Below are 123,058 nucleotides of genomic sequence, written 5' to 3' on the forward strand. Positions count from 1 at the left end.
CAGGGTCTGTATGTCTGGGCTCCAGATAACCTTCTCCCACACTGGCACCATGGCCAACATCTTGGAAAGGGTCCGAGGTGGGGAACAAACCCCTGTGAAGAGCGGTGAAAGGCAGCTTGCCACATGAGTGCAAACTCAAGGGGCTGAGGTGCTGCAAGTTGACCCAACACCATAACGCCTCAGGCACAGGCTGTCTGTGCCCCCCCCCCCCCCCCCCCCACATCTTCACCTTCCCTCTACCTTCAAGACCTAATTCAAGAGCCAGCACGCTGTACCACCCCCACAACCACTTCCCTCTTCTCTCTTCCCTCAGCCTGAGGAAAAATTTCCCCATTCTGCACTCCCAAGTGCCTAGCTTGTGGTCAGTTTATGGCTCTGCAGATGGGTATTTAATTATTTTGCAAAGCAGACATGGTATGTGTCTAGAAGACTGTAAGTTGCTGGCTCTGGGGAGGATACCTTATTCATGTTTGTTCCCCCCAATCCCATAACCCAGCCCAGGGCCTGAATATATATTTATATTGTATATTTATTGACCTAATCAATTACTTAGTGCTTGACTGACACCTTTCTGTACAAAGACCTTCCTCACAAGATGGCTCAAATTATCAAAAAGTACATGTATACCTCCAAAACTGCTTTCCCCATAGCTCCTGACCATCAGTCATTGCTTCCTCCGTTGTGACTCTTAGAATATTCTTCTCCATTTTCTACATGATAACCAACATATATTTGACGTCAGCATTCATCTCTTGCCCACCCCTACCAACACTCTTCTTTTTCTTCTTAAACATACTCATAATTGGAAAGGGGCTATAACGTAACTAGACACTAGAGAGAGAACAGGAAAAACTAAGTTCAAAGACAGAGAGTGACTTGTTTTGGTTTGAGGTTTGGATAAGATCCAGCTTCCCAGCTCCATGATTCATTCTCAGGGAAGAAAGACACATGTCCCTGGAATGCTCAGGGAAAGCAGTGGAATTTTGTCACTGCCTCAAAGGGCACTCAGGGAAAGACAGGTTGTAACTGGACACAGTAGTCAGCTGATGCCTTCAGCCTCCCAGCACCTGACTGTAGTTTTTCTGCAGACCAATAGTACCTTCAGGGAGCCATGGAGACCTAATAGAAGCATATGTTTTACTCAAGAGACTAAGAGAACAAAAATCATCAAAGCCATCTCTTTCTTTTTTCTTAATAGTCTATTGCCAAGTTAGCTTCCAAATAACACCCAGTGCTCTTCCCCACAAGTGCCCTCCTCCATCACCCCCTTCCCCTTTCCCTTCCCTCTTCAGTCCCTTCCCCCTCAGTTTGTTTTCAGTATTCAAGAGTCTCTCATGCTTTGCCTCACTCCCTCTTCCTCTTTTCGCCCCCTTTCCCCTTCCCATGGTTCCCTGTTAGGTTTCTTCTGTTAGACCTATGAGTGAAAACATATGGTATCTGTCTTTCTCTGCCTGACTTATTTCGCTTAGCATGACTCCATCAAGGTCCATCCATTTGGCTACGAATGGCCAGATTTCATTCTTTCTCATTGCCATGTAGTACTCCATTGTGTGTGTATATATATATATATATACCACACCTTTTTGATCCATTCATCAGGTGATGGACATTTAAGCTCTTTACATGATTTGGTTATTGCTGAAAGTGCTGCCATGAACATTGGGGTACATGTGCTCCTATGCATCAGCACTTCTGTATCCCTTGGGTAGATCCCCAGCAGTGCTATTGCTGGGTCATAAGGGAGTTCATCCATCTCTTTCTATTTGCAGACAAGAAAACTGAGGTCCAAAGAGAGGATATGAATTAAACAATTACCTAAATGTATCTTCTCAGAGCTAGGTTTCCAATGTCATAGACCGGGCTCACTTCCATCCTCTGCAGTTAACAATTTTAGGTTAAAATCGAATGTCTCCCTCTTCACCTGTTCCCTGATACTTCACATCCTCACCAAAGTACAGATGCTCAAAATTAGAATTAACAAATGTTTTAAGCAAGGTCTTCAACTCCAGGATGTCATGTGGAGCCTATACATGATGCAAATTGTCATTATGTTCAAAGCGTCAGGTTGACATGAGGTTTCATGAATGTGGATAATGTTAATTTATAACATATTAAAATACATATCCGGGTGTCTGGGTGGCTCATCGGTTAAGTGTCCAACTCTTGATTTCAGTTCAGGTCATGATCTCGTGGTTCATGAGTTCAAGCCTCTCATCGGTCTCTGTGCTGATGGTACGAACCTGCTTGGGATTCTCTCTCCCTCTCTTTCTCTGTGTCCCTCCCCTTCTTGCTCTCTATCTCTCTCTCTCAAAATGAATAAAATTTTTAAAAATAAAAATAAGGAACTACCTATCACGTATGATATTTCTAAAAGATTGTAAAGGAAACAACCAACATGTGAGTGACTTCCACCTACATTCTTTCCTTCAAGCAAAGAGGAAAGAGACAGACAGAATGAAAGCACCCTGAGTAATCTTACAAGGTTGGGTCTTGAGAAGGCTGCTCAAACATTGTTTTCTATTGCCTCACAATGTGAGCAACAGACATTCTGGAGCCCCGCTCGGGATAGCTTTTACATATGCTATTTAGTATAATGTTTTTATGCCTGACAGGTAAATGATGTGTTTTTTTTTAAATTTATTATTGAGAGAGAGAGAGAGAAACAGAGCATGAAGGGGGTAGGGGCAGAGAGAGGATACACAGAATCCAAAGCAGGCTCCAGGTTCTGAGCTGTGAGCACAGAGCCCGATGAGGGGCCTGAACTCGCAAACTGCGAGATCATGACCTGAGCCAAAGTCAGTTGCTCAACCGACTGAGCCACCCAGGCGCCCCAATGATGTGTTTTTAAACTACATCCAAATACAATGCATCCATCACAGAGATCAGAGCAAACAGTATTCTCATGGGTCAGCAATGAACCAAGAGTAGTTTCTCCTGGCTTCTTTCACCCATGCAGCATCCCATCGCTGGGGTGGGTGAGCATGATGGGAGAAATTTAAGAAAAGAACAAATGGAGGAAAGCAGGGCAGGAAGAAAGAAGGCTGGAGAAAGGAACTCCACCAGGAAGAAAACCAAAGGAAACACATGAAAAGTACTTAAAATGAACACACTGGAGATATTATGTCCAACATATGATATTAGAAAATGAATAAAAGAATAAATTTTTAAAATAAAAAGTTACATTAGGCATTAAAAGCAAATTGCAGAAAGATATGTAGAGTATATTATTTCACTAAAGTTTAGAAGAATGCAAAACAAGGTGTTTGGGATGGATTCAAACATAATAGTGAAGGTGTAAAAAAAACTACACAGGAGTGTGATCACCCAATCAAGCTGGTGGTTACTTCTGGGCAGCAGAAAAGAAGAGAAAGACAGAAAAGGAGACTAGAAAAGAGTATGAGGGTAGCTTCCGTTGACTCTACCTGTTTCTGCTTCTTTTTTTTAAGTTCATTTATTTATTTTGAGAAAGAGAGAGCATGAGCTGGTGAGGAGCAGAGAGAGGATCCCAAGAAGACTCTGAGCTATCAGGTTGGAGCCCAAACCCATGTAAATGGTTCTGCTTCTTAAGCTACCTAGTGAATTTACATGCATTTTCTATATTATCATTTTTTTTTTAATTTTGTAGGCCTAAAGTATTTTACAACCAAAAGAACTAAGTCAAAGTTACCCCCAAAAGAATTGGATTACCTCTCCCACCGCCTCTTTCTTTCCTCTCCATCTCTCCTCTCTCTATCTATTTAATACATAGCTTACATACATATATAATAGAGAGAGAGTAAGTAGGTAGATAAGATAGGTGATAGATGATAGACAGTTAAATAGACAAATGATAGATCAATAGATAGATATGGATGGATAAGCTCATTATTTTATGCCAAGTGCTCTTCATGAACTATATCTTATTTAATCCTTACAATGACCCATCTCACAGATGAGATAACTGAGGCACTGAGAACATATGCTCACAAACAATCAGGCAATAGACCCCAAAATCAAGCTCACAGGAGGGGGGTCCCAGCACCTGCTGAGTACCTGCACCATGATGCACTTGACCTAACAGAGTTGGGGCTATTCAAAGGTTCCAGTCCTTCCCCTAGAACTCTGGAGAGAGAAGAGCTTGAGAAATCAAACAACAACAAGTAAATAAAAATCAATAGTAATAAAATTAAAAAGTAAATAGTAATGGGACAAACCAAGCTCTCTTCTTAGAGCAGACAGGGAGGCCTTCCCCCAGGACCCATCCTCTGTCCTCCTGATTTCTGGCCTCAGCTGGGAATGAGGTCCAGCCTTTTCCTTCATTATCTCAAGGAAGAGACATGCTAAGGAAGAGACCATGTCTGTCCGGACACACAAATAACTGCAGAAGCATCTCATTTGTCAACAAAGACTTGCGCTACCAATCTTCTCTCCTGGTTAACTCAGTTAGTTTACACTTTGGCACCAAAATAGCAATGCTTTTCTTCATTTGCAAACCCAGAGACTTGTGAACAGTGATGAAGCAAGCTGGAGAGGTCTTCTTTGGGGACAAGCTGCTTTTTTGGCGCCAGAATGAATAATTAACTGCATTGGCCCAAAGGCTCCAGATCAAACCCCATCACGGGCAGCGGTTCAGTAAGAAAACCTCACCATCCTGGTACCTTTGCAACTATTTGTCTTTTTAAAAACCAACAGTGACATAATAGGAAATAAAATACATGCTTGAGAAAAACTTGATCTGAAACTGTCATTCAAATAATACAGTAAAACCTTGGTTTGTGAGCATAATTCGTTCCAGAAACATGCTTGTCATCCAAAGCATTTGTATACCAAAGTGAATTTCCCTGTAAGAAATAATGGACACTCAGATGATTCGTTCTGCAATACAAACACATTCATGTAAAAAATGATTACAATACCGTCATGTAACACAAAATAATGAAAATACAAAAATATAAAGAAAAAGAAACAAATTAATGTGCACTTACCATTGAAAACCTTCATGGCTGGTGTGAGGGAGACAAGAGAAGAGGGTTATTGTGTAGGACAATGTTCACTATCACAAACGGAATCACTACTATCTATTGACTCTGTGGAATCTTTTTCTGCATGAGGAGCATTGTCTACACTCGCACAGACATTGACTACAGTACAGTATTAATAAACTCATCATATACTATATTGAATGTAACTGGCAATAAGGAGCAGAGGAAAGGGCCTCTATCAGCAGGCAGCCTGACCTAGAATGAAGGAAAGCATTCCTCAGCTTACTCTTGGCTGGAAAAGCAAAGGACTGTCCACAGGTGCCTTGAAGTAACAAAAAGTACACTGGTACCTTCCAACACTCTGAAGAATCACTGATTTCTGCCAAACACTGTGGTCTGAGACCGAGCATCCAAGCATGGGAGACAATGACCCACAATCCCGCAGAGAGAGAGAGAAGAACCATGATCGATTGGCTCAGCTGTGATGATATGACATTCGGCATCACGTCCTACTCATATTGCAAGACATTGCTCGTTTATCAAGTTAAGATTTATTAGAAATGTTTGCTTATCTTGTGGAACACTCACAGAACTAGTTACTCTCAACGCAAGGTTTACTGTACTTCTTAAAATTCATATTTGTGGAGACTTAACAGGCTTATTCTTCTTTGAAAACAGCATGTGTAGGTTGTTTGGGATTAATACTTCAAAATACATGCCACTTAACCATCTGCTTTGTGTTTGCTTTTAGCTTTGAAATTGTGGTTAAGTGATACATATTTAACATTTAAATATTTGGAAACATGGCCAAGATTCATTAAGAAAAGCAAACATTTAGCTCCCCATTTCCTCTGACTAATTTTTAGAACAACTTTTGTCTACACCTTCCCCGGAGAACAACCCTGCATCACACCAAAGACAGACGTGTTCATTTCAATGATTTCAATAACATAAGAGATGAAACTCAAAGTGCCAGAATATAGGTGTTACAGATCTCTCTGGGGCATGGAGAAAGGAAGTCATTCCCTGGCCGTCCATGGAAAGAGCTGAGATTGCTTGTGCACATTTTTTATTCCCCTGCAGGACTATCAGAACCAGTTTTGCCCGTAATGCCAGGTTGGATGGATGGGACATTTCTACAAGTATCAACATGTGTCATCTCTTGGACATTTTTCTCCTCTTGCTTTGACTAAAGTCAAAAATGGCATCAACTTGACTATTTGGGATTTAAGTAGTCTAATATGCGTGCTCAGTTGATGATTACCCAACAAGTAAAAGTTTGTTGTGGCAAAGATAACTAGTTGTCCAGCCAAGATGTGTCTTTTCCTTGCATTATACAAAGATTCTGTAGGAGAAATGACTATCCACCCATAATGACGTTCCCAGTCCCTTCAGACTTGATGGGGTCAGTTCTCATCAATGGAGCATGAGCAAATGGATGAGTATAGATCTCCGGATGAGTATAGATCTCCAATAACAATGGGTAAGAAGCTGGTGTGTCATCCATAAGGTGGAAAGGAGCTGGATTTCTGAATCACTGCATGGAAGGCAGAGTGCCTAAAGCCACTTTGGACTTTATATGAGTGGGCAGTGACTTTTTTCGTGTTAAGCCACAGAAGTTTGGGAGTTTAGCTTTAAAACAACGCATTTTATCAGAGGGGTGCCTGGGCAGTTCCATCAGCTGGGCATCTGACTTCAGTTCAGGCCATGATCTGGTAGATCGTGAGTTTGAGCCCTGTGTCCAGCTCTGTGCTAACAGCTTGGAGCCTGGAGCCTGCTTCACATTCTGCATCTCTCTGCCTCTCCCTCTCTCATCCTCTCTCTCTTAAAAATGGATGAACATTAAAAAAAACTTTTCTTAAATGACTCATATTACCACTAACACATGGATCAAGCGAGAAGCATCTCAAAACGTAAAAATATATGCTCAAGCCAATATATTTCCCAGACACCCAGTCTACTTGCTCTGCTTGTTAATTAAATGACAAGATGACAGATCCCAAGGCTGTGATGTCAGTACCCCCTTGTCTGAGAAATAGTAACGACCCAGCTCAGGTCAGCCCCAGGAGAACCCCACAATAGCCACTTTTCTGAGTGGCTTTTCTGAGTCGCCCAAGATCAAGCACCCAGAGAGTGTCAGAAGAACAGCCCCAAAATGATTTCTTCCTTTTCTTAAGTAGAATGAAGACTACAAAGAATATTAAGATACACGGATCATTCTGTTTTAAATTTCCAGAAGTCCCTTAAGCACTCTGTTTCACAGAGGCTTAAGTAATGAAAGGCTTAGATAAAAATGCCCTTTACGCAAAGGTTCCCCAGCTTTTTTACGTCTGGGCTTTTCAATCTGTTCCATCAACTTAGTCAAACAGGTCACAATTAAGATCAGAAGGAAAAAAGTCAAAAAGCCATTGAATTCATTTGGCACATAACCCACTGAGGAAATGGCTACGTAAATACAGCCCTAGCTTAAAGCCTTCTGTTTGCTCAGCTGTGTTTATTTAAATTAAATATTAGCCCTAACCAGGTCCAATATTTACCATGTAACCTCCATTCTGCTCACCTGAATTTGAGGTTCTTGGTTACAGGGAAGTGGGACCAAGAAATGAAATACTTATGATGTGCCTATTTCCATCTGAATTTGGGTAAATTGCCAAACATTGATGCCAGGGGTCCCAGAGACACTAGCCTTGGTGACTTGAAGCCTCAGCTTGCCTTGAAGCAAAGCCTAGTGTTTTTCAAACATTTTTTTGTTAGTTCTGGAGCCCATATTTCTCAAGAGAGCTTACACAGAACCCAAATAAACCAAGTAGGCAAATTATGAGCGGCTGTAATTAAGGGCCCTCCACTCACATTCCCCCTTTCTCTCTGACAGCCGTGGAGCTCCTCTGCCAAACCCTTGGGTTCCGAAAGTCCAATTCAATCCCTTCCTGTAACCAAGAAAGAAACTAAGGCACCATGACATAGCCATGTCCACTTGGCAAGTAAGTGGCTGGATGAGGACTGGAAATCATCTTGACTCTCATCCCAGTGCTCTTTCCAGATCATGAACAGCTGGTAACAGTGCTTCTTCTCTATGTTCACACAATCTCTGTGTCTATGAGTCTCCTGCCTAAACTGGGAACATTTCCACAGATTTTCATCTTCTGGTTCTGAGGTCAAGTCATGAGGCCGCGTCTGCCATAACCACCAGAAGTCATTGACGGGGGCATCCATCAGGCCCCTGGGGGGGCAGCTCTCCACGTGAGGTGACCCCAGTCTGAACACTCTGCAGGCCACTCCTCCCTTACCAGATTCCTTTGACAGAGGCCTCACCACCCCGCCCTTGTCCTGCTGCCCCTTCCCTGCTGTCCATTCCCCCTTGCCCCTCCCTAACCGCTGAGATCATCCAGGTCAAAACAAGTTTATTCCTGTTGAGATAATTTAGGTAGTATGAACATAGGACCCAAGTGAATCAGCCGTTTTCATTTATATGTAATTATTTTTTTTATTTTAATTTAATTTATTTAAACTGATTATCAAAATATTATCATCTTAACATGTAATCAATATACAAATTATTGAGGTATTTTACACACTAAAAGGTTTGAATTCCTGTGTGTATTTTACACTTAAAACACATTCTCAATTTGGACAACCCACATTTCCAGGGTCAATAGCCACTGTGGCATTGAACCAATATACTGAACAACATATGCCTAAAAAAAGAGTGGGTGGGGAAAAAAAGATATGCACACACACATACACACACACACACACACACACAAATGATAGAAAACATACCTACACAGACACATTAAATATTGAGGTAAATGAACATGATTCGTAAAGAAACAAATGTAGGTATTAAATGGTCTCAAGCATTGGCTCAAGCATAGCCTAGTCCTTCCATTTAAATAATGCTCTTCCTCAAAATATTACCTTTAAGCACTTAAAAATATACACTGTTATCTCTCGTACTAAATTATTATCTGGAAGCTATATCTAAATCTCCTCTTTTGTAGAGATTTTTTTTAATTTTATTTAAATCCAAATTAGTTAACATACAGTGTAATGTTGGTTTCAGGAGTAGATCTAGTGATTCATCACTTACATATAACACCCAGTGCTCATCCCAGCAAGGTCCTCCTTAATGCCCATCACCCATTTAACCCACCGCCCACCTCTCTTCCAGCTACCCTCAGTTTGTCTCTGTATTTAAGAGTCTCTTATGGTTTGCCTCTCTCTCTCTGTTTTTATCTTATTTTTCTTTCCCTTCCCCTATGGTCATCTGTTGTTTCTTAAATTCCATATATGAGTGAAATCATATGATATCTGTCTTCCCCTGACTGACTTAATATTTTTTTCATTTTTTAATGTTTATCAATTTTTAAGAGAGAGAGAGAGAGAATGAGCGGGGGCAGAGCAGAAAGAGAGGGAGACAGAATCCAAATCAGGCTCCAGGCTCTGAGCTGTCAGCACAGAGCCGGACTCTGGGGTCAAACCTACTAACTGTGAGCTCATGATCAGAGCTGAAGTTGGACACTTAACCGACTGAGCCACCCAGGAGCCCCTCTCTGACTGACTTATTTAACTTAGCACAGCACACTCTAGTTCCATCCACATTGTTGTCAATGGCAAGATTTCATTCTTTTTTATGGCTGAGTAATTATTAACAACATAATCTTTCATTGTCCAAAGTGTCCCTGTTTGTTTTTTTTATTTGAGAGAGAGAGAGAGAGCATACCAGCAAGGGAGAGGGGCAGAGATGGGGGAAAGGAAGACAGAGAGAGAGAGAGAAAGAGAAAGAGAGAGAGACAGACAGAGAGAGAGAGAGAGAGAGAGAGAGAGAGAATCTTAGGCAAGCTCCATGCTCAGCACAGAGCCCAACATGGGGCTTGATCCCACAACCTTGGAATCATGACCTGAGCTCAAATCAAGAGTTGGACCCTCAACTGACTAAGCCACCCAGGCATCCCCAAAGTGTCCTACTGTAAACATTACGTTCCCTGGTCACCCAAAGCTTCAGGGTCTGCTTAGAATTCTCCCCATTCTCCCTCAGTGGGAAAAATTAACCTGTTTCTGATCCTTAATAATTCCTTTCAAGAAATTTAACAACTTCTTTGGACAGGGCTCACAAACTGGGTATCCACAGGACAGACACTGCTCAGAACGTATTTGGGGAACATGACACTTTTTAAAAATGTTCTTAAATGGTTATTTGGCATTTTCAATTTGAGAAATTTCACCTAAAAGCCTGGATTGGCAGGCGTCCCTTGAAGAATTCTGCGTCACAGACGCTATGTTTTCCCTGACAGTGATTGGCTGGCCCAGGCCTTTGGGTGTAACACAGCCCTGCCATGTAAGCTTTTGAGTCTGCAGTCTCCACATTTATGTAAATTTATGTATATGTACTATGGGTTGAATTGTGTCCCCCCAAATTTCATGTTTTGAAGACCTGACCCCAGTACCTTAGAATATAAGCTTATTTGGAAATAGGACCATTATGAATACGATTAGTTAAGATATGGTCATTAGGGTGGGCCCCTCATCCACCAAGACTGGTATCCTCATATAAAGGGGAATTTGCGGGACACCTGGATGACTCAGTCTGTGAAGCGTCGACTTCGGCTCAGGTCATGATCTCACAGTTCATGGGTTCAAGCCCTGCATCAGGCTCTGTGCTGAGAGCTTGGAGCCTGGAGCCTGCTTCGGATTCAGTGTCTCCCTCTCTCTCTGCCCCTCACCCCCGCTCATGCTCTGTCTCTATCTCTCAAAAATGAATAAATGTTAAAAAATTTTAATATTATTTTTTAATGTTTGTTTATTTTTGAGACAGAGAGAGACAGAGCTTGAGGCAGAGAGGGGCAGAGAAATGGGGAAACAGGGAATCCGAAGACAGGCTCCAGGCTCCAAACTGTTACCATAGAGCCCGATGTGGGGCTCGAACCCACAAACCATGAGATCATGACCTGAGCCGAAGTCAGACTCCTAAACAACTGAGCCACCCAGGAACCCCCTTAATATTAAAAAGATAGAGTGGAAATTTAGATAAAAATTTGGACACAGAGCCACACATAGGCGAGCGCCATGTGGCTAGGACGGCAGAGACTGGGTGACGTGTCCACAGCCCCAGGCACCCCAGGAGTCCCAGCACAGCACCAGAAGCTGGGAAGAAACATGGAACAGCTTGTCCCTCAGGCCCTCCGAAGGAACAAGCCCCACCGACACCTGGCTCTGGCCTCCAGGGCAGGGAGACAACAAAGGACCTGTCGTGTCACTCAGTGTGTGGTACTCAGTTTGGTGGCCTTTGTAAAATAATATATTCATGTAAATGTGTATAATCTATGATTCTCAGTTGGGGACAATTTTGCCCCTGAAAGGGGACACATTTTGGGGTGTCACAACCTGGGGGCAGACACCCTACCCTCATCTAGTGGGAAGAGTCCAGGGTGCAGCTAAACATCCAACAGTGGGCAGGATTGCCCCCCATGACAGAATCATCCAGGCCCAAACGTCAGCAGAGCCCAGACTGAGGGAAAAACCCTGACCATTAAATACCGTCCAGGCGTCACGCCCTCAGACTTTGCCTCCACTCACTTCATCCTCCCTACATCCTGCAGGTCATGACGCCATGACCCCCCACTTCGCAGATGAGGAAACTGAGGCTGGCGTACAGATTCATGAACTTGCCTTCATGTGGACCCTAGACTTTTGGCTCTGAGCCCTCGTTTTCACCCTGACATGCGGGTCAGCGGGCTGAAGCCCAGAACGAACGTTCCCGCTTTCCATCTCGTCATTTTGTCCCAGGAAGTCTCTCTGAAAGCACCCTCTTCAGTCTAGACACCCTGAAAATGCTCATTATAACCCGCTGAGCCCAGTGTGTTCTGTCTGGAAAAAAGGGCCTGGGACTAAATGCAATCAAGATGCCCTCCTCCTGTGAAATCACCAGGCTATTCATGCAGCTCCTCGTGACGCTGGAAACAGCAGAAACGATTCCCAGGCTTTCAGCGTGATGCATCCCTTCTTTATTCAAATTCGTGCTCTAAATATTTGAGAAATGGCACCGGCAGCTGTCAGTGAACGTGGCCTTCAGCCCCCGGCTTCCCTCAGTAACCTAGGGCATCATGTCCTGGGTCACAGTGATACATAAATAACAGCTGCGAACAGGGTTCCCAAGGGCAGTCAGCAGAGACAACCTCTCAGAATGAGGAGGGGATCCCTTATTCCACCACCAGACCCTCAAATCAGGGCTCTCCCACACTTCCCTCTGTGCTGGCAACCCCCGCTCCGTCAGACAGGAAATAATAACGCGAACGCAAGTAAACTGTTTGCAGCTGTGCCTGGCACATCATAAGTGTTCAGAGTGACCTTGATCAGTTTTCTGATCTGTAAAATGGGAATGATATGTAATACCCGCTCTTCCACCATCAACACATTTTTGTGAGGCTGAGGGGGAAACATGTATTCAAAATGGCTGTGTAGCGACACCTGGGTGACTCCATTGGTTGAGCGTCCAACTTTAGCCCAGGTCATGATCTCATGGTTTGTGAGATCGAGCCCTGCATCAGGCTCCATGCTGATAGTGTGGAGCCTACTTGGGATTTTCTCTCAACAAACAAACAAATATTTTTTAAGGTTTATATGTAAAATAGAGTTAGATTCTAGGCTCTGTTTATTAAGAATAAGTTTTACACCTGCATGGATGTCCCATTGGGCATTCGGCAATTGCAAAGGCTGAGAGACAGTTCATTTGTGCAGGACTCAGGTTTTGACACAGTCAGGTGCCACCAGCTCCCCTCCACTAAATGCCAGTAACACTGCTTCGTTGATTGCGATGCTCAGAATGTCCCCAGATGCCAGAACTGGTTCCATAGAGGATGTTTGATTTAAAGGAATCCATGGATAAATCATAGTCTTAATATTTCTCTTGTCAGTGAAAAATACCACCCCCACTTTTATTTGCTTAGCAAGTTTTGTTACTAGCATTTCTATTGGGGACAAACTATTATGGTGTTGGATACTTGAGCCTGACCGCAGGGCTATCTGGCATGACCCAGTGGAAATGACCCAAGTCAAAGGAAATCCCAAACAGAGGTTGTTTTGGTTTTAGGCTATTCCACACCAGCCACAGCAATGATGCCATCAGTTGGTCTAATAAACAGTCCCAAGTTGATAGCATGGAATAACGAAGTAGGAGTTTTTTCCCCTTGTTACATTCTTGGCAAAAAAAACAAAAAACAAACCTAATTTTGCCATTGATCAAATTTTCTAAAAATGTTTCAAGGTTTGAATGTTTACTTTGAATTTGAGGTGGTATGTGTACACACCATTGAAAAAGAATAAAGGACGATATAAAGAAAAGGCATCATTGTTTAACAAGTAGGGAGAGTGTGCCCAGAATCCCAGAATCAGCAGGTGGTGAAGCCAGAGATCCAGCCCAGGTCTGTCTGACGCCAGAGCCCGGGTCTCCATCACCACTCAGTACGACTCGGATGGCATGTTTGGGAGAAGGCCAAACACAGCCGTGGAATGAGCAGCATTTCTCCAACAAAGCAAGAGACTTTTGCTGACAGGTGGAACAGTTGGGATGTTCCCTTAAAGCCCTTCATGATCCACCACGTTTAGATTTTTATTTATCTTTGGGCAAGATCCAAATGTCACACAGACATTCAATGTCTAAGTTGAGGGTAAAAAAGACTTTCTAAAAAAATTTTTTTAATGCTTTATTTATTTTAGAGACAGAGAGAGACAGAGCATGAGAGGGGGAGGGGCAGAGAGAGAAGGAGACACAGAACCGGAAGCAGGTTCCAGGCTCTGAGCTGTCAGCACGGAGCCTGACGCGGGGCTCAAACCCACGAATGTGAGATCTGAGCCGAAGTCGGAGGCTTAACCGACTAAGCCACCCAGGCACCCCTAAAAAAGACTTTCTAAAACATACATGCTTCAAGTAATTGGACTGAACCTGAATTTTAGAAATCGTCGTAATGTTGAAATACATTATTGCTTTAATGGGTAGATTTTCAATGACCTGAAAAATTGACACTGTTATTCCACATGTGGCTGTCTCCTTCTCCAGCACATGTAAGTGTCTCTCTGTTAGGTCCTTTGAAGGTCATTCTACTTTTGCACAGCTGGAGACAAGACATGAGTGGGTACTGTCCACGGAGACCCAGCATGTTCCTGTTATCAGCATTCAGGAGCCTCTTCCACAGCGAGCAGAGAGAAGGGAGCCAAAGTCTTAATATTGTTGTCTCTTTTTAATGGACTTTGCTTTGATTACAGACACTGATTCTTTTATAGCACAAGAGAAACTGTTTGTGGTCATGTCTATAGGTTGAAAAATAACAGACACCTTCTAAAATATGGTCTAGAATAGTTTTAGTAGTTTCCATGGCCAAAGTGAATCACAGTGCACGTGATGACAATAATCATTCGATACATATTTTTTAAATTAATGGATGGGTGGTATGATGGATTAAAGTGTGGAAAAACACTGAAAAAGTCAAAATGACCTGGAAGGGTGAATATGGTAACAGACATGACAAGAGTCGTATTGGAATGTCCTCTCCTGGGGGAAAGAAACAGGAGTTTACTTTACTGAGAAAGCATTTAAAACCATGTGTTTTGGATAATCTTCTTAGACACAATGATTATTTGTATGTTAAGTCCTTGAGTGATTCTCAAAGACTTCATTCTGGCAAGAAGAGACATTGTTTATAATACATTAGATGCATGTCACAGTATTTTGTATTCTGTAATTTTGCCCTGAAATCCCAAGAATCTCCACCACAGACCCTTTCCCTGTAGTCTTGAGAAGGTTTTAACCCTGTAGGATTAAAGGACATATTCTCCCAATGGTGTGTAACTGCTCCTATCAGAGATCCCACAGGTTTTCCTGTAACTTATACCCATAGGATTACTGCATACACATGTTACTCCGTGTGGGTGATAAATCCATAGTTCAGAAAAGATGGTTATCAAATAGCATTGGATTTAAGTAAGCCCTGATTTCTTCCATTTTCATCTCCTCTGAACACATTCAGGGATGCCTTCCATGACTGATGAGATCACGAGTGCAAGGCTGATTCATCTAGGTCAACTACATAAGAAAAATACCCAAAAGGTTCACAATTACAATGTAATCATCGTAGTCATAACGTATTCAAACAATTATGTTAATTTTACAACAGCTAAATGGAATTTGAACAGTGCAACTAATCTTCCTTTCAGGTCATTCCTATTATGTACCACCCCACTGACCATCTGGCAATTGATTTCAGGGAATTATTAAACATTATTTTATAGCCTGCGCTGAGACCAGCATGAGAATTTGACAAAAATGGAAATATAATGATTCATTTGTGGACCTAACATCCATAGACTTCTAAGACTTTTTTTTTTTTTGAGAGAGAGACAGAGCACAAGCAAGGAAGCAGGGCAGAGGGAGGGAAAGAGAGAGAGAGAGAGTCGTAAGCATGAGAGCCTTAAGCAGTCCATGCTGAGAATGGAGCCTGACATCAGGCTCAATCCCATGACCCTGGGATCATGACCTGAGCTGAAATCAAGAATCAGACACTCAACTGACTTAGCCACCAGGTGCCCCAGATTTCTAAGATTTTTAAAAATTATTCTTCCACTCAGCACGCATTTTTCAGCTGCTATATTCCCTGTGCGGAACAATAAATCAGACATCAAAAGATGAATCAGGCATACCCCTCAAGAAACACATCACTGAACCAAAGGAGAAACAGTGTACAATGACCTGTAACATAATGCTGACTATTCATAATGATCCCAAGCAAACATCACAAGAGCACTTACAACGTACTTAGTCTAAACTGAGGTGTGTTACAAGACACCAGATTTCAAAGAACTTGATATATCTCCCTTATAAGTTTTGTACTGTTACGTTAAGATGATATTTTTTAGATAGGTTAAAGAAAATGTGTCATTAAATTAACGCCACATTTTTTCCACCTTCTTTTAATATGGCTACTGGGAAACTTTAATTATATATCTAGCTAGGTTACATTTCCATTGAACTTCACGGATATAATGTATGTGATAAAGGTGTGGGATGTATTGAAAGACAATTGTGCACAGAGGAAAAGGCAATAGATTCTGCTGGGAAGAGATTTTGGAATTTAATGTTGGTTTTTAAAGGATTACTTTAAAAGTAAAATGGTTTGGTTTGAAGAGAAAACCAAAATGGAAGGAGTTTGGGCAAAGTCACAGAGAGGCCTTAATGTACTTGGTGAGTCTATGGAACAGCAAGCAGACCCGTGTGGGAGAGGTAGGGAAGCTGGTAACCAAAGACAAGGCTGGGAAGCATATGGAGACCCACCTAGGTAGGGCCTTGCTTGTCGTAACACAGAGTTCAGCTTGATCCATTGAACTAAGGAGCATTGACAATGGTCTGTAGCAGGTGGTGGACATAAAGAGGTCTTGCTTATTCTAGAAACAGAGAGAAGAAAATAGGGGAGGAACCAGGAGAAGAGAGACCATAAGAAAATCATACCAGGAATGATGAACCTTGAGTAAGAGCAATAATGGTAAGAGCAGACATGAATGAGACATGGTAGATAATTCTCAAAGCACCAAAAGATACAGGCACTTACCCTGAAGTCAGAAGGACAGATCTTACCCTCCGAGCTTCCGTTTATTTTCTATCTGCTAAATGTACTTATTCTCACTGTCAACCAATGAGAGAGGATAAAATTTGTTGAGAATCATAATGCTTTTCAGACAGATTCTCTTGAATTTGTACCATCTCTAGGTTCTTTAGGGCTCTCTTCTCATTCATCCTGAGTCCACGGAGGACTGTAACAGCAACTTCCTGTTCAGCCATTCCACATGGGGCATTTACTTCCTCTTGAGACAGGCCCTCCTTTTTTCTCATGCCGTGCTATTGTTGTAAAAGATGAGTCTGCGTGGCCAGCCCGGGACTTGAATTGCTCTCCTTCTGCTTTCCTTTTGCACAAAGGACACTCAAATCTGTTCTTTCATTCCTCTCTTGTTTACATAACAGCCACTTCAGTCTTCTGTCATGTTTCCATTTTCCCTTGGGGAGAAAAATGCGACTCTCCCCAGGACTCATGAGAAAAAATGAGGAGTATAGTTCAATTAGCACTCATCAGAAGCAAACATTGGAGTGTTCCAAGAGTAGCAAGAGATGAAGCCAGCAGGAAAGTAAGTAGAGGCTGAGAAAGGAAGATGAAGGGCAATCGCACAGCCATAGTTTAGCCTAGTAAGAGAGCTAGAAAGAGAAAGTGAAATATTGGGAAAGAAATGTCATTAAAACACACATACCTGTGCACACACCCACACCCACATGACAGTCCCCGGATATAGTCGTAAAAATAAGAATCTTCATTTTTTTAATCAATATATGTCTTTGTTCTCAAGAGTGAGGAATGATTGGTATTATTTTCAAATCTTCACAGCAGCTTTCTGAAAGGAACCCCTTAGAGAGTCACGTGTAACAAAACGCAAAACTGACTCATTAAGTGAAACATCAGATTTCCAGACATCCCAGTCTATGACTCAAGTAGCAAGACCACATGATCCACTCTAAGAAAGTGTAGGGGATTCCATTCTCTAAAGTAAACACTCAAAAGTATTCTGTACTCAGCCACTGACCAGCCAGGATATACTAAAATACTGGTGGGGGCTGGCAAGACGGAAACTGTCTAGATCAGAGTTCATTGGTTGCAAGCAACAGAAACTAACTCCGGCTATATTAAGCAAAAAAAGAAAAATGTTGAAAGTCTACTAAATAACTCACAGAAATGAAGGAAAAGCAGGGAGATCTAGTTTCAGAAAAGCCAGGAATCGGGAAGCTCCGGAGAACTAGGCAACGGGAATCAAGGGACCTTCTGTTCAGGGTGCTAACATCAGGATTCACCAGCTCAACCCATAATGCTCTGCATTACTGTATGTGATATCCACATTCTAGGGAAAGAGCTTTGTATCAGTAGTAAGAGTTCATCTGCATCGATTTCTTGTCACAAACAAGGGAATGTTTGTAAAGCATTTTTTTTACTGTGCCTATCAAATAGTAGGTACTCGGAAAATGGTAGTGTAATCATCATTCTCTTTGCCCAATCTAGAGAGCTACATCACTCCACCCAAGATGCTGTTATGCCAAAAATATCAAAATGTATTCAAATACTCCTGACTATATGCATCCTTCTAGCCTTCTTCTCAAATTCCTCCCCCAAACGCTAACTGGCAGAACATGGAATAAGGTTGATACACTTTGTCTTCACTGTACACACCTTGCCCGAGAATGTGTTGCAAAGAAATTTACTCCAATACCAACCATTTGGCTCCTTTCCCTTTTTCCAACCCCAAGATCATATTTTCTAATGTTTCCCAAAAGTGAATTTGTTTTATAAAAGTACTTTGGAATGTATATAAATCTCACACCGACTCTACCTCCTTTTATACTTACATCAACCTTATTATAACAGTTTTCAATACGAAGTTAGAAAATGAGCAATTGCTGATATAATCTGACCCAAGCCACACAGAGAGAGCAAGGGGTAGTGCCAGGATTCTAAATACAAGCTTTCTGACTCTGAACCTAACATTCATTAGCTTCTGGCCTAGAGGTAAATTTCTGGAAATTTCTATAGTAGGAGACTAATTACCTTTCTGAGTGATTTTTGGTCTGAGTATGATGCGGCTCAGTGCCTGATTTGTCTGACCCCCAGGTCTAAGCTCCAGGGAAAACAAACCGTACTTGATAAGCACAGGTTTAGGCTTCAAGATTTTAATTAGCCACTGGCCTAGTATGAATTTCCTGGAGTAACAGCTCAGCTGAAAAAAGTCCGTTTGCCAGGAAACAAACATCACTGGAGAAACTCCCACCTTATAGAGGTGGTTGAAATAGCCCGTCGCATTAGTAGAGAAAAATAAAAGTCCTAGATGTCACAGACCCAGGGTGGACCAGCTCAGATGACCTGACCATCTGCTGGGCTCTGCTTCCTTTGCTTTTTTCTGCATCAAATTATATTTGGCTTTAATGTGGTGATGTCATTTTCTTTTTTTTTATCTTTTGTTAATTATTCCTTGGGTCAAAAAGTATAAAAGCATGTTTTACATATATACATATTCAGGTGTAATGGTAAGAGTTCTTTTTACTTTGGGGCACATGGGTGGCTCAGTCAGTGAGGCGTCTGACACTTGGGCTCAGATCATGATCTCACGGTTCATGGGTTCGAGCCCCACATCAAGCTCTGAGCTGTCAGCCGAGAGCCTGAGCCTGCTTCGGATTCCGTGTCTCTGTCTCTCTGCCACTCCCCTGCTCAACTCTGTTTGTGTGTGTGTGTGTGTGTGTGTGTGTGTGTGTGTGTGTGTGTGTGTGTGTGTGAAAAATAAATAAACATTTAAAAATGTTTAAAGAGGTCTTTTTACCTTAATAAAGATACTAAATTCTTAAGTAAGGAAATAAATGTGAAACCTAGCATTCTTCAAGGCACATATGGCCACTCAATAAATGCCTAACTAGCCTGAAATCTGCTGAAATTTCTTTCCAAGTGCCTTTTTAGGGTCTCACAACACGGCGCCATGTCTCCTGACCCAACCACAATACTAAATATACCCACAATGCAGAGCTCTTCCGAAGCCCTAGACCCTTGCCTGTGGATTTCCGACACATCAAAATACCATTAAGTGGAGTTTCAAAGTCAAAACAATCAGACTAGTTTTTACCACAAACCCTGGAGAAACAAAACTGCAAACAACTCATTAGGAAGGTTGAGAAAAAGCCATCTTGTGGGCTGTCCAAAATACTGTATCACTAACCTTTTCTCTAGGATGCTTTCTCTCTAAATAATGCAAGAAAAAAATTGGTGGTCCTAAGCATGGTTATGTGTAAGGCCATAGACTCAAATTTCACCCACGGAAGCACCCACAAGGTCCCTCTCGGAAAAGAAGGTGGATCAGACTGAGGCCTCCTCATTTGCATTTTCCCTCCCTGAGCTGCCTGAGCAAATGCCATCATTTTCAAACGAAGTCTGTTTTCTCCCCCATATCGGAAGTGTCTTTATTTGCACCCCGGAAAGGCTGACGTCAATTGCCTTACAAATCCAGGGGGAAAGAATGCCAGTTAATTGAAGTTGACAAGACGGTAGCACCTCTAATAATGGTCGGCACAGAGCTTGTCGGCAGGGTGTCCGTTGCCATAGTTACGCATAAGGTAAGGCAACAACTGGAGCTCCAGAAATTAAAGTGTCACAAAACGAGAGTGACTGCATATCACTTAGCTAAATGATCCCACATCGCGCCTTAGCTGATTATGGGAGAGGGATCTATATGCCTTCAGGTGAAGCTAACGATCGAGTGAAATGGCCTCTGTGAGACTGAGTTTCCTCAGGGCTTTTTCTTCTAGATCCCAACAGACCAGTAAAATGATCCGCTAATAATTCTTAGGAGCAAGTTTTTGCTTTTTGCTTTTCGAACAGTTTAGAGAAGGGATGTCATGATAATTGACCACGTGAACCACTTCCTGTGTGATGCCAGCTGTGGACACAGCCAGAGAGGGAAGAGCAGAGTTAATATGCGACTCGAGTGATCTGCATGATGGCAGCCACCACATTCATCTTCTCCCTTCAATGGTTGAATTCCAAAACGATGTGGAGGGAATCAAAGTGTATGTTTCCTTACCTAAGTATATATTTTACCAACTTAAATCAAATTGATGAATTTGTTTAAACCATTTCTACATGTAACTCTGTCCACAATTTAAAGATTCTCGTAGTGTTTACGGAGCCCCAATGCTGCCTTCCATCGAAGGAGAAAATGGAGTCACAAATAATCTGCGGAAGGTTGGTCCAGCTTGTTTGAGATGCTCACAGAGCCATTCTCTGCTCCCTGAGGGCTTTTGTAAGGTAAATAGGCACATGAATCAAATCTCTTTAGAGAAATAATGTGAATTATTATATAGCCAGGAGAGAAAGAGTGAAAGTCTTTTTAAACAAAAGATTTATTTATGGAGTGCCTGAGTGGCTCAGTCTTTTAAGCATCCAACTCTTGGTTTGGGCTCAGGTCATGATCTCGAAGTTTGTGAGTTCAAGTCCCACATCAGGCTCTGTGCCCACTGTGTGGAACCCGCTTGGGATTCTCTCTCTGCCCCTCCCATGCTCTCTCTCTCAAAATAAAAAAAAAAATAAACGGAAAAAATAAAACTAAAAAATAAAAAGATGTATTTATTTAAGTAATTTCCATACCCAGCATGGGGCTCAAACTCACACCCCAAGATCAAGAATCGTATGCTCTTCCAACTGAGCCAGCCAGACACCCCAAAGTGATAGAAATAATGCTCTCCCTGTATAAAACTAGACTGTGTTGTTAAAAGGAAACTCACACACTTTCTGTGGTAGAATATTCTAGAAGGCAATGAAACATTCTAGAAAGTTGCTCCAACCAACATGTACAGTGCTACCCCAATCCACTACAATGTCCAAGAGAAAGGGTTCCTACAAAAATTGGAATTTAGGAATATAAAAAAGATGTAAGGCCCACATTCCCCACAAAACCTTGCCCCAAAAATGTTTGGCAGAAAAACTTTTTTTGGCCAAGAACTGTGCTTTTCCTTTTTATCCAAACAAAAATAAAAACCAAAACAAAGATAATGCAAAGGGAGTATTATTCTTTCCTATCTGATACCACCTTTTGGGGAGAAAATTCCACATTCACAAGCACACACACACACTGACATATGCATGATCTATTCAGAAGCATCCATATACCACTGTGATTCGGGTCCCAGGATTTAGTGAGTCTAATATTTTTGTTTCCATGAATATTTCTCAGCTGCCTAGGATAACTTGAAAGTTCCTAGCCTCCTTTCCCCAGTGGTTCGGTGTCAGAGAAAATAACGGAAAAGGAAATCAAAAGCCCTAATTGCATCAGCTGACACTGGAGGGGACAGCAGAGGATCACAGGCTAAGGCTGGCAGCCGGCCCCTTGTCTCGCAGAGGAAAATTACCAGAGCTTTCTGCAGAGGACTAGGAGCAGCCAGGGTCCCGCCTGGCGTTCCCTCTACCTGAGACCGAGCTGATGGCACTTTATAAACAAGACAGCAGAGAGAAGCCAGGATTCCACCCAGAGGCCAAGCATAACACCTCCGACCAGGTGGTCTCCTGGGGACATTGGAGAGACGGCATGAAATACTACTGGGCAATGGCCCCACAGATGCATCCTAGAACAGTGTCACACTGGAAGTCAACAGAAAGGCCCTGGTGGCGTGGGTGGGCATTGACTTGCTCATAACAGAGTTGTAGAAATGGACATCCCCAGGAAGCCTGGTGGCTTAGCCAGCTGCCAGGAAGACACGAGACAATGTTGAGGTGTTGTAATCCCTGACCCATCTGCTCTAGAATCACAGAGCTGCTGAGTCCCACAGGTCTCCCATGACCGAGAATAGAGGACAAATAAAAGTCAACTGAAACAGTGTACTCCAGGGATGCCTGGGTGGCTCGGTTGGTTGAGTGTGTCTGACTTTGGCTCAGGTCATGATCTCACAGCTTGTGAGTTTGAGTCCCATGGCCGGTTCCGTGTTGACAGTGCAGAGTCTGGAGCCTGCTTTGGAATCTGTCTCCCTCTCTCTCTGCCCCTCCTCCCCACGCTCATTCTTTCTCTTTCTCTCTCTCTCAAAAATAAATAAACTTAAAAAAAGAAATAGTGTACTCCAGAGCTCATAGAGATTTTAATTTATGTCTGATATTACAGTAGTTATTAGCCTTATGCTGGTAAGGACCCTTGGACTTATCCCTTACTATATTCTAGCTCTGAGTAGAGAAACGGGCTCATAAGTATGCTCAAGACATATTATTGAGTAAATGAATGAATGAATGAGACATTGTGCTACGTTTCCACCATAATGAAATGAACCCTAATCATAAAAAAACTGAATGTGTATGTGTGTGTGTGTGTGTGTGTGTGTGTGTGCGTGTGTGTGTGTGTGTGTGTTAAGGCCTGGAGGAAAAAATATGATCTTTGTCTATATGTCACTAGTTAGACCATGAACTTAGAATACGATCTGATGAAAATGTTCTAAGTGGAAATTTTTGAGTCTATCAACTCCATGAATAGGTCATACTTTTGAATATTTTACTATTTAATTCTTACCTTCCCTTTGTGGGTAGGACCCTGAGTCACCACTAGGAAAGGGCAAATATGACAAATGGCACCAAGATCCACACTCTGAGGGAATGAAATCTTAAGGCACAGTGGAACGAGAGAAGCAGGCAATGATCAGCTACTAGTTGAAATAGAACCTGTTTTTGTCCATATTGTAATTGCAGGAATTTCAAGCACTTTGGGTCCATGGCCCTCAAAGGAGGGCAATTAGCGTTGTTATTCCAGAACAGAGAAGAGGAACCACTGTCCGTCTTTAGCCCCTTCCCGATCAGAATCTACTGGCAGTGAGGTACTTTCTACTCTCAGAGCTAAACCTAGCGGACAGCTCCGTGGAAAGACCTTTGTCAATCCATGGGCAGCCCGGCACTCTTGCCTCCACTGTGACCTTCTTTCTTTACGACAATGTCCCAAGAATACCTTGTCCAGACTGTATTCACACATAAAAGGCAAAGAGACACAGAGCGAAAGATTCGCCACCTAAACCTGCTTCCCCAGTTGAGGCAGATGGGCCCTGCTGGTCCCCTTTCACCCACATGGATGGCCACCCAGTCCTCCCACTAGAAAAACCAGCACATTTCCATATGGCTCCTGAGCTCAGCCAAGGCATAGGACACTTAGTTCTCAGGCCAAATGAGTCGTCAGTGGAAGACAATTAAATCCTAGCTCTTGGATTGGGAGGACTGGAAGGCTGAACAGGCCCCAAAGGCCCTTTGCGTTGCTAAGGTTATGTTTTCCAGCAATCTTCCTCGGAACAGGCTGAAAGGGAAGGTTCCTAAGTGCGGGGAGGGAGTATGAAAAGGAAAATAAACAGAATGGAGAGGCAGCTGGCGTGTGGATGCCGGAGCCCCTTCTGAACTTTGTACAGAGAGACCTCACATGTTCCTCTCTTCCCTTGGAAGCGGGGACAGACGGACATTGCCCTTCCACACAGCCAGACTGGGACTCCAGCTCGCTTCTGGGAAATCCATGGAGATTTTTCTCTCTGGTCCTGAACTTGATACACTATTAAGGAGGGACAGCCTTGTTTTCCCTTCCCTTCTGTCTCAATGATCACTCTCTACACTTGAATTTCGTCTAATTCTCTCCCTCCCTCTGTTTTTCATAGCTCTGCTTAGCCCTCCATCCCATTAGCACCAAAGATGGGAAAAAATTTCAGGAGGGAAAAAAGTATAACTTTCTCATCACAAAAATAAACTTTTGGTGTTTGTCCTTAGGTCTTATCTTAAATAACATACGTGTTTTTACTCTCAACAACTCTTAAATACCAACTTCGTACCAGCCCTGGGTGGTAGATAGCAAGGTGGACAGAGCACAGATGCTCCTGTCTTTGAAATCCCCGCGTCATCATAATTTGTTTACATGCCTACACATTTTCATACAGACAGGAGCAAGGCATTGTGGGATTAAGTGGGATAAACTCCTAACGGTCCCTAGAATATCGAGGAAACTTTCCTCGAAGGATGACATTTGCACTGGCTCTTTAGGGATGAATAGTAATTCTCTATGAAGTCACAGAAAGAAAGAGCTTATGAGGTTAAATTAAAATCATCTTAAAACAAAAGAAGATGAAAACTAATTTGTGTATTCCAGAGACTGCTTTCAATGGTCGTATTCAGAGGTTTGGACATTGTCTCACGGAAATTAGGGAAATTTGTTTTTTGGTTACAAAGCAGCTTAATCAAATTTGCATTTTAAAAGGATCCCTCTTGGAGACTCAGTTAAGCATCTGACTTCAGCTCAGGTCCTGATCTAGAGGGCTCCTGAGTTCGAGCCCCACATCAGGCTCTCTGCTGTCAGCTAGCAGTTGGCTTCAGATTCTCTGTTCCCATCTTTCTCTGCCCCTCCCCGCTCTCAAAAATAAATAAACCTTAAAAAAAATTTTTTAAAGACGATCCCTCTCTTGGGGCGCCTGGGTGGCTCAGTCGGTTAAGCATCCAACTTCATCTCAGGTCATGATCTCACAGTTCGTGAGTTCAAGGCCCATGTGGGGCTCTGGGCCGACAGTTCAGAGCCTGGAGCCTGCTTCGGATTCTGTATCTCCCTCACTCTCTCTGCTCTTCCCTACTCTCTCTCTCTCAAAAATAAACATTAAAAAATTTTTTAAGCACTTTGCTGAGAGAGAGAAAATCAAAACTCCTGAAATGAGGTGCTCAGAGCTATAGGAAATCCCAAAAGAGCCATGACTGAGATGAGTATTTCTCCGCCTCTGTTCTCTTCCCTGAAAACAACGTGGGGCAAGGTCAAGTTATTAAGGGAGCAGGTAAAGAGAGAAGCAAGCGGTGGGGACAAAGACTAGCAAGAAAGCAGTATAAAAGGTCAGCGGAGAAGACTGTAAGGAGCAGGAGACAGGGGGCAGGCATCTAGAGGAAGTGGTTTTGTGAAGGCTCACTAAGAGCAACAAAAAGTTCTGGGAAAACTGAGGACCCGTGGGAAGGTGAGTGACCCAGAACTCATAATATGTGCTTCTTGAGATCGGACGATGTCTACTGACTCTAACAGTTTTTAAATTGGAGCCCTCATAGATAAACAAGGCTACAAAATCTTAAACTCTTCACTTTAGTCAAAATATAGCCTGATTCTTTCGAGGGCCACCTAGTCATGGCTTCAAGTCTCCTCCGCTCTCCAGGACTTCAAAGCTCGGACTTCAGGTCTCCCAACAGGCCAGTCTACTTTCGAAGATCAGAAGAAAAAGCAAGAGCAGGCAGAGATGGGAAACACGGGTGGTGTGCTGCAGTGGGAGGTGCTTGTGGAGGACACGGGGTTGTGCTCAGTCCTCCTGGTTCAGGTGTGAAAGTCAAAACGATCACACCCAGGGCAAGAGGCTGCCATGCCCTCCACTGGCCAAACAGGTGGCCTCTAGAATCCCCCGTGCCCTTGGAACAGGACTTGAAAAGAGTTTTCTGAAGTTGCTCCATCTCAGACCCTGGGGTCGATGTCATAGCCAATGGGAGAAAACGAGTTGGGAATGTCGCTTTCTTTCATCTGCGTTTTTTAATTTAATTTTATTTTATTTTATATGGGAAATTGCTCTTTAATCTTACAACAAAGAGATTTCTTTTTAATCTTCTGAAAATCCCTTAAATTAATATTTGAGCCAAAGGGCCCGAAATAGAAATGTGCTACGTTCGAGAAATGATTGTGGATTTGTCTTGTCTTGTCTTGTTTTCTTTTGTTGGTTTGGTTTTGTGTTCCCCTCCCCGCTTCAGAATCTCTTTTCAGGCGACTTTGATTTGCAGTCTGTTTAGTAATACATGAAAGCAGTCCACTTCTATACGGATGAAGCGGAGAGACTCTTTTCCTCCAGAAAGAATGTGTCGTCGCTCTGCGAATACAGGCTTAGCAGACCCAAATATCAAAGGGAAGGGGTAATTGATGTAATTTACACCTTTCCATATTGTCTATCTATGAAGCAATTTTGAAATTAGAGATATTCTTAATTCATTGTCTTTTAACCTTTACACTAAAATCAACACATGACCATTACGCTAGTACGATATTCTCCATCTGACTTTATATTTCCTTTATAAAGTGGGTTCGACACTTCTGTACACTATGTCCAAGCTCATCAAATTGCACACACTGAATCTGTGTAATTTTTTGTTTATCAAGAAAGCTATTAGAAAATAATAGTTACTGTGGAAAAGAAAAGAGTGGGGCGGGGTCTCAGGCCACCTGACCACACCCTTCCACCCAAGCAGGAAGAGGACAGAGAGGTCTTAGCCCAGGAGGGAGAGTGGGCACCCTCACTGCTCCAGGTGAGGCCCAGCATGTTCTGCAGGGTCAGTGAGGCAGGGTTGCGCTACCTGCACACAAATAAACCTCCAAATGTCTCAGATCAAACCACCAAAAGGCAATCACACCATTCTATTGAAAACACAGCATTCACTCCTAAATTCTAACGTCTGTGCTAAGACAAAATGGTGTCATCTTGTTTTCAATGTATTAATAGTTTTTAACGTTTATTCATTCTTGAGAGACAGAGTATGAGTTGAGGAGGGACAGAGAGAGAGAGGGAGACACAGAATCAGAAGCAGGCTCCAGGCTCTGAGCTGTCAGCACAGAGCCCCACACGGGGCTCGAACCATGACCCATGAGATCATGACCTGAGCAGAAGTCGGGCACTTAACCTACTGAGCCAACCCAGGTGCCCCTTTTAGATTAATCTTTTTTAATCTTGTTTTCAACTAAAGCCTACAATCTTCAGCGGCTTATTGGAGACTCTGGCATCCAAGGGAGAAAGCCTAGTGACAAACACCCAGACATATAACGGGGTAGAGGTTCTTCCCCAGGGACCACTCCCCATGCAGAACCTTCGGGGTAACATCCAGAGCTTCTCGGGAGTCCTGAGACCTGGCATCTCGGGCAGTCCTTCCACCAGCTGCAACCCAACTTTAGTCCAGTCACTGCCTGTCCTGGGAGCACCACCTCCTATCTGTCCAACATCCAAAGGCACGTCTGGAGCCTTCACCACGTTCCAGCTGAGATGGCCTCCAACCTTTTCAGGTGTAAAAGATCGTATCTTAACACCAGAACATGTTCAAGATGGGTCCACATGAATGTCATTGTACATTTCCTATTGTTTCACTTTTTAAACTAAATGGTAGAAAGCAATGGGCTCAAAGGTACACTTCAGAGGTATATTTACTGGAGCGTCTGGGTGCTTCAGTCAGTTAAGCGTCTGACTTTGGCTCAGGTCATGATCTCGCAGTTTACCAGTCTGAGCCCCATGTCGGGCTCTGTGCTGACAGCTCAGAGCCTGGAGCTGCTTCTGATTCTGTGTCTCCCTCTCTTTCTCTGGTCATCCCCCACTCATTCTCTCTCTCTCTAAATAAATAAATAGAAACATTTTTTTCAAAAGATGCATATTTACTAACTAGAAGGCCATCTACATAGATCAGGAAAGTAAACACGTCTGCAAGAAGCAGTATTCGTGAGTCCGGTGCCTGGTACACAGATTGATCTACTGTTTCCTCACTGGGATTTGAAGTTCCCGGGGCCCTAAGGTCCAGTCTCTGCTCAAAACATGCAATGCTGGTCTGGACATCCAGCTCAATCACATTACACTGAAACTTTGGGGAGCCTGACACTATGATGGGGACATTGTGTCTCCCCCAGGAAACACTCGCCCCCAATTTCAAAACACCACTGGACTCAAAGGGCCATCTGGCTGGAAACAGTCCCGGGCTCTATTTTAACCCCCAAAGGCTCATCGCTACCTGAGATAGTCTTAAAAATCTTTAAAACATCTTGGAATTCCCAAGCCATAACAGTCAGCAAACTTGGTGTTATTTGTATTTCTATCAGAGTGCAAGTGGCCATTCTCTGATTTCCCTCTTCCCCTCTGGCTCAACCCTTGCACCCAGGAGACACTGCCGTTCGTGGGTGGTATTGCAGTGGCTTCTGCGATTTTCTATCTATCCATGACATCCCCCCCCACTTCTCTCTCTCTTTCACTTCTCCCTGAAAACGTCTCTCCTTTCCACCTGCCCTCTAAGTCTCTCCAACCACAGTGCCTTCTCCATATTCTCACTTCCCCCACTTTGCTGTTCTTCTAGGTCCCGGACTTGCTGAGAGTACCCTAACCATGGCGCCCAGGAGCTCACCGTCAGGATCAAAGCCTTCTGACCCATACATAATTCTAGAGATTTTCCTCCCTGTGTTGTTTCCAGCAACAGTGCCAGCTTCTTGGTAATAGAGATAAATAACCCAAACTGTAGAACCAGACAGAGCTGAGCTCAATATATTGTTTTGTCCGTGTTATCACGCTGGCTTGTTTTCAAACGTATTTGTGGAGCAATTTCTACACATTGCGCCTTGTTTTAAGCAGTGAGGGCACAACAGGGGGCAACACAGATTCACTCGGAACCCTCTGGAAGGTTCTGGCAGATTTGAGGAGGCAGATCTACCAAAGACTCTTACAAATAATTATTGAAACTTGCAATAAATAGTGCCTCAGGTCATGATCTCATGGTTAGTGGGTTCAAGCTCCACATCAGGCTTTGTGCTGACAGCTCATAGCTTGAAGCCGGCTTCAGATTCTGTGTCTCCCTCTCTCTCTGCCCCTCCCCCACTTGCACTCTGCCTCTATCTCAAAAATAAATAAATGCTAAAACAAATTTTTTAAAAAGCTACTCATGTCCAAAATCCATACTAAAAAATACAACTCAAAAAGAAAATAAGAGGCAACTGGAATTCTCTTATGTTCCGGGTGGGTGTGTAAATTTGCACAATCACTTTGGAAAAACTTGTGGCAATCCTTCCAAAGCTAAATGGCGCATACCCTGGGACCTACTGTTGAGCACAGCCAAGGACGCTGGCCTCTGGCAAACGAATGTTCGAGGCAGTTCCGGGCGGAATGGGCCCAAACAGAGAACCACCTAAGTATCCATCCACCCTAGACGAGATAAATAAATTCTGAAATACTGTCAGAATAGAACACTGCGCCTTAATTAAAAGAATAAGCTGATGATTCACACAACGTGGTTAAATCTCACAGACCTACCGTTGAGTCAAATAAATTAAACGAAAAAGAGAATACGCTGTGTGATCTCATCCACATGAAGTTCAAAAACAAGCAAAGCTAATGGGTGGTGATAGAGGTCAGCGCAGAGGCCCCAGGGCGAGGCTGGGACGAAGGGGCTCCTGCCGGAGGTTTGCTGGGGCCAGAAGTGCAGGCACCCAGGAGCAAGCACTGGTCGCACGCACGGCAAAGGGGTGTGCAATTCCACGCAAGTCAAGTGCCCCTCAGTCCTTCCTAATGAGAATGGATCCGGCGGCCGAAAGGGACAGGTGGGTTCACAGACAGAAGAAGCAGGGAGTCTAGGACCAGAGCACTTAGGGCTGCGGGTGGGGAGCAGATGAGGTGGCCCAGGCAGGAGCGTGAGTGTGAAACACAACAGGGGGGAGCAAGCAATATTGGGGGGGAGGTGGAGACCGGTTGAAGGTAGTTCCTAACAACTTTCGCTAAAGAGGGATGACCACAGAACGAGAGGGGAGAGCCCTTCAGCCCCCCAAGTGGATGTAACCTTCACAGCAAAGTTAGGTCTCCTGGGGGTAGAGGTTACACGGGAGATGGAACACTGGCTAGAGAAGCACCTAGTCTCCACAGAGCGCTCTCAGTAGCCAGGGTGAGCGGGGGGCCTCCTTCCAGGCCCTTCGGAAATAGCCCAGTTTCCCCCTGGCGGGGCTGCGCCCCTGGCCCACACAAGGGGGGGCCGATCCTTAGGGGCACCAGGGCAAACACAGACAAGAAAGTTGCTGAGAGGAGGGAAAGGAATACTGAAAATGCCTGCGGTTCAGTGAAATGACAGTTTTCAACGTACCATCCCTCATGGCAAAGAATTCCAGAGGCGCCTGGGTGGCTCAGTCGGGTAAGTGTCTGACTTTGGCTCAGGTCATGATCTCACACTTCCTGGGTTCAAGCCCCATGTCTGGCTCTGTGCTGACAGCTCAGAGCCTGGAGCCTGCTTCAGATTCTGTGTCTCCGTCTCTCTCTGACCCTCCACTGCTCACATCTTCTCTCTCTCTCTCTCAAAATTAAATATTAAAAAAAAAAAAAGAATTGCAGGTAGGTTTTCATGGACCAATGGCTGGGGTCCGGGGGATGGCTCCTGGGGGGCTCAGTTGGCTTAGCTCAGGTCATGATCTCCCTGTTCGTGGTTCGAGCCACACCTCCTGCTCTGTGCTGACAGCTCAGAGCCTGGAGCATGCTTCGGATTCTGTGTCTCCCTCTCTCTCTCCCTCTCTGTCCTCCCCCACTCTGGCTCTGTCTCTCAAAAACGAATAAATGTTTAAATTTTTTTTAATAAAAAATCTATTTATATATTTTCCAACCATTCTGCCTCGTTTGGTGTTTATTGGCACTTTCTTCTCCCTCCATGTTGCATTGTAAGCTCCCTGAGGACAGAAACCAGGCCGGTTCGACTTGTCTGTGCTCTCCAACCCCCAACCCCCGCCATGGGGCCCGGGGGGACATCGCCAGCACAGAGAGAGCAGGCCCCCAGCGGCGTCTCTGTGGCAGGACGCCCCCTGGCAGGGAGACCGCCTTGCAGACATCCAGTTACACCATCCGGAGCCTGAGGCGTGGCTCAGAGAAGTGAAAATAAAGCATTTAAAATTCAAGGAGACATCTAGACAAAGCAGAGATTGGGTGAAGACAGTGATATATATTGCAGACAGCGAAGGACGGAGTCGGAGCGCTGCAGGAAGGAAGGCAAGGTCGCCTTGCCCTTGGGTCTCATTAGTGGAAATAAAACTTACAGGAAAGTACCATCTTTTAAAGACGTTTGGAAGCTTCCTGGGTGATCATGAAAGGGCTGATGGCAAAGTGAGGTTTTCAATATACACAGAGCCCTCCCACCGAGCAACTGGAATGCAGTTAGGACCGGTGTGGGGTCGTGACGCTTTCTTCCCTTCTTAGCTGCTAATTAAGAAATCTGCTACATGTCAGGGGCATGATGTTGCCTAAGGGGCAAAAGCTATTGATGGTGATGACTAATAACACTGGTGTATGCTCTGGGCTTAATTTTTAATTGGGTTTCCCGAGGTGATTAAACTAGACGTGAGCAGAGAGAATGGTCATGTTATTCATGACAGTCTTTGGGTGGGTACACTGAAGACATCGTTAGAGCTCCCACTCCACCCCCACCTAACAGTCACCATTTGAGGTCATCAGTCTTAACATACAGACGGGTATTCTTGGTAAGTCGTGCGAGGATCACAGAGCCGGGCTGCCTGTGGACCCACCGCCTTTACTGTCGCCATCAAGTCAAAAGTTCATAAAGTGCAGTGTAGCCAAGATGTTTTGAGAATACAAATTTAGAGTCCAGCCGTTCCGCTTTGCCCCTTACCTCAGTAAACCCTCTAAACCTGGTCCGAGCCTCAGTGTTACTCATCTGTAAAATGGCAATAACGATGGTACCTATCTTGTCATTGTTTGGAGAATTAAGAGATAAGGCACGGGAAAGGCTTCGTGTGGTGTCTAGTTCCTGATAAGTGCAAGCGGAAATAATATGCCTTTTATTATTCTCTGGAAATGCCCTAGAATTTCACCCCCTTTCTTCACAGAGTATAAACCTCTTTGCAATCATTACAGCGTCCGCGAAGGAAAAAAAGGGATCTCTGCTTATGGAGGAAACCACAAATGAGACGGTCATATGTTCAGACTTCAACCTTCAATCTTAGAAGACAGCTCTTTGATGGAGGTTCGTTAAGATTTCCCAGGGACCCTTTCAGGCCCTACACAAAACACACTCTAAATTTTGCACACCATCGTATGCTGACAGTTCCAAAGTAAACCAAATCTTCCATCAGTCTTGTTCTTTCTCCTGCTAATGGAGAAGAATCCCTCAGATTGGTGCAGCGTTTCCCCTAAATATAGACACAGCAGACGCAGGGCCATCAAGGAACGTCCTCCAAGCTGAGTGGCACTTTCAAAGCTCACAAGATCATTAGTGAAAATGGGTTGGAGCTGCGGTGACCACTCATGGGGAAACTCTTGTCTCTCCCCATCCCTCATGAATGGAGCCATCCACCTGCTTACCAGGGACACTCTGTAGTGTGCGACACGAGACATGGACATTTCTCTGAGGCAGATAGGCCTCAAAGGGGAGAAGGCATGAAGTCACATCACTTCAGGTGAATGACAGATGCACAACATACATAAACACTTCAGTAAGCAGAGTCCCAGTGACCGGTTCTGGCCCAGGCACCTGCGTCATTGGACAGAGAATCATGGACCAAAGCACAAATACTGCTGGATGCCTGGTGTTCATGGCCAAGTGGAAGAATGAAAAAGAGGAAGGTGAAAGTGTGCCACATGTTCAACAGAAGTCACCTTAAAACAAAAAGCCCAGGGGCGCCTGGGTGGCTCGGTCGGTTGAACATCCAACTTTGGCTCAGTCATGATCTCACGGTTCATGAGTTCAAGTCTTGCATCAGGATCTGTGCTGATAGCTCAGAGCCTAGAGCCTGTTTCAGATTCTGTGTCTCCCTCTCTCTCTGCCCTTCCCCTGCTCACACTCTGTCTCTGTCTGTCTCTCTCCCCTCTCAAAACTAAACATTTTTTAAAAATTAAAAACAAAAAGCTCAAAAGTCATTTTTCTCCACTATATATCTGTTCTCATGTTATCGTCTTCATTTAGAAACTAATTTGTTGATTAAAAGAGAGAAAGAGAGAGAGAGAGAGAAAGAGAGAGAGAGAGAGGTCCTGATCACCAAGTTATATAACCTCTTCTTTGTCTGAGACCTAGGACTCCTTCATTTCTATTAATATTGGACAAATAATTCTCAGAGGCCAATGTGGAATCCAGGGCTGGTCAGAGTCACCTGAGGAACATTTACAAATTACAGATGCTATGAGATTACCCCATATGGACTGATCTAGAAGTCTAGGGGTGGGCCCACTGATTTAAGCATCCATGGTGACTGTGCTGGGTGACCAACTTTGTGAAGCCCTGGGATAGGCCATTTCTGTGCCCAGCTTTACAGAGTCTGCATCTGAACACCATCTCCTTGTGAATGACCCTCCTCATTATCCACCATGTTGGGAAGCTCTCCCGGCAGGCTCCGACAAGAAATGGAACATGGATAGCTAGTCGCTTCTACTCACCCCGGAGGTTTCCTGCCTCTTTGCTGCGAAAAGTGCCTTCTAACAATCAACAAAACTAAAAGGCAACCGACAGAATGGGAAAAGCTATCTCCAAATGACATATCCGATAGTTAGTATCCAAAATATATAAACAACCTAAAAACTCGATACCCGGAAACAAATAATCTGACTAAAAATAGGAAGAAGGCACGAATCAACATTTTTCCAAAGAAAACCTCCAGATGGCCAACCGACACATGAAAAGACACTGAACATCACGCATCACCAGAGAAATACGAATCAGACCTACAGTGAGAGAACAACTCACACCTGTCAGAATGGCTAAAACCGGCAACACAAGAAACAACAGGTGTTGGCCAGGATGTGGAGATCAAGGAAGCCTCTGGCACTGCAGGTGGGGATGCAAACTGGTCACTCTGGGAAAAAGTGTGGAAGTTCCTCCAAAAGTTAAAAATAGAACCATCTTACCACCAGCAATTGCAGTACTAGGCATTACCCAAAAAATACAAAATACTAATTTAAAGGGACACATGCACCCTGATGTTTATAGCAGCATTACCTACAACAGGTAAAGTGTGGAAACAGTCCAAGCATCCATGAATGGATAGGACGATGTCACACACACACACACACACACACACACACACACACTGGAATATTACTGAACCATAAAAAAGAATGAAATCTTGCCACTTGCAGTAATGTGGATAGAACTAACAGTATTATGCTATGTGAAATAAGTCAGTCAAAGACAAATACCAAATGATTTCACTCATATGTGGAATTTAAGAAACGAGCAAAGAGACAAAAAAAGAGAGAGAAGCCAAGAAATAGACTCTTAAGTATAGAGAACAAGGTGATGGTCCCCAGAAGGGAGGCGGAGGGCTGGGATGGGCTTAAGTAGGGGGTGGGACCAGGCACCCGGGTGGCTCAGTCAGTTAAGCAACTGACTCTTCACTTCAACTCAGGTAATAATCACACGGTTCATGAGATCAAGCCCCATGTTAGGTCTGGGCTCATAGCTAAGAGCCTGCTTGGGATTCTCTCTCTTCCTCTCTCTCTGCCCCTCCCTGCCTTTCTCTCATAGTAAATAAACATTTTAAAAAATAAATAAATAGGCGATGGAGATTAAGGAGGGCACTTATTGTGATGAGCACAGGCTAATGTGCGGAAGCATTGAATCACTATATTGTACACATGAAACTAATATTACCCTGTATGTTAGTTAACTAGAATCTAAATAAAAACTTTTTTTAAAAGTCCTTTCCAAAGTCCTAACACCTGCCACTTAAACTGTCTTTTACCTTGAGCTGTATCTGGACCTCCTCCCTCTCAAAGTGGAATCCAATTATCCTTTCTCACGCTGAACGTTTTTCCTGTTGAGAGTCCTGTAAGTGCAAGATGATTTGTCCTCTGAACATAGTGGCTAAATGTCCAGAAAAAGAATCACTCCCATAGGTGTTCAGTAAAATTCCTAATGAGCCCGTGATGTGCTGCTTTAAAAGAAAAAAACAAAAAACAAAAACAGAGAGTGCTATATTTCAGCTTCCTGTGTGTGTGTGTGTGTGTGTGTGTGTGTGTGTGTGTATGTGTGTTGTAAGGGAGGAGAGATTTTTGAGTCCGATTTAAGCAAAGCAATAAATTAATCTTTTATTCCAACAGGGGAGAATAATCTGACTTTGTATCTGGAAGCTGGGGGGAAAGACCAGCTTCTCTTTTATCATTTTGGAAAGACGCCAGGGGTGGGGAGAGGGGAGGCAGGAGAGGTGAGGAGGGCAGACGGGCAGTTTTTCTTTTTTAATCACAGGTTTTTAAAGGGTCTACCGTGCATTCTCATGCCTAAGCCTCCAGAAATCATCCTTCAGGGGGGAAAAAAATCCTGTACACTCCAGTCTTCCTCTGTGGGGAAGAAAGATGTCACGGAAACTGGGACCATGTGCCTAAAACAAGACATGGTGAAAATGATAGATGATTGTTTCCATGACTCCAAAAGGAGAAGTTAGTCTCCACCCAGAGGCGTTTTATCAGACATTGGGAACTTTCTCCTGGCAGACATGCCCTTGCCCATTCTGCCCCAGTCACCCTTGTGCTCCCCGAGCCTTAAAGTCAGACTCTCCAGAAGCTGTTTCTCCCCGCTGTTAGCAGCCAGCGCTCTCCTGAATGTTAGCTCTTCAGACCTGGAGCCTTGGCTCTCGGCAGAGCAGGGAGACTGTCTAGAAGCACTTTTGCCACAAGTGAGAGGGCGGAACTTCTAGCATCTGGCAGATAGAGGGCAGGGGTGCTTGCAGCGCACAGGGTGACCCCCCCCAATGGGATTAGCCAACCACACACACCTGCAGCCCTGAGGTTGAGAAACCACGTTCGGCAGTGATTTGCGTGCTGGCCCAGCGGTCGACACAGTTGATGTCCCTCCTCCTTGCCTTCCAGGACTGGAACGAGACTCCCAAGTCTCCTCCAACCTCAGGTCTGTCCTCTTGTGACCGCTCATGTCCCCAACTCCTAAAGGGTAGTGTGTGCCCGGGCTTGGTCCTTGGACTCCATTCTCCCTCCAGTCCCTGCCCTTATATCTGTAGATCCACAGGTCCCATCCTCTGAACTTCCATCTCTGCCCGGACCCCTTCCCTGAATGTCACTTGGACACCTCCGCTTGGACTTCACCAGTGCACCCCAAACAGCAAATCCAGAACTGAGTTCCTCATCTTTCCCCCAAAACACCTGCTGCCCCAGCTCATCTCCGTTAATGCCCAGTTGCTCATGGATGTAACCTTGTAGTCATCCTTGACACCTCTCCCCACCCCCCCAAACACTCATCCAATCAACCATCAACTCCTGTTGACTCAAAATACATCTGCGCGTGACCCCTCTCTCCACTTCCACGGCTGTCACCCCTGACGGCCCAAGCGCCCATCCTCTCTCGCCGGAAACCCTACTCCAGCCTTGTCACCGGTCTCCCTGCTTCTGCCTCTAGTCCCTCCTCCATACAAGAACCAGCGTGATCCTTTTCAAAATGTAAGTCAGATCCTGTAACCTCTTCACTTGGAATTCCCCTAACGGCTCCTACCCATCCCACGGTGAAAGCCAAGTTCTTACAATATCTTACAAGGTTTTATAAATCCATCTGCCTCCAAACCTACCCTCATCTACCCCAACATGGCTGCGGTTGGTATCCTACCGCTCTCCCCCTTCGCTCTGCATCCACACTGGCTTCTTGCTCTGCCTTAAGTCTGCCAGACACATTCCCCCCTCCGGACCTTCCCCTTTGCTGGGCCCTCTGCCTAAAATGATCTCCCCCCCAAGATCCCCATAACTTGCCCCATCAACCATTCAGGTCTTACTGAAATGTCACCTTCTCCGAGAAGCCTTTCATGCCCACACAACGTAACATCGCAGACCACCCCCTCCTCCCGCATCTCCGTGTAATGGTTTTAATATCTGTTTCCACAGTGTGCAGTGTGTATCACCGTCTGGCAGGCGATTTCTTTTTCTGAGCTAGTTTGTTCTCGGATCCTCCCAATGGGATGCATGCTGGCTGGCTAAGGGCTGGGATTTTGTCATTGCCATCTCCACAGTGCAGCTAAGTAAATGCCCAAAGGCATGAACAAGCGAATCCCTGGCTCAGTAAAGAGAGTGTCTAGCAATGGGGGTGCTTTGCACCCTCCACATCCTCACTCCCCCCCCACCCCGGCACAGTGTCAGGCTCACGCCTCCTGTTTCTCCCCTCACCTGACACCCTTGCTCAGGCCAGGCACTGGAAGAGGAGCTTTTGTACAAATTAAATGCAATCGCTCATTTCATTCAATTTATTAGGAACTCAAGCTATTTTCAATCCGATTTTCAGTCTGAATGCTAAGAATGTCAAAAGGCATCTTCGCCGTTGTGAAGGCTCCCTCGCCTTCCTAAGCGGTTTACCAATCCACCCGGAGTCTGGCCGAGGCTACAACTGGCAGGGGACGGACTGCCGGCAGGCTTTCTGCACCATCTTGTGGACAGTCTGGGAACTGCACCTACTGAAAGCGCCCAGAGTCCCCGCCTCTCCCAGCCCCAAAGCGACACCATCTCTCCATTCCTCCCCAGTCCTGGACTTGCCAAAATTCTCTTTGGCTGAGAGTGCCTTAGGTTGGTGATTCTCGTTCTTTTTCACAAAAAAAAATTAATTTCTTTGTGGCCCAAAAAAGAGAAAACTGAAGGCTGCTTGGGGTTTTGACGCCTCTCAAATTGTTTCTTAATCAGCAGCTTCGTCCGAATCAAGTCCCTCTGTCCGGGACCACTGTGGGTGACATCAGTCTTTACTATCCACAGTGACTGTCCTCTCAGGCAGGATCTCAGTGGCATTATGGGAGCCTGTCATAGCTTTGGCTCCCAAAATTCAACTGTTGGGAGTTCTAACATGTGCTTTTTATTCAGGTTTTAGATATAAACAGCCCTGGGAGAGGTAACAGCTTGATTTCTAATCGTACCAACCGAAATTAATGGTAGCCAACCTACAGACAGGTGTTGAAAGAGAAAGGCTTTCTGACCCCCAGAAGTCAGGTCTAAAGATGGACAGCAAAGAGCAAGGTCTGTGACAAAGAAAGCCAACATGGCCTCTAAATGCAACCTCACACGCTTTCCATTTCCTCCCGTTCAGCCTGCCCGCGCACACCATGATCTCACTACGTCCGTTCTGTGTATTTGGGATTAGTGAGGGGAAGGGGAGCAGACCAAACGTCACTGGTGAAAATTCTACATTAAAATAATCGATGAAGCCATTCAATTCCTCTCAAGAACCCCAAACAGTATTTTTTACTTATTTATTTTGAGAGAGAGAGAGAGAGAGAGAGAGAGTATGAGAGTGTGAGCAGGGGAGGGACAAAGAGTCTCAAGCAGGCTCCACACTGTCAGTGCAGAGCGTGATGTGAGACTCGATCTCACAAGCCATGAGATCATGACCTGACTGAAGGTAGGATGCTTGACCGACTGAGCCACCCAGGTGCCCCAGAACCCTAACCGATATAGACAACAGCCATCAGAGTCTGCTGGGAAGCTGGTAGACAGAGAACAATGGTTTGAATGAAATCAGCACATGACTTGTTTGAAATGAGTTTGCACTTCTGAGGTCCAAAAAGGTTCTTGAATCACTTCACCCAAGATTCGGGGGATTGTTTGTTTTTCTGATATCAATAAAGAAATGAAAGAAAGAGTGTGGGATTTTAAGTACATTTGGACTACAGGCCAGTACCTGAATACCTGAATTACCATCAGAAGGAGAAAGGAAGAGAGTAAACATTATTAAGAGCCTATTTATGGAAAGCACTATCCAGGCACCCTGCAGACACATTCATCTAAATGAATAACCGTCCCCGTCCGCCAGCTCTGTGACCGTAGGCTGGTCATTTAACCTCTCCGAGCCTAAGTCCTCTCATCTGTAAAATGATGCTGATGCTGTGAAAAAGTTTGATGGTTCCTCAAAAAGGTAAATATAAAACTATCGTAGGAACCAGCAATTCCAGCTCTGGGGACGCATGCAGTGAGCGCAGGAACTCGAACATGTATGTGAACACCAATGTGCAACGGGCATTATTCACCATAACAAACGCGGAGAAACAACCCCAATACACATCAAGAGACGACTGAATAAACAAAACGTGGTATAAACATACAATGGATTATTCACTCAGCCTTTAAAGGGAATGGAATTCTGATACAAGCTACAACACGGTGAACCTTGAAAGCCTGATGCTAAGTGAAAGAAGGCAGGTGCAGAAGGGCAAATCTATGTGATCCCATGTAAATGGGGACTTAGAGCAGGCAAATTCGACGCATTGAGACAAAACAGCGATGAGACGGTGCTAGGAGCTGGGGGAGGGAAATGGGAGTTAGTGTTCAACAGGGACGAAGTTTAGTTTTCGAAGATGCAGGACTTCTGGAAACGGGGGGCGGTGCTGGTGGCTCATTGTGAGCGCGCCTAGTGCCGTCAGCTGCACCCTTAATGGTTAACGTGGTAAGTTTGAGGTTATGTGTATTTTACCACAATTACAGACAGACAGAAAAGGTGCTGAGCTACTATTCAAAGCCGAGACGTTCTTAGTCCCCAAATCGTCTTTTCTACTGTGCTGTCCCATTCCAAATACGTTGAATGGTGGTTACGTTTTGCTCTATGCGAAAGGTGGGAACAGATGTTGTAAATTAATTGGGTCGTTTTATCGGTCAGTGAAGCACAAAGAGGAAACATATTGTGATGACTTTTCCCAAGTATGAAACATGACTTCCACCTTGGCTCCCGAGCGGATTCCGTGCTGGGCCAGCTGTCTCCCCCTGCGGGCGGGGCAGGCGATTTCTCTTCCTCTATAGTTTTGATGAGAAAAAGTCTCCATGATGTACTTTAAAACTATTTACGATGGAGGAGAATGACTTTTTTCCTCCAGTATTAATTAAGAATGGAACATTCCAAGACCGAGAAAATGTCATGCCTCAGATGATGAGTAAGCTGGACACCATGGGAATGACAGTGGCAGGACGCAGCTCTTTGCCAAAAACATGACCTATGGGATTTAAGGACCGTGTCACGCTGCTCCGCTTGGCGGTCTTTATTTGGATGAGATTAAACCACCAATTTAGTTTCTTTTGAGCGGAAAAATGTCCCGAGTAAACCAGGGTATGTAGAGGGGCCACACTCGCTCACAGCCATGTGGAAGGAGGAAAAGGTGCCCCCTGGCTCGGGAAGCTCTGGAACTCATGGAGGAAATAACCTACTCTCCCAAGTGAACAAAAACAAGAGCAAGAGATAAAGGGATAATTTAGATGCTTTTTACCTGGAAGGAAAGTAGCTAAGAGGGCTATGACTTCGAAGACACCTTACAGAATATGACTCTCTTGGGGCACCCGGTGGCTCAGTCAGCTGAGCATCTGACTTCACCTCAGGTCATGATCTCATAGTTCGTGGGTTTGAGCCCCGCGTCAGGCTCCGTGCTGACAGCTCAGAGCCCAGAGCCTGCTTCCGATTCTGTGTCTCCCTCTCTCTCTGCCCCTCCCCTGCTTACACCCTCTCTCTCTAAAATAAACAGTAATAATTTTTTTTGAAATATTAGTCTCTCCACGTAGGACACTGACTATATTTTATTATCACTTTCAGATCCTGCGAGAGAGCAGAGTCGTGACTAAAAATATAAAAGGCCATAAAAGTGGGATCCCAATGGCTTCCCCAGATTTGGGAGTCCATTCTATGAGAAATTACACTAGTAAGGACAGATAAAAATGTGAAACAAGAAGAAACATGGTGGACTTCCATGTTAATGTGACTTGACTGATACACATATATTGAGCACACACCATGTACAAGATACTGGGCTTGCAGGAAATAAAGAATCAGACATGGTCTCTCCCCTCCTTCTATCTTTTTTTAAGTTTATTTATTTATTTTGAGAGAGGGAGAGAGAGGGAGACAGAGAGAGAGAGAGGCAAAGAGTGGGGGAGAGAGAGACATGTCCAAGCAGGCTGCACACTGTCAGCACAGACCCCCACGCATGTTTGACCTCATGAACCGTGAGCTTACCCGACTGAGCCACCCAGGCGCCCCTCCCCATTCTAGATTACAATCCAGTTTTACATTTTTAGAAATTTAGTCTCATAAATCGAAAACTATCCTGACTTGAATAGTTAATTAAATAATGAGTAAAGAAAGTAGGAATTCCCATCTTGCTGGAGGATTGAATATGTGTGTTGAAGCCTCCCTTTCCTGAGTTCTTATTAAAATAGTAGCAAGAGAATTTTAGGGGCACCTGGGTGCTGAGCGTCCAGCCTTGGCTCAGGTCATGATCTCACCGTTCCTGAGTTGGAGCCCCGCATCCGGCTCTGTGCTGACAGCTGGCTCAGAGCCTGGAGCCTGCTTTCGGTTCTGTGTCTCCTTCTCTCTCTGCCCCTCCCCCTCTCATGCTCTGTCTCTCTCTGTATCAAAAATAAATAAAACATTTTAAAAATTAAAAAAAACAAAAATAGGATGCTATGTAAAGAAAAAAGGTAATCATAGACCAAAATAAGAGCCTTTGAAACCTTGGAAATTCTTACAAACAGAAAATTCATGACAAGGGTTTGGAAAATAAAATCCATATGACATTCAAAAAATCAGACCCAAACGTAAGAGATGAAAAAAAAAAGATAAGAGAGCTAGAAGACAAATCCATGGATCCAGTATAGCTAATAGGACATTCAGGAGAAGAGAAATGGGAAGAGAAGAAATTGTCAAAGAAGGAAGACAAGCCACTGAGAAGTCAGAGGTGGGAGAGAAGGTTCAGGTAGTGAGGAGAAACGTCACAGTGGAGGAGAGTTTTCAAGTCAGCCTTGGAAGATGTGTAGGATTCTGAGCAATGGGGAGAAGCAACTCTCAGTGCAGAGTCCAAACCAGAAGAGGGCCATGGAAACTGCGTAGATTCAGGTCCAGCTACCATTTCTGTAGCATGGACATCTTCCAGACACGGATCAAAGTCCCTCCAGGTGGAGCCTGATGGAGTCCCCTCAAGTCGCACTCCACTCTTACGTATGTCCAGAAAACTAAGCCTGGGAGAGAGAAGCCATGTATCACACCGCTGATGGTGCCGGGGCAGAATTCAAAGTGTCCTTGGTCCCCAAACCCATCACTCATTCATCCCACTGGGGCTGAAGGTCCTCACAAAGAGAGGGAGGAGCCTGGGAAGCCGCTACTAGACCGTCCTCTGAGATGGGGTGCCCTGACACCTCACCAGCACCCCACTCAATAGCAGATGTGGCAAACCGCTGCAGTGCCAGTGAAACCTGAGAAAGGACAATTCTCTTGAGTCAGGAGAAGCCAGGAAGCCATCCCACTCCCCATCGTTGCCCCCAAGGAGACATGGGCAGGGTGGGGAGGTCTGGGCTAATCATGGGTCCAGGGAAGGCTGCCAGGAGTAGCTCAGGGCATGCCAGCTCTCCTTTCCTCCCCCAGAATCTCCCCATCAAGGTGGAAAGGCCTCATAGGAGAGGCCAGGGAGAGGGGGCGGTAATCCCACTGGGGCTATGGCTGAGGTCCGTGTTCCCATAGGAGCCCCGATATGGGAGGCTGTGGACAAAGCTGTCAGGGGAGTGGCTGCAGGTGTCTGAGGGTCCCCTGGAGGAGCCAACATGAGAAGCCACCTGCTTACGAGAACCAACATCCAAGCCCTGAACACACATGTCAGACACCCTGGCTGGAGCTAGCAGAGGAAGAAGGCCGAGGGTGTCCACAGTGCAAAGTCTCCTCTCTCCCTGGGAAACCATTTAAAAGTCCAGAACAGAGGGTAGGAGGGGGCAAGAGAAGCCCCCAGGGTGATTTTAAATGGACACGAGGCACCTTTGGGGGGATAAAGGAAATGTTCTAGAACTGGAGAGTGGCAATGGTTGTCCAACTCTATGAATTTACTGAAAATCATTGAACTACACCCTTAACATAAGTGAATTTCCTGGTATATAAATGACACCTCGATAAAGATGTTTTTAGAAAAGGAAGCATTGGATGGAAAATGTGGTCGTAATCTTCCCATGCAAAGGGAAATAGAAACGAGTGGAATGACCTTCGTGTTGGGAACAGGATGACTAGGGTGCGAACTGTAAGCCAAAGTTAACAAAACTCCGGTCGAGGAATATCGCAATTTTCCGTTTACGCATGCCCAGTGTGCTCATCTCCGCCTGGTCATGTATAAAGTGCCTGGTACAGAGCCAGGCACACAGGAGCCACCAGTTGAGTGGTCATCACCTCATTGATTGTCCAGAGCAGAGGGTCAGTGTCATGCTTGGAGTCCTGGGCAGACGCAGAGAGGCAAGGCTGGAAGACCAAGGGAGTGTCAGGGGCAGTAAGGCGCTGCGGCAGGGACAGAGGTTGGGTGGTTACAGCTAGTCAACAAGTCAGGACCCGCAGGACAGCTCAGCGAGCCCCTGCAGCCACAAACCAAGGGAGCCTGGAGTCTAGGATTCCGATCAGAATCCACAAACCGATTTGCACTGTGCCTCAGACCGCCGGGGTCCCAATGCAGTCTGTCACTCACTTAACCGGTGTAAGTCCTGGCGGCCTCATCTGTGAGCAGGGTGACTAAGGACACCCGATTTTGTGGCACTGTCAGGGGATTAACGGAGGTAACATGCTCACCACACTCGGCAAATTCTCCAAGTTAACTATATCGTAAGTCTTTTTCCAGAACTCACAAGCATGACAATCGTTACTGTCTCACAGAACATGGATTCTCAAGAGGATTTTCTAATAAAACTTATGTCATGTTTCTGTATCTTTAAAGCAAAGGAAATAAAGAGGAAAGACCTGGGGGGTAAGAGGAGACCCATCAAAAAATTCAAACAAGTAGTCTGGGCCACCTGGGTGGTTCAGTCAGTTGGGTGTTCGACTCGCTCGGGTCATGACCTTGCAGTCTGTAGGTTCAAGCCACACGTCGGGCTCTCTGCTGACAGCTTGGAGCCTGGAGCCTGCTTTGGATTCTGTGTCTCCCTCTCTCTCTCTTCTCTTCCCCTGCTCATGCTCTTTCTTTCTCTCCTTCAAAACTAGGTAAACACAATGGGGCGCCTGGGTAACTCAGTTGGTTGAGCACCGGCTTCAGCTCAGGTCATGATCTCGTGGTTCGTGGGTTCAAGCCCCGCGTCGGACTCTGTGCTGACAGCTAGCTCAGAGCTTGGAGCCTGCTTCAGATCCTGTGTCTCCCTCTCTCTCTGACCCTCCCCTGCTCATGCTGTCTCTCTCTCTCTCTCTCATTCTCTCTCAAAAATAAATAAAACATTAGAAAAAAATTTTTTTAATCTAAGATTTAGAAAAAAATAAACACTTAAAAAAAGCAATTCCTGTTCCCAGTATTGCAATCCAAAAACGATCTTTTTCTTCCCATAGCCATAGTCAACGTTGACATCAAGGGTGCATTAGTGACCAGTGATGGTGGGTATCTTGCTGCTGTGAGTCTGGGTCCATCACCTCCTTCCTCTACCTGTGAAAATAGCGTGTCCTGATTCACCGGATTCCCAGGGTTCTTTAGGAGAAAGGCTCTGTTTCAGTGCCACGTTGGGAAGACAGGAAGCCGCGGAGCTGGGGACGTCAGCATTCGCGGTGGATGGCATCACAGGGCTGGTGATTCACAGGGGGGATGGGCGGCAGCCCGTTGTCACAGACCCAGCATCTCTTGTCCCTGCACAGCCCCTGCCACTTCCTGTAAACGCTGCGGGAGCGGGGAGGTAAGATCACAAAGGCAAGGGGGCACTTAGGCTCCTCCCCAGAAGGCTGCCTAGCTGTTTGATTAATAGAACTGTGTTCATTTTCACTCATTATCAATGTATCCCTGGGGGAAGGATGGAGCAAAATAATTTCACAAGTGACCCCAGAGGCATATGAAATTATTACTTATAAACAGGGAGAAGAGGGAAGGATAGAGGGAGAGAATGTGTGACCAAAAACCCAACAGGTCCTCTTGCACACCGTCTTTCTCCCTGTTCCCCGCGTCTAACCTGATTAAAGGCTAATTAATGAAAATGATACTAGGGCAAGCCCTTACTCAGAATCTCCTGGAAGAAAGGATATTATGCTAGACTTGTGGAAGATAAGATTTGCTACAGCCCCCTGTGTCTGGGAATTTAAATTTACCCCAGGAGTCCAGAGAGACACATTCAAAACAAAAGAACAAATAATCTGCAAAACTCCTTTTTAAAATATAGATCTTCTAAATTTTTTTAACATTTATTTATTTTTGAAAGACAGAGAGAGATAGATCATGAGCAGGGGAGGGGCAGAGAGAGAGGGACGCACAGAATTCGAAGCAGGCTCCAGGCTCTGAGCTGTCAGCACAGAGCCCCATACGGGGCTTGAACCCACGAACCTTGAGATCATGACCTGAGCCAAAGTTGGACCCTCAATCGACTGAGCCACCCAGGTGCCCACAAGACTTCTGAGGTTTGCTTTAGTGGATCCACTATTCCAGAGCAATCCTCTACATGAGTTTTCACTTATGCCCAACATTGTTACTAAGGGCTCTTTGCAGTCACCCCGATTCTAGTGGTAAACATTGGAGTAAACTAGATGCCCAGTAATGAAAGAATGATTAAGTACTATGATTAATACAACCATGCTGTGGAAAACTATGTAGTGATTAAAAAGATCAATTTATTAGTTAGATCAATTTCTGCATACTAACTTAGGAAGATACCCAATATGTGTCCTCAATGAAAAAAGGCGAGTTACAGAATAGATATCATGGTCCAATTCGGTTGTGTATTGGTTTGCTAAGGCTGTTATAACACATATCACACACTGGGAAGCTCACTCAATAAAAGTCAGTTTTGTCCCGATTCTGAAGGCTGGAAGGCTGAGATTAATGCATCAGCGGCGGCGTGTTCTCCTTCTGCTAGTCTTGTCACAGTCTTCCTTGTGTGTCTCTGTCCCCATCCCCTTCTTACAAGGCGACTAATCCATATTGGGTTAGTGCCCACTCTAAGGACCTTGCTTTCCTTCAGTGACATCTTTAAAAGCCCTGTCTCCAAATACCAGTCTCTAAGGTTCTGAGGACAGTTCAGGGCATCTGCGCATGAATTGTGGCAGGTGTAACTCAGCCCATACCGAGCTGTCAAAAAACTCTAAGAAGGATTTTCATTTTTAGTATATATTTCTGAATTCCTAGAAATTTTATAACAAGTATCCATTCACTAATTATGTTAACTAAGCAATTCTTTAAAACCTATGATATCAGGGGCACCTGGGTGGTTCAGTCGGTTAAGCGTCCAACTTTCAGGTCAGGTCATGATCACATGGTCTGTGGGTTCGAGCCCCGTGTCGGGCTCTGTGCTGACAGCTCAGAGCCTGGAGCCTGCTTCGGACTTTGTGTCTCCCTCTCTCTCTGCCCCTCCCCCACCTCAGGCTCTGTCTCTTTCTGTCTCTGAAATATGAATAAACCTTAAACGCTGATATCAATCTTTATAAGTGAAATTACTTCCAAGTACAACCTTTGTTTTTGTTTTTAAAGCGTCTCTCAATAGGGATGGAGCCAGAGGCCATGTCTTTAAAGGACATTGGGGCAATCCTCCCATAGGGGCTGGCCACTGGCCTTGAAGCAGAGCAGAGGGATGGCAGGCACAACACCCAGGGGCAAGAACCAGAAAATCATCCAAAAACAAAACAAAAAGGCAAAGATACACTGAGCAACTTTCAGGAAAAAGATCAGAGGAAAGGGAGCACCTGGGTGGCCCATTGGGTCATGATCTCATGGTTTATGAGTTCAAGCCCCACGTAAGGCTCTGTGCTGACGGTGTGGTGGTTGCTTCAGATTCTCTCTCCTTTCTCACAGCCTTTCCCCTGCTTGCTCTCTCAAATTAAATAAAAATAACTTAAAACAAAGATCAGAGGAAAGCATGTCTTCTGATTTTCCATTTCTCAAGAAAGCTGTTTTAAAAGATTAGTTCAGGGGCGCCTGGGTGGCTCAGTCAGTTGAGGGTCCAGCTTCAGCTCAGGTCATGATCTCACGGTTCGTGGGTTCAAGCCCCACGTCAGGCTCTGTGCTGACAGTTAGCTCAGAGCCTGGAGCCTGCTTCGGATTTTGTGTTTCCCTCTCTCTCTGTGCCCCTCCCCTGCTCCAACTGTCTCTCTCTGTCTCTCAAAAATAAATAAAAGAACATTTAAAAAAAATAAAAAATAAAAATAAAAGATTAGTTCAGGGCACCTGGGTGGCACAGTCTGTTAAGCGGCCGACTTTGGCTCAGGTCATGTTCTCATGGTTTCCAGGTTTGAGCCCCGAGTCGGGCTCTGTGCTGACAGCTCAGAGCCTGGAGCCTGCTTCGAATTCTATGTCTCCCTCTCTCTCTGCCCCTCCCCTGCTCACGCTGTCTCTCAAAAATAAAGAAACATTAAAAAAAATAAAAACAAAAGATTAGTTCAATTTATCTACTTTTTTGTAAATGAGTGGTCTGAAAAAATATATACTAACTGACCAGAGACACTGAGAAACTTCTACATTAAAAAGAAGAAACATCTATTAAATATACATAAAAATGTTTGAAAAGAGCTCTATGGAGACAGAAGTTCCACATAAAAAGGAAAATTCAAATTGAGGAGTGAGGCAGTCAAGAGGATTGATAATGTGGAAATAAAGATATACAAATCAGGGAGGGAAACACTTTTAATGCAAGAAGACAGGGAGGTACTCAAATACCGCATTATAAACAGAACAAAATTGATAGAGTATAATTTGAAGCATGCTTTCCAAAAAATTGGTTATGAGATGAACTGGGTGCCCCCTCAACCCCTCGAGAAAAAAAAAAAAACATATTTTGAAGCCCTAACTCCTTGTACCTCAGAATGGGACCTTATTTGAAGGGAGGGTGTTTGCAGAGATCAGGTTAAAATACGGTCACGAGGGTGGACCTGAATCTGACCGTGTCCTTATGTATGGGGGACGTTTGGACACACAGATGCACACAGAAGGAGGATGGTAGGAAGACACAGGGAAAATGGCTTGTGCAGGATTGGAGAGATGAATCTATACACCAAGGAAGGCCAAACATGACAAGCCCCCAGTGGCTGGAGAGAGGCAAGAAAGAATTCTCTGACAGGTTTCAGAATGAACATGGCCAAGCCAACACACCTTGGCTTCAGACCTCTGGCCTGGAGAACTGGGAGGGAACAGATTTCTCTTGTAAGTCACCCACTTTGTGGCATTCTGTGACAGCGGCCCTAGGAAACTAATACACTGATATAAGTACAGGGAGTTCACAAAATAAAACATTTTCTGGCTTTTGCCAAAACATGAGATAATTTCAAGACTTTTTTTCTTAAAAGTTATTAATTTGGGGGGCTCCTAGGTGGCTCAGTTGGTTGAGTGTCCAACTCTTTGATTTTGGCTCAGGTCATGTGATCCCAGGGTCATGGGATGGAGCCCCGAATCGGGCTCCCGTGCTGAGTGTGGAGCCTGCTTGGGATCTCTCTTTCCCTCCACCCCTCTCCCCAACTCTCTCTCTCATTAAAATACATATGGGTGGCTCAGTGGTTAAGCATCTGACTCTGGATTTCACCTCAGGTCATGATCTCACAATCTTGGGATCGAGCCCCACGTCAGGCTCAGTGCTGACAGTGCAGAGCCTGCTGGGGATTTTCTCTCTCAAAATAAACTTAAAAATAGTTGTGATAAAAAGCTTTAAAAAGTATCGATTTTGCTGGGATAAGAAAAATAAAGGTTTAAGCTATTGTCACAAATTTGGATTTTTATGGTGGTAGTAGTTTTATGATGCCATTGCAAACAAAATAGTAAAGAAAAGCATAAGGAGAAAAATAAGTTAGCTGCAATTTCACCACCACCACCATGTTGGCACATTTCTTTCTAGGCTTTTCTTTATGCAATATACATAACACACACACATGATATAAGAAGTTGCTCATATGATTAAATGGGTGTTCTATGATATTTAGAGCTATTTAGACATTAGGGCATTTAGGCTGTTTCCAGTTGATGGTCTTTAAAGAACTCCACAGTGGAGGTGTTTGTCCAGCCCCATCTGGGCATCCCTCCCCAGACCTGTTAAAGCCATCTGCTGATCTCGGAGCTTCGGTCTTCATTTCAGACCCGGAGTCCTTCTGAGGGCTGACGACACCCAGAATGTGGCCATGAGAGTAAACCAAGGGTAAGGGCACTGGAACTGCATGTTTATAAATGATATTTGGAAGCTGGTGCATCACATAATTTGGGCCACACGGTGGTCGGGTTTTCACCCGTGTGGATGTCTATGCAGCTTGGCAGTATCACAGAGCAGGTATTTCACAGCGGCGGTCTGACAGCTACGGTGCTTCTTCCCCAGTGGGACGCTGGGGTCTGGGATCGGAGAAGGTACATACCCCTCCCTATGAACCCTACTCCTGCCTCACACTTAAAAATTCTTAACAAGACTACGGTCGCTCAGGAAAACTGAAACGAGTGATTTTAAAACTCATGCTTCATAGTGAAGCACGAACATTTTTGAAAGAAAAAGTCTGATTTTTAAAATACCGAGATGTAAGCCACCTAAGTTAAAGTTTTCTAAGGTCCTCGATAATTTAGTCAGTAATTTCTTTCAGATCGAAAGAGGTCCTGAAAACGAACTGCTGGCTTAACACGTGGAAGTACAGGTAGGATGGCTGTAAAATACAGACAATCCTCAGGGACACCCCCCCACACTCAGCATGTGAGTATTCATACAAGTTTAAAAAATGTGAAGAAGTGGGAAAATCTTTAGCTATAATGTGTCTTTTAGTCAATATCAAAGCATTTATACTGGGGGAACTCCACAAATGTAGGAAATCGTAGGAAAATCTTCACTTGTGGCTTGCCTTTGATTAAACTGTAAAGCTCACGCTGGGATTTCTATGAAGAAACCCTGTGAGGGCAGATAGGGAGGAAAACTTGCAACTCCTCCCTCTCTTACCAGAGGACACATTCTAGAGAGAAAATCTTAAAAACCTTGGATGCAGAAAAACCTTCAGCATCAAAAAAGCCCCTAGACAGAAACCCTATTTCTATAAAATAATCATTCAGGAAACGCTTCAATCGGGGAGCCCATGTTATTGCATAACCTAGAAGTCAGCAGGAGAGTAATTTTTCTCCATAAGGAACTGAGGATTAATTTAACAAGGCATCGCCAAATGTAAAGTTGCTTCTGAGTGAAACCCACCAAGTCAGTATCAAAGGTTATCTATAAACAAGGATGCTATTGGGGTTTTGCTGGCAAGTGTTTTTGAAAAGTCTGAACTAGCGAAATGCATGTAACGTTAGACACAGACACATATGTGCATTGGGGTTATACTTTCAACATTTTAATTCACTCAAGAAAAGCTATTGAGTGCCCACTCAGGGGACCACGGACCATTATTTGAGATGTGCCCTTGGAGTGTACATGCTTGTAAGTAGACCGCTTAGAACCAGAGACCAGCTTTGGTTTTGTTTGTGGGGGCGGGGGCGGGGGGGGGGGTCAGACTGATAACGTGTTACTTAAGTCAGGCTATATACATGTAATGTTTTTATACGGTGTATCAGAATAATCTTTCCATGACAATATCCACCTGCCTTATGGTAAAATTACAGGTGTTAGTGTGGTGGAAGTATGAAGCTACCTAATGTTTAAAATAACAATCTGAGTTAATGGCAGGGCAATGAGGCACAGTTTTATCTAAGTTGATATGAAAACACACTGAAGCTGCTAAGATCCTCTTGGTTACAGTTGCAGAATTCCATACAACCACCTGCTTTTATAGAAGTTAGTCTAAATTCGTTGAAAGGTCCACATACCCGGGTTTGTCAGAAACAAACATCAAGTGGGCGCTGAAGACAGGGAAGGGTTGGTCTTGGAGACAGCGTGGCAGGATGGAATTCTTCCACAATTACAGGGTTAAATGTTGGCATAGGACCTTGATTTATGGCTGCCATGTTGCTTTTAATCCCCTCCCCCACCCTGCAAATTTTATCAACACGTCATGCAACGTGAATATTATGTGTAGAAAACATTTTATGAGCACAACAGCATCTGCAGAGTCAAAACCAGCATGGAAAGGAGGCATCCGGAAGGGTTAGAGGGAGGTAGAACAGAAGAATGCTATAGGAAGCAAAGTGGATTAAGAGGATTTCTAAAAATTAAAATTAAAAAAAATTCCTGGGGCGTCTAAGGGGCTCAGTCAGTTAAGTGTCCAACTTCGGCTCAGGTCATGATCTCGCAGTTCGTGGGTTCAAGTCCCACATCAGGCTCCGTGCTGACAGCTCAGAGCCTGGGGCCTGCTTTGGATTCTGTACCTCCCCCTTCCCTGCCCCTCCCCCACTCTAAAAAATAAAACATGAAAAAAAATTTTCCCTTCAAACGGATTGGCTAGGCCAAGAAAGAAAATTCCCCAAACTCCTTTTTCAACAAGTATTTCAGGAATGTGAATTAACGTTTGACTTTATTATAGTTTTTGAATAAAACAGAATATTGAGTTTTCATAATCAGAAACTTTTTACATATCTTTATTCTCCACACTTGGTGTCAAGTTACAAATGAATAGTCTACCACGAGGCCATGTTGCTTTTTATGATGTACACTTCCCCAGGTGGAAAACAGCAATGACAAGAATACACAGAAGATGAACTCACAGTGAATAATCAACTGTCAAGTATAGAGAAAGGACGCATTACATTTCAGTGTCCAATTTGTATACACTTAAAGTGGGTCCCCTTTAGAACATCACAGATGTACCTAGTACCTAATTCTCTTACAAAAGAAAACTCAAGAGATTTTAAGTTTTAAAGTTGTATCGGAATAACTGCTTAAAAACTGTAAAACTTTTTGATTTTACCAGCAAAAAGTGATTCCAAGATAATCTATTTTTAAACATTGCTGAAAAAATCGCAGGCTTTAGAGAACACCATGGATATCAGATCCATTCTTTAAAAACAAAGCAGTACTTATAAAGTAGAGACCACTTTAAGTTTTATTTTGTGGTCAGTAAAAACTTGTTAATAAAGTTGAGGCTAAAAAAATCCCAGCAGGGGAGGTGGGGACGCCGTGCGAGGGGGGAGCGCACGACTTACTGTAACAAACAGGAAAGGCTGAAGAATTCTGATGTAACTTCTTTCCAGAAAACAAGTTCTTTGGAATCATTCTTTAAGGATCTATAGTCTATTTTCAGAGGTATTGGATTTAGTAACTTATTTTGAAACTCTTCAGACTTTTTCTTCCCAGGCATGTTGACTAAGCTGGTATTTTGTATAATAAAATTACCGTTGTTTTGGTTTTCAAACCAACCGTTTCTTTTTGAAAGGGTAATATTAAAATATATTATTTTTAAAATACATCCTAGAGTACTTTGAAAGCAGATTATGCTCACTTAATTTCACATTTTGCTGTGGATTTGACACCTGGCATTGGACATTTTAGGACTCACAGGAATTATAAGAAATAAGAAAAATAGAAGTTCATGCAGATTAAACCAGCCTTCATCAATGCTTCCGAAAAGAAGCAACTTTTATTCGGAACCCGCGGTAAGCTGCGTATTCATTGGAAGCTGTTTCAAGTGACAATTACATTGCTCTCTCTCCTTTGAACCACCATCTTTTTTCCTAAATACAACTTCTCAAAAGTCATTTGAAAGCAAATAGTTATACTAAAGATCAGGCATCAGAAAGATTCTCCATGCACCCCGACTTCATTTTTAGATCACAACATCCTGATATGTCCCATTTCATTTCTTTCGTAGTTTAACATCTTGGCAAGTTTCCCAAAGTTTATGAAAATTTAAACAATGACAAGGAGAAACGCACTCCAAACATAATACAAAGAGACACAAATACAAGACAAGTTCAAAACCGAACACCGTTTTGTAATGTCTCCAAACAGGACATGAATGTGACGTGACTGAGTCTTAGGGCCCTGGGTCTCAACACCCCGCTATCCTACACAGGCCTACGTTCCTAACTTTTTTTTTTTTTTTTTGGTCTTTTGATGCCTAAAGTAACTGAGAAGCAAGAAAATAGCCAATATGACATAAAAAACACAGTCTCTATGTTTTTTAAGTCTTGATTTGAACACACCTTCCTTCACTGATGCATATTACTCTTGATAATGCTCAAGTAACAGGAGGCAAGCAACATACATGAAAAGACTTATCATACAAGCATTGTTTCTGGAATCAAAAATGACTCCTACAGTCACACAAAAACCTACAAATTAAATCGTAAGTCACCTCGGTATAAAGTTAATTAAATTATCATGTATCTTAGTAAGAATGCCAATTATCAGAAGCACTCTACATGTTTTCATTTTCTGTTTCACAGAAAGGGTAAGGTGCTTTTTTAATAAGCTGCCAACAGTCACTGAGACAGACACACACACACACACACACTCACTCCCAGTGCAAACGATCAAGAGAAAAAATCCTAATTTTGAAATGAGATAGGATTACGCATCTTGACTAAAAGTACAGGAGTGGATAGAATAACTTTCCAGGATTGATGTGTTGTAAATATAGACAACTCAGTGTACATATGGTTGATGAAATAAAGAATAGATTTCTATGCTTTGTGTTTTAAATTCCACCCCAACTTTTACCAATGCTTCAAAAAAAAAAAAAAAAGCTTAGATAATCTCCTATTTCCGAAGCCACCTAGAAGACCCTGCCCATTCCGAGGGGGCTGTGCCTGCCGTCTTCACCGCTGACCTAACGCCCCAGTGCGAGTTTCTGTTACGCAGCACCAACCAAACTTCCCTAATAAAAAATAAATATATAAAGAAGACGCTATCAGGCATATATTCACAAGGTCTCAATTTCTTAAAACGTAAGTGTAGGTATATTTATTTCTCTCAAATGCATACAAGACAATAATTACACAGCAACAAATCTTTTGTTCAACAATGATTCGATTCATAAGCATCTGAATTTACATAATTTCACATCCATACCCTTGCGTTTTTAAATACTGTAAGTAAAAAAGCCCCCCAAATAACCAAGTCTTATATTTCCTATTTATCCCTCTATACATCCAAACTTTAAAAAGTTACAAACTCAACATTATACAGAACATATAAATCATGTTTAAAAACTTGAGGTCTTAAAATCACCGTTCCCCAAAATGATTCAGAAAGTCCTCATGCTGACAAGTGCAGTCCTAGGTGGGAAGGTAAGTTGGAAAGAGGGAAGAAAGAAGAGACAGACACCAGTTTGCTGTCTTAACGTTTTACTAATCCTGTCAGTAAAAATGGCGACGTCATGAGAAGTAACAGTTTAGGTTCTAATATGAAGAGTGGGGTTTGCCTCACAACTGGAGACACGCACTTCAAGTATTTTCCTATTTGATCCGAGCTCCTGGAGCAACCCGGGCCGAGAGGGAAGAGCTACTTTCTTCCATACATCCGCTCAATGTCCGCCTGGTAATGTGTCTTAAGCTCTTTGCGTTTCAACTTGAAGGCGTCGGTCACCAGACCAGTTTCGGGGGTCCACGGTTCAGGGCTCAAACGAATTTTTACTGGAATTTCAAATTTTTCTAGACTTGCTGAGAGGGGGGAAAGAATAAAAAAACATAAATGCAAAGGGATGCAAAATGAACCATTATAATTCTCAGCGAACAGTGTAACTTCCGCAGTGTTTGGGCATCCATCAAAATGCACAACACCAACATCCCTCAAATCTCTCTTGCAACAATCCATCCCTCAAAAAGTCTAGAAGTAAAAATAAAATAGATATGTATGAGAATTGTAATAGCAAAACGCTATTTTAAAACTCTGACTGCCAGTAGAATGAGTTAGAGTAAGTTAAGATACACGCATACAGGGCACCCAAATGGCTCAGTCAGTTACCATCAGACATAGTTCAGGTCATGATCTCACAACTCACAATCATGAGATCAAGCCCCAAGTCAAAAATATATAGGCATTAAATGGAATATAATTCATTCATTAAAAATGAGTTAGATCTAGGGCGCCTGGGTGGCTCAGTCGGTTAAGTCTCCGGCTTTGGCTCAGGTCAGATTTCACGTTCGTGGGTTCGAGCCCTGCGTCGGGCTCTGTGCTGACAGCTAGCTCAGGGCCTGGAGCCTGCTTCCGGTTCTGTGTCTCCTCTCTCTGCCCCTCCCCCTCTCATGCTCTGTCTCTCTCTCTATCAAAAATAAATAAAACATTAAAAAAATGAGTTAGATTTATATAGCATGGGTGTATAAAGACATTTGCAATGTGTTGTTAGGCTAAAAATAGGTGGCTTTTTTTTTTTAATACTAGATAAATGTTACGCGTCTAGATATTCAGGACAAGTGGGATACACACCAAACTCTAAACCAGGTACCTCTGGGGGCTAAGATCTAGGATTAAGGAAATGCAAAGGTCACACACCTATTTGCTTTGAGTTTATTATAAGGAGCATAATCACTTTAGAAACTAAAAAATAAAGTTTAAAGAGAACCTGGTCATCGAACCAGCATAAGCTATGAGGACAGAATGTTTGCCCCCTATTGTGTTCCTATCACACTTTTGGATCCCAGGAAATTCTCAATAGCAGAGGGCGGGAGAGGGAGAGAGGGATGGGGAAGGAAACGGAGGAACGGAGATAGGGAGGGGTAAAGGGAGATGTTGTTTTGAACGAACACATTTCCTTAGTAAAAAGAACTTACTTTTCAGCATTCGTTCAACAAGTATTCCTTAAAAAAAATTACTGTGTAGAGCGCTTTACTAAGCACTCTTTAAAAAACACAGAAGTACAGGGCGCCTGGGTGGCTCAGTCAGTTATGCGTCCGACTTCAGCTCAGGCCATGATCTTGCCGTTTGTGAGTTCGAGCCCTACGTCGGGCTGACAGCACAGAGCCTGGAGCCTGCTTCAGTCTGTGTCTCCCTCTCTCTCTGCCCCTCCCCTGCTCAGCTCTGTCTCTCAATACTAAATAAATGTTAAAAAATATCTTTTTTAAATACAGTAACAGTTTCTGTTCTCGAGTGGCACACAATCTGACAAGGATGAAGAGGTGAAAGGTAAAGCCACGCACACTCGTTCACTATACTGAAGATATAAGTGCCTCGGGAACAAAAGAGATACATCCATTTTAATTTGTAAACAGAAACACTGACATAACATGGTTTTCTTCTTCAAGGATTAAGACTATTTCAGAAGTGGATTGATAGGAAAAGCCAGGATTCAGTAGGCAGAGAGGGAAGGGTCAGGACCTGAGGTCCCTGGTGCGGGAGAAAACACACGCTCTGGAACAAGGCTAGGAGCGCGGACCGCGGCAAACCCCCTCGGATGTGGGCTCCTCTTCAGAGTGGAAGAGGCCCCCGCCTACTCCCCCTCAGGTTCCCACTCAGGAATCTGACTGAAGACCCGACTAGAAGTAACTAGAAGACCATAAAACATAGGACCCACAAGGAATGTTAGGGCCACAGAGCGCCCCTCACACAGCGGAATCAGGACTGGACGAGGCAGCACCTAGAGCTCTCCAGCCAGGGAGGGTGGGGCCTGACTAGGGACGGCTGACCCTCGCCTATTCTTGCGGGCACTGACTTTCAAGTGTCCTCTCTGTAAAGAGCTTTCCTACTAGTCTTCCTTTCTGACCTTACACCCGAATACACGTCAGCCTGCTGCCCGTTCTGTGTCCACCCTGCACTCCCCGAAGCGGCGAGACAAGGAACCTCGGGTGCTGAGGTAAAAACGCTTGCAACAGTGGGGCGCCTGCGTGGCTCAGTCCGTTAAGCGTCTGACTCTTAACTTCAGCTTTGGTCATGATCTCGCAGTTTCTGAGTTCGAGCCCCACACATCAGGCTATTAGTGCAGAGCCTGCTTAGGATTCTCACTCCCTCTCCCTCTGCCCCTCCTAGGTTTGTGTTCTCAAAATAAACAAACTTAAAAAAAAAACTTTAACAAAAAAGTTTAAAAAAACAAAAACAAAAAAGCGATTTCAGGAGAGCTCTGCTAGAGGAAAAAGCACAGTTAGCAGGAGCAGCCAGGCCCGGGCCTCGGGACTCAAGGGGCAGGAGCCCGGCCCTGGAGACCACGGTTCAGGTGTCCAACCTCCCCCCGCGTGGCACCGGACCCTGTGACCTGACACAGAGCACGTCAGGCCTACAGTGCATCTCCTCGACTCGGGAGAGTGAAGGCAGCGAGCGCCGCATGACCAGTCGGAGCAGCGAGCAGCGTAAAGTGAACAGTTCTTCTTTAGTTTGTGTTTGTACGTATGTTAGAGCAACGATTTACGTTTTTCTTCCTTTTTATTCTCTCTCATAATAGGGATTTAAAAAACTAACTCTATGTCACTGTACTTAACTTACAGGAGGGGCACAGGGTGGCTCAGTCGGTTAGGTATCCGATTTTGGCTCAGGTCATGGTCTCGTGGTCTGTCAGTTCGAGCCCCGTGTCGGGCTCTGTGCTGACGGCTCAGGGCCTGGAGCTGCTTCGGATTCTGCGTCTCCCTCTCTCTGCCCCTCCCCCGCTCGCGCTCAAATGGATCACGGCCCTCAATGTAAGAGCTGCAAGTATGAAGCTCTTAGAATGAAACACAGGTCAGTGACTCGGATGAGGCGGTTCCTCAGATGTGGCACCAAAAGCACAAGCGACAAAAGGGAAACAAATTGTATCTTTTCAAAATTAAAACTCTTGTACTTCAAAGGATACCATGAAAAAAAAGTAAAAACACAGGGACGCCTGGGTAGCTCAGTCCCTTAGGCGTCCTACTCTTGATTTCAACTCAGATCACAATCTCCTAGTTCACAGGATCAAGCCCCGGGGGGGGGGGGGGGGGGGGGGGGGGGGGGGGGGGGGGGCTCTGTGCTGACAGGGCGGAGCCTGCTTGGGATTCTGTCTCCTCCTCTCTGCCCCTCCGCCACTTGTTCTTGTTCTCTCTCTCCCTCTCTTTCTCTCTCTTTCACAAAATAAAATAAACATTAAAAAAAAGTAAAAACACAACCCACTTAGAAACTGCTTATCTGATAAAGGCCTGTGTCTGGAATATATAAAGAACTTGCACGACTCAGTAAGAAAAAGGCAATTCCATGTAAAAAAGTGAGCAAAGGATCTGAACAGACATTCTCTAGAGAAGATATACAATGGTTAATGAATACAAGAAAGGATGCTCAACACCACTAGCCACCAGGAAAATGTAAATCAAAACCACAAGACACAATACTTCCTCCCCCCCCCCCCCCATGGCCAGAGTCCAAGGGACGAACAGTAACCATCAAGTGGCGAGAGGCTGCAGGGAAACAGGACCCCAGTGCTGGTGGGAAGGCTAAGAGCACGTCACCGTTTTAGAAAACAGTTTGGGAAATCTTTGGGGAAAAATATTCTGGTAAACAGTCTGGTACTTCCTTAAAAGGTTCAACCTGAGGTTAACACAGGCCTCGCAACCGCACCCCTGAGGACCTTCCCAGGGGAACGGAGCGTGCCCACACGAAACCTGTATCTGAGCGTTCAGAGCAGCGTTATTCCTCAGCAGCCAAAGGCAGAACCACCCAGGGTGTCCAGTCTCGTTGCAGCCCCTCCCCACCCCCGCCACGCACCAACAGGCTGCAGGACCTGTCCCCGTAGGCAGCTCCTAGTGCGGTAACACGTAGAAAACACAAGAAGAGAGTCGTGGACAGTCCAGGGTGGAAACAGCTGAGGTAAGCAGGGCAAGGGCCAGCCCAGAGGACGGAAGCCGCAGAGACCAGGGCCTCCCGGTCCACGCACGTCAGCCACGGGAGCGGGGACGTGGGAGTCCTGCGGGCGCGCCAGGCCGCGGGCCTGACCAGCACGGGCCTCCATCCCACGGCAGGGAGACAGGAGGAAATGGCCTCACCCGAGCCCCGGGATACGACATCCGAGCGCTCTCGCCGCTCGGTCCTCACGGTCCGCCTCACCCTCGCTCACCTGAGACAGCAGCTTCGGAAAGCACTTTGAGCACCTCGTTCTCCATCTCACAGCTGTTACACAGCTCCTCCCACGTCCCCTCCAGTCCCTTCTTCCGGGCGAGTTCTGTGAGTTCCTTCTGATTTGGCACGACAAATCCAATGACGTAGGAATGGTAACTGCGAGACAGGAAGGACAACGTGGCTGAGGAACCGTGCTTACCAAGGACGCGGGCGCTGCTGTGGTCAGCCCGGGACCGCCTGAAGGGACACACAGGGCGCATCTGGTGCTCGCACACTGATTCTGTGCCATACGACAGCCATCTCTCCTGCCCGGCTCGCCACGGCGCTAGTGCTCGGGCAGAGCTCACCGCTATACACACCCCAACCTGACGCTTCGTGACAAATGTCAAGTATGTGTGACTGTTATCAATAGTTCCATGGATGCATCTTTTAAAAGAAAATTACAAACATTAGGAAATCTACTTTTAAAAAATGAGCAATTCACGTCACCTGGCTAAATAAAAATAAAAGCTAATGTAAATCAGAAGTTACATCTAAAGATGGAGCACCCAGGTGGCTCAGTGAGTTTGGCGTCCAACTTTGGCTCAGGCCATGATCTCGCTGTCCACGAGTTCGGGCCCCGCATCAGGTTCTGTGCTGACAGCTCAGAGCCCGGAGCCTGCTTCGGAGTCTGTGTCTGCCTCTCTCTCTCCCTGCCCCTCCCCAACTCGTTCTTACTCTCACTCACTCTCCCTCTCTCTCTCTCTCTCTCTCTCAAAAATAAACATTAAAAAAAAGTTGTGTCTAGAAAACACTGGCAGCAAATCAAAGTAATGTGGTTCTATTCATTTCTTTCTTCTGTTGCCATGAGAAGTTGGGGGCAGAGCCTTCGGTGGCCTGCCCGCGGCAGTACGAAGCGGCAGGAGGGCGGCGGTCTGGCTCCTACCACACATGTAACACCTGGAACAGCAGCATCGCCAAAGAAGTTACCTCGTAGCTAATTAAAGGGCAGAGTCATTTATAATTCAGTGTAGTGTATCTTTACAGTCCCTAAAGTTTCTAAGTTGGTTCTTCTGACAGCAGATTCTATTTTTTCATAATCATTTTATCAAATGCTGGGGCGAGGTTCCCAGGCCCGCAAAGTAGCTGATCGTGAACACTGGAGAATAACTGTCCCACAGAACACCGCGGTGCCAGGCTGGGATTCTGGCACATTTCCCAAAACTACATTTCTGGGGATTTTTTTCCTTTAAACTCGCCTTCCCAGCTGCCTCTATTATCATTACGGACTAGAGACGCTCTGTGATAAGCCACAGCCTAACACCGCTTAAGGCAGAAGCCCTCGGCCCGGCCCGGGCCCCAACTCAGAGCAGGGCAGTAAGCGCTGAGCAGAGTTTGGCTTGCTGACCCCATTCCTCCAACTCCCGTCTTCACGGCCTGCTGCGCTGGCCTGGTTCTGGGAAGCGTCCCCGGGCCGAGGCAGCAGGACGGAGGCCGATTCTCTTCACCTCTCTGGCCCCCAGGACGCTGCAGGCAGGTATAGAGCAGGAAAGAGGGACACGGAGCAGGACGGGGAGGAAAGCACCACGAGGGAGGACTGAGCCGAGAAGAGGCCTTTCCCAAAGACGACAGATAGGAAGGGGGGTCCTTGGTATCATTTGACCACGAAGATGCATCTGGGAGGGAAATGTCACAAGCACACACAACGCTTAAGTAAAAGCAGCGGCAAGAATTCTACTTCTTACCTGTTTGCGTACGCGCAGATGTTATCTATGAGCGGCAGGTTCTTCAGAGCTGCCTCCACTTTCCCAAGAGAAACGTACTCTCCTGCCTGGAGCTTCACAAGGTCCTTTTTACGATCTGGGGAGGGAGCACAAGGGAGACCAGAACACCGTTTACACAGACGAGTACTGGCCACTCCAGAAGTCATCTGCTATCAGGTCAGGTCATTACAATAGTTAGGCTAAAGGTAAAAAGTACACAGTAAAAAGAGACCCTAATTTCTGTACTATTAAATAAATTCTAAATAAAAAAAGAAAATTAGTTTCTAAGGGACTCCATCATCAGGGCTTCCGGTTTGTTCTGCCGAACAGGCATGTGTGCGGGACAGGTTAGCACCAGGAAGGGAAAGAATCCGCAGCGCCACCTGCACGCTCACTCGCCACCCCCAGGGCAGCGGGACGCGGGGACACATCACGTCAGGACGGCACGGTGACACTGGGGTCGAGCCTCTCGGATCCGATTTGGAAAGAGTCCTTCGAGGGAGGCCTGAGCGTGGCCCTGGGGGAAGATGGCGGCCACCACGTGGAGGAGCTCTGGTAAAGAACAGACCTGGGTCCGCTTCAATGACTGCGGCAGAGGGGAGGACACGCCGGTGACGGAGGCGCCACCTGGGGCCCGGGTAACGGAGCCACACTGAACCCAGTGAGACCAGGGCCAAGACCCCGGCCCGTGAGAGGGGGCGCTGAGGGAGGGAGCGCAACATCAACGGAGAGGAATCTCTTGCAGTAGGGTGGCAGAAAGTGCAGGCCTCGCCCCGGGAAGAGGGCACAGAGAGTGAGAGACGGGACCTGCGGCAGTTCCCCGTGACACACCAGCGGGGTAGATACGGGGAAGGTACGGGCGGCTGACTGAAGAGTCTCATCTCCCGGGTTTCTAGGCGGCACGACTGGGACAGAGAGGCTCTTAACTGAGAAAAAGAACGTAAGCGGGAAGCCGGGAGCTATTCTTTGCCGCTTTGGTCAATTCTCGAACCGCCAGGCCTTCCTTATCCCCACAGACGAGGCCACAACACGGTTCCACAGGAGAGAGCCCTGTCCAGTCACCTCTGCACAGCAAGGAGTGCGTGAAGCTGAACATTTCCTACTAAGAATGTGATTCTCTGACGGCTGTCTAATAATTAAAATCACCACTGCTACCGAACAGATTTGGAGACCTTCTAAATTGTCATGCCTTAAAGCTTCAACACAGTCCCTACTACAAAAGTTTATTCCAGGAATAATACAATAGGCCACAGCAACACTGCAGAGAGATACATACTGTTGAACAGCTTCCCTAAATATACAGTTACCTCTTTTGTATCAGGAAAAAAAAATTAGATTGCTCACCGATAATCTTTAAACAACCGTCAGGGTCAAACTCGCCCACATCGCCGGTACAGAGCCACCTCTGTCCATTTTCGTCTTCAAAAAAATCAGCTTTTGTTTTTGCTTCATTTTTGTAGTAGCCCATTGTCACATTTTGGCCACCAATAAGAATTTCACCCCTGGGGTGCGGTTTATCGGTGTTAAAGTATCCACCTAAAAACACAAACATTTAGCGTTAATTCAACATTTTTATCCCTATACACATTGTGTGAATTTTTGAAACTATTAAAAGTTTCTAAGAAAGAACATCAGATTCTAATCTGATGAGAATTTCCCAAAGGAAGTAAGGCAGACAGTACGAATGAGCAAAACCCAGTTACATAAAAATGAGGTACAAATTTTCAGCTGCTGAACCATAAGCGTGTAGGCATTTAAAGCTGCTATTCCAAGGGAAAAAAATTACACTCAAAAATCCAACACTTGTGGCATTAAATAATTACCTAGACTCACAGGTAAACTCCTTTAGGGATTCCACAGAGATTCTTACATATCTGATGGAAGTGCTAAATCATGTGTTTCATGAAACACATCTCTGTATAAAATCAAAATACGCTATATTTGAAAGATTTAGGCCTTACAGATAATTTCAGAATGATTCCAAGTTTAAATTTTTTGAACATTTTCACTAATTCTGCTGAAAGGCAAGTGGAAAATGGCATCAAACCCTCAGAATCTTTACTTCAAAAAAAGAAGTGCATCTGATCCAGTCAGTGATCATGTATACACACTGACTGAAACAAATAAATTTTAAAAAGTGATTAGTATTTAAATGGCACAAACAACAGATTTTTATGAAATTAGAGTAAAAATTTCCTTTTGATGACTTTAGATTGAAGTCCTCAGGGGAAAAGAAGAAAAAGAAAAAAAAAGTAAAAGTCTTCCATGTCCTAGATTACATTTCGTGGTTTTGCTTCTATACAATAAACTTATGATCATTCTAATTTATTGACATTATTCATTTAGCAGGCTTCAAGTTTTTGCCATACTTATTTGCATTTATGTAGTAAGACAATAAGCAAGGTGTAAACAATTCTATTTCTTCAGAAGCATCCCTAAAACAAGCAAAAAAAAAAAAATCCATTTACATGGTTCCAGATAAAGCAGTTCTATCACAAAGGCACAAGCACTCGTGGAAATTTCTGTATTCTAAAATAAGGGAGAAAATGAAGAAAATGAAGCACGACTTTCATTTTAAGGTCTGACATTCCACCAGTCGAGGCTCCGTGGTGAGAACAGGCGACTTACCTTCCTCCCAGTTCTTCAACTTGATTTCACAGCAAACTAATGGTGCTCCCACTCGGCCCGTGTTGTAGTCCCACACTGAGACACAAAAGAAAACAGGTACGTGATTGTAGTGGTCAATAAACGGTTTTGTTTTTCTAAATTACCAAAAGCGATGAGTTTTCCCAAAGCTCCGACACCTCCAGAGAATCTGTAAAAGCAGGAGTCACGAACTGGCAAGCCACGAGCCGTGTGGCCCGCACGGGGTTCTGGGACTGGATTCTGAATTGGTTGTGGACATTTGAAAACCAAGGTTATTTTACACCAAAGTGTGGAATCTCCAGGAGCAACAGGGCCCACATTCCCGGCAGCACAAGTGGGGCCCCATGGGATGGCCACGCCTGCCCCAGGTCCCCCGGAGCCTCCCGTCCACCCACCGTGTCTGGTCCCCCCGCGGGGCTCACGCCTCTCACAGGGCCCCGGTCTTACAAGGAGGACGGCCCACGATGGTCTACACCTAGTCTACTTTCTTATCAGACCTGACGGCTCTGCAGGTCTGCTGCCTTCTCCCTCCCACCCGTCACTATGTCATGGAGAGAACCTCCCCAACACCAGCGTACACGATCATCTGTTCAGATTCACGCAGCGAGGGTGCAGAGACCAGGCTAGAGACGAAGGTTAACTCACAAGGACCTGGGAAAAGCACACATCACTGCTGTGACTCACTACTGTGTTACGTTTCCTCTTCAGGGACATTCAACCCAGAAATAAAAGGCTTATCTTTAATACTTCACAGGCTGTTTTTATTTACAACATAAAGTGTAAGTGATTAATCACATTCAACGTGAATCTTAAAACAGAAGATGTAAGGATCCCCGGAAGAAAGGAAGCGTAAATGCAGGTATTTAAGATTGCCTGTTTATTTCTGCAAAACAGGACTTAGCAGTAGCTCCCAAAATACAGAAAAGATCCCGGAAAACAGGGAAGTACAGAGGTAATGCAAGATAAACCTGACACAGGAATGGACCACTGAAACCCTCAGCCGAATCCGGGAAATGGTCAGTTAACAGCTCGCGCATCCATCATAACCGGGAAAATACAAAGCAGCGTTTCCTAGCAGGGACAAGCAAAGTAACGACCATCCATAAAAGGGACAGACGCAGAAGGCGCTTTGGGATTCACCTGGGAACCACGTGGACGGTGGGCTGCCTCCTCAGCCCGCCACCCTCCCGTGGAAACTGCCCTGGCGTTCATATTCTCACACCCTGGAAATTATATTTTCCTGAATGGAATCTAGGTTCTCTCTCACTTAAACAGACCACTTCTGAGTTTAAGCTTTAATATACACACCTAAACAACTATACAAAACATGCTAATTCTCCTACACAAATAGAAATTTATTCGCTGATGTAAGAAAATGAATGTATACAATGCAGCCAACGCTCGGTCCTTCAACTTCTTCTCCGGAACACTACATAGTTTTTAGACGACGCATCACAGTCTACTATGAAAATCTCCTTTCATGACTGACTCTGGATGTACTGATACGGTCGGAATACTGCGTCCAGAACCGCCCTTCTCCTGCGCACAGATCCCCGCACTGCTCTCCTACACGGTGCAGGGAGCACAGCCACGCAGGGAGCCCGGAGCCGCTCCCCAGCCCCCGCCAGCCACACCGGGCGTGGGCACCGACCTTCCGTAATCGTTCCTGCTCCGGAAGACTCGGTGAGCCCATAGCCCTGCCCGACGGGGCAGCAGAAACAGATGTTCATGAAGCGCTGTGTGGTTGCAGACAGTGGAGCTCCGCCGCACAACAGGAGCCGGATGTTCCCACCCAGCAAGCCGCGGACTTTGCGGAAAATAAACCTTAAAAAAGAAAAAAAAAATCAGGGAATCAAAGGATTTTAAAGCTGAAATGGGACTTTCCAAAGTAGTCTATTTCAATATGTGAGATTTTGCGAGTCAGGCTCACCCAAGGCCACACCACCCGGTCAAGAGATTCTCTGACCCACTACCTAAATCTTAATTTTTATGTAGAAGGTCAACCAAGTACAGAACACAATGATGTTTCTTCTCTTAAGAACTTTTCAGGGGCGCCTGGGGGACTCAGCTGGTTAAGCAGCCAACTCCCGCCTGCGTCAGGATCTCACGGTTCACGGGTTCGAGCCCCGCATCAGGCTCTGTGCTGACAGCTCAGAGCCGGAAGCCTGCTTTGGATTCTGTGTCTTCCTCCCTCTGCCCCTCCTCCACTTGTGCTCTCTCTCAAAAAGAAAGAAACACTAAAAAGCAATTTTTTTAAGCAAATTATGTTTTTGCTTTAGCTTACTTCACTAGAAACATACACACCCAGAATATATTGTATATACCCTTTTAAAAAATCTCACTGGACTCGAAAGTGTCTATTGTTTAAAGTGTCTGCTAAACTAACGGGGCACCTGGGCGGCTCAGTCAGTTGAGTATCCAGCTCCTGACTTCGGCTCAGGTCATGATCTCACGGGTGATGGGTTTGAGCCCCACATCAGACTCTGTGCTGACAGCTCAGAGCCTGGAGCCTGCTTCAGATTCTGTGTCTCCTCCTCTCTTTCTCTGCTCCTCCCCTGCTCACACTCTGTCTCTTAAAAATAAACGTTAAAAAATATATATATATTAACAGACTATGGACGCCTGGGTGGCTCAGTCGGTTGAGCACCCGACTTTGGCTCAGGTCATGATCTCACAGTTTGGGAGTTCAAGCCCCACATCGAGCTCTGTGCTGACAGCTCAGAGCCTGGAGCCTGCTTCGGATTCTGTGTTTCCCTCTCTGTCCTTCCCAGACTCGTGCTCTCTCTCTCTCCTTCAAAAATAAACAAACATTTAAAATAAATAAAATTTAAAAAATAAAACTGCCAGTAATTTAAAAGAAAATATTAGCAGGCTTTACAAAGTAGGTTATAGATCTCACTAAGACAAAAACTAAAATAAGGCAAAAAACAAAAAAAAAACCACCAAAGTTTTAAATAACGTGGAACATCTGAAAACTATATTAGTATTTTCATTAAAAAAAAAAATTAAACGTTGGGGCGCCTGGGTGACCCAGTCGGTTTAACATCTAACTCTTGATTCCAGCTCAGGTCATGCTCCCTGGGTCATGGGATGGAGCCTCACGCCTGAGTGTGGGGCCTGCTTAAGGATTCTCCGCTTGCACTCTTTCTCCTCAAAATATAAAAATAATAAATAAATAAATTTTTAAAAAATTATGTGTCATCCATTGATTTCTAATTTCTAGATTATTTTACAATTAAGTCTACTTAACTCTATTAGCACTACTAAAGCAAAAAATAACAGGTTGGTGATAAAACCTGTCATTTGACTCTTTAAAAGACAAAACATTTACTCATATTTACTCACATTGTCATTTTACATTCATATTGAAATAAATTTAAAAGCAAAAAGAAACTATTTCTCAACTAAAATCACATAACATGTCGACAGAAAATAAAAACACAATTTTTAAGTTTCTTTATTTATTTTGAGAGAGAGGGAGAGGCAGAGAGAGACGGACAGGACAGAGAGGAGAGAGGCAGAACGAGACGCCCAAGCGGCCTCCACCTCCAGCACGGAGCTGGACGCGGGGCTCGATCTCACGACCAAGAGATCAGGACTGAAGCCGAATTCAAGGGTCAGACACGAAACTGACGGAGCCTCCCAGGCACCGCAGAAGCACACTGTTAAACACAGGAAAACTGCAAGCGCAACAGTTTTTCAAATAATACTGCAATCTTTTTTAATTACTCATATTCTTATGCAAGGTGGGTTTTTCTAGTCCCTTTGACTTTTTAAGACAAATTTCTTATAACGATCTCAATGAACTAGGCTAGTAACATGGACACAATGGTAAGTGACCAAAGAGAAGGGGTGTCACTTACCTGTCACACAGAGGGGTGCTGTGCCCTTTTGAAATCTGCTCCATTTTGTAATTATAGGCCAGAATAAAGAGATTGCGCTGGAAACTACTCATTTCATTCACTTTATTCATGACATTTTTGTAGATCCGATCCATGATTTCCTAGATAGATAAAAATGAGTTAATACAACCAATAACGCTATCAGCTGCCTTACATATTATATCTTGACAACAGACAAATATTTCTATCAGTACTAAGGCATTTTAAAAAGCATATCCTAAGATGAACAAACTGTTAAAATAGAGCCACAACAAGTTTAAAAGTGAGGTTTCTGTAAAAGTAATTTTTCATGGCACAAGTATACCTAGATGCTCATAAAAGGAGCTGAAAGAAAGAAAAGCCTTAGGGCAGTAATGTTATCATTATCGATTTTTTTATATTGCTTCACTTACACAATAAGCAATTGTCTTATTTATTTTGGGAAAAGCTCACTAACTAAATGAACAACTGTATGAAACGGCTTTTAAAATTCTCATACATTATCTTATAAAAACACAGTCACACTTTGCTCACAAACGGGCCACAGAGTTGGGGCACCTGGGTGGTTCAGCTGGTTAAGCATCCGGATTCAGGTCAGGTCACAATCTCAAGGTTCATGGGTTTGAGCCCTGCATCAGGCTCTGTGCTGACAGCTCCGAGAGCCTGGAGCCTGCTTCTGATTCTGTGTCCCCCTCTCTCTGACCTTCCCTCCCTTGTACTTTCTCTTTGTCTTTCAAAAATAAACATTAAAAAATTTTTAAAAAGGGGGGGTGACATAGGGTTATTTTGGTTTGTTCATGGTCTTTTATTTTTTTAAGTATATTTATTAGAAAGAGAGTGGGGGAGAGGCAGAGAAACAGAGAGGGAGAGAGGGGGGAGAGGGGGGAGAGAGAGAGAGAGAGAGAGAGAGAGAGAGAGAGAGAGAGAGAGAGAGAGAAAGAGAGAGAGAGAGAGAGAGAGAGAGAGAGAGAATATCCCAAGCAGGTTCTGTGCTGTCAGTGCAGAGCCTGACACAGGGCTTGATCCCACGAACTGTGAGATCGTGACCTGAGCCAAAACCAAGAGTTGGACGCTTACCCGACTGAGCCACCAAGGTGCCCCAGTTGACTGTCTTTTCATGCTGCACACAGGAAATTTTTCTTCTCTGCACTGCCTTTTGCTCGCTAGGCCTATTACTATAAAGTACACTATAATGACCTGAAATGGTTTTTCCTCTACAATTTTAAACTATATTTAATTTTATATGAACTAATACATGAACTGAGAAGTAAATACTACACCAAGGAAACTCCTCACGTATACAAACTATCAAACTACTGGTCATTAGCACTTGTGGTAACTACATTAGCTATGCTTGATGGGAGCACTCAGGTATCTGGAACAATTCCCAGCACTTTGAAGCAAAACCAGGAGCCCCATAAAGCTTACACTAAGGAGACGGAAAATTTGTTGCTACCCCATTTCCACCCCTCTAACTCCCAGGACCGTCCCCATGATGCAAAGTGCTTCTCAGGTAATTCAAAGTTGCACCAACTTCTCTGTCACTTTTTCTGGTGACTAGGTCAGACTTCCTGGGGGCTCAGGAGGCAATGACACAATTGGCTTGAGGAAGAGGAAAGGGTGTCGAACCTCTGCCCCACCCCGACCTCCCACTGGGCATCTGGTTTCTACTTATAGGAAACATCATGAAGATGATCTGAGCAGGAAGCTTACTTAAGGAAAGGAGCTGATAATATCAGAGGGAAGCCGAAACTAGCTTGAGGGTTTAATAAATTTAAAAAATAAAGCTAAAAGAAGACTGACTAAATCCTGTAGTACCTAAGGCAATACAAATAATCAAGAAGTAGAAACCCCACATGAACTACCCAGCCAATGGTGTCTTTCCCACTTGTTCAGTGCTCAACACTGATTCATGGTCAGTTCTTACCGGAACAGCTGCCATCAGTGTTGGTTTCAACATGGTTGTATCCCCTTTGCTTCCCTTCTTTATTTTCGAAGACTACGGAAAGAAACGGTCATCTACGTAAAGTGATCCTTACAGTGGAATTCTCAGACCAAAAAGTACATTATAAATTCACCGTTTTAATTCACTTATTGTAAAAAGAACTTGAAAGGCAAGTGATGAAATGACTGTCCCTTTTGCGACATATGGTTATATGGGTCAAAAACGTTTCCGCGCCTGAAGTCCTGGACATGTCGTTTACCTGGTCTGCTAAGGTCTGCGGCGCAGAGTAGCCGATGCGGCATCCGTGAGAAAGACACACGAGCTCGGCGCTCAGCTCTAGCACGTGGGCCAGAGGCAGGTAGCCGATGTAAACGTCCTCCTCTCTGCAAGGGGGGTAGAAAAGCCACTGTCAGGTGCTGCCTCTCCTAGAAGCAACTGCAAAAGGGAGCCCATGTGGGGAGAAAAGGAGAGAGAGAGAGAGTGTGCGTGCACATGCGGGGAGGAGGGGCGTGCGGGCGGCTGGGGGGCGCAGAGGGGAGAACCACAGCTCAGCCTAAGGCCCAGGAGGCGGACCGTAAGGAAGCCGGTCCATCCCCAGGCCTCCTCGACGGCGCTCACCAGCTTCGGGCGCTGCAGGAACTATGTGCTAGAGAGAAGAAATGAAGACTGGAGGCCAAAAGAAGGGTTCTCTTAAAGGGCAAAGGAAATCATCCAAAAAGGAAATGGTCTTTAAAGCTGGTGGGCTCCTGAACAGAAGAGTTCAAACAGAATCCACAACTGTTGGCCAGGAGTTTTACAAAAGAAATCCCTGTTTTGAGAGTTATATAAATTGTGCCATACATAAGAAAACATATACATACATGTATCTATGTCATGAACTGCACCCACTCACCAAAACCAGGAAGAGCAAACTAACCCTGGAAACTGTTGTTCTTAATTTTTTCTAAAAGTTCTCCACTCATAAAAGAAATTTCTCTCTCTATCCCTAAATTCAATTCCACAGTAACGGGTGTGTGTGAGTGTGGTTTCTGTGCATAAGGGCATCAAAAATATCCAGCTACTTAAAATGAACAAATCAGGAGACTATAGATGCTGGTGAGGGCGTGGAGAGACAGGCACCCTCCTACACTGTTGGTGGGAATGCAAACTGGTACAGCCGCTCTGGAAAACAGTGTGGAGGCTCCTCAAAAAATTAACAATAGAATTCCTCTTTGACCCAGCAATAGCCCTGCTGGGGATCTACCCAAGGGATACAGAAGTGCTGATGCATAGGAGCACATGTACCCCAGTGTTCAGAGCGGCACTTTCTACAATAGCCAAGACATGGAAAGAGCCTAACTGTCTGTCAACTGATGAATGGATCAAGAAGACGTGGTGTATATACACAATGGAGTACCAGATGGCAATGAGAAAGAATGAAATCTGCCATTTGTAGGAAAGTGGATGGACCTCGAGGGTGTCGTGCTGAGTGAAGTAGTCAGGCGGAGAAGGACAGATACCACATGTTTGCACTCATAGGTCTAACAGGAGAGACTTTAACAGAGGACCACGGGGGAGGGGGAGGGCAGGGGAAAAATAGGTGGGGAGAGGGAGGGAGGCAAACCATGAGAGACTCTTGAATACTGAGAACAAACTGAGGGCTGATGGGGGTGGGGGAGAGGGGAAGGGGGTGATGGCCATGGAGGGGGGCACTCGTGGGGATGGGCACCGGGTGTTACATGGAAACCACCTGACAACACACTATGAAATATACATATATCTCCAGCCACCACCAGCACACCAGATCAGCCGTCTGAATGCCAACGCCCGGACAAGCCCTCCCGGTCCGGGCCGCCTCCGCCAGTCCCTTCCCAGGGCACGCCCACCCTGCCCGCCGCGGCTGGAACTGTTCTTACAAAGAAAAACCAGAGACTGGATGAAGCTCAGTAAATACTTACTGGAACCTACGAAGTTATCTGTTCACCTGGGTCATACACATTTAGGTGTAAAAATGACCCTAGCGGCAATACTATTGACCGATTAAGGTAAAGTAAGGGGTTTAAGGGAGTTAAAATTTACACTTTTAAAGTAAAAAGTAAATATTAATAATGATATTATATACTAAACTGTATCTTAAACTACACAACTGTAACTATTTTGTAACTAATTTAAATGTGCTGCCTTTTGTTTTTATTGTTGTTGTTTTCCTGAAGGAAACGCCAACTGTGAACAGCCCCTGAGAGACTGACTTGGCCATACAGCACTAAATGACACAAGCGTTAGTGCAACGACGGACACAAATAACAGACCACTTCGCAGGCATTTGCTAGGACTCACCCCAGCCCTGGGATCCTTTCCGCCATCCCAGTTATCCCGGCAATGATGTTACTGTGGGAGATCATGACCCCCTTCGGAAGTCCTGTGGATCCACTGGTATACATGATCACGGCGATATCTGAGGGCGCTGGTTTGCTCGGAGGTTGGTTTTCTGCGTTGGGGAAAAACACACACTTCTGGAACTGCCGCGTTACCGGTTTTCTCCATAATCGGGTTGGTTAACTCAATTCAACAACTGCTGTATTCATTCAGGGGTCAGTCCCCACACATAAAGGAAATATAGAAAATACTGAGATCGATCATAATGAGAGGTTGTCTGCAATGACAATCTAGGGAAGAAGGTCCGCATTAAGCGCAACACCGATGACACCATCGGGGACCTTAAGAAGCTAATCCCAGCCCAAACTGGCACCCGCTGGAACAGGATTGACCCGAAGAAGTGGTTCACGATTTCTAAGGACCATGTGTCTCTGGGAGACTATGAAATCCATGATGGGAGGAACCTGGAGCTTTATTACCAATGGAGCAGACATCCTGCCGGCCACCTCCCTCCCGTTTCCTCTCCTGTCACCCCACCCTCGTCCCCGTGCTTGTTTTTAAAAACTTATGTTAATAAAATCTTAAAAGTTGCAAAAAAAAAAAAAAAAGCAGCAACTTAGATGGAAAAGTCAAGAAACACTTTCCTGTTGAGTTGGTATTTTAGTAAAGACTTGACTACAGTGAGGAAGGGAGCTGTGGAAACCCTGGGCCTGGGAGAAGAATGTTTCAAGTAGAAAATCAGCAAGAGCAAAGGCCCTGAGGTACCAATGTGACTGCCAGGCATAAAGGCCAGTGAGCAAAAGGAAAAACAGCAGGAAAGCAAAGTGAAGTCACAGCCAGGACCATATCATGCAGAGCCTTCAAGGCCACTCAAGACTTTGGATGTCACCCCAGGGTAGAAAGCAAGGGTTTGTCATCACCTGTGACAAGGGTCACTTTGGCTTGTACCTAACTTAAGAAAGGGAAGAAAGGCGGTAGGGACACAAATTCCAGCAATTCAACTAAGAAGTAAGGGTGGTTGCTAAAACATGCTCTCTGTCCCCACGTGGTGAAGCTGACTTGGCTACAGTCTGAGTCCTGGATTAAAAGACCATGTCCTCCTGGGCACAAGCCTAAGGACAGCAGCCATCATCCTACAGGCGACACAGCAGAGAAGCAAAGAGAAGTGGGTCATGGATGGTGCTGCCCGAATTAATCCTGGAACCCGCCTGCTGACTGAAGGGGGAAACTATTTTAAACGTGTCCCCCAGTGAGCCGGTCTCTCCCGCACGCACAGAAGCATCTCGGGGCCACGGTCCCCGCCCCAGCGCTTCCTCCCTCGCCTGCCGCTCAGCCCTTCGTACCAGGCACCAGCCCCGGCCACCGCATCCTACAAACTGCTCTGAGGCAGTCCTCCTGCGATCCTAGTGCCGCCTGACTCCTGCTGACGACTCCCGCCTCACTGACAGGCTCCCTTCACCTGGCTTCTGGGAACCACAGGGTCCCTTCCCTTCCCTCCTCTCTAGCCAACCTCGGCCACTTTTGGAGGAACCATTTTCCGTGGGTGACCTCACCCACTTCACAGCCATTGTGAAGTGCATCTAGCTTCTGAATCTTGTAACTCCAAACTTAAGGCCACCCCACCCCCCTCACCCCCACTACAGATCTACACTGAGAGTCGCCTGGGTGACTCAGTCGGTTAAGCATCCGACTTCGACTCAGGTCATGATCTCGTGGTTCGTGAGTTCGAGCCCCGCATTGGGCTCTGTGCAGACAGCCCCAGAGCCTGGAGCCTGCTTCGGATTCTGTGTCTCCCTCTCTCTCTGCTCCTCTCCAGCTAGCACTCTGTCTCTCTCTCAAAAATAAATAAGCATCTTAAAAAGATGTACCCTGAATGTCCCGCCAGCACCGAGAGCTCCATATGCCCAACACGAATGTCAGCACAGCAGGGTTCCCATTCCAGAGCTTGAGCGCTTATGCCTGAAGAAGCGCTAGGTTTCCAACTGCAAAGGAAATCCAGTCCCAGCATCCCAGCAGCCTCTGTGATATTCCTAACTCCCCACACACTTTCTAGCACTTTCTGACACTTATCTCAGTGGAACTTCCAGGGTCACCATGCCCACGTGGTCCAGCCTGGGGGTAAAAAGACGTTCCCTCCGGAAGAGGCAGAGTCAGAGCCAGGAGGGAAGGCGGGGGGAGGCGAGAGGGGGGCCCAGGTGTAGCCATCAGCTCGTACTTACACACGACTCACGTATGACTAGCTTGATGGCACTACCTACAAAACTAACTTCAACCCACTCAAAACCATCAGAAAAAAGCAACAGGAAACCTGTATAACACAGCAGTATTTTCAATTAATTTCACACGTTCTGAATACTAATAGATTTATGTAAGTGTTCTTCCTCAACCTTTCTATAAAAGACAGATGAAAGTAGCCCCAGAGTGGCCGCGCTCCCCGAAGTGGTGGCCTAGGAAACAGGTTTGCCCCTGACCTGACCTCAGGGCCTGAAACGACTCTGGGGAACACGGTCCCTGTGAAACCCCAGGAAGGACCTGCGAAGGAGCCGCACCTGTGCTCCCCTTGGCGCCCAGGGCCTGGACGGCGGCCATGGTGTGCACGATGACGCCCTTGGGGAACTCGGACCAGGTCGGAGGCTTCCCGTCCACGGTGATGACGTGCCGCAGGCGTGGGACTAAAGAGACGATGTCCTGGAAAAACACAAGCACACCTCATGGTCTTCACTGTGCATCAGTAAACAAACAGCTCAGAGCCAGTCCGGGACCCAAGAAAAGCAGTTTACCGCAGTCCCAGAACTATTCATTTCTTGCCTCCCAAACAGGTGAGGGGGTGCACGGGTATGAAAGCCACTTCCTTCAGATGGAGAAATACTGGTCTGAAATTTAAATTGCTATTTTATACCATTGGATTACCTGTGTGTACCCATTCCCAATCAACAAAGTCACTTCCTTCCACAACAGGCATACGAACGCAGGACGCTGGAGAAACAGCCACAGCCTCACAGGTTTTCAAGAGGTGAACTATAGGGGATTCACTTACAAACCTGCATATAAGAAATGGGGAGGAGGTGTGCACACGCCTGGGTGGCTCAGTCCGCTGAGCATCTGACTCTGGCACGGGTCATGATCTCACGGTTTGTGAGTTTGAGCCCCGCATCGAGCTCTGTGCTGACAGCTCAGAGCCCACTTCAGATCCTCTGTCCCCCTCTCTCTGCCCCTCCCCTACTGACTCTCGTTCTCTCTCTCTCTCTCAAAATAAATAAATAAACTTAAAAATATGGCAGATATTATGGTTTTCACATCTAGAGACTTAAACCCTTTTTCCTATAGTTTCATAAAGTCTCCTCTTTCCTTAAAAATTCTAAAACTTCATGATGACCCAAGTCTTCAGAAATAAAATAAATGACTTAACCAGTTTAGAAACAACCCTTCAAAATTATGAATTTACTGACAATAAACTGGAATACAAGTGAGCGCAATAAATGTGGTAGCCCTTTCCCCTCAGACACGGGCGCGCATTACACTCCCAATCTCTCCATAGCTCTCTGCACTACTTATACATAAATCCAGGCGAAACCTACATTTTTATTTTCCAAAGGAAAGCAATGAAGTGTGATATTCCTAAAAGTTCACAAAGATATTCAGGATTTTAAAGACATACAAGCATCAGTCTTAGAGCCCAAGACCCTGAAGATTCTCAAGTACTGGATGGTTAGAAAATAACCAAAGAGCTCACCTTCAACTTTGTTTGCAAGAGTTCTTTACTGGTAATGATGTTGGTCACCTCTGTTTCATTCAATCCGTGCACGATGGCCGGGCCTCCCAGAGTAGCATACAATGTAACAACTGCAGAAGAGAAGGGTAGGTCAAGCATTTGAACATTTCATGGAAGTACTAAATATAAATAAAGTCTCTGAAAGTGGTCATGAATCACAGTGGTATACTGACCCTTAAATTTAAGAATCCATGGTTTATTACAGAACTAGGCTATGATTTTCTAAATCATTTCAATATTATGCCCACTAACCCTTTCCTACCTAATGGCCCCCCAATATCTCCAATATTTTAAAACAAAAAATTTGGGGGGCACCTGGCTGGCTTAGTTAGTTGAGAGTCAGACTTCAGCTTAGGTCATGATCTCATGGTTCATGAGTCTGAGGCTTGCGTCGGCCTCTGTGCTGACAGCTCAGAACCTGGAGCCTGCTTTGAATTCTGTGTCTCCCTCTCTCTCTGCCCCTCCCCTGCTCACTTGCTCTCTGTCAAAAATAAACACTAAAACATTTTTTTTAATTTCTTTTAATTTTGTTTCACCTACAGATGTTGCTCCAGGATGCCACAATCCAACTCCTAAAACGTCAAAGCCTTAGTTTGACCCTGTGGCCTTCGATTTGCTTTCTGCCTAACTGACAGAAGCTAGACGTCAAGTGACTTTAAGAGAGAATTCTTGTATGGCTTCTCAAAAGAAGCATACTGTAAACCCAAACCTATGAAAGCAAAAGGGTAGGTCAGTTTTTACAGAAACAGTGGAGGCATTACAGCAGGAAGCCCAATAAAAGCGTCTTCTCTGTGTCATCTGAAAGGTAAGACAGTGTCCAGACTTAAGGCCACATTTTGGAACCCAGGCCTGTGAGCCAAGTTTCCAGGACCACCTGACAGGCTCGGGCCTCGGGGCTGCTGCTGAAATTACTACAATATAAAAACTCCTTATCACTGAACTTGGCACCTGGGTTTGAGCATGACGTCAATGATCACCACTAACAGAAGTGGCATGACAAGGTGACACCGACTTCACAGGAGAGCTCCTGACAGGACGGGCAGTGCCTTCACTGGCCCCCAGGTGCACGCCTCATTTGCGAGGCCCCGAGTCCCCTCTGGAATACGTTCTGGTCCCCTCACCACACCGATTCCTTTTCCAAAGTAGACCCACAACTGTAAGTTGTAACAGAATTCTCTGCTGATGAGATGCAAGGTGGAAATTAACTTCAGAATTTTAATTTCTTAAGAACGAAATATCTGTAATAAACACTATCCTCTTTCCCACAGTAACTCAAGTCCGCTCTTCCAGAAGATCAGAAAGCCTACGTACGCTGAAAATTATACATAAAGCACGCCTGCGCGGCAATCATCCATTCAGCCCTGGTTTCGCAGAAGATGGCAATGTTGGTCTTTGGTTTCTGACCCAACGTCTGTAAGCCGTTTCCAAAGTTCAGAGCTCGAAGGAAGACGTCTTCATAGGAGAGCCAAGTATAGTGCCCGAGAATAACCTGGTAAACAAAACACACAAAACCTTTTAGTATGACCAGAATAGTGTGTTCTAGAAAGAAGCCAAGATTTCTTCCAAGTTTTATGACCAACCAGAATTATGTCTGCATGTCTGCATATACTTTAACTATTTTTTTCTTTAAAAAAAAAAAAAAAGTGAATTGAGTGAAAAAAATCTATTTTGGAAATGAGCTATTTTGTGACACTTTCTTTGGCAAACTGCATGCCGAATCTTTAATTGTAACGGGGGGGGGGGGGGTTGTTTTCAAAAATCCTCAGAGTTTCACAGGATTTTAAAGATCACTTTTTGACCCAAGGATCCGATATTAATTCATTTATAGATCATTTACTCAACAATGTAGATGTCAGCTTAAAATTTAGCCTAGTATCAAGTACTAAGGATACCAACATTTTACTTTCCCTCTATTGATGAATTCTCAGATTTGAATATCAAAGGGTACAATACGATTCACAAACAAACTGGACAGACCCAAGATCACAGACGTATTTATGGCTCTTCAATTTGAACTGCTCTCTCCCATATCTAACTCTGAGTAAGGAAAGTAAACAAGTCTCTATTTACACAACCAGGATGAGTTTCATTATTCATTTAAGCCTTAAGTACCAACTGGCACCACTGGGCTTTCAACGTTTTGTTTGTGCTCACCATAAGTGCAGGTGCCATTAGGTCTACACTAGCAATAATCCTCTTCTAGAACTGGCTAACATGTTTCTTTAGGAATTTTCTCCAACTTCTATTAGACCACAGATGCCCATTTACGTATCAATCGGATAAAAAGCTCCTTGCACTACAAATATATACCAATAGTTCCCAAGGCCAGCTGTTTCACTAATACTTATCTTTCACACACCTCAAAACCATCTAACCCCATTCATTCTCAAAAATGCATGCATTTAAGAGAGTTCTAGAAATAAAAGGTTGGGTGAAGATACAAAACTGGGGGGAAAAAAAGATAAGTACTGCCCTCTAGTGTCCTGTTCCATAATGGATCAAGAAATAAATTCTTATTTTGATGGTTAAGGCAACTGCATTTAAAATACGTATTGAATTTGAGCGGTCCCAAACTCTCACCTTGCTCTGCACCCCCGTGAAATGCTCAGCACGGGGAGCTCTATGACTTCAAAAGGAGCTCTGTGGGGGTGAGAAGACAGATGAGAACTTGGCCAAAATGTGCACGAACCGGCTTACGATTATTAAGAATTTTACACTCCAAAGATAAGCATGAGCTGCCTCTTAGATTCCAGAATCTAAATAATAAGCTTTGTAAGTTTCAGAGAATGTGTATGTTCTGAAAACTATGATCTGTATAATCCAAACATTTAAATCCATACAGTGGGGCCATCGTGTGGCAAAGAAATCAAATCATGAATTTCACTGAAGCATGACCAAGCTGAATTCCACTAAATCCTTTAAAGTGCTGAATCTTCTACCTTTGCCCATAAAGATTACATTTAAAGGCCCCACCGTGCAATTTTGTCTTTTGGTAGACAAAAATTTCCAGCTCTAACTTTGTCCCTATGGTGGCTCAAACCTGAGATTAAATCCATTTACTTACCCCCTGCCCATCCTAAAGAACCCCAACCTCATTCTACACGGGATCACAGACTGCGCAGCCCAGCTTTCCTGCTGCACTCATTCCCGCACCCTCTGAAATGGCTACCTGAACCCTTCTTCTACTCCCATATCCTCCACCCTCCCTCTCTCCCGCCCTTCTCCACTTCCAGGTGAAGGTACTACCTCACGGATCACTGAGAAATTAGAAATGTAACAGGAATGCCCTGATCTTGCCGCCACCACGCTGAACAGCTCACATACATCCATACCCTTGGTCCCTGCAGTCTCTGACAGTATTAAGATGGTTGAAGCGTCCCTAACTAAGACCACACTTACAAAGACTTTACTTCAAGGTGCTTCCCAAACTTCTATCCTCAATCTTAACTACCTCGACCAAAAACCTTACCCTGGCCTACAAAGCCCTAAGAGACCTAGCCGTTGCCAGCGTCTCTGTGCTCATATCAAACCCTCTTCCCCTAACTCATTACTTCCTGTAAATGCTTTGTCCTTTCTGTCTGTCAAACAGGCCAGCCTAGGGCAGGAGCTAAGATGAGGCAAGACTGGTGCCACGGGCACAAATTCAGAAAGATAGTTGTTCTCAGGGTTTGAATGGCTTCTTCAATTTTGCACAACTGCCTCACCCAACAGACCCCATTCCACTGTTGGAGCCAGAGAGCGAGAGCACTGGCCCATCCCACGACAGAGGGTCCATTACCCAGATCTTTGCAGAGGTGGCTCTTCTCTTGTTCAGGCCTCCGCTAAGAAAGGCCAGACCTGATCTCCAACCAGCTTTATGTCCTCAGAGTAGATATTAAATCTCTAACTGATCCCTTGTTGTGTCTCTTCCTTCGGCACAAATGTAAGGCCCACGAGAAGAGTAACCTGTGCATCTTTTCATTATCGTCTCCCTAATGGCGTGCAGTTGGCACTCAGTAATTATTTCCTAGTTGCATGGAAGGAGCTGTATAATTAAACACAATTTCAATTCACTCTGGGCCTTCAGAGTCTTCTGACCCCTCTCTCCTCTAGAAGCCTCCTGTTGTAAAAGCCTGCTTGAAAAAAAATCCATATCCATCTGATCATTTGACCCCTAGGGTGGCTTTTGTTCTGGCCACTCCTCCATTATGCTCATCCCCTGGCCTGCAACCTCTTAAATATTCGCATCCACAGGGCGCCTGGGTGGCTCAGTCCGTTAAGCATCTGACTCTTGATTGTGGCTCAGGTCATGATCTCAGGGCTCACGAGACAGAGCTGTGCTGACAGCTCAGAGCCTGCTTGGGATTCTCCGTCTCCCTCTCTGCCCCGCCCCCACTTGTGCACACACACTATACATTCTCATCCATGACCCATGAGACAGGAATATGCTCAATTTCCCCACTCTGAGTCAGGTAAAGGAATGACGAGTCTGGCGAGGTACACGTCTACCATGGAGTCTTTGAGCAAGTTCCTAATTCGTAAACTTAGAAACAGAGTTAAGACAGGCCTTATGGTTGCTTTCCTCTCTCAGGTTTAACTGGTTGTATTTTTATTGTCACAGGTGTGACATACACATGTGTAAATATCAGTGTTATCACTCGGATTACCACTGCCGGGAAAAGAGGAACTTAATAATTTACTTTGTTCAGAAACATACTGATGATACTAAGGATGAGGATCTCTTATCTCAAAAGATTAACTATAAAAAAATGGGGGTAACATACAGAACATTCTGTAAAAGAGAAGCATACAAATACTTCACTCTTCAGGACCCTGACGAATGACACAATCAAATAAAGATCCCGTTTTCAGGAAGCTAAGGGTTTCACCAGTGCAAGTAGCAGCTTTACCTTTAGCCATTTAGAACAGAATACTTCAAAATTAACACTTCCCTGCTTTCTTCGACAAAGTACACCTGGTCCCATTTAACCCTTCTCTCTGCGAATGAAGATGATGACCATTTATTGTGAGGGAGCCAGAGGGTGAAAATATTCAGCAGGTCTGGATGGTGGGTAATGAGGAGGGTGGGGGAGAAGAAGGGAGAGGAGGAGGGGGAGGAGGGGTGCTACAAGGGGGAGGGTGCGCGGGGGGAGGGAGGGCCGCGGCAAACCCTTGCCAGTGTTCGCTCTGTGCTAAGCATGCTGAAGCAGCGGCTTATGAGGCTCTCACCCTAACTCTGGACGAACTTACTATTATTATCCCTATTTCACCATGAGAAAACTGAGGCAGAGAGTAAGCATCACTTGCTCAAAAATCACCCAGCCTAAGTAGGACTAGAATGCAAACCCAGGCAGGCTCATTCCAGAATCTAAGGGCTAAATTACGACACTCCGGGGGGCTGGGTGGCTCAGTCAGTTAAGCATCAGACTTCAGCACAGGTCATGATCTCACGGTTCATGAGTTGAAGCCCCGCGTCGGGCTCAGTGCTGACAGCTCAGAGCCTGGAGTCTGTTTTGGATTCTGTGTCTCCCTCTCTCTCTGCCCCTCCCCTGCTCATGCTGTGTATGTGTGTCTGTCTAAGAATAAACATTAAAAAAAATTTTTTTTTAATTACGGCGCCCCGACTGCACTACAGAAGGAGGCGGCTGTTCCTGTGCCGGTGAGAACGGTGGCCTGAATGACATTTGTCAAAGGCTGTGTGTGCACGGGTGACAGCAGGGCAGGCGTGGAAGCGAAGACCTGTTAAAAGGGGGCTGCGGGGCCATGAAGGGGGGAAACAACCAGACGCCGCGTTCTTCAGGTCGAGCCACTTGGTGCCCGGTGGTGCGTCTCACACACAGAGGCTGGCCAGGGGGGAGAACCAAGTACGGAAAGGAAAACCAAAGTTCTGGCTGGGGTGGACGCTCTAACAACTGGAACACAAACCCCAGCCAAGAGACTGACCACTGTTTTTTACATAAATTAGGATGTAAAAGTCCTAACAAGTCAGAAAATAAATACCATATACATATGCAAATAGATAAATATATATTTATATATTTGTACATATATTTATGACTCGGGAGCAAGTAATAACACAAAAGTAGGCACTGAGGAAGAAGAAAGCTAAGTCAATTTCAAAGAGCAGAAATGAGTATTTCTTTGATCTTTTTGGATCAATTCAGATAGAAGAACATAGTGAAATCTTCACTTTCTAGGCACTAGGATTATATAATCCCTTCTGGTTTCTCCTAATGTGTGTAAAATAAAGGATTTCTGGTGGGTAGATCATTAAATGTCTGAGCATGCCTTGTACTCCTTTCTGTCTCACTATAAAATTGTTTTTTTTCTTTGCAAATTTGTTCTATTTCAGGTCCACGTATTTTAAAGATGCTCTGGAAACGAATCCTTCACTGTTCTCAGTAGGAGGCGTTCGGGCCAGGAAGGCCGGCGTCCGGAGAGGCTGACGCACATCCCAGGTGCTCAGAGCCTGCTGCAGTTTCATAAAGCCACAGCACACTTCTCAAAAAGCTTGCCAAGCTTCAAGATCATAGCAGTCTCTGCGTCTCTGCCTTTCATTTTTCTCTCTGTGCCCCCCTGAGAGACCGGTCTTAATGAAGCCGAAAGCCATGCTATCACGGGCATAAATTAGAGTGGGATCATCACCACTGACTTCTCCTCTGCTTACCTTCCCTTGGGAGCTCAACACTGACTTAGGAGACGATGGAGACAAAGCTGCAAAGTTCATTTATTTGAAATAAAAGGTCCGGGTAACCTTTGTTTCAAACTATATCAGATACACTCTAGGGTTCATCCCCAAAGCTCAGCCCCCAAAACAAGAAGGAAGGAAATGTTGAGGTACTGATACATCACTGGCTGGCTTTCCCAATTCAAGATTGCCATCAAACATGGAAACTACTGAATGACGGCACACTTCATCACAAACGTGTCCCCAGCCTGGTTGGGGAGCATTCCGGGCAGAAGCCACGCTACCATAAGCATTTCCTCTCTTACAGCCACCTAAGGCCCGGTTGTGAAACGTCCCCCTTCCATTCTCCTATCAGAGCCCAGGCTGCTGCTTCTGCAACACGGTGGGTATAGACAAGAAACCAGAAGGTGCAAACCCCCCAGCAGGTTTATAACACTCAGCAGAGATGCCCGCTCCAGTGCGCAAACCACGGGCACAGTTGCAACAGGCACCAAGGAAACCAGTCTTAGCTAATCAGTGGTGTGGCACTTTCTTCTTGAGTAAGGCTCACAGAACACATTTGATTCATTTACTACACATGAAATCTAAACACTACTTTTCTCCCCAACCAGCCTCATTTCAAATACGAGGTCTTCTGTATCAGAGCTTACACAGAGCCTTCCCGAGAAAGTCCGACGAATCGTAAACGCCAGCTGCAAGACCGACATCAGTGGTAGACGGGCCGGACGGTAATGTGATACAGACAGAGAAGGCTGCTAACTAGAGGTTTTCTCATTTTCAACTTTCCTGAGTTCAAATATTTCTTTGTTGAACAAATGAGGACAACAAAGACACTGTGGGCAGGACAGAGAGGTAAAGGCTACATACACAAATACACAACACGGAAAAACTTCCCTTGTGTCCATTGCACTATCTGGCCATATTTAAGGAGAAACTCTGACAGGTGTAGGATTTTATTTTGTCCTGATTCCACTGATGCCTGAATTAAGAAGGATCACGTCTATCACACGTACTTGGAAACTCGTCTGCCACTATGAGGACTGAAAAATAGTGCCGGTCCCATAAAAATGGCTGTAACGTGTGCAATTCTGGGGGAAAAAACTAAACCTCCCGCTAAAATAGGATTTCTGTTACATATGCTGAGATTAAAAACAAGACAAGCAATCTTTGAATTCGAATAGCATTAGATAAAAAAATATATATATGGATGTTTTTTTTTTAATGTTTTGTATTTATTTTTGAGAGACAGAGACAGTGCGAACAGGGGAGGGTCACAGAGAGAGAGGGAGACACAGAATCTGAAGCAGGCTCCAGGCTCTGAGCTGCTGTCAGCACAGAGCCCGACGTGGGGCTCAAACCCACGAACAGTGAGATCATGACCTGAGCCGAAGCCGGGCGCTTAACCAACTGAGCCACCCAGGTGCCCCTGGATGTTTTTAAGACAAGGCAGAGGAGTGGGAAACATTAGCACCTTAAAAAAGTGCAATGTTTTTGGTACCTTGTATTGACTGCCAGATCTCTCAAAGACAAAATCAAGATGGTAGTTCATAAAAAGCAAAGATGGCGGCTAAATATCAGACACTATTATGATAAAATATGTTTTATGAGTTACAAACTGCAGGCTTGTAGAGGAAACACACATGGGTAACTACAGGACTTCAATTTCAAGAAATGTGGGTGCTCTTAACTCCAGACAGAGCTGCAGTTAACTTAATAGAAAAAAAATCATCTAAGTGAGGCAAAAGGAAGAGAATATGCCTTACAAGTAGAGCGAGCCTGTCATCTCCCCAAGCCACTACCGAGACACGGCACGGGGGCACTGAGAATGTGACGGGAAAAGTGAGACGAACAAGGAGGGCTCCAGGCAAAACCGGATAAAAGATCGCTCGTTTACTCAGAGCGGACGAACACTTACAGGTTCTGGTGTCCAGAGTCACAATCATGTTTTAATTTCTAGGAGTTACTGACACTAACTGGTGGCCATCTCTTTCATGGTTCGGGAAAGGACTACAAAATCGGTACGGATGAGGTCGTTCAGTTAACGAACATCACAGGAGAAGCTCGGAGTACTTCATCCCAAGGTGCGATTATCTGAACTTCCCCCCAAACCTGAGAGGAGTTCTTTCATGACTAACAGAAGGAAAAGCAGCTGGAGTCAGGACGTCGATGGAAAAAAGAACACGAGGAAAGAACAACTTTGCCTGCATACGTATTAAACACGTGACCTGACCTTGCTGCTTTAAGAAAACGTTTACCTTGGGGCGCCTGGGTGGCTCAGTTGGTTACAGAGCCAACTTTTGAGTCCAGCTCTCACGGTTTGGGAGATCGAGCCCGTTGCTGGGCTCTGTGCTGATGGTGAGGAGCCTGCTTGGGATTCTCTCTCCCTCTCTCTCTCTGTCCCTCCCCTGCTTATGCATGCACACGTACACGTTCTCTCTCTCAAAATAAATAAACTTTAAAAATTTTTTTTAATTTATCTTCAGTTTTTACCTCCTGGAACTTTAAGAACTGGTTATAAGAAAGTCAAGTGGGTTAAGCGTCCGATTCAGCTCAGATCACAATCTCACGGTTCGGTTTGTGAGTTCAAGCCCAGCATCAGGCTCTGTGCTGACAGCTCAGAGCCTAGAACCTGCTTTGAATTGTGTTCCCTCCGCCCCACCCACCCCCCACTTGTGTGCTCTCTCTCTCTCTCTCTCTCTCTCAAATATACATTTAAAAAAAGTCCTGTATCCAAGCTCAAAAACAGCATTTTCATGCCCTTTCTGTACTCCCTACCCTTCATAGTGTTGCACTACTCCGTGGTATTTCTTTGCATTCACTCATATAATTCTGGCCACCAAATTCCCAAGACAACAGTACAAAAAAAACTAGAGCCTTCACACCAGACGCCACAAGCTCTTCTACACACGTGTGTGGTTACATGTGTGCACACGCTCAGCGCATCCTCCACAAGTCTGAGAGCTGGCCCTTCCGAAGTACGGAGCAGGGTCTAATCCTCACTTCACTGCTCGCTAACTGGCTAACGGCAGGGTCACTGCGTACGTTCCCCACCTGGGCCTCTGTGCTGTCATGTGTAAAACAGCAATGATAACACTAACTCATATGGGTATTTTAAGTCTTATATAAGTTGATATATGTAAAGCACTTAAAACAGCCTGACTCCTAAGAAATGCTGACATCAGCAATAATCCTTATCTTCATAACACAGATAAAGAAACTGAGGCAAATTTATTAAATAATGTTTCCAAAGTCACATAGTTAAGTGGCAAAGCTGAGGTCCAAACCACAGTCTGGATCTGGAACCCAGGTTCTTAACCACTGTCTTATATGGTCTCTAAGGATATCTTATCCCATTTCAAATCAACAATGGCAGGCTCATCGATATTTATGAAAATTATTTTTTCTTTTTAAATTTTTTCTACTGTTTATTTTTGAAAGAAAGAAGAGTGCAAGCAGGGGAGGGGCAGACAGAGACGGAGATGAAGAATCTGAAGCAAGCTCCAGGCTCTGAGCTGCCAGCACAAAGCCCAATGTGGGGCTTGAACTCACGGACTGTGAGATCATGACCTGGGCCAAAGTCAGCCACTTAACCAACTGATCGACGCAGGTGCCCCCAAAAAAATTCTTGAAAAAACATGCAATTGCCACTATCAAAGTACCAAGATACGAAGCGGCCGGCAGAACCCACATCAGAACCAGGAACAGCAGGCCTCCCATCCCGAAACCCAAAACCGGCTCCAGCACACACAGGCGCTTGTGGAACTACCCAGGCATATGGTTTCCCGCCCCAAACCGCTCTACATCCTATTCCACGCTGCGGTAGACATTCAGGCTCCGTGGGCAGTCTCAGTGGCTTGTGAAAATCCAGACCCGTACGTGCGGGATAACACAGATCAGGGCACAGTCCGGTCCGCTCCCTGCAGTGTCTCCGGCCGCACCAGCGACCCCCACTAGCAGCAGGCTGTACCTGTCCCCGCCGCCACTTCTAAAAGTGCGTTTTACTCAGAGGAGACACAAAGGCCACGAAGGATCACCTTACCTTTTTAAAAATTTTTCCATTTGGTTGTATTTCATCTTCCTCACTTAAAACTTCACGTGTCCCCAAGAGTCTTTTGTCCTTAAACTTGTTTTTTGCATACATAAAAACTTTATCTAGCGTATCACATCCAGGGTACAGTACAGAGGCCAAGCCATCCAAACTGTTAATGGATCTGTATGCAGACTCAGGTTTTGAATTCACAGGCTTTGCTTTAATTCGGTTTGATTTTTCTTGTCTTGTCTCAAACAAAAAATAATATGGAATATATGTTACAACAGTATAAAGTGTTATCATAAAATGTATGAAATACAAAAGAATGGGGTTGATGGTCTGTTTCAGCTTCATGGTGGCTGGTTTTGAAGCTACGTGGTTATTCATAGGGGCCCAAAGGGGAGACTCCACAGACTTCCGTAAGAATCTAGAAGGAAGAGAAAGGAAGACGTTAGTTCAAAATCGTTTTTAGGGGCGCCTGGGTGGCTCAGTTGGTTAACTAGTCCAACTTCAGCTCAGGTCATGATCTCATGGGTTCGAGCCTTGGTCAGGCTCTGTGCTGACAGCTCGCTCAGAGCCTGGAGCCTGTCCTGAGATTCTGTGTCTCCCTCTCTCTCTCTGACCTTCCCCTGCTCATGCTCTCTCTCTCAAATAAATAAATAAATAAATAAATACATTAAAAATAATAATTTTTTAAAAACCGTTTTTTAAGAACTTTAAAGAAAAAGCACTCATATTAGGTAGGTAAATGCAAATATTTGTTTTCAATCAAGCAGCAACTAGTACTGGCCTCTGGCAATGTCCTGTCCACCCCTGATGTAGTTAATTTCAAGGAACCTCTTACAAGGATCTTGGATCTCTTTCCACATCATCCTATAAACAGGTGGCTAACCCCAAGTGGTGAAGAAGGAGCATGCCAGAAACCTACAGAAGAATCCAGACCAAAAATGTACCAATTTCCTCTTCCTGGAGTCTCCTTAGCTCCTTCAGGGATAGCAAGAGCTCTGTATATACACCATTCCCTCCCTCGCGGCCCAGCGGCCACTATTAAATAATCCCTGGGCTCTTTCCCAGTGGGCCCCAGTCGGTCTCTCTCAGTAGCAATAAGCACTGGACTTGGCAAACACAGAATCTATTTCCCGTAGAACTATTTTCCAAGTTAGGCAGATTAGATGGCAACCCTAGGAGGCTGTGAACCTTGGTCTTTATACTTTGCATCCATCAGATTCGTTGATGCTACTACATGTTGCATACCGTCCTGAGTGCAAGAAAAACAACTGTGAACGAGACAGTCCACGTCCCTCCTCTCAGGGGGTCTACGCATTCGCTGGGAGCGGCAGATGAAGTACGTGGACACATGCCATGAACACATGCCGAGTGCTGGTAAATGCCTGGAGGAAAAACGAACCCAGGGAAGGCAAACACGAAGTGAACAGGCAAGGCTGGAGACGGCTACCGTGCGGGTGGGTCCACCAGAGCCTGCAGGCTGCGGGGCGCCCCTCTCCACAGAACGTGGCGGAGGCCTCCTCGGAACACAGGCAGGTGACATGCTTGTGGCCCAATGAACTCCTCCACACGCGTGCATAGCTGTGACATGACTCTGTAACTTGTCCAATCAGACAATATGCGACACAATATATGGGAGGCAAAGAAACAGAAACTGTACAAAAGCCTACAGACACCCCGCTGCACTCGGGGCTCAGTTTTTCGGGTGCGGACCCACTGAGCCTGTGCCGGCACAAGGAAGGTTGCTTCCAAGACGAAGAAAGCCTCGGGGTCCCGTTTCTCTGCGGGAGAGACCTGCTCGAGGGCCGGTGATATGTGAGCAGAGACTTACGAGGAAGAGAGAGAGGGGGCCACGGGCCTGAGAGAAGAGGAGCACCTCAGAGCAGACACTCCTTTGTGTGGCGGGACGGTAGGAACATCATTTTTGGAAAAACTAAACTGAAACAAACTACAAATGACCCCACCCAGCTTCAAACCCAGGGGTATGACTTCCAGCATGCTCATCTCCTACCCCAAAGTCCATGCTGTCTGTAGAAACTCTATTCCAGGCAAACGTGGCCAAGAGCTGTGAGGAAGTTAGACCGCAGGCCCAGCAGGCCAAGGACACAGGGCGCCAGCCGTCCCCTCTCAGACTCTTCACGACGTCCACGCAGAGACCGGAGCTCCAGGGAGGCCCAGTGGCGACAGCCACAGCCCGCACCTCACACACCGAAAGAACAGGGACAGGCTGCGGTCCCTGCCCCCCACTCCAGAGCAATGGCGCCCAGTTGTGCACACGCCGAAGCAGGCTGTAAGCACAGGGAGCCCCTGAGCAGCCCCAAAGTAGCCTGACTGGAGTCGGAACAGAGAACAGGGAGGCCCACGCCTGGTGGCGCTGTGGAAACCAGTGGAGTCCTTGGTAAGGGCTGGTAGTTCCAGGAGATCAAGGAAAGAGTTGAGCAAATAGATTTTCAACGGCATCAGGGAAAAGAGAACCTAAGAAGAGCCCTCCTAGAGTCAGGGCAGCTCAAAGACTGGCCTCACACACAGCCCCCACAAAGGCCTTATAATTTGCCTGGATCACACTGTGAGGCACTAGATGGCCCAGGGCTCTGTCCAATCAGCTAGCTACCGGCGGCAGAGGGTTAACTGCTCGGTGTGAACTTGGCACAAGTTTAACAAGGAGATCAGAGGAAGAAATAAAGAGGGTCCTACTAAAATCCTGCTGTCTGCCCTGAAGAAAAAGCTCTTCAAGGGCACTCCGTGTGTCCCCAAGGCTGGTGTGTCCCCAAGGCTGTCTGTGCCCACTGAGGAGCAACATCAAAGGATGCACACAGCAGAGGGTAAAAACAAACTGCACTGAAATAGGCCAGCAAGTCACTAAACAAATACACAAGCAAGCAACACAACAGTAAGCAGCCAGAGAAATGGGGAGGGGGAATCAGCATTCAGAAATGCTGTGAAAGATCTTAAATGTGCAGGTTACAACAAAAAATTACGAGGCACGCAAATAAACAGTAAAGGAAGACCCAAACAAGGGGAGAGAGCAGGCAACAGAAAGTGTCCACGAGAGGACCCAAATGTCAGACTCAGACAGACATCAAAGTAGCCATTATAAGCATGTTCAAAGAACAAAAGGAAAAAATGAAAAGTCTAGGGGCCCCTGGCTGGCTCAGTCAATAGAGCAAACGACTCTTAATCTCAGGGTTGTAGGTTCAAGTCCCACACTGGGTACAGATTACTTAAAAAATAAAATCTTAGGGGGAAAAAAAAAAAAGTCCAGCTCTGCGATTTTACAGGCTACGGAATACCTTCATGTTCGCCCATGCAGAGCTGGTGAGAAGCCAAGACTCCCAAATAATTCCCAGGCTCTGTTTCACCATTCCACAGTCTAGTCATCTGGAGGATGTGTGCCCTTAATGGGGACCCAGTGAAAGTTTTCTACTTAGGACAGTGGCACAGTAAAAATAAATGGTCCGGGGGCGCCTGGGCAGCTCAGTTAAACTTCCAACTCTTGATTCTGGCTCTGGACTTGATCTCTACGGTTCTTGAGATAGAGCCCCGTGTCACATCGGGCTCTGTGCTGACAGCCTGGAGCCTGCTTGGGATGCTCTCTCCCTCTCTCTCTCTCTCTCTCAAAATAAACATTTAAAAACAAAACAAAACAAAACAAAAAACCAAATGGTCCTACTACTTCCAGGACATCAGAGCTGGGAAGAATAAAGGTATCTCAATCAGCCAGGAGAGTGATATTACCTGAGTACTCTCCCCGAAATCTTATTTTGTATGTCTGTGTTTTGAACTGAAAAATAACACTGCAATAAAAAATCTGTTATCTGCAGATGATGACTATATGATGACTGTGTAGAAAATCCTGAAGAATCCATTAAAAAGCTAATACAGCTAATCAGCAATTCAGCATGAGTTGCAGGATGGAAGATGAATATACAAAGATCAATTGTATTTCCATACCCTAGCAATGAAGAATCAGGAAGTTAGGATAAAGCAATTATATTTACAATACTATCAGAAATACTTAAGATATAACAAGAAGTGTAAAATTTTTACTATGAAAACCATAAAACATTGTTTAAAGATATTAAGGGCCTAAATAAATAGAAAAACATCTGCTGAAGACTTAGTACAGTTAAAAATGACAAAATTCCCCAAACCTACGCACAGATTCAACGTAACCCTTATCAAAATCTCTACTGGCATTAACACAGAACTTTTCAAGCCAAAATTTACATGGAAGTTCAAAGTAGCCAGAGCAGCCAAAACAGTCTTGAAAAAGAACAAAGTTGGAGGGTTCATACATCTCAATTCCAAAACTAGTACAAAGCAACAGTGATCAAGACAGTGGAGTATTAGCAAAGGGACTGGGGGGTGAGAGGCGATTTTTTTTTTATGTTAACTTATTTATCTTTGAGACAGAGACAGAATATGAGCAAGGGAGGGGCAGAGAGAGAGAGGGAGACAGAATGTGAAGCAGGCTCCAAGCTCTGAGCTGTCAGCACAGAGCCGGATGCGGGGCTCGAACCCACAAACCGTGAGATCATGATCTGAGCAGACGTCGGGCACTTAACCGACTGAACCTGAGCCACCCAGGCACCTCAAGAGGTGCAGATTTTAAACGGACCAACACCACAAAATCTGAATAAGCACCAGAAACAGCAGGAGTGCCCAGGGAGAAGGGGAGGGGTCAGGAGACAAGGGCAGGACATTCAAGTCAAATCATTAGGTCCATTAATGCTGGGGAGAAATTGCATTTGCGTTCCATTGTACACCACATTCCCGTGTTTTAGAAAATTAGCTAACTGTGGGGGCGCCTATGTGGCTCAGTCGGTTCAGCGTCCAACTTCAGCTCAGGTCATGATCTCCCAGTTCGTGGGTTGAGCTCCGCGTCGGTCTCCGTGCTGACAGCTACAGGAGCATGGAGCCTGCTTCAGATTCTATCTCCCTCTCTCTTTCCCCCTCCCCCATTTGTGCTTGCGTTCTCTCTTTTCTCAAAAATGAATAAACATTAAAAAACTGATTTAAAAATAAGACAGAAAATTAGCTGACTGTACGCTAAAGGCAGCAGCAACATGAGGCGAGACAATGAGGGAAGGTGGTGAGGTGTGTGACAGGAAGCCAGCAGCTAGGATTCCCAGCTCCCAACTGCCCAAGTGCCCAGAGGGTGGCAGCAGCTGCTGTTCCTCCAGGCCTTCCAAGTGAAATCTTTCCCAGTTTCTGTATCAGAAGCCTAGAGAATAAAGTCCCAAATGAGAGGAGCTACAGTGAAAGAAGGGAAAGGGGTTTGGGTGCCTTCAGCTGGGACAGAAACACAGGAAGTGGCTGGTCAGCAGATGGATGGCTGGTAGGGAGGGGTGAATGCGTCTTGAAAATAATGAGTTTAAGATGCCAGAGTCATCCCAAAGTATGAACTGTGGTTGTTAAGAGGGATCAGAGCTGGAAACACACACTCGGGAGCCATAATCAGAGGGAGGATGAGAATGTAGGAAATCTCCTCCAAGATTAAGTTCAAGGACAGAAAACTTTGGAGGGAAACCAAAGCCAAGACTAAAGAGCAAAATCCCACTGGCAAGACAATAAAAGCAGAGCCCAGGCTGAGCAGTACCGTGAAAGCCAAGGGTCGGGAGAGCCACGGAGAAGTATTCAGTAGCATCACACGCAGCCTATATGTACCAGCCACATGAAATGAAGACATTTAATTTTTCTAAAATGTTTTAGACAAACCAGGTAAAGTAACAAACCTTGGGCCAACTGCGTCCTTTTTGCTGAAGGGGCTGCGGAAAAATCCAGACAACTAGGAAAGCAGTCGCAGTGCCTTCTCATATTGCCTCATCTTAGAAAGAGTATCACCTTTCAGAAAGCACACCTGAACAATTAGAATCTGTTCATTTCCTTCACAACTTCTAGATTCCCAATCCACTTTAAGAAGGTCTTGTCCATACCAGGGTTAAACTACCGGCCTCCTATATTTTTTTCCGGTATTTACATAATTTTTACATTTAGATCTTTTCATCATTAAGGTGCTTATTTTTCCATAGCGTATAAGGGAGAAAGCCAACTTCTTTCAGGTGAATTACCTGAACTGCCTCTTAAATAAACCACACATTTCTCAATGACCAAAATGTCATCTTCAACAGTAAGTTCTCGTTCGCGACTGGATCTGTTTTCTAGACATTATTCTACTCCTTGGATCAGTCTACTGCTTTGCCATACCTCCAAGTACAGTAGATTTTTAATAGTGACTCTCAACTGTGATACATGGACCAATCATAGCCGAGCTGCTTAAAGCTTATATCAATAGAAGACAGGTCTTCCCCACTCTTTCTTCCCTACCTATAAATTGAGAACTCTACTAGCAGACTCATTTTTTTTTAATGTTTTTTTATTTATTTTTGAGAGACAGAGAGAGACAGTGCGAGCAGGGGAGGGTCAGAGAGAGACAGAGACACAGAATCTGAAGCAGGCTCTAGGCTCCGAACTGTCAGCACAGAGCCCGATGCGGGGCTCGATCCCATGAACCGTGAGATCATGACCTGAGCTGAAGTCGGACGATTAACCGACTGAGCCACCCAGGCACCCTAGTAGACTCATTTTTAAACAACAACCATGTAAATGTTATGTGCATTGTTTGAGAACTGCTAATTTAAATATCTAGTAAGACTCATACTACGCATGTGTTTCAAAATTTTCTTATCAATTCTTACAAATTTATTCTTCTACATAAATTTTAAAGATTTAACATTTGGTGAAACAATCGGAAAATCAAAAGAAAAAGTAACACATGACAAAATATACAAAGAGCTCTTAAAAATTAAAAAAAAAAAAAAAACAAAGTCAAGCAACATAGAAGAAAACCAAAGAAAAACTGCATACAGAGGTGTAAAGGTCATTGTTGACCTTGAAAATAGCTGTTTTAAGTATCAAAGCCCAACTGGAGAGTTTAGGAAAGACCAGGAGGAGCTCTCTACAGAGGAATGGATTTTAGGACAGGACAAAGCCAAGTCTTTTGTTTTACAGATAAGAGATAGTTATAGCTTGTCGGCATACTGATGACTATGACCCAGGAGAGAAAGAAAAAGATGATGCAGAAGAGAGGGTGAGACACAGCACACAAGTGGAAGAGGTGGGCCTGACAGGGGAACAGGACACCGATGCTTGTGGGTGGTACCGGGAGCCAGCAGAAGATTCTTTTCTGAGTGCTTCTATTTTCTCGGAGTATTAGGAAGCAAAATCATGGGCTGAGAGGGAGGAAGAAAGGAAGGTATTAGAAGAGTAAGGAGAAAAGGCACCTGGGTGGCTCAGCCAATTAAGCATCTGATCTTGATTTCGGCTCAGGTCATGATCTCAAGGTTCATGGGTTCAAGCCCCAGGTTGGGCTCTGCACAGACAGCACAGAGCTTGCTTGGGACTCTCTGTGTCCCTCTCCTCCCTCTCAAAATAAATAAACGTAAAAGAAAACTAAGGAGAAAGAAGTATCAAACAGTCATCTAGGAGAACAGGAAAGTACATGGAGGAGGCAGCAGGCTCGCTCGATGTGCCCACCTGAGGTCTGAGCCCGGACTTAAAGGGAGACCAACCCTGCTGGCTGTGTGCTTCCCAGCCAAGTTCAGCTGGGGGAGCACAAACATGAATCAGGCAGAAAGGGGGTTAAGAAGAGGGTTTTACCAGCAAGCACCAGAACGGAAGGTAGGGAAGGGGAGGAAGACACAGGAATGAAGGCTATTTCCAAGGCAGTGGCTATAATGACTAATCAGAGAGTTTGAAGCTAAGGAAAGAAGGATGGCCCATAAGGAGGGGAAGGGGCTGTGAAAAGGAGACAGGATCAGTGCAGTCATGTCCTGGGTTGGGTAACAGAACTGTGGCACTGAGGTTCTAAAAGAGTAGTAAGATGGAGCCACAGGAGGTGACGGTCTGACTCGACTGCCTGAAACTGATCCTGCGGAAGGCATCCATTACTGTTCATGGAGTGCACTAGCCTGTGATCACAGACAAAGGGATATAAAAGGCAGAGTAAGAGATCATTTAAGGACAGGAGGTCAAGAAATTAAACTGGAAAGATACTGAAACAACTAAAAATCATGACAGGACAGAAGCAGAGTCACAGAAAGCTTGATGGTCAAGTATTTCAGGAACAGGGGGATGGACAACTGCAAATAAGAAGGCGCGGTAAGCAGTACAATCTAAAGGCAAAGCTTGAAGGACATGCCACTATTATTTCAGAGGTCATCAGATTAGGTCCAAGATGGAGTCACTTATACTAAGCCCAAGCTCATGCTAAACCTCAAGTCAGGAAACCAAAACTTAAGTTTCCATGGCTAGCTCACAAAGCAAAGATGACCTGGGTCAACCAACCAGTGCTTGCCCTCTAAGCAAGTTACCGGAACTGGCTCCAAGGCGTCCCTTTGTGCCTTGTACGAAAAGTATTACATGAGGCCTTAACCTCAGCAATGCCAGAATAACTTCCTTATTTCTGCTCACTTTGATCTACAGAGGCCTTACCTTCCAGTGCTCTTTGGAGCTCCTTTCTATCTACTAGATTGGATGCTGCCTGATGAATGAATTACTGTATCAGTAAATTGTTCATGGCAAATTTTCTCCTAACAACTGATAACAAGATAATCTAAATCAATCACAGATGAAGCAGAAGAACATATACATATACGTCCACAATACAGATGATGAGGCAGCCATTTAAAACTAGTTACACGCACTTGCAATTGACCCAAAGGGACTTCTGTGTACCTTGCTAATACTTTAAAAAAGGTATACACCGGCCTGCCTGGTTTTATGTCTGACAACAGTATACACAAACTAAGGTTTTTAAGCAATTATTTCTAAACATTTAAATGAAGGTATGATGGGTCAAAGTACATTAACTTTCCACCATGGAGAATATAAAAATTTCCATCTTTACTTCCAGAACTGCTAATTAAAATAACAAGTTGACTCAAGTTTAACATTAAAAGAAAATGATCCATCAAATACAATCTTTTTTTTTATAGCAAATACAATCTTAAAATGCGAAATTGTGTGATTACAGCACCTGAAATATGGTTTCAAAACATTCTAGGTAAATGGTCCATTGTGTTGTATCAAAAGAAGTTATTTACATCTTGCATTGTTTTAGCAGTTATTTTAAATCTCCATAATGATCAAGTTAAGAAAAATCCTTCCCTGTGTGGCTTCTACTACTTGAGGAAGAACACAGGAGACCTGGAGAGGGTGGTGGCGGTGGTGGTGGAAGAGGAGGAGGAGGAGGAGGAGGAGGAGGAGGAGGAAGAGCAAGGGCAGATGAGATTTTGGGTCCTTGTCAGAAAGCAGAGGACAGAAGCTGGGGTTCTGAAAATAACTGTGGATCAAGTAATGGAGATTAACACCCATCTACAAAATCACCCCCAAATACTACACTCAGGGGATATTTGAAGTTTTGATGCCAAGATAAAATTTTGGGATGCCTAGGTTAAGCATCCAACTCTTGATTTGGGTTCAGGTCATGATCTCACCACTTGCAGGATCGAGCCCCGCATCAAGCTCTGTACACACTGCACAGAGCCCGCCTGGGATTCTCTCTTTTCCTCCCGCTCTCTCGCTCTCAAAATAAACAATAAAATCAAATCAACTTTAAAAAAAGCTTTAAAAAGATTTATGTTTTAAGTTGTTATTAAGGAATATTATCATAGTCATACAACCTCTATAAACTCCCCACTTTTCCTCAAATGCAAAGAAAAAAAAAGTTACAAGTCATATGAAAAGCTTCCACAGACAACACGTGTTCTAGTAATAGGAAAAAAGCCTGTAAATGCCCGTGTTGTGGGGAGGGGAAAACCAGTAAGCAGGCTGCCACAGGGACCATGTTCATACTAGTATAGTAAAATGGTCCTGCCTGCTTAGATCTGGTTGCATCTACCTACAGAGACTTCAAGAACCTCTTAGGCACAGGAGAGATCTACCACAGTGGTATCCCAAACCATTAATCGCCAAGAGCTGCAGGACTGAACAACGGATACGGCAGTCTAGCTCAGAATCCGAGAAGTCTACAGGGTTCACAGGAGGGAGGAGGCCAGTAACACCATTACACGACTCTGCTAACACAGCAGGTCTTTCTGCCCACCTACTACTTCCCTCCAAAATACACCTGAAAGCTTCAACTTCCAGAACAGGGATAGAAGCCCAACACTTAGAAATTCTCCTACAAATTCACTGGGAGCAGAGAGAACATCCCAGGAGAAGAGACGAGAAAATGCTCCAGAGGGGTACCTTGATTCGCCACAATTTATTTCTTGCTTAATCTTGCCCATTACCCAATCTTATTTCCTCCTACAACCTCCAAACATGTATCGGGACAACAGAACTATTCATATGTGGGGAAAAAAACACAGCTTAGCATGATACCGCTAACATAGTATATAAATAAGTGGATTGTACACCAAGGGATATCAAGGAATCTGTATTTGCTAGTGTGAAATGTGCCTAGAATTTTTCACCAAACTTGAAATAAATGGGAAGCAATTCGGAGTACCAATAACGCAAGCACTGTGTAGGGAGACTTGTATCATCTCACTGAATTGTTACAAAAACCCAATTTCAAACAGATCATGCCCAAAGGCACTTACAACTAACAGAGGAAGCAGAATTTTAACCTACACATTTGACTCCCAACCAAGCTTTTGAATTCCTCCAAACTCCCTGCACTCTGGGCTTAATACTTTATTGTCAAAAACAAAACAGGAGCGGGGCACCTGGTGGCTCAGGACTTAAGCATCTCTTGATTTCCACTCAGTCCCAATCTCAGTCCCAATCTCGAGGTTCCTGAGATCAAGCCCCAAGTGGGGCTCTGTGTGCTGTCTGCTTGGGATTCTCTCCCTCTCAGTCTTCTGCCCCTCCTCCATTCACGCTTGCTCTCTCTCAAAATAAATCAACTTAAAACTTATTAAAATAATGAAAGTCTTTCACTACTTTAGAGACACTCCTTTCCACAAAAGTCACATGTTACATAAATCAAAAGAGTCCCTGAAAAATTATCTAAATTACTTGTTTTGAAGTAAGAAACTGGGTCAAGAAGGGCAGAAAGGAAGTCTTCCTTCCCAGAGCTAGGCTCTAATGAGTTGTAATGAGAAATGCAACCAGCAACTAGGATTTGCTCTCAGGAAAAACTTTCTTTAGAGGCGGGACCCTGGCTCTGATGAGCGTGCTTCTTCTCTGCTTCCTCAGGCGAAAACTGTAATAGAAATGATATGAAAAGATATATCTCTGGCTCAGGAGAATTTTTTCTTCTTAACATTTTTTTCTCAAGCTCTTTTCTTTTTATGTATTTATTTACTATTTTATTTATTTTTGAGAGAGACAGAGCATGCATGCATGGGGGAATGGCAGAGAGAAAGGAAGACACAGAATCTGAAGCAGGCTCCTCCAGGCTCTGAGTTGTCAGTGCAGGACCGGACATGGGGCTCGAACCCACGAACTGAGGGGAGGGGAGGGGAGGAAATGAGAAGGTACCGGAAGGGAGGGGAGAAAGAAAGAAGGAAAAAAACTTAGGTAAAAAATTTTAAACAGGCAGGCTGGACTAGAGGAATTTTTCCCAATTCTTACAAGTATCAACAGAACACTCATGGAGGAGGTTGCCTCCGTACTGCACAGTAGATGGTTCTCGCTCTTCCTTCTACTGAAACACAAACGATTTCTCCTAAAACCCCGAATATTAACACAGTGCTTAACAACCTGGAAATTTTCAATTCTGGCCTCACTGTGGTTACTGCTCTATTAGACTGTATGGCTGAAAAACCGGGGCCATTAATCCATGCAAGTACTTCCTGCAGACAACAAGTAAAAAGTGAAGAAATTCTGTACCAGAAAGTGTACTGAAAGCATTATTAGAGGCTCAAGTCGTATTGTCATCTGAATTAGATTAACTTCCCAATTCACAGCTAGGAGATTTTATGAGGAAATTAGAGTTATGTCCTTTTCTTTTTAAGAAAACTACTAAGCTTGTGTTTATTCTAACCACAGGAAATGGAATTCTGGCCCTGAAGACCCTGGGAGGGAGGAGAGCAGGGAGGAAGGAACGGGGCGGGGGGACGAGAGAGGGAGGAATGGAGGAAAATTCAGCAAGTCTCCACCATAAACACACTTACGTTAAAAATTAAGAAGCACATGAACAGAGCCAACTAACGTTACATAATCTTCAGTTATTCACTGTAATTTTTAAGCTTTTTCAATCCTTTTATTATAATAGTTGAAATAACAGTATGGCTCAAATATTCTCTCTGAACCACAAATATAGTCCCCCGACTTCCCTAACCCTGGCTAAGACCCATTTTTTTTTAAATCTACTTTCATCCCGTCTTCCTTTTCTAATGTCCGAGCCAGATGTTTTTTTAAAAGGAGAGAAGGGTTGAATCTTGAACGAATCAAATAGGAAACAAAAAGGAATTATTATACCTTTCTCAGTTTGATATAGAACACAGGTTTTTACACATGCACACACAACACCCACACGTACAGCACCCGCGTACACAGTACCTGTGTACACAACATCTGCACACAGCAGCACCCAGGTACACAGCACCACACACGTACACAACACCACACGCATACACACCACCCGCACATACAGCACCCACGCACACAGCATCTGCATACACAGCACCACACACGTACACAACACCAAACGCATACACAACACCCGCACATACAGCACCCATGCACACAGCACCTGCATACACAACACCACACGCGCACACATCTGCGTCCGCAGCCCCCACGTACACAGGTAAACTAGACTCTGCCACCACTTACTGTGACACCCTGTCCATGTCAGTAAACTATAATTTTCTCACCATTAATGTTAATGAGATCCAAGCAAATCTATTTTAAGACTACACTGGACTCCCAAATCAATCTGGAGCACTGGCAACCATCCAACACTGAAGATGCAGAAGGAGCCCAACTGTACTTCTGTCTTCTGTTTAAGGTACCCTCCCCCCTTGGTGAGGGAGGGGGACAGCAAGAGTTCCCCAGCTTTAAAAACAAAACAAAAAGCAAAAACACTCAACAAGCAGATTTCTAAGGTCCATTTCCAAAGTTCTAATTTTTTCCAATCAGATCAGACTGTTTCCATGGTAGGCAAATGAACAGGTCCAAGAAGTGAGTAAGGAAAGCCTTTACTTCCTTCTCATTTTCAATCATGTGAACGCACTATCTCAACGACAGCAAAAATACTTCTGGACATCGCCTAAAGACAATATGGGCAGACTGTGAGAATGCACCCGGGCGTGACAGGCTGATCCAGCAAGGACAGGCTAGGCTCAAGCCGTCCTGGCCAAATTCCCGGCCAAATAAAGAACTGCTTCAAACCAACCAACACGAACACACACACACACACACACACACACACACACGCACGCACAAGCACCAGTTTCAATGCACTGAGCAAAATATGGTTTCATATATTCATCCTGACCTCTGGCCGCTCTATCCACATAGCTAAAAGAACAAGAGTCAAATACTACCAGATGATACATTTATTTCAGCAGACAAACATATAAAGCCTAAGGTCTACACAAAGCAGCAGCTACGTGATCTTTTTACACATCAGAACATCTCCTTACTCTTACTTGGGGCTGTCAGATCTAACAAACAAAAACAGAGGCGAGCCAGTTAACCTTGAATCTCAGGTAAACAAAGAACAAATTTTAGTGTACCCGTGTCCCACGCAGCATCTGGAACATGCAGTAAAAACTCACTCAGGCACGCCTGGGTGGCTCAGTTGGTTGAGCGGCTGACTCTTGATTTCAGCTCAAGTCAGGATCTCACAATTTATGGGTTCAAGCCCTGTTAGTGCAGAGCCTGGAATTCTCTCTCCCTCCCTCACTCATACTCTCTCTCTCACGAATAATAAATTTTTTTTTAATTTTTAATTGTTCAATTGTTATCTGACATTCAGGTTTAAGTGAGTGCCTTCTGTTTTGTATGACAACCATACTCCCATCTCCAGTCGACCACAAAGTGTGACAATTAATTAGGATGACCAACCACTCTGACTTGCCCAGACTTTGGGGTTTCCCGGGGCACAGGACTGTCAGTACTAAAACCAGGAAAAGTTTTAGGGCACATGGGTGGCTCAGTAAGTTAAGCATCCAACTCTTGGTTTTGGCTCAGATCACCATCTCTGATCTCGAGGTTCATGAGATCAAGCCCCACCTCAGGCTCTGTGCTGGCAGCTTAGGATTCTCTCTCCCCCTCTCACTCTGCCCCTCCCCAACTTGCACACAAATGCACGCTCTCTCTTTCAAAAATAAATAAATTTTAGAAAATAAATAAAAAATATGAGGCGCCCGGGTGGCTGAGTTGGTTGTGTCTGACTTCCGCTCAGGTCATGATCTCGCGTCGCAGTTCATGATTTCAAGCCCCGCACTGGGCTCTCTGCTGACATCTCACAGCCTGGAGTTTGCTTCAGATTGTGTCTCCCTCTTCTCTGCCCCTCCCCTCCACACAAGCTCTCTCTCTCTCTCTCTCTCTCAAAAATAAACATGTAAAATTTTTAATAAAAATAAATAAATAATAAATAAAACCAGGAATGTTTTAGGCAAACCTGGACAAGCTGGTCACCCTATAATTAATCATCCCATGGAATAAGCAAATTATAGCTTGGTTTCTACCACTAGTAACGTTTGATCTTTTGTTTATGAAACAACTTTTCTATATTTTCCTACATGTGTCATCATTTACCTAATGCACAGAATTTAAAGTGAGGATAAAATGGAATGCAGCAAATAATAAAGGACTCTAGAAAATGCAAAGGCATTATAAATGCTACTTAGCAGTACAGGTGGTGTGGGTACACAGTTCTGTTTATGCAGAGTTTCAAAGCAGACCACTGCTTGGTTGTCCTTACATACTTTGTGACCCACTGAAGGTACTATTACTTGCAAAACTGGTTTGTCGGCATATAAAAAATGTTCAATAGACTTGCTCCTTTAAGAACTATGGCAGTAAGCTCTTAGTTTGAGGCCGGTCCCTCCATTTACTGATTGTGTAATATGGGACAAGTCCCTGAACACTCCAGAGCTTCAGCTTCAGTGTAAAACTGGGGTGATATCAAGAAATCCCTCACAAAATTCCTTTCAGGAACAAGGAAAGTGGGTGAAAGCCCTCTCCACAAACCACAAAATACAAAATAAGCGCATATTTCAGTAGCACTTTAAGTTCATTTATACCAAACTGTATACCAACATTTTCCTTTTAGCTAATTTCCTATACTCCCACTGATTCTGAGGACACTGAAGCCAATGGCAACTGTCCACTTACTGAGAGCCTAGGCCATAGAGCCAAATGGATGAAGTTTGACTTAGTTCTACTATTTACTAAACATCACCCTAAGTAAATTCCTTTCCTAAGTCTCAGATTCCTCACCCTCAAAATGTAAAGAACAATATCTGTATCAAAAGACCAGTTAACACATGTAAAGGATGAGGGACTTGCTTCCTGATAAGCACTCAGATCTCAGCTGCTAGTAATCGCTTTGATTTATGTTTCATGCATTTAAAATTCTAAAGGTTAGAAGCAGCTGAAATCCTATGTCCATCCACCATAAAATTCCTTGCAAAATTATAATAAGTAAAAAGAATGATACTTAACACACATCAAACATTAAAAAATAATAGTAAAAAAATAAAATGACTATCACATGTTGAAATGGTAATACCACTCTAAATACTGCTAAGCTTCACAAAATAAAGAGGGTACTGAATTCAAACTCCCAGATACTTAAATGAAATTCAAACTGAGAAAAGGAAAATCAGTAACATTGGTGAATAACATGACTTCATACTCCAATGGGTTTGTACTGAATTAAAATTAGGAGGAAAGCTACCTTCTCCTACCTTTCCTTATTCTACAATCACGAAATGGGAAGAATTAAAATATTTTCTCTTGGACAGTTTATACACACTTAGGTTTAATACACTGTATGCCTAAGAGAAATATTTTATAATTAAACAAACACTTTACCAGTTGACAATGGAAGAGGTGCTACTGCCTTCAAGGTATGCGCCTTTGTTTCCAATACCTGTCCAAACACACAGAGAGAGAACGTTACTACTTGTGGTCTAGTTAATCCAAGCCAAGTATCAGTCTTTTCTTAGAGAATTTTTACTTCCAAAAACTCACATAAAATGTTGTGGGTTTTTTCTGAAAACACCACCTATCAGACTAGCAAATGACATTTTATCACACAGTCTTTCACCAAAAAAAGCATATGATTTATTACTTACACACCTATTAGAATGGCCAAAATCCTAAACACTAACATCACCAAATGTAGGCAATACAAGAGGAACTCATTTGTTGCTGATGGGAACGCAAACTGTATGGCCACTCTGGAAGACAAGTTTGGCAGTTTCTTACAAAACTAAACATATTTACAATACGATCCAGCAATTGAGCCTCCTTGATATTTACCCAAATGAGTTGAAAGCTTATGTCTCAAGCGGAGCGGGGAGGACTAAATACAAGTATATGTAGCAGTTTTACTCATAATTGCCAAAACTTGTAAGTGACCAAGAAGATGTCCTTCAGTAGGTGAATGTATAGACTGGTACATCCAGACGATGGAATATTACTCGGTACTAAAAAGAAATAAGCTATCAAGCCATGAAAAGGCATGAAGGAAATGTAAATGCATCTTACTAAGTGAACGAAGCCAATCTCAACAAGCTACATACTGCATGATTCCAAATCTACGACATTCTGGGAAAGGAAAAGCTACTTGGGACAGTAAAGGTGGCATGAAAAGGGGCAGAGCACGGAGGATTTTTAGGGTGGCAGAACCACTCTGTATGCTGTGACGATAGACACATGTCATTACATACGTCAAAACACTGTGAAATGTACAAAACCAAGAGTGAGCCCTAATGTAAAATAGGGTCTCTGAGTGATAATGATTTATCAGTCTAGGTTCACAGACTATAACAAATGTACTACTCTGGTGTGGAATTACTGATCACAGGGAAGGCTGTGCATACGTGAGGGCCGGGGATTTATAGGAAAACCTCTGAACTCTGCTAAATTTTGCAATAAATCTGAAACTGCTCTAAAAAATAAAGTCTAGGGGCGCCTGGGTGGCTCAGTCGGTTAAATGTCCAACTTCAGCTCAGGTGATGACCTGAATAAATGTTTACAAAAAATTAATAATAAAAATAAAGTCTATTTTTTAAACAACCAAAAACGTACATCCAAAACTTTTAAGATGCACACTGAGTTTATGCTCTCATGATGATAATGGTGAAGAATAATAATTACTGAGATTTATAAACAGTATTTCACTGTATATACAACACTTTCATCCATTATCTCAATGATTTGCTCAATTGCTTGTGAAGCAGATAGGTTTGCAGCCATTAAAGAAATATTTTAGGAGCACCTGGGTGGCTCGGTATGTTAAGCATCTGACTTCAGCTCAGTTCATGATCTCATGATTCATGAGTTCAAGTCCCACATCGAACTGACAGCTCAGAGCCTGGAGACTGCTTTGGATTCGATGTCTCCCTCTCTCTCTGCCCTCCCCAGCTTGTACTCTATGAAAAATGAATGTCAAAAAAAAATTTTAACATCAGCCCAAGCTCAGAGCCTGTAAGCAGAGCTGTTTATTAATTTCCTCATTCCCTGTAAGGCAACCAAATATACTAAAAAAAAGGAACAGGCCTTAAAACCAGATATCCTTGGGTCCAAAATCCCCACTCTGCTCCTCATTAGCTAGGCCTCCAGACACATTCATTTGTTTTATTCATCCATCTATTCATCCAAGGGGGGGGGGGAATCTTCTAAATTTCCCTATTTCTTGTGACAGTTTCTTCATATGTAAATAAGGACAACATATAAATAATTCATATGCATAATATTTGGGTTTCTATAAATAAAAGACAACTCATTAGAAAAAATAGGCTATATATATCCTTGAAAAAAATCTAAATGCCCATTAAATACGGAATAGTCAACCTCACTAGTTATCAAACACAAATAAAAAACTATCATTTCCCCCACTGAATTTTTTTAATTAAAAAAACCTTGGCAAGGATGTAGGAAACAAGGCTGCCCTTGGCTTTGCTGGGGGAAGTGCAGCCACCATGCTGAGCAGCCTGGCAGCACCCAGCGAAAGCTGAAAACGTAAATTCCTATGACCTAGCAAATCCCTTCTTAAAAAATTTGCCCTGGAGAAATTCTGGCGCATGTGCATACTTACTTTACCCTGTTTTGTTGTGTTAATTAAATGGTCCAACATGACAGGTCGCAGTATTTAACTCGCCCTTAATAAATGCTGAATCTCCTCAACAAATATTTAGCAAATGCCTACTCTGGCCGGTACCTAATGCTTCCCATTCTGGAAATGCGCCCGCAGTAATCAGCAAGGTCCCACTCCTGGGGCAAGACAGATACAACCAGTAGCACTGACGTGGTAAAAACTGCCGTAAGTCCAGGGGCTGAATTCAGAAAACAGACAGACGCAGTCCTCCGTCCAGGAGAGGGAAAGAAGGTCAAGGAAGGAAGGCTAAGGACTGAGTGGATCCACCTTTCTTTGGCAAAGGAGACAAGAAGGGAGGGCACCACAGGCAGTGACAGCAGCATCTGCAGAGGCATTCGAGGACTCCTAAGGGCCTGTGAGCAGGCTGATTAATGATCCCACAGCTACTGGGCCCTGATCCCTGGAACCTGTCAGCGTTACCTTATTTAAGAAAAGCGACTCTGTAGGTGTGGTTAAATTAAGGATTTGGAGAAGAGGGGGAGGCCTGGGATTACCAGCCGGGTCCTAAAATGCCATCACGAGTGTCCTCAGCAGAGAGGCAGCAGTAGGAGACTTACAGAGAAGGCAATGTGAAGGCTGAGCAGAGATGGAAAGGGTTGGCCTGGAAGGCAGGGAGGGGCCACCAAATGCGTAGGCAGAGAGAGGCAAGGGCAGACTCTTCTCAGGAGGGGGGCCTCCACTTCAGCCCAGTAAACTTCTGGCATCTCTGAACTGCAGGAGAATACATTTGTGCTCTAGGAAACAAAGACCATCTCACTGGCACCGCCCTCTGTGCCATGCTAAGTGGTTTAGGTATTATCCGAATCCCTGAAGATAAAAGTCTGTCCAGATTTTTATGCAAGAGAACAGCATCTCAGATGGCTTTCCTAAAGCTAAGGCTGGTGCCACGGTGGAGAGAATTTATTGATGGGGGAGAGGGAAAAAAACAACTAGAAACAGATAAGAATCAAAACTCCAGAGACAATATGAAATTCCAGGTCACCAGATATTTGACAAAAACCCATCACAATGAAAGACAGATGAAAACTGAAGGGGTGGGGGGAGGGAAGAACAGGACTCCATAGAAACAGATGATGTAGGAAACAGAGGGAAAACTTTAAAGACGTGTAACTAATCTTTCAAACAGATATGAAAGACTATTACACTGAGAAAACAAGAACAGGGCACTATCTAGGATGAAAAATAAGAAAAAGCTCGTATTAAGAACAACACCTGAAATTAAATTTAAAAGTCAACAAAGAGAGGGGCACCTGGGTGGCTTAGTCAGTTGAGGGTTGAGTGTTCAGGTAGTGATTTCGGCTCAGGCCATGATCTCACAGTTCATGAGTTCGGGCCCCCACATGGGGCTCTGCACTGACGGTCCAGGGCCTGCTTCAGATCTCTCTCTCTCTCTGTCCCTCCCTTGCTCATTGATTCTCTCTTTCTCAAAATAAACTTAAAGAAAAAAGCCAATTAGATGTATTAGAAAAAAAGGCTGGGAATATTTTCCCAGAAAGGAAAACAAAATCAAAGTAGAAAGCAGGAGTCAAAAAAGACTTTTAAAAATAAAGGGGTAGCCAAGGGCACAAAGGTGCAAGAGCATCTGGCCCTGGGGTTACCCAACAGTCCAGGCCCGGCCACACACCGCTGACAAGATCCAAAGGCCGAGGGACAGGGAGACGTGAAATAAGAAAGGAATTTATTTCAGCAAGGCCAACACTGGGAAGGCAGTGAACCAATGTTTCAAAGATGGTCTCCAAAGTGCTAAAAACACCCCTAGGTTTACACGCGGGAAACTCGGACAAAGGTCGGTGGTACATGCAGGCAGGCAGTAAAGGTCAGGTGGATCTCTGTCTTGGGATCAACCATGCAGGGTCTGGTGGCTCGGGACAGCCCTTATCGCTTGAGGGGGTAGTTTCGGTTCCCTCAGCAGATGCTTTGTGCAGGATCTATCACTAGAGTTAAGAGGAGATCAGCTGGAAAGAAAAACTTAATTAGAAAGTTTGAGGTCAAAATGGAGGTAAAGTCCTCTTTCAAGGTGTCAAATTAATCCAAAAGACCAAGCTCCATTAAGAGGAGTTCTAGAACAAAAGAGCAAAGAGAAGAGGCAGCACTTACTGAAGCACTCTGCAGTACAGAATCGCAGAGCTGGTGGGCGCTAGGCTTCGGCCAGGCTTCAGACTGACAGAGCCTGCTCAGAGCTGAGCAGATGGGGGGGTGGGGGTGGAAAAAAATACCTGACCTCTAGATGCAAGCTTCTGAATCCTCAAAGAACCTGAGGGGCGCCTGGGTGGCTCAGTTAAGTCTCCAGCTCCTGACTTCACCTGAGGCCATTGATCTCCCAGTGGTGGGTCCAGTTCCACACCAGACGTAAGGCCTACTTGGGAGTCTCCCTCTCCCTCTGCCCACTCGCTCTCAAAATAAACTTAAAGTCTTCCAAAAACCAGGTCACCTACAAATAAGGTTAACTGCAGAATTGATCAACAAATAAGGATACTTTAGAGAGCAAAAGCAGGGGCTAGAGGAGACAAACCAGGATAGTCCCCTTCCCAGAATGAGACTCATACCGGCATCAGGCGTCTTTGCAACACCAGAAGCAGGAAGGCTGTCAGCAATGCCTTCAAAGCTTTGAGGGAAATGAATTTTAATCTGGAATTGTTCTCCGCGCTGATTTCCTGACCAACTGCATTTAGAAGAATGAAATTCTCAGACAGGCAAGGACTTTGGAAACTTATATTGTGCAAACATACTCTGCCAAGAAATTACTTTAAAAAGTTCTCCACCATGTGCACATACTACTTTGATGGTAGTTTTTTAAGTTTTATTAAATGTGTTATTCATTTTTTTTGAGAGAGAGACAGAGCGCAAGTTGGGGAGAGGCAGAGAGAGAGGGAGACACAGAAATGGAAGCAGGCTCCAGGCCCTGAGCTGTCAGCACAGAGCCTTACTTACACGGGGCTCTAACTGACAAACTGTGAGATCATGACCTGAGCTGAAGTTGGACGCTCAACCAACTGAGCTGCCCAGGCACCTCCTGATAGTAGTCGTAAAGACAATTTTATGAAAGCTAGCATTGACCTACAGTTCTGTACCATTTTACAAGGGCTACATCCCACAGGTTAAGGGCTAGTTTCACAAGAGTATTCCCCACTTTCTAGTCATGAGTCACCAGCTGGTTATAAATCAGTGATTCCCACAATCCCCTCCTTAGGTTCAATAATTTGCTGGAATGACTCACAAAACTCAGGAACACCCATTACTTAAGTTTAGTGGTTTATTATAAAGAATACAGTTCAGGAGCAGCCAAAGGAAGAGATGCATATAAGGTATGGGGGGTGGAAGAGACACTGGAAACCTCAGAACCCTCTCCAGCTGCCCCACCTTCCCAGCACCGGCCCAGTTCACCAACACGGAAGCCTAAAGAATTTCATTGTTTAAAAGAGTTTGGGTCTCCAGGCCCCTCACTCCTCCTCAGAGGTCAACGGGTGGGTCTAAATTCTCTAGTCCCTAGGTCTTTGAAGTGTCCAGCTCTATGGGACCCCCAAGCCCTAATTCATTTTGTTAGCATAAACCCAGGTGTGATCAAAGAGAGTACTTATGAATAACAAAAGATTCCTATCATTTGGGAAACTTCAGAGGTCTTAAGAGCTGGGTGCCAGTAGTGGCGACGAATACCAAATATAGTTTTGTATTATACAGCAGGATTCTGTTAATCATTCTCTTGACTAGCAGTTTATTTTTTAAGTTTATTTATTTTTCAAGTGGGGGCAGAGGCAGAGAGAGGGGGGGAGAAAGGGGGGGAGAGAGAGAATGAGAATGAATAAGACTCCCAAGCAGGCTCTGCACTGTTGGCATGGAGCCCAATACAGGGCTGGATCTTACAAACTAGGAGATCATGACCTGAGCTAAACTCAAGGACACTAAGGACGCTAATGGACGGAGCCACCCAGCGCCCCTGTACTAGCAGTTTAAGTGGGAGGTAAAGGTGTGATCATGTCAGTAAAAGCTAAAAAAACAAAAAACAAAACAAAAAAAAAACTTCCATTATGTACAACTCCATGGAGCTCCCCTCTACTTGCTAGATGGGATGCGGCCTGATTTGTGAATAATTTAATAAAACAAATTAGGTCTTCCTAATTGGCTGAATTTTCTTTAACAACAATAACAAATAAAATAGATCAATTGCAACAACATACTGTTATAAAAGTTGTGTGGACTATACTGGAATTAAAAATTTAATTGCCAAAAGCTATGTGAACGTCATCTTTCTCAAAACATCTCACTATACCACACTCCTTTCTGGGATGACGGGAGATGACAAATGCCTAAGGGAAGAGATGAAGAGAGATGTGGAAGAGCCGCAGCCACCGCCCCGCTGAGGACAGGTCGGAGGGCACAGGTCCCCCCCCAAGGCTGACGGAGGGGACCTACAACTGTGGGCAGCGAGACCGCAGATAAGGGGGGATGGCGGAACACCAGGTTAAATCAAACACACTCAAGTGACTTGCTGCTTTTTATTTTACTTCCGATGCCCGCCAGAAAGCTAAAGTGATGTACACAGCTCGGATCTGCGGCCCCACTGCATTTCTTTCAGCCAGCACTGCAGTGCAGCCAATGCAAGCGATGACAAAAAGAACTGAGGAGCGTGAATACTGGCAACGGAGAACAGAACCATCACTGTTTGTAGATAACTGCCTGTCTGGCAAGAAAATCCAGAAGAATCATCTGAAAACTATCCAGATAGAATGCACGCAGGTATCCGGACACTAAGCAAACAATAAAAAATCTGTAGTTTTTCTATATACTTGTAGTGACCAGTTAGAAAATGAAAAGAGGGAAGCACCTGCTAGCTCAGTTGGTACAGGATGCAACTCTTGATCTCAGAGTCATGAGTTCGAGCCCTACATGGGGGTAGAGTTTACTTTAAAAAAAAGAAGAAGAAGAAAATAAGAAAAAGAGAAAAGATCTTAGTCACAATAATAAAGCAACTTTAAAATACTTCATACATACAACATTCTATTTAAACACATGTGCATATGTGTATATATATATGTATAAAATGCTGATAGACACTAAATTCAAAAACAGATCATTTAGTTCCTGGGTAGAAAAGATCATTATAATTCAGCCAAATTAACCTGTCAATGAAATGCAATCCCAATTAAAATCCTAGTAGGAACTTTGTTACTTGTTTGTTTAGTATGACTACTCGATATTAATTCCAAAGTTTATCCAAAAGGAAAACACTTTAAAGGTTTGCTAATAAAGGTTGAGAACAAGAATACTTAGTGCATACTTGCCCGGTTAGATATCAAAACGAACACTAAACTGTTCGGGTACAGAATTTTAAAAACAAGTAATCATTGGATTTGATTTTGCTATTTGACAATGGTAGCATTTCAGATCAATGGTTAAAAGATTACTCAATAAATTAAGCATTAAAGAAAACAGAACTGAGCCAATGGCGGGATTTAAGCCCTAGAAAGAAGAGGAGCATGGGGTGCCTGGGTGGCTCAGTCATTTGAGCATCTAACTTTGGCTCAGGCCATGATCTCAAGGTTCGTGGGTTCGAGCCCCACATCAGGCTCTGTACGGACGTCTGGCTCAGAGCCTGGAGCCTGCTTCAGATTCTGTGTCTCTCTCTCTGCCCCTCCCCTATTCACGCTCTGTCTCTGTCTCTCAAAAATAAATAAATGTTAAAAAAAAAAAAAAGATGAGCAGATCCGTAAAGCCAACAATTAGTTTGGCAATCCCTCTCTTCCACAGTTCCCAGGCCCCAAAAAGGAGTTGTTCCCAAGTCTTCTTTCTGAGTACGTTATCATCTCCAGTGCTATCACGGTAGCCTGCACAGTCTACAGTGTCTGGCCTGCGACTTCTGGGGAGAGAAGCCCTCATTCCGTCTGAACTGCGTGATGCCACTCAGCTCCCACCTCTAGCCCAGCGAGCCACAGCGAACGTGACACCCACAGGGCCCCAGCAGCCTATGACCTAGGAGGCCTGTATCGGACATAGGGACATGCTAATCCACTAATATTCTCTCCAGAATGGAGGTGAATCAAAAGAATCTGCGAGAATTAAGAGACGCTAAAAGAAACTGCCAAAGTAAACTGGCCCTTCGTGATTCAGCTGAAGCCTCTGAGGTCCTCCTAGGTCTGGCAGCGAGAGCTACACGGACCCCTGTGCGGACTCATCCGCCTCCATTCCTGCCGAGCGCACAGAGGCATGAACAAGTACAGAATGAGTAACCTCAAGCTGCTGGACAGATGCAACACAGAAAATGAGGGAAGTTAGAAGTGAAAATGAAATAAATATAGAACGCGTAGCAGAGAGAATGAGACGGGTTTTTAAGCAAAGCAGTCAGATGATCAAATTTGTCTTTTCAGAATGATTACTTGGGTTATCACAGAAAAAAAAACAGAAACGATTCCAAGTATGTAGTTAATGGAATAGTCCAAGTGAGGGACAAAGAGGTCCAGACTTTCGGGCAATAGTTAGAGAAGAAGCAGGGATCACCTGCTTTTTCAGGTAAAACCAATAGGATATGGGGGGGGGGGGTGAAGATTAATCCTTTGCAGATTAGTATCCACGCTTCCAGAATGTTGGGTGACTTGCAATAGATACGAGGAAATGAGAGGAAAAGCAGATACACGGGAAACTGTATGAGGACAGGGCAGGACATTAAGTGTGTGGGAATGACCAGGAGCGAGATTCAAGTTTTGTCAGAAATACAGGACTGGGGGTCCCAACAGAGCTGTGGGTGTAGATGTGCATTTTACAGTCATCACTGACTTTCATCCACATTAGAGTCAAAACCACGGAATCCCTCAAAAATAGTACATTCACCTACGAAGACAGACACTAAAAAAGCCAGTTAGAAAGCTTAAAAAAGTAATCCCTATCAAAAATAACACCAGCATTCTTCACAGAGCTAGAACCAAACAATCCTAACATTTGTATGGAACCAGAAAGACCCATGAATATCCAAAGCAATCTTGAAAAAGAAAACCGAAGCCAGAGGCATCACAGTCCCAGACTTCAAGCTGTATTACAGAGCTGTAATCATCAAGACAGTACGGTTCTGGCACAAAACAGACACTCAGATCCATGGAACTGAATAGAGAACCCAGAAACGGACCCACGATCGTATCGCTAACTGATCTTTGACAAAGCAGGAAAGAATATCCAATGGAATAAAGACAGTCTCTTCAGCAAATGGTGCTGGGAAAACTGGACAGCGACATGCAGAAAAATGAACCTGGACCACTTTCTTACACCATACACAAAAATAAACTCAAAATGGATGAAAGACCTAAACATAAGACAGGAAGCAATCAAAATCCCCGAGGAGAGAGCAGGCAAAAACCTCTCTGACCTCGGTCACAGCAACTTCTTACTCAACACATTTCCGGGGGCAAGGGAAACAAAAGCAAAAGTGAACTATCAGGACCTCATCAAAATAAAAAGTTTCTGCACAGGGAAAGAAACAATCAGCAAAACTAAAATGTAACCATCGGAATGGGAGAAGATATTTGCAAAATGACATAACAAATAAAAGAGTTAGTACCCAAAATCTAAAAAGAACTTATCAAACTCAACACCCAAAAAATGAATAATCCAGTGAAGAAATGGGCAAAAGACATGACTAGGCACTTCTCCAAAGAAGACATCCAGATGGCCAACCAGCACATGAAAAAATGCTCAACATCCCTCATCATCAGGGAAATAGAAATCAAACCCACAATGAGATACCACCTTACACCTGTCAGAACTAACATCAACAACTCAGGCAACAATAGATGTCGGCCAGGATGCGAAGAAAGGATCTCTTTTGCACTGCTGGTGGGAATGCAAAATGGCACAGCTACTCTGGAAAACAGTACAGAGGTTCCTCAAAAAATTAAAAATATAACTCCTACAACGCAGCAATTGCACTACTAGGTATTTACCCAAGGGATACAGGTGTGCTGTTTCTAAGGGGCACATGCACCCCAATGTTTATAGCAGCACTATCGACAATAGCCAAAGTATGGAAAGAGCCCAAATGTCCATCGACGGATCAATGGATAAAGAAGATGTGGTATATATAGATACACAATGGAGTACTTCTCAGCAATCAAAAAGAATGAAATCGTGCCATTTGCAACTGCATGGATGAAACTAGAGGGTATTATTTAAGCTAAGCAAAATTGGTCAGAGAGACAAGTATCATGACTTCAATTATATGAAGAATTTAAGATACTAAACAGATGAACATAAGGAAAGAGAAGCAAAAAGATAAAACCAGGGAGGGGTACAAGACATAGGACTCTTAAATATAGAGAACAAACAGCGGATTACTGGAGGGGTCGTGGGAGGGGGATGGGCTAAATGGGTGAGGTGCATTAAGGAATCTACTCCTGAAATCATTGTTGCACCATATGCTAACTAACTTGGTGTAAATTAAACAATAACTTTAAAAAAAAAAGGTTAAAAAAATAAGCACAGTGTCCTAGAAACCAAGGGCAGACAATGAAGGTTAATGAGGACATTGTCAGGCGTGTCAAAGGCTAAAGAGGAAGTAACAAGTAGTTATAATATTAATGTTCAATTACTTGGCCCAGCCTGAGACCATCTATCACACTTTCTTACCTTCTTTACAGGAAATTTCTAAATTATAATTGGTATATATTATTATTCAACCAGTTAGCTATTCAGATGCATATTTTATCAGCAGTACATCTGCTCTTTCAGAACTCCTAGCTCCCACTCATAAGCATATACTGGCCGTTTTGAGTCAGGGTGCTATGTTCCAAAATTTTTCTGGTACTATGTTCAAATCTCTCAACTCCACTTAATAAACCCTATCTCACGTCCTTTTCTGTGCTAGGATGCAAAGGCTGATTCATTCAATAAAACAGGAGTTTCTTCTATATGCTGGGCATTGGGTGTGCATCAGTAGATAAAACACAAAAATACACTTGTCCTCACAGAGCTTTCTTTCTACTGCAGGGATACTTTTCACACAGCTACTGTCCCTTGTCCCTTAGGGAGCCACAAAGAAACACATCATGTTTTAGACTTATTTAAACAAGATAACAAACACGTTTATTATTTCATGAAGATAAACTGAAATTAATAACAAGAAACACAAAGCTCTAATTAATCACCTACAGTGAACATGCCTGGCCACTGAAATCATACAATAGAAACAAACACTGTTAACCTAAACATACAGACAGTCAGCTCGCAGTTATCTGGGCAAACTATCAATGCATCGAGAGCAATTCCCTAACACTGACTCATGTTTCTGGGTTACATCCCGTCCAAATTTCTACCATATAATCTTCTCACACGTGATATAGTGTAAAAATACACCGTTTAAGACTTCACACACCAACTCAAACCATTACACATGCCAGTTTTACTATGCGCACCACCTTTCAAATGAACTTGCAGAGACATGCTCCCTAAATCCAATACCCTTCAATTCATTTCCCAGAGCCAATTAACCCAAGCTCTTGAAACTCTTCCCAAACTCAACTCATCTCTAAAGACGCCTGGAACTAATAAGCCTCTAAGCAGGGACCTACTTTTCTAAGAGCTCAGCCTCTAAACTTTAAGGATCACAACAAGCTCCTTTTGGTAGAAATTACAGGTATTCCAACCACGTGTACCTCTAATACTGTGTATATGTGCTACTGTCCTAGTGTACCGTAAATACTACAAATCACGTAAATACTACAAATCATGCAATTAAAAAACAGAAGTTCTTAAGAAATAAAGTTTCTAACGTTCTTCCTGCGCACTAGAGATGGGTTACGTACACACCTGGAACGCAGCGACTCTGCAAGAGAGACCTTATCCTTATCCTAAAGAAACTGAAGCTCAGGAGATAAGGAATTTGTTGTGCTCATAAAACTAAAATGAGACAAAAATAGATTTGGGAATTGAAGTAACAGTGTGGTCACAAAGCTCAAGCCCTTCTTCCCTCCTCTCTCCCATGCCAATCTCCTTCCTTACACCTGGGGTCCCATGGGCTCCGTCCCGGACCTCACCCCGCACGCCCAGCCAGCTGCTGCCTCTCACAAGACTCCCACCTCAAGGTGCTACTAGATAGAACAGGAATTCCTTTTATGCCTCAGTAAAATGATATACAAACCAAACACTTTTAATTTCTAAAGAGTGTTGTGCTATCTAATAAAGCATCAGTCTACAAAGACCAACTTAGTTTCAGGATAAATGATGAATACAAAGTCTTAAACTTGAGCACATCGGCAACATGAAGAATTACAATTCGAAAGGAAAATGACTTAGCAAAATATTCGCTTGGATATGTAAAAAATAATAATAATGACCCATGTATTATGGTCCAGGTGGTATAATTTCAATTAATGTTAATTCCGTTTACTTTAAAATTAAGTCAAATACGGTTCTAAGATTAATTCTGGTCATCTATGAATTAAAATAAACTCTATGCTTCATCTTAGAACTCAACAGGAGGTTTCAAGTCCAGAGATCAGTTCGCTCCCACATGGGAAGAGAGGAATTTCTGGTTATTTCAGTGTCACAGTAAAAACAGCAACAACAACAACAACACCCCAAAGTCAAGGTCCAGAATGAGAATTACTGCAATCCTGATGAAAGTAAAATAAGTAAAAATAAGAAATCTGTGTGGATGAACAACTGTTTATAATGTTGGCCTGAATATTTTACAACCCAGAAACACCAATGAAGAATGAACTATTACAATTCTACAAAATCAATTTAGAATTGAAATAATATTCAAAGATTAAGAACTATTTCAACAGTGAATGTGTTAGTATCTAAAAAAACCCATGCAAATACCCCAGTGAATTCCAAGGTATTCCAAAACGAACACAGAGAAATACACAAAGCAAACTAATAAAATTTCAAAGAAACCGGAAGAAACAACACAGATTAACAAAAATCCTGAGGCAAGTAAAAGGAAGAAGTGGAAAGGAGGGCAAAAGGACACTGATGGAGAAGATGGGAACACGACTGGGTAAGAAAGGATTACAGACAGGACAAGGAACTCCAGAAAGGCTAACTGGTGGGGACAACGCCCCACCTGACATGCACAGGGCACACCGACAGCCATGGTGACAGGGTCGGAAACATCTTGGGCCGGACTCCCCAGTGCTCTTCCTGTAACGACTCAGAGCCCACATGGTCCTCTTCACTTGCTGGTTGCTCAGTCTCCCCTCCTACTCCTAGAACCTTCCAGTCATTCAACAATTACTTTCTCAGTTGAAAGAATCCATCAGTAAGCTCACACAAGTTCTGGTTCCGTTCTCCACCCCTCCGTTCTGGGCTTCCCGCTGGGCTGTGAGTTATCCGCACAGCTCCGCGTCCCCTCAAAACAGCGGGGGCCTCAATTCTGCCCGCCCGTGCTGCTCTCCCCCCACTGCCCTGGACATCCCATTTGAGCACCTTCCTCAAACCCAACTCTTCCTTCGAATCCAACGTCTGTCTCCTTTTGCTCAGCTGACCTTTCCCTGGCTGCCCTGGCCAAACACAACGGTTCTGTCCTCTGTGCTGCTCACTCACATTATCCACACCTTGCACGTCTCTTCCTACAGCCTGAACATACGTGTCCTTAACAAAAACGTGCTACTCTCCCCCTTAGATGATGTACACTTTTATTCTAGGATAGATTCTGTCACACACTGGATTCAGAATACCTTGTCACTGCTTACCAAAAAAACTACTTCTGAAGGAGAAAAACAAAACAAAAAAGAAGTACAAGGAAACTTCTGGAAGTGATAAATACATCAATCACCTTGACTGTGGTGATGGTTATACAGGTGTATGTATGTATGTACAAACTCCAACTGTATACATTAAATATGTGCAGGTTTTTGCATATCAATTAAAGGGCACAGAAAGGAAGAAGGAAGAAAGAACTAAGAAGAAAAAACTGGAAAAAAAGAGAGGACAGAAGAAGGCAAGCAACTAACACAGGAGGTCAACGGAGTGCCCTGAGCTGCCATCTGTTATCTCCCTTACTGCGCATAATAACTCTGTGAGGGGAGAATTAAAATATTTATGTTAGTTAAAATATTTATGTTAAAGAAAATGAAATGAAAGGCTTACAAAGGTTAAGGAACCAGCTCAAATTTACATAGCAAGTTTTATACACATGGTTGGCCATGATTCCTTCCCCACTTGACAGCAGAGTCGATGATACAGGATAATTAATGTATTTAGGAATGCCACCTGAATCATTATCAAGGTCATATTACAAAAGGTATTTAAAACAAGAGGAGACTCTTAAGTTACTTGAATGAGAAGTACACTAGGTCGACCTACTTCAATGTGCTTTATATACATTTCCAGAAAATTAAAGCCCAATTTAAATCCTAAATTACTGATGTTACAATACAATGAACTAGGTCGTGTCCCTCAATTTTCTACTATTTACAATATCTCTTCTCAATCTCCATTAACTGAAGGTTACAACACATTAACATTTCTTTGAAGTACATTTGTGTATGCAAAAATAATGCTGCTTCAGAAAAGAAATAATAAAAAGTGGATAACTTAGAATATATTGCACACTCTAAGCTAAAATAGTTAATATTTATTAAGCGCTGACTGTGTGCACTCACCTCATACAAATCCTTATCACGATCGACAGGTAGATTCTATTACGATCCCTATTTTACAGAAGAAACTGAGTCACAGAGAGGTTAAACAAGCTGCCCGAGGTCACACAGCTAATGAGTAGAGCCAGGACTCAAAACCAAGCAATCTTAACTCCAAGTCCATATTCTGACTCACCAAATTACAATGGAAATGGGCACATTTTGGAGAAAAATCATTAAACAAGCACTAAAATACAGAACTGGCCAAAAGTAGATTGACAAAAATTTCCCAAGAGGAAGGACACATATGAGTTATCCCTACCGTCATTATGAAACTTAAAATGAGCTATTAGGTATATATGTGCAAAACGGCCTAAGACCGAAAAAACAGAAAGGAAGAAGGTCCAACAAGGGTAATTAAGAGAAAAGTTACTAAAAAGAACTTACAGGAAAAGCATCCACTGTGGTTCTGCACTACAACTATGACAGCCAGAAGAACTTAAGTCAAACAGTGACAAGGAGCAAAGTGGAGCTGGGAAAATGTACAGAAGGAACAAAGAAAAAGGAGAGCAAGGGGCACTCCAGCATCGACAATGGAAGGACACAAGGGATGAGGGTCAGCAATACGGATGCTACTGTTTGTGATAACAAATGAAGGGAAAATGGAAACAACCTAAAGGTCTAGCAACAGGGCAAAGGGGAAATCAAATGTTAGTCTAGCCCTGAAATATCAGGACGCATCGTCAACGGGAAAGAAATGAACTACACAGACATGTACATACCCACTCTGATGAAATGCAACAGAGGAAACCACAATGATTAAGTGATAAGCAGTGAAAAATGTTGCACAATACATACAATACCACCTATATGAAGTTTAAAAACACTTAGTATCATAGACTGTTGGGGGATAATAAAACTGTACAGAAGTGCACACTAACAAAACTCAGATCACCAAGTTCATGTCCGTGGTTAACTGGAGGATTTGGGGGAGGAAAATGGGTCTCTTTCACAGGATTAAATATTATCAAATGTTTTTCTGACATACAGAAAGCAGTTCTATTTTTTTTAACAGAAAGAAAAAAAGAACATCATATTAATAGATTATGGCATTCCAAATTGCATTATATTCCTGATCCGAAAAGTTCCAAAAGGGCAATGATGATGACTCTGGAAGAAGAGGATGTATCCGTAAGTATTCATATTCAAGTACAAGAAGAAAAGTCTAAATTCCCTCAATTTAGTTTGTTACTCTTTATGTTCTCCCTATAAAAACAGGGCGGGGGTGGGGCAGGAAACTAGGTGTAACTAAAATAAATATTGTCCCTAAATGTCATCACAGCTCCTTTCCTGACATAAGTCGTGTCTTCAGAGGTAAGAACCCCAGAGAGGAGGTGCAGTGCCCGGGCTAAGAGCTGCCCGACATGAGATCCAGCACACACTTAAGCAAGTCACTTTAGATCCCCTCAGCTTCAATTTCCTCATCTGTGAAATAAAAATGATTTTTAAAAAAAAAACTAAAATGGAGAAGAAAATAGGAACAGCATCTGACCAGAGGAAGTATTGTAAAAGGTGTTGGCTATTAGCCTTATTCCAAAGACCATTAGTTTAGAAGAAAAACCAGTCTTTGGACCAGAAAACTGTAATTGTGGGTACTTTAATCTTTTTAATGTTTTATTTATTTTTGAGAGAGAGACAGAGTATGAGGGGGGAGGGGCAGGGAGAGAGGGAGACACAGAATCTGAAGCGGGCTCCAGGCTGTCAGCACAGAGGCCAACGCAGGGCTCAAACCCACATACAGATCATGACCGGAGCTGAAGTCAGATGTTTAACCAACTGAGCCACTCGGCTGGCCCTAATTGTGGCTACTTTCTAAATCAAGTAGGGGATAGCAAAGCTGACCATCACAGCACAGAAAAATGGACAGTGCTTCACCTCCTGCGCAGTCAATGTTAGGGGAGCAGGATAAGTATTTCACTTTTTTAATAGTTTTTGGTATTATGGTAACATCTCCAATGTGTACATATTTGCATACATACACACCTGGACCAGATTCAAATTAAAACACTCTATTCCCTGGTTCCCTTGTTCACCTGTCAGCCCAATTCATCTTGGAAAACCAGGCTATCCCTCCATTGGGAAGCCTCCCTCTTCCCCTCCCCTGCTCCGGCTGCGTAATATGTATTACACCATACTCCAATCCCTGCAATCCGTCTGCTCTTATACCTTCTTCACCTACGTCAATGTCCACACGCCTCACGTTCTCTTCGTGAACCATGAGGACCTCTTTGAGAGAGGCTAGCAATCATTTTCAAATTCCCAGTGTCTTGCAAGATAGGCAGTAAATACATGAATGAATAAATCAATTCCTCCACATATCTTATGACAAATATCTTCACAAACACGCAGAAATCTGTATTTGGAGGTGGCTTATCCAAAAGGTTATTTAGGTATCTTCAGTTCTATTTAGGAATTAGCAGATCAGTTGGACCCACTTGATCATCAACCCGTTCTTTATGCCTCAAAGTGGGAAACATTAGAAGTCTGTTAAGTAAAAACAGAAGCTAAACTTTGAAATTAAAAGAAGTGAGGCATTTAAAATGTCAGGGAAACAAAACCAGTCTAAAAACTTTCTTATGAAACTAAAAACAGCATGTAGAGAAGATACCATAAGATTTAATGTTTATATCTCCTTTCTAGGAGAGAAACTAACCACAAGTCAGACAGTATTTGCCCTATTAAGGTGGATGAAATCAAAACTAAATCACATGTTAAATCAATTTCACATGATGCTTCTATAGGATGGTTTTGTAAAGACCATTATCAGTCAGCTAAAAATGGGCTGATTTTTCACTTAACAGTTCTCAGCAATTTTTTTGGAAATTGCCAGGGCTCCATGATAAGGTACTGATTCACATCAAATCAGTTCCAGGCCTGCCTTGGGCTACTACAAAAGGGGTGTCCCTCCTCCCAGTTCAAGGGCAGGCCTCACTAGGATCCTATCCCCTCCCATCTTCTCAGGAACTCCTATAACACAAATAAACTAACCCTTTTCTCCAGTATTCAACCTCTCCCTTCTAAGAACACCTTCTCATCAGCATTTAAACTTAAACAATACTCAATTCCCCTCTCATAGGAGCCTTCCACCCTGCAGGCACAGCTTCTGGCTCTGCCCCCACTTCCCTGACCACTCCAGCTCCATCCCAGGCCTCCTCCAGTTCTTGTTTTAGTCTCTTCACAAGCAATCTCACCCTGGCCAGTGGGTTCGCCCACCATCTCTACACCGATGGCTCAGAAACACGAAACTAGGGGCACCTGGGTGGCTCAGTTGGTCAGGCGTCCGGCTTGGGCTCAGGTCATGATCTCATGGTTCATGGGTTCGAGCCCCGTGTCGGGCTCTGTGCTGACAGCTCAGAGCCTGGAGCCTGCTTCGGATTCTGTGTCTCCCTCTCTCTCTGACCCTCCTCTGCTCGTGCTATCTCGGTCTCTCAAAAATAAAATTAAAAAAAAAAACACGAAACTAGTAATCACTGGACATCTCCTTTCCTCCACCTGTAAACTATTAATCACCATGTCTGGCAATTCTACCTCCAAACTTCCTTTTTCCTCAATATTTCTGCTCATGATATGAGGCTCTTAAGAGGATCAAACGGATGAGTGTGATGGTACTTTGAAGGCAGACAGGCAGACTTAAGTCTGAGTATTAGTATTCATTAAATTTAAATCTCCTTGAAAACAGGGACCTTATCAAATTCATCTTTTTATTTATTCCACATGGCACACCAGGCAGTGCTGGGCATGCAGATGGCATTCGGTAAATATACTGCAATGAATTTTCTGCACTGGCTTAGTACACATTCAACTGAAATATTCATATACGTAACAGCTTGTGTGTCCCAAACCACATAACATTTCAGCTCCTAAGAGGTGAGAATTTTCACTGTAAACTACTCTGGTTACCTTTGATAACTATGATGCTGACTTATCTAAAGTGAGGAAACCCTGTTACCTTTTTGGGCCTGGCTTTCCTGAAAACATCCAAGTCCTATCAAGACCAAAGCTCACATAAAGATTCTTGGTTCCCGGAAAATGTAAGTGTTTCAGGAACATTTAGGCTGTGAGGCAGAGCGCTTCAAAAAGTTCCCCATCTCATTTTCCTATCTTGCGATGTGAGCTACAGTGATATTCTGGGTAGGAACCAACACCGTGAAATGAAAAGAACATCACTGTTCAAAAGTTCTCCAACTCTCGCATTATGTACATTTAATTACAGACTTAGAACGCCAAGACTGTCAAATCTCACCATATTGATTCAAAAAACTCCCTAATTTCCACCTAAACCACAATCCTCATTATAATCTTCATTCACACGCTACTGTTCCTTCATTGCACTTCTCATAACTTGTAATTATATCTTTGTATGATTTGCTTCATATCTGTTTCCTCCGTGCTGGAAGGATCACCGCCATTCTGTTCATGGCTATATTCCCTGCACCTTACATGGTGCCTAAAATATAACAGGACTTAAAAGGCTCTGGCTGAGCAATTAATTGAATGAGGAATGGAAGTAGTCAGTCAAGCAGAATCAGACAGCAGGAAAGCACATCAGCGATGAGAAAGGTCCTGAGGCTCTAAAAATCTGACTCCCCCCCAACCAGAGTGGGCATGATTTTCCACTCAATTTATCCATCCTTCCTTTCTCCATCCCTTTTTCCTTCCTTCCTTCAAGGAGGCATTCTAGACTCAAAAAATATTTCAGCTTGAAATCCCATCCGAACATCTTAATAAATCCAGTAACTGAGACCCAAAGACACCTGATGACTTGTCACCTTGACTCTTCTCGTAAGAAACAGCATGAAAAGCCTAAAGAACACGCCACAGTGACTACAGAAGTCTTAGTCATCCCTAAGGGTAACAACTGAACAGGAAGATGCCAGAAAACTAAAGGGTAAAGTCTGCTACTGACTAACAAACACCTCACAACGCGTCTGCCCAGTGATAACCTTCTAATAGACGTCAGGAGCAACTCTGCAACAACCTTCAGCTCCCAGCACCAATCTGGGGAAAATAAGGTTTGGATCGCCCTTAAATGAAGGTCTTCAAACTACAGCTGTCCGCCCGCCCACCCCTCTCCCCCCTCCCCCCGCCAAAAATCCACCGTGGCAAAACAGTTCAGCCAGCCACCAAGGAGAGGCAGCATAATATAGTGGTTAGATGTAAGAGCTCTGGAGTTTTAGACAGCCTGGTCTGAATCCCAGCTTCTCTTGCTTGCCTGATCTGGGGCAAGTTAATGTGTCCACACTGCGGTTTCCCTAGCTGTAAAATGGGAATAGGCACCACCCCAGGGGGCTGTTAACTGTGCGAAGATACCACGCCATCAAGTACTTTGTACGGTGCCCGGCATGTAATAAAGTCTCAATAAATGTCAACTATTTGTCATTGCATTCAGCTGTAATCGCTTTCGTAAGGCCTATTCCCCCTCTAGCTTCCATATAATTTTAAAGACGTTGTTTGACCCCTTCCATTTTGGAGGGGCAGCTTAGAGCACGTTTTCTAAATCCAGCCCGGGTGAACCAGTTACATGTCCCTGCGTCCCAAGAGGCTCACCTACAAAGCGGGCCCGAGAACTCCTCCCCCCGCAGGACTGCTGATCGGGAGGGAGCACCACCTCAGCGTTACACGTTCTATTACTGGTGTGTAATTAAAACGCACTTACGGAAAAGTAAACCTGCAACTCTCAACCCCCACCGTCGGCCAATCCTAGGCCCCACCAGCCAGGGCTCCAGAACAAACGCCAAGGTCGACCCCGCTCACCCACCCAATTTCTGTCCGCAGCCTAGAGCAACAGACACCCTCGCCCGTCCCTCCAGCAGGGTTTCCCAGAATCGCAGGGCTATGTCCTCGCGGGGACCGCGTCAAGCCCCCTCCTAAAAGAAGATGCCAGCCCTCCCCCCCACCGCCACGCCGCCCACCCCGACAGAGCCGGTAGGCACCCGGGGCATCCTTCCTCTCCTGGACTGCGCGGCCGCCCGGCTGCGGTTCCCTCCGCTCACGTGAGCCCTTCGGCCCAGGCCCCACGTCACCCGCTTCCCGGACCCCACGGCGGCGCCTCCCACCCCGCCCGCCCGCTTACCCCCCTACGCCGCCGG

The 123,058-nt window shown here is 44.4% G+C and overlaps 2 protein-coding genes across 2 annotated transcripts; one reads left to right on the plus strand and one right to left on the minus strand.

The window, feature by feature from the left end:
- Positions 1-51,576: 51,576 nt before the first annotated feature.
- ACSL3 (acyl-CoA synthetase long chain family member 3) lies at positions 51,577-109,211 on the minus strand. Its single transcript, XM_029933702.1, has 16 exons — positions 109,169-109,211; positions 102,057-102,114; positions 86,058-86,475; positions 76,663-76,840; positions 75,313-75,422; positions 74,129-74,267; positions 71,541-71,691; positions 69,484-69,607; positions 69,207-69,278; positions 67,262-67,401; positions 65,050-65,222; positions 63,381-63,455; positions 62,097-62,288; positions 60,735-60,849; positions 59,009-59,166; positions 51,577-54,680 (listed from the first exon to the last, which is right to left on the minus strand). Exons 3-16 carry the CDS (start codon positions 86,433-86,435, stop codon positions 54,523-54,525), a joined length of 2,163 nt encoding a protein of 720 aa, XP_029789562.1. The 5' UTR covers positions 86,436-86,475; positions 102,057-102,114; positions 109,169-109,211; the 3' UTR covers positions 51,577-54,522.
- On the plus strand, positions 71,852-72,964 carry LOC115287363 (ubiquitin-like protein 5; the record flags this gene model as incomplete). The annotated part of the gene is made up of 2 exons (XM_029933692.1): positions 71,852-72,126; positions 72,856-72,964. Coding segments are annotated over 2 exons (384 nt in total), but the record flags the coding sequence as incomplete, so codon positions are not given.
- Positions 109,212-123,058: the final 13,847 nt, after the last annotated feature.

The sequence above is a fragment of the Suricata suricatta genome, chromosome 3, assembly GCF_006229205.1.
Source record: "Suricata suricatta isolate VVHF042 chromosome 3, meerkat_22Aug2017_6uvM2_HiC, whole genome shotgun sequence".
NCBI lineage: Eukaryota > Metazoa > Chordata > Mammalia > Carnivora > Herpestidae > Suricata > Suricata suricatta.

Coding starts and splice junctions, on each gene's coding strand:
- ACSL3 (XM_029933702.1), bottom strand. CDS start 86,435: ATGAATAACCACGTAGCTTCAAAACCAGCCACCATGAAGCTGAAACAG. Junction 75,423..76,662: donor CTTTATGTATAATTTTCAGC/GTACGTAGGCTT, acceptor TCTCTTCTGCAG/TTGTTACATTGTATGCTACT. Junction 69,608..71,540: donor GAAAGGATCCCAGGGCTGGG/GTGAGTCCTAGC, acceptor CCCCCCTTGCAG/AGAGGAGGACGTTTACATCG.